Source organism: Herpailurus yagouaroundi, unplaced genomic scaffold (genome assembly GCF_014898765.1).
Source record: "Herpailurus yagouaroundi ecotype Mexico unplaced genomic scaffold, PumYag 199, whole genome shotgun sequence".
NCBI classification, from domain to species: Eukaryota; Metazoa; Chordata; class Mammalia; order Carnivora; family Felidae; genus Herpailurus; species Herpailurus yagouaroundi.
Window position 1 is genome coordinate 21,033,084 of NW_024412430.1, and position 144,179 is coordinate 21,177,262.

The window sequence follows — 144,179 nt, forward strand, 5'->3', positions numbered from 1 at the left end:
TGAGTACAGGTCTTTCACCTCTCTGGTTAAGTTTATTCCCAGGTATTTTATTATTTTTGGTGTAATCGTAATTGGAATTTCTCTTTTCTGCTACTTCATCATTAGTGTACAGAAATGTAACAGAATTCTGTATATTGATTTTGTATCCTGTGACTTTGTTGAATTCATTTATCAGTTCTAACAGTTTTTTCATGGACTCTTTTCTCTCTCTTTCTCTGTATATATACATATGTGTGTGTGTGTGTGTGTGTGCGTGTGTGTGTGTGTGTGTGTGTTATCTGCCAACAGTGAAAGTTTTACCTCTTCCTTACCAATTTGGATTCCTTTTATTTCTTTTTCTTGTCTGATTGCTGTGGCTAGGGCTTCCAGTACTACGTTGAATAAAAGTGGCAAGAGTGGACATCTTTGTCTTGTTCCTGACATAGAGGGAAAGTTTTCAGTTTTTCTCCATTGAGGATGATGTTAGCTCTGGGTTTTTTATATAGGGCATTTATTATGTTGAAGTATGTTCTCTCTAAGCCTACTTTATTGAGGATTTTTATCATGAATGGATGTTGTACTTTGCCAGATGTTTTTTATGCATCTATTGAAATGATTATATGATTTTTATCCTTCTATTATTGATGCAATGTATCACATTGATTTGTGAATATTGAACTACCCTTGCAACCCAGGAATAAATTCCACTTCATTGTAGTGAATGATTGATGGACTGATTGATTGATTTTAAGTAATCTCTACACCCAATATGGGGCTCTAACTTACAACACTGAGCTCAAGAGTCACATGCTTCATCCACTGAGCCAGCCAGGCATCCCCAAAGTTTTTTTTTTTCTTTTTTAAAGTAGGCTCCATTCCCAGCATGAAGCCCAGCATGAGGCTTGGCCCTGAGATCAAGACCTGAGCTGAAATCAAGAGTCAGATACTTAACCAACTAAGCCACCTAGTGAATGATGTTTTTAATGTACTGTTGGGTTCAGTTTGCTCATATTTTGTTGAGGATTTTTGCATCTATGTTCATCAGAAATATTGGCCTGTAGTTCTGGGGTGTTTTGTTTTTTTTTTTTTTTTTTTTTTGGTTGTTGTTGTTCTTTGTTTGTTTAGTGGTATCTTTATCTGGTTTTGGTATCAGGGTAATGCTGACCTCTAAGAATGAATTTGGAAGCTTTCCTTCCTGTTCTATTTTTGGAATAGTTTGAGAAGGATGAGAATTAACTCTTCTTTAAATGTTTGGTAGAATATACCTGTGAAGCCATCTGGTCCTGAAATTTGTTTGTTGGGAATTTTTTGATTACTGATTCAATTTCATTGGTGGTAATCAGTCTGCTCCAATTTTCTATTTCTTCCTGCTCCCATTTTGGTAGGTGATATTTGTAGGAATTTATCCATTTCTTCTAGGTTGCCCAATTTGTTGGCATGAAGTTTCTCCTAACATTCTCTTATAATTGTATTTCTGTGGTGTTGGTTGTTATTTCTCCTCTTTCATTTTTTATTTTGTTTATTTGAGTCCTCTCTCACTCCCCCTGCCGCGCCTCTTTTTTATGAGTCTGGCTAAAGGTTTATTAATTTTGTTGATCTTTTCAAGAACCAGCTTTTGGTTTTATTGATCTAATCTACTGTGTTCTTAGTTTCTATATCATTTATTTCTACTCTAACCTTTATTATTTCCTTCCTTCTGCTGGCTTTGAGTTTTGTTTGTTGTTATTTTTCTAGCTCCTTTACATGTAAGGTAGGTTGCTTATTTCAGATTTTTCTTGCTTTTTGAGGTAGGCCTGGATTGCAGTATACTTCCTTCTTAGAACAGGTTTTTCTGCATCCCAAAGATTTTGGACCATTATGTTCTCAATTTCATTTGTCTTCATGTATTTTTTTATTCCCTCTTGATTTCTCTGTTGACCCATTCATTGTTTAGTTACATGTTATTTAACCTCCACATATTTGTCCTCTTTCCTGTTTTCTTGTGGTAAATTTCTAGTTTCATAGCATTGTGGTCAGAAAAGATGCATGGTATGGCTTCAGTCTTTCTGAATTTGTTGAGACTTGACTTGTGACCTAACATGGGATCTATTCTGAAGAATGTTCCATGTGCACTTGAAATGAAAGTGTGTTCCACTGTTTTAGGATGGAATGTTCTTAATATATCCATTAGATCCATCTGGTCCAATGTGTCTCATCTTCTTAAAGAAAGAAAGAAAGAAAGAAAGAAAGAAAGAAAGAGGAAAGAAAGAAAGAGGAAGGACAGAAGGAAGAGAAAGAAAGAAAGAGAGATTTCTCCCTGCCCCAACAACAATGCAAACAATGTTTGCAGTCAATGAGATACTGCCACAACCTTGAAAGCCTATTGTTTCCCAGTAAACTTTTGTTGAAAACAACCTTTCCCAATTTCTTTCTAACACCTAATAAAAGCTTACCTTCCCTTTGTCTCTTCTGATTTGCCTGTGGTTCACCATAGCATGCATGTTTCAAATTACAAGTCCTCTGTTATCCCCAAATAAGCTCATTTTGTTAGTGAAATAACTGGCTCTTTTATATTTAAGGTTGATGCCTTAACATAAAAATTATTTTGAGCTGAAGCATATTGAGAAGCAGCAAACCCAGAAAAAGCTCTCTCTTTACTGCCTAAAAGCAGGAAATAAATTCTCCTTTACTGGAGTCAGACTTATCAGGCCAGTGATGGCACCAGAGGAATCTGCAGAAAACCTTATGTCAGTAGTTTCCTTCCGTGTTTCTACCTTCCCACAGTTTGCTGCCTTTGGAGCCTAAAATCCTCCCTTGTCTTATCATTTCTCTGCAAATTTATATTGTTCATTGAAGATGGTACAGAAGTTGGAGTGCTAAGCCAGACTGCTTTTGAGTTACTTTTTTGAGGTTTCTCTATGCGATGTTCGCTGCTTGCACTATATAATGTTTTTCTCTTGCTAACCTGTCTTTATGTTAAAGAGCCCCAGCTGAAAACGTCAGATAGGTGGGGGCCATGTTGCCTCCCCTACAAGGTGAAGAAGTCTACATTCCTTCCAAGGAGGTCACAGTCTTAGACACCTGGTTCTATCACCAGTTTCTCAGTTTCCTTCCATTCCTTACCCACACACTTGATTACCCCGTCACCTCCCAGCCCACCTTGAGACCCTGTACCCCCACACCTGGGCTCTTTAATCTTTCTTCAAATTATCCCACGGCATGTAAAGCCCCCCTTCAAATGCAAGTCAATTCTATCACCTTCCTCATAGAACTATCTCCAGTTCCTCAGCTGGAAATAACAAGTTCCTCCCTTTGGTTGTCCATTCCCCTTAGATAGTAGCAGGTGAGTGAATGGTAAAATTACAAGAAAAAAAACCCTGTAAACCCAGCTATGGTGCTCTAGGCAAATCAATTAATAGCTGTGAAATTTCTGTCATCCAGAAAAGAAAACCATGTTACAGTATATGAATAATATTATGTAAATGATGTACTGTATCCTAATTGCTTAAAATGTCCATTTAACTGTTGTATCTCCTATAATGTGTTATACATACGCATGAAATACATACTCCTAGTTAGTACAAAATTTCATAAATGTAAAAGAACGATAGCACTGTTTTTTGAGTGATAAGATTGTGGGATTTTTGCCACATCTTCACTGTTTTGAAATCAAGCTACTTTGTCCCCTTCTGTAGCCACACAGCTTCTGCCGATTTGTCAGTTTGTTGCTTCTCAGCTTCACATTCACCCTTCTTGCCTGTTCCGGACAGTGGACAGCTGATCTGGCCCTTTCCTTTCCCTCCTGTCATGATAGGTATGAATCTCTGCCAGTGGACCATGCTGGAGCACGGAGGAGGAAAGACTTGCCTTCCTGCTTCCACTGTGCTTACTCATCAGGCCCTCCAAAACTTCTCTCCAACACAAGAGCAACAGGAAACCTGGAAAAAATGGTCAGAAACAACATTTTTGAAACTCTAGAAATTAGGGGCGCCTGAGTGGCTCAGTCGGTTAAGCGGCCGACTTTGGCTCGGGTCACGATCTCGCGGTCCGTGAGTTCGAGCCCCGCGTCGGGCTCTGGGCTGATGGCTCGGAGCCTGGAGCCTGCTTCCGGTTCTGTGTCTCCCTCTCTCTCTGCCCCTCCCCCGTTCATGCTCTGTCTCTCTCTGCCTCAAAAATAAATAAACGTTAAAAAAAATTTAAAAACAAAAAAACATACTCTTACCATTCAATTCAGCAACTGTTCTCCTGTTTTGGCGTCTACCCAAAGGACTGGGAATCTCATGTCTATACCACACCTGCAGATGGATATTTATAGCAACTTTATTCCATAATTTCCAGAACCTGAAAGCAACATAGGTTTCCTTCAGTAGGTGATTGGATAAGTAAACCTTGGTCTATCCCGACGATGGGATATTACTGACGTGCTAAAAAGAGATGAGCTCGTCCACTTTTGTGTACATGTCCTTGGCAACTGAGGTGTTGGCAGGCAGGCACCATGGATCAGGTAATGGAGTGCATAAAGCCAAGTCGCCAGTTTGTGAAGGGCTCAATTTGACTGGTTAAAAGATGCACTACACCCGACAGCAAAGAATTCCAGAAGATTGTCATGGCAACAGCAATAAGATATGCTATAATAGGATTCATTGGCTTTTTTTTGTGAAATCGATGCATATTCCTATCAATAACATCATTGTTGGTGGCTGAATATCTTTTAAGAAGAGTTTTTCATCTTGGGGATTGGTAAACAAGTGAGAATTGAAGAAGCTCATGGAGTAAAAATTTGCCTGTATGTTTTGGGTTTTTCTATGATTTTTTTCCTCCAGATGTTTTGTATTTCTAAATTAAAATAATTTTGAAATAACAAAATAAAAATTGAGCTATCAAACCATGAAAAGACATAAAGACATAAAGGAAAATTAAATGCATATTACCGAGCGAAAGAAGCCACTCTGAAAAGGCTACATACTGTGTGATTCCAACTCCGTGACCTTCTGGAAAAGCCTAAACTGTAGAACAGTAAAAAGTTTGGTGCTTGCCAGGGGTGAGGGGAAAGGATAGGAGTAGGATGAACTCAGGGGATTTCTAGGGCAGTGAAACTATATACTATAATATAATGCCATAATGGTGGGTACGTGTCATTATGCATTTGTCTAAATTCATAGAATGTACACCAAGAATGATGTAGACCATGGACTTTGAGCAATAATGAAGTGAAAAACTGCTAATAAGTAAACAAATAAAATTTTTACCTAACCCAAAGTCATTAAGGTATTTTGTTTTCATCTACAAGCTTCATTGCTTACATTTCATATTTAGTTTTGCAGTACACCTGGAATGAATTTGTGTGTATGGTGTGAGGTTTGAGTCAATGTACATTTTTTTCTTCATATGACTTTTCAAATGACTCTGTCCTATTTTTTGAAAACCATCCTTTTCCCATGCCACACTGTATTTATCCTCACCCTTTGTCATAGCTATAAGGTATATTCCATTCTAAGTCACTCCCATTACTTATTTACCATCTGCCACGGCCTCTGCTATCATCAAACAGCATGAACATCTTTGGAGATCAAGGTATTCGTCTGCAATTGTTAAAAGAAAAGTGGAACTGAACTTCTGAGCCAGAAAACATTTTTTGAAAATCAATAAATGATATGGTTCAAAACTGAAAGAATACAAAAAGGCCCAGTGAAAAGTTCACCTCCTACCAATCCTTCCAGTCCCTCCACCAGGTAACCGCAGTCATGAAATCTTGAGTATCTTTGCAGAAACCTTATAATGGACGAACAAGCATTAGTTACATGTTTTTCTTTACATAGCTAGTGGCACACTGTATGTTCTGTTCTGCATCTTGCCTTTTTTAGCTAAACAATGTATGTTAGAAGTCTTCCTATTACTGCACGTAAACAAGCATCGTCATTCATTTTTGAGGCCACATATTCCATTGGAAGGGTATACCGCCACTTAGTCTCCTACTGATGGACATCTGGAACGTTTCCAGTTTTTGCTGTTCCAATAATGCTACAATGAGTAACTTTGCACATGCTGTTTTACATGTGTGCGGTACATCTGTTGGGGGAATTTCTAGAAGTGGACTTGCTGGGTCCAAGGGGATATGCATCTGTCATTTGATCAGCATCACCAAATTACACTCCCACAAGCAAAGGGTAAGAGTTCCTGTTTTCCCATAGCCCTGGCCTTTTATTTATTTATTATTATTATTTAATTTTTTAAATGTTTATTTACCTTTGAGAGAGAGAGAGACAGAGACAAAGAGACAGAGCACGAGTGGGGTAGGGGCAGAAAGACGGAGACACAGAATCCCAAGCAGGCTCCAGGTTCTGAGCTGTCAGCACAGAGCCCAACCGGGGGCCGAACCCACGAACCGCGAGATCATGGCCTGAGCCGAAGTCAGACACCTAACCGACTGAACCACCCAGGGGCCCCTGACTAATGGCCTTTTAGATCTGGGATCTTTAGCCATTTGATAGGTGGAAAATTGTAGATTATTTCGCATTTATTTTATCGTGGTGAAATCGCGCATCTTTTCCGAAGTTTAACCTCGCAACTTGTGTTTTTGTCAAAATCCTTTGTATACACTTCTTTAAAATCGCTCACTGCAATTTCCTCCTGATGTTTCCTCATGAGAAGCCTTAGACTTGGGCTTCCTGGTCAGAGTTCGAACTTTTTAAAAGGTCCCAGCTGACCGTCCAGAAGGGAGGCCCCGTTGATGCTCCTTCCACAACTTGGTCCTGAACCGGGCTCCCTTCCTCACTGACTCCTGAGTAAGCTCGAAGCTGGCATCTCCAGCTACAGATGGGGAACCCTGGCCGGCGGGGGAGGAGTTGGTCCCGCCCAGTCACCAGGAGTCCCCGCCCCCGACGCGTAGCCCCGCCCCCGCCCCGCCTATCACGACCACGCGGCCCCGCCCCCTCTGCGTCCCTGGCGTCGCACGTCACGTGGCGTCCAGAAGCTGCGGGCAGGGGAAGCCGTCCGCCATTGTTTCCCCGCCCCGGCGCTGGGGCCCTCCGCGCACGATGGCTTCCCCCGAATGAAGCGCGCTGCGGCCGGACCGCGGGGAACCGGCGAAGGCGCAGACGACGCCCGGACACCGTCCCCAGCTCCGGTCGGCCGCCCGGTCCGGCTCCCGGAAGCAGCCCGTTGCTAGGCAACCGCGTCGCTCCAGCGGGGAGGGGCGGGGCGTGCGGAGGGTCTGCATGGACCAGTACTGCATCCTGGGCCGCATCGGGGAGGGCGCGCACGGCATCGTCTTCAAGGCCAAGCACGTGGAGGTGAGCGGGGCCGTGGGATCTGCGCCTGCAGCCGTTCCTGGCCGGGGGACGCTCCCCCCCACCCCCCGCCACCGTTTCCCCTGCCCGCGTGTGCACCGCTGCGCCTGCCTCCTCGCCCCGCTTCGTGGTGTGCGCCCACCACTTTGGCCCCCATCAGTGGGGGCCGTCCGGGTTGCAAGCTTCCCACCCACCCGCGAGGCCACAGCAGCTATGCCGCGAGTGCCCGAGGAGCGTGGCCTGAAAGCCTCTTAGCTGTTTGCGCGGCGCTGGGACAGCTGGTCCCGGGCTGTACCTGATTTCCCTCCCTTCCCACCCCACGAGGCCCCTGGGCCTCTGCGTCCCACCCAGGTGGCGCCTTTCCCGTCCCCGTGGCCCCTCTCCCAGCCTGGGATGGGTGGCAGTGTCTGCGTTCTGTCCTGCACAGACTGGGGAGATCGTGGCCCTCAAGAAAGTGGCCCTGCGGCGGCTGGAGGATGGCATCCCCAACCAGGCCTTGCGGGAGATCAAAGCCCTGCAGGAGATCGAGGACAATCAGCACGTGAGTGGGGCTGGGGTTGGAGGGCCTCTCCTTCCCTTGTCCACCTCATCCACCCACCGACTTCACTGCTCACTCATCCCTCTTACCCACTGATTTTCTTCCCTTCCTCATTCTCTTCTTCACTGACTTCTTTCCATAAAGCATTTAGTGATTTTTAATGATAACGATCACTGCCACCCATTGAGCTTCTGTTCTGGTCACAGGCTGGGTTAACTGTTTCAGGTATTTGTCATTCTGAGTTCTCCGCTGCTCAGCCAGGCCCATTTCAGGATCTCCCCTCTGCCAGCTTGTGGGCGCTCGGCTGGTCCCTGGAGGCTTTGGTCAGGGTCTGATCGAGGACGTTCTAACCTTCGGTCCTCTCATGGGCCCTACCCTGTGCTGGGCGTTGGCCCCGAGCGGACTTCTGAGGATTTAAGTGCTGCAGGGGAGATGGACAGAGGCTGCAGGGCCCACGTGGCTTGGTCCGTGGGGCTGGGAGGCGCTGTGGGCACGCGAGGAGGGGCACTTCCCCCCAGCCCCGTTGCTCTTCACGGTGCCATCTCTCATCCCTGGGAGGTGACTGGTGTATCCTGTCGTGCTCTGACTTGCCTGTTATCCTCTGGAGATGTCCATGACATGTTGGCTATGTAACAGAAGCACTTTGTAAACTGCTTGTAAAACACATAAACTATGCGCCCTAGTTTTGTACAAACATGTGTGCCTATATGTGAGTGTGGGATTGTACGTACCCTGTCTGTTGTAAAGTCGGCTAGAATGTGCTGTAAGTTTGATTGTAGGTGATAGGGTTTTTCTTCTGTTGTTTTTTCTTTATAATTCTGTGTGTTTGAGTATATGTGTGTGACCTGGGGAATGATTGGGTGCTATCTTCAAAGTCTGAAAACCAGCAATAAAAGTCCACGGGCTCAGGGCACCTGGGTGGCTCAGTCGGTTGAGTGTCTGACTTCGCTCAGGTTGTGATCTCACGGTTTGTGAGTTCAAGCCCCACGTACGGGCTTGCTGCTCTCAGCTTAGAGCCTACTTCAGACCCTCTGTCTCCATCTCTCTGCTCCTCCCCCTCCCCTCAAAAATAAACAAACATTAAGAAAATTAAACCAAAAAAAGGTCCACGGGCTTGCACACACAGCCCATACATGGGAGGGTGACACGGGCCCTCCACCTGTGAGTCAGCAGCCCTGGAGGTCCCACCTTCAGATGCCCCAGCGTGGAGCCCACACTGCCCTCCTCTCCGACCCGAATGACCACGCCGTTTCCTTGCTGGTGCTCCCCTCCCCACCGTCCAAAAGTGTGGATGAAACCCTTCACTTCCCTGCTGGAAAAGCCCACTGGCTTTTCTTCACGCTGAGAGCGGCAGCCCCTCTTCATCCTACATGACCTCTGAAGCGTCCCCTGTGACGGGTACCATCCGGGCCTCAGCACAGGGCAAACGTCCTTCCCGTAAAGGACCCTACATGCCCGTGTCCCTCCTGCCGCCTCACTGTCCCCTCTGCCCCCAGGGCTTTGTGCTTGGTGCTCCTCTGTCTGTGCTCCTTCCCGCATCCCTGCCTTACCGACTCCCCTCGCCCTATTTACTCTGTCTGTCCTCGTCAGAACCGGGACACCCCAGCCGTTGGCTCGCTCAGTTGTCTGTCTCCCTGTGCTGTGAGCACAGCACAGGCCCTGCCAGGCCTTGCTCCTGCTCCGTGTTGTGCAGCCTGGCCCCGCTGACCCGTGGTCCTTTGGGAAGTGTATGTGACATGTGTCCAGCTCTCCTGGTGCTGGGGTTTCATGGCCCTAGAGGAGCCCAGAGGAGACCTGTGCCCTGTGTGTGTTTGTGTGTGTGTGAGTGAGGGGCAGGGGGTAGGGGGGGACACTGCAGGTGGTTTTCCAGTTCCTGGGCTGGGGGGAAGCCCAGTCACTGCCCTGGGTGACCTTCCCACCTCCTCTTCCCCGAGTGAGTGAGTGGAGTGTTAGACGGGGACCATCTTCTCTCTGGAGAGGGGAACAACTGGGGGTTCCGCATCCCTGGTTCTGAGCTCAGGTCTCACATCACCCACCCGCCTGGTCCTCTGTCTGGGGCGGGGCTGGGGTCCCCCAGCGGGTCTGAGTGATGTGGGTCCCAGGGCTGACCGGATGCCTGCCCGCAGGTGGTGCAGCTGAAGGCCGTGTTCCCGCACGGCGCAGGCTTTGTGCTGGCCTTCGAGTTCATGCTGTCGGATCTGGCCGAGGTGGTGCGCCACGCCCAGAGGCCCCTGGGCCAGGCACAGGTCAAGAGCTACCTGCAGATGCTGCTCAAGGGTGTGGCATTCTGCCACGCCAACAACATCGTGCATCGGGTCAGTGTCAGCACGGGCTGCGGCGGGACCTGCGGGCCAGCCCTTGAAGAGGGGTCCGAGGGGCAAGACCCGTGGTGTGGCCACACCACAGACTCAGTGGCCCTGGAGAGGGTGGGGCCTGGGCTGACCCGGGTGCTTAGCCTGCCACACCCTCCTGCCCCAAGGTCCTCCAGGGGTGTGGAGGAACTGATGCCCCCTTTGGTGTCTTCAGGACCTGAAACCGGCCAACCTGCTCATCAGTGCCTCAGGCCAGCTCAAGATAGCAGACTTTGGCCTGGCCCGGGTCTTCTCCCCAGATGGCAGCCGCCTCTACACACACCAGGTGGCCACCAGGTAGGGAGGGCCAGTTCCCAGGCAGGAGTTGGCAGAGGACAGGCCCCAACCTTCTCACCGGGCTGAGATGCTTCTGGACCTTCTGTTCAGACATCGCTTGTGGGGCTGATGTGGGGCGGGGGTGACCTTTCTGGGCAGCCTCCGTCAGACGAGCGAGCTGGCTGTGCCCACCCCCTCCTCCCAGGTGGTATCGAGCCCCGGAGCTCCTGTATGGTGCCCGCCAGTATGACCAGGGCGTCGACCTGTGGTGAGACTTCTGTGGGCTGGGCACGGGGGAATGTGGGGTTGCTAAGCCATTTGGGGGCGTCTTCGTGCTGTGAGCTCTAGGTTGCCTTGGGGGTGTTTTCCCTCGTTGGGGAGTCTCTGAGGAGTTTGGGGTCAGTTTTCACTTGGGTGGGGGTCAGGTGTGATGGGAGCGGGAAGCATCTGGGCTGGAGTCAGGGAGGTGGTTGAGGCTCAAGGCATGGATCCTCTAATCTGGGAGGCAGGGGTTGGTTATATGCCTGGGTGTGAAGGCTCTGAGCTTTATTTGGGTAGGATGGTTTGTCCATGCCTAGGCACTTGAGATTTAGGGGCTGTTTTGGAGGTCTGTCCCAGAAAGTGAGGAGTGAGAGACGGTGGCTGCGTGTCCCAGAAACTGAGGCTCTGAGAAGTCTCAGAACCACCGAGGGGGTTGCTATGTTTTCTAGGGTTGAGGCCAGTGAGCTGTTGGAGAGGGGGACCTGGTCTGTGTTCTAGGCTTGTGGGTTTTGTTTACGAGTCTGTAGCCTCAGGTACGAAGCCGCTGTGCTATTCTGTGGTTCCTTGGCCCTAGTATGGGGTGTGGGCGCAGTGTGGCGAGATCTGTGTCATAGTGTGAGGCGATCGAACTGGTGTGGGGAGATCTCTGAGCTGTCTGGGTCTGTGTCTGCAGGGCTGTGGGCTGCATCCTGGGGGAATTGTTGAACGGATCCCCTCTCTTCCCTGGGGAGAATGACATCGAGCAGCTTTGCTGTGTGCTTCGAATCCTGGGCACCCCCAGTCCTCAAGTCTGGCCGGTTTGCCGGGGTTCCCAGCGGGGAACGGGTGGGGGCAGGTGTCTTCCCTTCCCCCCAACAGCTAGGACCACCCTCTGTGCCTTTTCTCTTGTGGCTCCACACCTCCCTGGCCCCCTCCCCTCCCCCCAGACCACTGGCCTCTCTTGGCGGCTCCTCCCATCCTGCCCTGCTGGATGCAGGAGGCCGGGTCCTGTCCCTCCCCTCCTGCCGGCACACTGGCACTTTGTACACATGCCTGAGACGTGGGGTGGGGGGGGATGACTGGTGAGCAGGTGGGCCACGGCCGCACAGACTGATGACCACGGTCGTAGGAGATCACGGACCTGCCCGACTACAACAAGATCTCCTTCAAGGAGCAGGCGCCTGTGCCCCTGGAGGAGGTGCTGCCCGACGCGTCTCCCCAGGCCCTGGACCTGCTGGGGCTGTTCCTCCTCTACCCTCCGCGCCAGCGCATCTCAGCCTCCCAGGTAGGGTGACCCCGTTTCCCTGACCCTCCTCACTAGGGGCCCTGTGATAGGCTGGCACCAGAACCCGGGGGGCCACGGGCAGGCGGGGACCCCAGTAGAAGGCATGGCCACCTTGCCGGAGAGCGCGCCTGGGTTGTGGGTGACCGGCTGCCTCATCCCTCCAGTGGATATTTACTCTGCATCTGCACACGCCTGGCATCTTCCTGGGCCCTGGGGGTGGGCAGGTGGGACTGACTTGGGGGGGGGGGTGCCAGTTTAAGCTTGGGGAGGTGTTTTTCAGGGAGAAATGTTGAGCAGAGGTCTGGCGAGGGGGACCTGGAAAGGGGTTGTGTGGCTGGGAAGGAGAGGCAGGACCATGGGCTGACATGGGAGCCTCTCTCGGGTGTACCCGTGCCCACAGCCTCACCGTCCCCGTGCCCTGCCCACCCCAGTACTAGCAGGCCCCTGGTGAGCCGTCTCAGCGGACCAAGGCTGCTGGACCAAGACCACCTGCCCGCCTCCCTGTCTACGCCACTGCCTCTCAGATCCTGCTTGTGTCTCTTCGGGGCACCCTCCCCTGGCAGGCCAGCTCAGACCCCAGCAGGGCTCTCCTGTGGCTCCCTCTCCGAGCAATCACATGCTGGGGGACATCACCTCTGTGACCCTCCTGGCCACTCTCCCCCCGCCCCCGGGCCCCAGGCCTGCTGTGTGTCCTCAGGCCTTAACTGTGCGCCTCTGGGATCTCTGCTCCAGCACCCCTCCCTGGAGCTCGCCCGCACTGCTCTGCAGGCCCGCAGCCTCTCTGGTCCCCTCAACCTCCGCAGTCGCTCTGACAGCACTAGTCATCTGACGCTCCCTGTCCCTTTCTCCTCTGTCTTGTCTGTCACCCATACCCCTGACTTGGGGAAGACTCACGGGGAGGCTCTGTGTTCTGCCCCCTGCTGGCTCCCGAGAACCTGTAACGGTGTTCAGGTGCTGAGCACGTGGAGATGCTGTGGAGCAGGTGTGGGAACGAGCCTTGGCAGGGCAGTGCTCCATCCTCCCTCAGAGGCAGGTGAGCTGAGGTTGGGACGGGGAGGTGACTCATTGCCTTCTGTCCCTTGATTGCCGCCCGCAGGCCCTCCTGCATCAGTACTTCTTCACGGCTCCCCTGCCTGCCCACCCCTCGGAGCTGCCGATTCCCCAGCGCCCAGGGGGACCCACCCCCAAGGCCCACCCGGGCCCCCCCCACGTCCATGACTTCCACGTGGACCGGCCTCTCGAAGAGTCACTGTTGAACCCGGAGCTGATTCGGCCCTTCATCCCGGAGGGCTGACGCTGGGCCCGCCCTGCCGTCCTGTCCCCCAGAGCCCCCTGGGCTTCTTGTTTCTCTGCTGAGCCTGACCCGACCTCCTGTGGCCTCCACACAGCCTCACTAGGTCCACCCCTCACCTGGTCTGCTCCCAGGCTGGGGATGAGGACATCCGGCTCCAGCAGAGGGGACCTACAGCCGGTGCCATTGGCCTCCCATGTGCGTGCTGCCAACTGACCCATCAGAGGGACACCATGAGCTCCGTGGCTGTGGCTGCCATGGTGCTGGTTGCAGGCCCTGCCTTCCCGGTCAGGGATGGCCCTGGTGGAGCCATCTAGGGGAGCAGAGAGTGTAAGGTGTCCTCACGTGGGAACATGAGTGGGAGGGCAGCTTTGTTTGATTTTGTTTTCAGAGGCATCGAAAGCTAGTTCACTTTGGAGATTTATTGTAAAAAGCCCAGGTAGTTCTGCCTGGTGTCAGCCCCCCTCCATTCCTACCGAGGGAAGTGGCCAAGGTGGCAGGCATCGTTTCCTGGCCCTTGTTTCTCTGTGGTCACCAGGAATGCGGCTCCATTCACGGCTCCTCCAGTCCTGGGGGCTTCATGCAGTGGGGCTCCCATTTGGAGGTGCAGTGGCAGAATTCAAGCCCCAGGATGGCTCAGGTTGGGGACCGATCGGGGTCAAGCCACTTACCAGCATCTCTACCCTGAGGACAAGGGTGAGCCAGGACCAGACGTGCCACCTCCTTACTCAGGTACAGAGCAAGTGAGGAGATAGGCATTCTTGGAAGTCATTTGTTAATTCAGTAAATCCGAATACTTAAGCCCAGTTGGCTCTTGTTTGCTTGCTTAATAAATTTTGATCAGCTGATTCTATAATCTACACAGAAATGGAAGGGTTAAGAGAAGGCAGAAGAGAAAAACCAGGGAAGGACTCACTGTTAGACCTAAGACTTTTCATAGGGCCTGTTGAGACAGTGCAGTCCTGGTTCAGGAAGAGTTAAAAATGGACCAGAGAGGGGCGCCTGGGTGGCGCAGTCTTCAGGTGGCGTCCGACTTCAGCCAGGTCACGATCTCGCGGTCCGTGAGTTCGAGCCCGGCGTCGGGCTCTGGGCTGATGGCTCGGAGCCTGGAGCCTGTTTCTGTTTCTGTGTCTCCCTCTCTCTCTGCCCCTCCCCCGTTCATGCTCTGTCTCTCTCTGTCCCAAAAAAATAAATAAACGTTAAAAAAAAAAAAAATGGACCAGAGAAACAAACATATCCTTAGCAATCTCTTACTCTTAAAATGTGCATTTTGTTCTTCATGTGGCTAAACCCGTGTCAGCCCTGAGCACAGGTGACACTGCCAGGCATTGCCTCCAAGCTTCTGGGGAAATACAGAACAATAGACACAGCATTGCTTTCAGGGAGAGGTCTGATGTTTTAGGGATCTGTCCTCTGCCTGTTTGTCCAGCCACATCTTCTGTCGATGCCAAGCTCCAGTGTAGCTAATTTCTGGAAGCTCTCAGCTCCGTTTAAATTTGAGCCTGTACCCACGTCTGGATCACTGACCCTCCACAACTCCATCCACAGGATACTCTAAACTTGCCCTTGAACCTGACCTCACCTTGAATGTCAAGGTCAGAGTGAGGCTGAGGGTCACTGTGAAAGCAAAGGTGAGGCCAGGGTGAAGATCCCAGTGATGGTCACAGTGAGTGTCAGGGTCAGGTGAGGGTAGGGATTCAGGATAGCGTGGATGGCAAGGTTGAGGGTTGTGAGCAGGGCGAGGTTGGAGGAGGGTCAGGGTCAAGGGTGAGTGTCAGGACCAGGGGCTGGCCCGAATCTGGTAAATGAGTGGCCCATGTCAAAGGCCAGGTTGAGAGCGGCAAGGGTCCGAAATGGAGGACAGGTCAAAGGTGAAGTCAAAGGCCAGAGCAAGGGCTTGGGAGGGGCTGGGTTCAAGACCACCACAATGTCCAACGTGAGGGTCAGTGCAGGGGTGAAGGTCAGAGTGAGAGCCAAGGGGTGGTCAGAGGCAAGTGGAAGGTCAGGGAGGAGCGGGGCCGACTGGCTCCAGCTTAAGGCAGAGGATTGACCCAACAGAACGGAAGCATTGAGCACTGGGTGGGTGTAGTCTGCGGGGCGGAAGTGGGGTGGGATGGGCGGGGTTTGGCCGTCCGGAGCGGAAGGAAGCATCTTGGCCTGCTCCTCGGCCTGCGGGCCAGAAGCACGGCGTGATGGGCGGGGTTTGGCCCTCGGGGCGGAAGCGTGGCGAGATGGGCGGGGTTTGGCCGGAAGGCCAGAAGCGCGTGGAAGGCGTGGCCGGAGGGCGGAGGCTGGGCGGTGCGGGCGAGATGGAGCCGAAACTTGGGTTCCATGAGCTCCTGCACGTTTTCTCCTTCCTGGAGGCCCGAGACCTGCTCTGCGCCGCCCAGGTGGACAAGGTAGCGCGCCCTGTCCGGGAGGCAGGGCTGGCTTTATGGTTCCTGCGTGTCCAAGGCTGGCCCTTTTCTGGGCCTCAGTTTCCCCGTTTGGGGGGCGGCGTCCGGCGGCCAATTCCGTGGTGGGCCGAGCGCGCTGAGGCCGGGGTGGTGACCTGGAGGCTTGTGTGGGTGCTGCGAGCCGCCGCCCCGGGGACTTCCAGAGCCCTGTTCGCTGGTCTGCTGCGGCCCCCCTGCCATCAGCTTTCACTGCCTGGATGGGCTTGGGGGGCCTGTTTCCTTGCCCCTCCCACCTCTTCTGGAACATTCTATAATTTCCCTCTGGGTCTTGTCTGGGAAGCCAAGAGTTTCCTGTAAGTGGTGAGTCCCCTGGGGTCAGGGCGCCCGCACACCTGGGTCCTGGCTGTCATCCGCCCCGTGTGCACCTGCGCCGGCTCCTCCTAGGGCTGCGCACAGCTTAACTGCTGGTATAGTGTATGCAGTTCATGTCCGCTTTCCCCCCGCTGGATTCGTGCCTGACAGCCAGCATCCTGTCTCTGGCACCCAGCGTGCCCTTTGTAAATACTTGTCGAGTCAGGGAATTTCATAAAGGAACCTAAAATACATTTGTTAACCTTAGATACAAAACTGCCAGTTATCTTACCGGCAAAAATGGGTTTGTTTGGGAACAACGGAGAATTGCAATTCAAGACCAGCGGGGCCTGGCAAAACCATAGGCGAGTCCAGAGAAGAAAGCTGAAGAGGCTCTTTTACCGAGGAAGGCGAGGCTGGAAGGGCTGTTGCGAACTAAAAGTCCATTGCAGTCAACTGGGGACTGGAAGTGCGGTGGCTTCTCCCTGGCTGGGCTGTTGGGAGGTGGGGTGGGGAGAAATCTTACTCCCTCTGAGGCAGTGAAGGAGTAGCTAAACTAGCATTGGTTTGCAAGGTGCCGGGTCTGCAACTGACCAGGGCTGTGGCCTGAGAGCCCCCCGCTGGCCTCCAGAGGATTTTCTTTTTCTTTTTTCGTTTTTAAGGTTTATGTATATTTTGAGAGAGAGCGTGAGGGGGAAGGGGCAGACAGAGACGGAGAGAAAGGATCTGAAGCGGGCTCTGTGCTGACAGTAGAGGGCCCGGTGTGGGGTTGAACTCCCAAACCATGAGATCATGACCTGAGCCCAAGGCAGACATTTAACTGCCTGAGCCACCGAGGCGGCCCTCCTGAAGATTTTCCTTATTAATTGTCACACATTATCATATCGTTTTACAGAAAGATCAATAAACAGATTCGTGTTTGAATTCCATAACTATATTTAAAATGTGTCAGGTAAAATACCGGGTTTTCATCCCCCTTTTTTTTTTTACCAATAAAGAGACGGTCCCACCCAGCTAGTCCCATACAGGGCTGGGACTGGATCCCTGCAGCAGGCTAGGGATGGCGCAGAGGCAGAGTTAGGAAGGAGGGCCACTTGTACCCTTGGGCAGCACAAGCTTCTCTGGGACATGGTTTCCCTGCTGGGTAAGATGAAGTCAGTTATTGTTGCCTCACTGTGTTGTCGTGAAGGCCAGCATCTAACAGAGGGGTCCTCTGGGTGGGTAGTATTTATTTTTCAGATTATATTGCACATCATACTCTGTGTTTGGGAAATAAGGTCTCAATTAGGCTTTGAACTGGGAACTCCATAAAAGGAAAATGCGTAAATCTTCTTGACTGTCTCGGCTTGATTTCTGCAAATTATAAACTTTACATTCCTGCCAAGAAGACCGAGGCACTTTGATCCGGCAGGTGAGCAAGGGCTGTGTGAGCGGGGCCCGGGCTGCGAGGATGCTGTTTGCTTCTGCCAGGGACTGGCCAGCCAGGTTCTGGGATGGGGCCTTCAGTGCGTCTGGACCACACGCAACTCTCCAGAGTGGTTCCCTTGGAAGCTGTGTGGGCTCCGGGATTCAGGCTGGCCTGGCTGGAGAGGCCAGGGCTTCCCAGGACGCAGCTGTGGGTCTGGGTGAGGGCAGGCATGACACTCTGGTTCCCTCAGATCAGGACTGACTGATCCCGAGCCTCTTTCTTTTTTTTTTTAAAGTTTATTTATTTTTGAGACAGAGAGAGACAGAGCATGAACGGGGGAGGGTCAGAGAGAGGGAGACACAGAATCTGAAACAGTCCCGAGCCTCTTTCAAATACTTCTGCAGGGGGCGGTTTATGGGAGCAGGGCTGACTGTCTCCCAAGATGGCTGTTCTACCATCTTGGCGTCTCTGGGACACCCTCCAGGCCAGAGCCTTTAGTTACTCCTCTGAGGCAGCCTTTCTGGAGCCTGTTGCCCTGCCCTCATTTCCAATTCTTCCTTCTCGAAGGAGCCAGTGATCTAACTAAACAGGCTACCCCGCCACTCCTCCATCCACAATTGCCAAGTGGCTTCTCACTGGTTTTGCCATTACGACTTTGCGAGTTGGGTCTAAGCAGATTTCCAGCTCCTTTCCCCAGAACCCTTTACTCCACTTAAGGCAGAATGCTCACTAGTTTTTTCTCACTTCACAGTCTTTGCTCCAGTAGTTTTCTCTCTCCCTGGAATGCTTCAGCTATTGGGGATTTTGTCAGTAATCACTTCTGAGCCCCTCAGCTCCACCGACATTGTTAGACTCTCCTTTCTCACTCTTGATTGTTTTTATTGGGCCGTCCACATATGTCTGATTCCCCAGGGTGAGTTTTGTTGCCCACAGGCACTGAGGCTGATCTGGCTCTCTGTCCCGTCTACGGTGCCTGGCAGGCTAGGTGCCCACTGCATACAGACTGACCAGACTTCTCTGTCCTCTTGTTCTAGGTCTGGAATGAGGTTTCAGGGACCAAGGAACTGTGGAGGTAAGTGAAGGAAGAGCCAAACGTGGGCAGGAGAGGGTCCTGCGAAGGTGAGGGGTGTAGCGTGTAAGTGTTTTGAACACCGTGTGTCTGGCTCTACTGAGTACATCAGAAAGGACAATCCGTAGCACCTGTCAGTGGGGAACTACTCCTGTCATGCATGTAGTGAATACTTTTTTTTTGTAGTATATCGAAATATAAGAGATTTTATTAATTGAATGGGAGATTGACATGCATCAGGAGTACCAAACTTGGGCAGATGTGTACAGCAGATGCATGTGGCCAGCTGATAGAAGACAAATCAACAAACCACTTTTATTTTTTTATTTTTAAGTTTTCTTAAATGTTTGTTTATTTTTGAGAGAGAGACACACAGAGTGCGAGCAGGGGAGGGGCGGAGAGAGAGGGAGACACAGAATACGAAGCACGCTCCAGGCTCCGAGCTGTCAGCACAGAGCCCGATGCGGGGCTCGAACTCAGGAACTGTGAGATCATGACCTGAGCCAAAGTCAGACGCTCAACCGACTGAGCCACCCAGGCGCCTCCAAATCACTTTTATTTTAACTCATCTTTGGTGTAACAACATAGCTGTGTATGAACGCATATGGTACTAGAATTTTTCAAAATTTAAAAAATTAAAGTTGAAAATAAAAAGTATCTTAATCATTAATTTATTAAGTTTTTTTCTTATTCTTTTTCCTTTGGAACCTGACTCCTTTTGACCCAAGAGAGGAGTCTCACATCTTCTGTCTCTTGCTGAACATAAGACAGGCTGTGGCCTTGGCTGTCCACTAGGAGCTGTGTTTAGTTTTAGCCACTTATGATGGAAAACAGCTGTTCACACACAAAGAATCTTCCACACTTGGAGGGAATCTCTGCTTGATGGGTTTTGCTTTCAGGGTAATGTTGCAGTTGTGGTCCTTGTGGATTCTGGATGCCAGGCCTGCCACTGCCGTGTTGGGTGTTCTGTGGCATCTGTTGCTTCTCATTCACTTCTTATTGCTAATGTTTGTTAGAAAAATGATGCTGATCTCTTCAGTTAGTCTTGAAGAGAGCTTTTATCGGATTCCAGTCTTCATCTCTGCACTTTGGGGAATGTCTCTGGAGAGAACATTCAGTTCTGGACGTTGATTTCTCTGTAGGGGAGTGGATAAGATTTTTTGTCTTCCCAAATGTGATTCTCAATGACATTGTGTCCTGTGAAATAAATGGATTGGCTCCTGGGTTGGTGTATTTGTGGAAGTGCTCGCAGAGCCGTATTCCACATTGGAATAGGTAGGAAGCCAGCCGTAACCCTGCTCTTTGTTCTTGTCTCTGCTGAGAAGCCAGGAAGGAATTTGAGTGACGGGAGTGAGTTCCTTCCCACAGCTCAGAAACTATCTTCTGCGGCTTATCACCTGACCTCTGTGCGTACGTGTGTGTTACCACGTTGTGCCTCCAGGTGCCTTGGGTAGATGGTTTGGCGTTTGTAAACCAAGTCACAGAGTGGTTTCAGTTCATCACTGTTTCATAATTGGTGCTGAACTTTTAGCATAAAGTCATTCCTCAAGATTGTATCCTTGGACTGCGTTCTTATAAAAACCCTGGGTTTAGGGGCGTCTGGGTGGCTCAGTCCATTAAGCGTCTGACTCTTGGTTTTGGCTGAGGTCATGATCTCACAGTTCTTGAATCAAGCTCCACATCAGGCTTCGGATTCTCTCTCTCTCTGCACCTCCCCTGCTCATGTGCGTGCGCGCGCGCTCTCTCTCTCTCTCTCTCTCTCTCTCTCTCTCTGTTTCAAACTTAAAAACACACACACAAAACAAAAAACACTGAGTTTATGTTTCTGGAGCTGGAACAACAGTATTTCAGGAGCATTGTCATCTGTGGTCACATGCATGTCATTTCTGATGCTGTGTCTTATCATGAGGACCAGGCCCCAAAGTTCTCCAGGCCTGTTAGAAATTCTCATGGACACAGTCAATTAATGTAGTTAACTGGTCATGTATTTTTAATATGTATTGTATAATTTTATTTTGTTTCTTTTTTTAATTTTTTAAAGTTTATTTATTTTGAGAGTGAGAGAACAAGACTGCGAGCTAGGGAGCGGCAGAGAGAGGGAGGGAGAGAATCCCAAGCAGGCTCTGTGCTGTCAGCACAGGGTCCAAGTGGGGCTCGATCTCATGAACCATGAGAGCATGACCTGAACTGAAATTAAGAGTTGGTCCCTTAACCAACTGAGCCACCCAGATGCCCCTGTATTGTGTAATTTTAATTGGAAATGCTGCAAGGTCCTTTTTTTAATGCCTCAGGACCTTTTAAATTCTGTTTCTTCAATACAGTAAGTGTTATGTTTTGGTTAGAAATAAAATCGCAAATATTTGCTTTTGTTTAAGGTACATAATTTCTATTGTGTACAATAGATTATTTTGTCATTAGTTGCTATCTGAAAAGTTTTGGTATCAGTATTTTTTTCACTTGATATATTGCAATTCAGAGGCATATCACATAATTTATTCATCTTCATACTTCAACCTTTTTGATGGTCTGCCTTCATTTTTGTCAAATCACTTTTTCATTTCTCGGTATTGCTCATAGGTCCTACTTAAGTTTTGAGTGTGTAATATGTAGAAATAGACTTAACTTCCACAAAGAAATGTGCCTTCTCCTCTTTTTCTTAAGCCACGTTATTTTCTTGGTCTAGCTTTTGTTTTCACACTCTTCAGATTGAGGTGCGGGTGCAAGAAATTTCCCTGTCTTCTTATTTCAACTCAAAGCCAACAACAGGAGTGCTGGTTTGAGGTGTCTCGGTCTCACCACCCAGAAGAGAAAAGAGACGGTGAAGCCGAGGGCTCGTTCTTGTGTGAAGGGCTCAGCTTCATGTGGCTCCAGATCCCTTTTGTCCGATGGGAATTTAGGTTCAGCATAACCAGACCCCCTGCCTTTTCCTGATTTTTATGTGAAAACTCAAGAGTTTTAAGTGTCGGCAGCTAGTTCACTGGGCTAATCCTGTGCAAGCCAAACAGAATAATCTGGGGGTCCATTCTGCCCACAGGCTGCCAATATGGTGCTTCTGATAGAAGGACTAGAGTTCCAGCAAACACAGTAAAACCCGTTTGGAGCGCAGGCGGTGGATCCTTCTCCGTGTGTTAGAAGGTCCCTAGTGCCTAGCACAGGCCTCGCGTGGAGGTACTCGGTGAGTGGAGAGGCGATGAGGACTGGGTGTGGTACTTGTTGAGGCCACGGACCGTGAGCCCCGCATTTCCCACCTGACCTTGTGTTCTCCATGAGGTAGGAGTGCTGGGCTGGAGCCACATGATGCCACCTCAGCTGTGGGGACTGTAGATGCTGGAAGCCTCTGCCCGTGAAGCCTCCCCAGTCCCCTCCTGGCTGGACATCCGCTCTTGGTGCTCAGTTCCCATAGCTCCACATGTTGCCCCTCCTGAAACGCCACGTTTCTGCCCCGCACTTTTGTTCTGCTCATCCTCCTCCCAATCACTGGCTGAGAGTGCCCTCGGCAGAAGCCGTGTCTCACTTGCTCTGGTGCCCACAGACCGGGTGGGGATTCTGTAGTTCTCTACAGTGTGGCTGAGCTAACATTTCTCTCCTGAAAAGTCTCATGATGAGAGAGGTGCTGTCAGAGAATTGACAGTAGTCGCACGGAAGCGCAGAATGCAGGCTCTTGGGAAATGGTGGATTTGAAGTTTTTCTCCTCCCTAAAAGCAACGAGGAAACTGGCACAAATTGTCAAAATCAACTTTTTCAGGACTCTGGAAATTAACAAGAGTCTTGTAGTAGCTTAGGAAGTGTTTGTTCAAGAAGAAATATTTGAATCTTGGAACACCAGGTTTTCTTGCCCTGTTCCCATAAAGCCCTCCAGTTCTGTGTTAGCCTTGGATGTCATCAGCGCACAATCACAGCGAGACCAGGAGCCTGGCAGTCACTGGAGGGAGAAGGATGGGATTGGATTTTCGTTCCTGGAAAATTGTCATTATTTGACCTGTCTGGTATTTCTTGGAAGACCCCACGGGCAGACTGTTTTTATTTGGTCTGACTTCGAGTTCACCCAGTATGAAAAGCCTTTTCTTTGGGACCTTTGTCCAAATAATAACAGACAATTGATGAACTTTGTGATTGTCAGAGCTGATGGACAGCAACTGAGCAAACAAGTAGGCTAACCAAAAAGCTTAAAAGGAAAAGCCGAGGATGTGACATCTTTAGGGACTTGGACCTTGAAAAGCTGTCACATTCCTGAAAAGCCCAGGCACGTGTAACAGGGTTGTGCCCAAACTCAGGGAAGACCTAAGAAGGCTCTACACTCACATGTTTGGCTAACCCTGAGGTTCTGTGCAAGTAGGAAGTTAAGTCTAGGGCAGAGTGGTCAACTACCTTACTGGGTGTTGAGTGCATGCCCCAACATGCACAGAAGCCCTTTGGTGATGACTGGGAGAGTTGGTGGTTCTAGGTGTTTGGGAAATCCCTGTCCAATCATTAGTGAGCACTAATTTAACTGGGCGAGAGTTCAGTGGTCACAGGTAACAAAGAATGCAGGCTTTTCAGAATCTATTCAGAAACATCACTAAACAAACAATAATAACAGTAAGGAGGTAGAACAACAAATCTAGGGGTGGGGTCAGATTTCCAGAGTTCCACGTTATTTAAAATGTTCAGTTTTCAACAAAAGTAATGAGTCATGCAAAGTAACAAGGTGTAGCTTCTACACAGGAAACAAAGCAAACAACAGAAACTGTCTTTGAGAAAGAACAGGCCTTGGACCTACTAGATGAAGACTTTAAATCAGCTATTTTCATTATGTTCAAAGAACTAGAAGTAGGACAACGTCTCATCCAATAGAGCATATCCGTGAAGAATCATTATAAAAATAACTAAATAGAAATTAGAGAGTAGAAAAGTATGCTATTGACCTTTTTAAGTTTTTTAAGTGTTGTATTTATTTTTGAGATAGAGACAGAGTGTGAGCAGGGGAGGGACAGAGAGAGGGAGACACAGAATCCAAAGCAGGCTCCAGGCTTTGAGCTGTCAGCACAGAGCCCGATGCAAGGCCTGAACTTGTGAACCACGAGATCATGACCTGAGCTGAAGCTGGACTCCTAACCAACTGAGCCACCCAGACACCCCAACATTTTTAATTTTAAAAACTCAGGATTTGAGCAGATAGAAGATAGAATCAGTGAATTTGAAGATAGGTCGGTGGAGATTATCTGAAGAATAGAATGAATATGAAGAAGGAAGAAAAGTCACCAGTGCCTAAGAAACCTGTGGGCCACCATCAAGCATGCCAACATTGTATAACAAGAGTCCCAGAATGAGAGGAGAAAGGCAGAAGGAATAAAATATTTAAAGAAATAAGGTGTGGAAACTTCCCAAATTTGATGAAAAATGTTAATTTATACATGCAAAAGCTCAATTAGCTGCAAGTAGGATAAACTCAAAGAGTTACACATCAAGATACATTTGAGGGACATCTAGATGGCTCAATCAGTAGAGCATGCAACTCTTGATCTTGGAGTGATGAGTTCAAGCCCCACATTTGGTGTACAGATTGCTTTTAAAAATAAAATATTTAAAAGGAGCCATTATAATCAAAGGAGAACTGAAGACCTAGAATCTTGAAAGCAGCAAGAGAGAGGCAACTCCTCATGTAGAAGGGAACCCCAATGAGATGACCAGTTGATTTCTCATTAAAAACCATGAAGCCCAGAAGGTAATGGGATGACATATTGAAGGTATAGGAAGAAAAGCTTGTTACTAAGAATTGTATGTCTAGAAAAATGAAGGAGAAAATGAGGACCTTTTCAGATTAGCAAAAAGCTCAGAGGGTTTGTTGCTATATGCTTGTCCTACAAGAAATCCTAAAGGGAATCTTTCATATTGAAATGAAAGAACATTAGGCAGGAAGTTGAATCCACATTAAAAAATAAAAAAACACTAGTGAGGTAACTCTACAGGCATATAGAAAAAGCAGTATAAATATATTTCTTATTTGTAAGTCTTTTTTTTCCTGTATTATTTAAAAGACAACTGCATAAAACAACTGTAAGTCTCTATTCATGTATATTTAACATGTAAAATGTAATTTGTAGATGTAGCGGCACAGTTGAGAGGAGCAGGAAATGACGCTACAAAAGAGCAAAGTTTTTGAATAATGTTGAAATTAAGTTGCTGTTGGGGCACCTGGGTGGTTCAGTAGGTTAAGCATCTGACTCCTGATTTCAGCTCAGGTCATGATCTCATGGCTTGTGGGTTCAAGCCCAGTGTTGGGCTCTGCACTGACATCATGGAGCCTGCCTGCTTGGGATTCCTCTCTGCTCCCCTGCTCGGGGAAAAAAAAAAAGAAAGAAAGAGAAATTAAATCGATATTAATTAAAACTAGATTAGTCCTCAAGGCAACCACTAAGAACTCAAAAAACATGATAGAAGAAATGACAAGGGAATTAAAATAGTATATCAGAAAATATTTAAGGGGTGCTTGGGTGGCTCAGTTGGTTCAGCATCTGACTCTCGATGTCAGCTCAGGTCATGATCTCACAGTCCTGAGACTGAGCCCTGCATCAGGCTCTGGGCTAAGTGTGGAGCCTGCTTGGGATTCCGTCCCTCTCTTTCCCCACCTCTCTCACTTGCACCTGTTCTCTCACTCTTTCACAAAAATAAAAATAATTAAAAAAGAAAATATTTAACACAAAAGAATAAGGCAGTAATAGAGAAAATGCATCAAACTTACAGACATAAGTAGCCAAATAACACATAAATTGTGTCTTATTGATTACATTGTGTATTTAATGTACACTCCAATAGAAAGAGGCTGTTAGAAAGGATAAACAATATTCAACTTTATGCTGTCTACAAGAGACATACTTCAGATTCAAGGACATAGATAAATTGAAATTAAAAGAATGGAAACAGATATAGCATGCAACAGTAACCGAGGAAAAGCTGGAATGGCCATGCTAATATCAGACAAAATAGACTTTAAGACAAAAAAGCATTACTAGAGAAAGAATGCCATTTCATGATGTCTATCCACGAAGATCAAAAAATTATAAACATATATACACCTAATAACAGCAACAAAATGCACGAAGGGCTGACAGAACTGAGAGGAGAAATAGGCAATTCAGCAGTAAGAGTTGGAGACTTCAAGAAATACTCTTGAATGGCAGTTGCATGACCAAAGCTGCATGCCCTTGGCCTTGGGTCAATTGTTAAGGTTCCCTGTCGTGTACAAGGGGATCAGGTAGACTTCATGGGGGTGTCAGGAAAACTGGCTAATGCACAAGAAACACTGACACCTGATGGTGGTACGCGCTTGCTCATGGTCACTTCCTTGCTTTCCCCATTTTACGGTGGGGACAGTTAAGGCATAGGTAGGCGGAGTGAGTTGTCTAAGCTACTGGATGGTATAGCCAGGAATCAAAGCTAGACCTGTCAACACCACAGTACCTTCTAACGTGTGTCATGTCCTGCCTGGGATCATGGGTCTGCTTTCCAGGCAGCTGTGTCTGAGACGCTGGTCATCCTGTAAAACCTCCCAGATGACCTTGGGCACACAAACATGGAAGGAGTACTATCTCTGCCGATCCGAGCTGGAGTTCCGAATGGAATGTGGGCGGCCAGAGAAGGACTTCATCTGCAAAGCCATTGCCGGGCACACAGGTATGGTGGGGAATGTAGTCCTGTGTGCTTTCCCACTGCTCACTCCTCCTGGTCGAGTGTCGTGGGACTTGGTGTTCAGCCATTGAGCAGGAAGGTGACACTTGATGAGTACGTGCCCTGCTGCGTTCTGCATTTGCGCCGTGTCACTTGGTGCCTGCGGTAATCCTGTGAAGAAGAAATTGTTACATTTATTTCAGAGTAGAAAGAAAGAAAGTGAGATATTAGGCACTTGTTTGTGGCTTTGTGGGTGGTGGGCAGGGGCAGTCCAGGGTGTGAAGCCCTAGTTCTTTCTGTCTACTGCTCACCCCTAACGAGCACCTGTGTGCTTCTGGGAATGCAAGAGGAAGGAGTGTCCTGCCTGTCTTTCCCCAGTCTGAGTGTCCATATCCCAGGCATCTGTGTATGCATTCAAGGCCAGTCTGTGTTCTCTTCCAGGAGAGATAGACGAGCTGGCTTACATCTCAACCAAGGAGTGCCGGTTTGATGGGCAAGAGAAGTCCATGGTGTGCACCGTGTCCTCGGACAGCACCGTCCGTGCCTGGGATGTGCAGGAGGTGAGCCTGTGGAGGGGCCAGGGTGTGACCCGCTGGGTCTTAGTGAGGTCTTTCCCTTTTGCCAGCTGTTTAACCCTCCTGGCCAGCTTGGAGGTGGTGGGATCCCCGTGGTACGGACGAGAACTCTGAGCTGCAGGAGACCTGGTCACACTCGGAACTCAGGTCTGATCGCAGATGGAGCCTGATCTGCCTTTGACTCTGTGCTGCCTGCCTCGGAGAGGTGGCCACCTGCCTCAGTGCCAGTCCCGGGCCTGCGGCGTCTACTTTGGAGCCAGTGCCCAATCTGGGTGGTTTTTCCCAGACAATTGCCACTTTTAGTTACCCTCGTCTACCAATTAAGTGTTGAGACCTTGATAACACGATCGGTGTTTTCACGGTTGGTTGTCACAGTTAAAAAGCTTCCTGGTCTTCTTTTCTCACGTGGTTCTCACAGCAGCCAAGCAATATGTGCATTGTTATCATCATGATTTTATAGACCGTCAGTCCAAGACCAAGAGGGAAGGTGTCTCGGAGTCTTGAATCATGTGGTTCCCTGTAAATCCATGGGTTCTGTGCTTGTAGACAGAACCCAACCTCCTATAAAGGACTTTTTCCTGGATAACTACAGATCAACTCACGATTTTCCAGGTCCTTGCTACATTAGGTAGGGAGCCTGCTCATGTCCCCGTTGGTCAGGTCTGCTGGAAGTGCCCGGTCCTGCTCATGGGAGCCTCGTGCACTGAGAGCAGAGGGGCTCCCCTGACCCCCCTGGCCCCTGTGAACAGGGCATCCTGACTCTCAGCAAACTTCCTTGTCAGTGTGCGAGGGAAGCAGACCACTGGGAGCTGCGTCTTTGCACCCCCATGCTAGCCGTGGGGTCACTGCTCTGCCCACACGTCACGTTAGAGTCTGGTAAGTGTGGGTGTGCACCACATTTGGCCACATGGGGACACTTGAGAGGCCACCCGAGGCTCCTGGTGGTGAGTGAGCCTCAAAAGCCTTAGCTGGGCTCTCGCCAGATCGTGAGGGCCAGGGGGCTGGGGCAGGGTCTGGGGACAGAGGCGGGTGGTGCTGGGTGGGGGACTTTGGGGATGGGCTGTGGTTAGTTACAATTTATTTTGCTTTTGAATCATGAAAGTGAAACAGTTGAGGGTTTGGGAAGGTCAGGACTAGGAGATATTTCATGGGTGAAATAGTTCTCCCTGCCTCTTCTCAGCAGCTCTTCCCAGAGGTGACCACTGTTCAAGTGCTGTCTGAACCGGTTCCCGGTTCAATTCACCAGTGTTTATGTTAGTAGACTCAGTTTCTCGATCTGCATGCTTCGGAGGACATGTTGTCTGCCTACTTTACAGAAACTTCTCTAGTTTCCAGGTCCCCATTCTTATCCCCTATTGTTCTGTTTTGTTTCAAGGGTCCAGAGTCATTTGTGTCCTTTCTCTCTGCTCTATGGTCAGGTTTTCGGTGGTTGTTGGTGGGTTCCTGTTTCTTGTGCTTGGTTTCTAGGGTCATTTCGTGGGAGGGCCCTGCGTGTGCCGGTGCGGGGGGCTCCCTGCCTCCTTGTGCCTTCTCTGAGGACCCGCCTTAGCTGTAGACCCCTAGCCCAGGTGTGTGGATCCAGGCCAGGACCCGGCAGGAGACCCGGCAGCTGGGAGGGCCCAGCACTGCCCAGATACATGGTTCTCAACTTGAAAGGGGCGGGAGCCTGGGTGGCTCAGTCAGTTAAGCGTCCGACTTCGGCTCAGGTCATGATTTCGTGGTTTGTGAGTTTCAGCCCCGCGTCGGTCTCTGTGCTAACAGCTCAGAGCCTGGAGCCTGCTTCGGTTTCTGTGTCTCCCTCTCTCTCTTCCCCTCCCCTGCTCATTTTCTGTCTCTCTTTCTCTCTCAAAAATAAATAAACATTAAAAAAATTTTTTTTAGGGGCACCTGGGTGGCTCAGTCGGTTAAGCGTCCAACTTCGGCTCAGGTCATGATCTCACAGTCTGTGAGTTCGAGCCCCGTGTCAGGCTCTGTGCTGACAGCTCAGAGCCTGGAGCCTGCTTTGGATTCTGTGTCTGCCCTTCCCCTGCTCATGTTCTGTCTCTCTCTGTCTCAAAAAGGAATAAAAACATTAAAAAAAAAAAAAAAAGGGAGGAGAGTGCTTTGGTGCAGACTCAGCCGACATTTTCTGGAAAGAGCCCTGTGGTCCCGTTGCAACCACTCAGCTCTGTCCTGCAGGAGCGGAGAGCAAAGAGAGATACGCTGTGTTCTGGCTGAGCTCGTGATGCGGCTGATGGACAGGTGCACATGTCTTCATGTGTCGTGAAGTATTCCTTTGATTTTTTTTTTTCCACCAAAATACAAATATGGGCAGTGGGCCAAGCTGTACTTGCGTGTGGTCTGTGTTTCCATCATGGGCCTGTTTCAGAGCGGTCTGTGCACATTCTGCCTGGTTGCACAACCTCAGTACTCTGCACGAGCAAATCTCTTGTAGAAGACGACCCCTCTTTCCTCCTCCTACATCCACACAGGATAACCTTCCTGTCCCCACATAATAATGTGTATTCTTAGTATTACATCATCGTGTAAAAGCTGTTCACACCAAGCCAAGAGGCGAACTAACATTTTGCTTTTCCGGAAGTGAATAAATATTCCTAATCTGTTGAGACCACGTTTTTGACTGGTGATACTGGTGTCTGATCTGGCTGTCCATCCGGTTGTATCCTCTGCCCCCGGAGAATTCTAGGGTTTGAGTTTGTCTTTTTCTGGCATCAGTCTTGGTGCCACCAGCAGAGCCCCCTTCCTTCCTGTGGCAGGCGTGTGGCCTGTGGTCCCTGGCGCGTTCCTGCAATCTGTCCCCCTGACCTCCTGCAACCAGGAGTCTCTTGCCTTCTTCACTGACGCTGTGTTCATCAACACTCCCTGCCCTTCCCCCATCACTGGTGCCCAGCTCCTGCTCGCCGAGCTCTTGCTGGTTGATGGTGGTCATCACCTTGCTGCTTGAGCAACAGAAATCAGCTGAGAAAGCAACCCATGGAGGAGTCAGACATCTGGTTGGAAAGAGATATAGATCTTGGTGCAATGAACATGTGCTAGAACAAGGTTGTAATGACCCGGCACTGGAAAGGAGGCCCAGGGGGCAGCCCTGGGACACTGGGACAATGGTTAGTGGATGGTTCTCTGCCGCCCTTCAAGTACCCTGGGCCTACTGGCACTGACTCTTTACCACCGATTCCAGTTGTACAGTCCTGGGAGAGGCTGTGGAATCACCCAGCTCGGGCCTCGGCCAGGGCACGCCATAGGAAAGGGGGTGTTCTGCGCGGGGCAGCACAGACATGCCCTGTGAATATTCATACCTGCGAGCCTGAGTTAGCTGATCTAAATGGGGCTGCCTGAGGACAGGCGAGAAGTTCTCTCTATGCAGCCATAGTGGCCCAGGCTGCGCTCCCTGGCCAGCCTTCCTCAGTGGAGCTGGGTAACCACCGTGTTGCACGCCTGGCCCCCGCCCCCCAGTGCTGGTGGTGCCTCTCAGCCCTGGGGAATTTCCACACACCCTCAGTTTATCCACTGCTCTCCAACGTCTGTGTTGTGCTCTTTGCTGCGTGGATCCCGTGAGGGTGGGGACCCTGCTCTTCCCCCCCTGTGCATCCCCTGTGCGCACTAGGGAATGATTGTTGAATGAACAAAAACAGTACGTTTGTGAAACGAACAGCCCCCAAGTAAGTTGTTATGTTCCTTTTGTTGTTGCCCAGGGCACAGAGATCTGGTCAAGCCCTCTGCAGCCCGCTGCTCTGGTGAACGTGGTGACCTTCCCTCGGCTCCAGCTGGCCATCACCGTGGATGAGCGTGGCCTCATCAAGGTTTGGGGAGCGGAGAACGGATGGGAGCAGGCCTCCTTCCGCCTGCCTACATTCTCGTCTGCATTGCAGGCCTGCGAGCATCCAGAGGGCCCTTTCCTGCTGGTGAGTGACTGGCTCTCAGGAGCCTCTGCGTGTCCTAGCCGTCCCCCAGGGTCGTGGACACTGTGATGGGGGGTGCCTGGAGCTGGGCGCTCGCTGTGGCAGACCAGGCAATGATTCTGCTGTCCGCACAGCCGGTCTCCCTGGCCCCCCTCTGCCAGTCCCCAGGTGTCAGCGAGACCGGGTCGTGGGCTGCCTGTGCCCTTGCTTTCTGCCTCCTGACCTTGCTTGTATTCTTTCTTCTCCCTGCAGTTTCTTCTCTCTTCTGCATTCTTACCCTTCCTTCCCTTGTTTCAAGTCCCAGCTATGGTCCAACTCAGGAGAAGCTGAGGCACATTTGACAAAACATGAGCGTTTGCCCAGGACACCAAAGGCTACTGTTACCAGGATGTCCATTTAGAAGTGACTCAGGCATCGGGAGGGTTTGGTGAGAAGAAACCAGGAAAGTGGGTTTACGGTGGCAGGTGGACGAAGTGGCTCTTGGCTGGAGGCAGTGTCCCCACCTGTGGGGAGGAGGCCCTGGAAAGGACGGGCAGGCTGGTGTCCCAAATATCAGGAGGAGCGGGTATCCTGGAGCAGCTTTATGTGCGCACGGAATCAAATGGAGAGGGACTAAGCTCAGCAAACAAAACAAGTAATGTCTAGTGAAACACATTTCTCATAAACCACTCTGCAATTGTTGAAGACTTTAGAGTAAGTGTGATTGGTATCCTCAGATGCGTTTGAGAATCTGTCACGCAAACGAGGAGGCCGTAGGCTCTCCCTGGGAGTGGTAGACGGTGTGATGCCCAGTTACTTGTCTGCGAAGGGCAGTTGGAGAAGTAGAGCGCACACAGTAGTGGAGAGCAGAGAGCTAGGTGCAACAAAAGGGTCTGGGCCGAGGTTCAGGAGATGCGGCGGAGACCAAGTGCTGAGCCCAACGCTGCGGCTGCTTTGCCCTGGAGACGCTTTCCCCAGGCAGCCGAGAGGCCACAGACCTTTGAGAGCTAAGGGGACGAGTTGGGGTGCAGGGCCACTGAGGGTCAGGCCCCGTGCCTCCCCTTTTACTTGGGGGTTGTCAAGTGGTACGGCCCAAGAGGAGGGTGTGAAGGTTGGCAGTTGCCCACCCTGGCTGCAGCCTGGCACCCCGGCCACCTGGGAGGAGTTTGCAAAAATCCTTCCTGGGCCAGGATAACACCACCAAGACCTCATGTTATTTCCGTTTGCAAATGTAGCATTCAGCACACATTTAGAGCTAAGGGGACCACGAGAGAGGAACTAGTAACAGCCACAGTGGCTGGGTGAACCGCGGGTGACGTCGGGAGAGCCACAGGGTTTCAGACGCTGCAGTTGCTGCACACTGAGACAGCTGTGGCCTCTGTGTCCAGGGAGGTGACTTTGAACAGAGAGCTCAGAACTATGAAAAATGACGCAACAGATTTAGAAAAGAGCCAAGTAGAAATTCCAGAACAGAGAAATGGGGCACAAAGGTTAGCTCGGGGGCTGGGGGTCATAGCAGGGTGGACAGTGGAATCACTCTAGGATGGGGGGCATAGGAGAGCTTGTGGGCCTCTGGCAACTTCCAGTTTCTTACTTGCATGGCGACGTGAATATTTGCTTTGTAACAATGTATGGAGTGCTATATTTGTGTTTTGTGCACTTTTCTGTCTATGTGTTTTCTGCATCAGTGAAAAGTTCATAAGAGAGGTTACCTGGAGTGACATGGGGATGTCGAGTGAGGTGAATGGGAAGAGAGGGGAGGAGATGTAGACAGTGCTCCTCAGGCTTTGGTGGATTGTGAACTACCGAGATGTTGTTTAAATGCAGATTCCGATTCGGTGAGTCCCTGGGGGTGACTAAATTCTGACTTTTTAACAAGCTTCTTGGTAGTATTGGTACTGTCTGTCCGCAGACGACACTTTGAGTAGCAAGGCCATAGAGGAAGACCCATGACAAATTCTGGTATTTGGTAGCAGGAGCAGGTGAGGGAGTGCATGGGTCAAAGGCAACATTTGAAGAGGTGACGGCAGATGTTTTCCTAAAGTAGACTAAGGACGTTAATCTCTGGAATCAAGAAGGCCTGTGAACCCCAAGGGGGATAAACCAAAATAGATCTGCACACGGGCCCGTCAGAGTGAAGATTATCCAAGGACCAGGAAAGCAGCCTGGGGACGTAGAGTGCCTTCAGCCTCTGACTTGTTAACAGCAACTATGGGACCTCAGAGACAGTAGAATGGTATCTTGGAAGAAATAATTGCTGGCCAGGAATTCTAGAAGAGAAAGTGTCCTTCAGGAATGAAGGGGAATGAAGGCATGTCAGATAAAATGGAGAATTGGCACCAGCCACACCACCAGTGAGAAGGACACGCGTGGGACTTGAAGCAGAAGGAAGATGAGCAAAGCTGGTATCCCAGGGTGTCGGGAGACGCTGATGAGCAGCACTGGTGGAGGCAAGGAGATCTGAGGGTACCGACTGTAGAACAGCAGTAACCATGTCTTGTGGATTTTAAACTTAGGTGCAGAAAAGAAATTTGTGATGTCAGCATTTACATTAGGAGAAGGTTAGGAAGCACTAAACAGCCCAGGATCCTTGAATTGGGCGGGCTGAGTCATGTACTGATGGGCAGGGACGTCTGTTAGGCAAGGCCGCATGTAGCAGAGAGAAATGGAGGAGCGTGTAATCTTTAAATCGTGAGAGGAAAAGGCGTAGGATCAAGTCTGGCACCAAATTCGGCTTATCAAGCCTGATGAAGCCACATGAGCCCCAAGAGGATATGAAGAGGTAATCTGCCATATAACAATCTGCTTTTGGGGACAGTGGCTCCCAGGAGGCTGGTCTGAATGGCTGGAGGCCAGCAAGTGACTGGCTTACTCTTCCTGGGGGTGGAGTAGGCGGTGGGAGGGCTAGTGCGCAGGGGCCGGGTCTCTGTGGGTCGAGTTCTCGGCAGGTGCTCTTTATCTGCTCGGCCTGATTGGGAACAGAGCCGGGGGACCAGCAGGCCTAAAAGCTGTCAGCAAACAAACATCAAAGGTGGAGTCGGACTCCAATATGCTTCCCTTGTGATGATTTTACTGTGATTCTGTCTTCGGGCCGATGGCTGAAATGTGCAGATTTCATCTCCTTGAACCAGGGCTTGTGTGAGCCAGCCATTTGTGCGGTGCCCCATGAGGCTCATAAGGTTCGTTCGGGAGCTCGAGTGTTGTGTATTTGAGAAGTGAAGTGAGTACCTTGGTCACTGTTGGTATGTCTGGGTCTCCAGAGGGGAGGCGGTGTCTGCTATGTGCGGAGACATGTGTGATGGCCATTTATGTCTTGGGGGGGGCGGGGAGTCCAGGGTTCCTGAGGTCTTCACCAAGAGGGAGAATTTTGGACGAGACGCTTTGTTTCTGGCCACATGGCTGCAGCGCTGGCAATGGCCTGAGAGCGTAAATGTGCATCTGTGGTTGGTCCTTACCTGGGGCTTCCCGGGCTAAGGTGACCGCCCGAAGTTAGGTCCACATTTATCAGGGATGTTCCCGTTAGCAGGTGGGCTGCGGTGGTGGGCCCTTCGCGTGCGATGGCAGCAGTGTGGCCTGTGCACTGCGGGATCGCTCTTTCCTGTTTATCTAGAGGGTGGCCTTCTCCAGGGTCCTTGCATGTGACACGGGTCTGAGGACAACGGGAAGCTCCTTCCTTGTGCAGAGGGAAAGCCCAACATGACCCAGACCTGCCTGGGTCCTGAGGATGCCATTTTTAGGTCAACAGGGAGGCTTCTGTGGCTGTGCTGAGCCTGCAAGGTGCTGCCCCCACATCCCCAAGACATAACGCCTCCCTGGGAAGTCGGGGGCTCAGACCCTCTGAGCACCAGCCACACCACAGGGCCCAGATGCGGCCGGCAGCATTCGCTGGATGGGTTGTTGTGTGGACAGCAGGCTTTGGCCACAAGCACTCGTGTTTTTTGGGTTGCCCTGTAGGAGGATGGGGCAGGGTCAATTCCCTACTGAGATTTGGCTCAGACTTGGAGATTGCTAATTCTGTACATGTACTGGGAGAGGATGGTAAAGGGTATCCCCACTCACCACCCCCCAAATTCATGTCTACACAGAGCCTTAGAATGTGACCTTATTTGGAAATGGTGTCTGGTTAAGGATCTCAGGTAAAATCATCCTGGATTTAGGTTGGGCTGTCATAAAGGGAGGAGAAGACACAGACACACAGAGAAAGCCCTGTGCACACTGAGGCAGACAAGTCAAGGAAAGCCCTAGAGTCTTTAGAAGGAAAGGGCCCTGCCAGCACCTTGATTTTGGGCTTCTAGCCTCTAAAACCATGAGAGAATTAAATATATATATATATATATATATATATATATATATATATATATATATTTGTTTTTTTTTTAAGCCACCTGATTTGTTATTGCAGCCCTAAGAAGTTAATATAAGACTCTAAAATGGAACACTTTGGGGCCCCTGGCTGGCTCATTGGGTAGAGCGTGCGACTCTTGATATCAGGGTTGTAGGTTCAAGCCCCATATTGGGTGTGGAGATTTATTAAAAATAAAATCTTTTAAAAAACCCAAAAAACAAAAAACACTTAAGGACATTTGGAGTGAAAAGGATGAGAAGAGGACACGCACTGGAGATGCTAACCAAAAGCAGGCTGATAAGCTATTAATGTTAGGCCAGAAGACTTCAAGATAAAAGTCATTGCTAGATATTCAGGGACGCTTTGCAATAATAATTAGATTAGCCTCCTAGGAAGATACAGCAAAGATAATTTTGGATGCACCTCAAAATTGGCCTGAACTATATAGAACAAAATTTGTGGGATTTCAAGGAGACTGGTCAAACCTACAGGCATTATGAGAAGTTTGTTACACAGCTAAAGGAAAATGATCTGGGTGGGCCCACTGAAATCCCATGAGCGCTTTGAAGGCAGAGAGTTTTCTCTGGCTGGACACAGAAGAAGTCAGAGGCTGGAGCCCTGGGGGGCAACTCACGTGAACCGGTCATTGGCTGCCATGTTGGGGGGGGGGGGCTGGGAACCGGGAACGCCCCACCCCTCACCACCAGGGAGACTTCAGTTCTGCCTGCAGCCACAAGGGACTGAGCTGCCAACAACCCTAGTGGGCCCCCAGGTGAAACCCTGGCACCTAGACTCAGCTTTGTGTGACTTCTCTTACCCATGGATTACTTGGAAGTGCAACATGTAGATCGTTTAAAGTTAAATTATATGTGTGTGCAAGGTCAGCATTGAGGTTCATTTTTATTTACAAGTGGATATCCGGAACATGTAGGAAAGGCCATCCTTTCTTCACTGAATTACATCAGCACTTTTGTTTGTCAGTATGCCAACATCATGTGTGAATCGATTTCCACTGCTCTGTGTGTCTGTCTTTGAGAAAGACACAGGCTCTCGTTAAAGTAAGTCATGATCTCTAGCAGCTTCTTTCTTTCTTTCTTTCTTTTTTAATGTTTATTTTTCGAAGAATGAGAGGGACAGAGCGTGAGCAGGGGAGGGGCAGAGAGAGACGGGGACACAGTATCCAAAGCAGGCTCCAGGTTCTGAACTGTTATCACAGAGCCTGACACGGGGCTTGAACTCATGAGCCACGAGATCATGGCCTGAGCTGAAGTTTGGTGCCCAACTGACTGAGCCACCCAGGCGCCCCCTCTAGCATTTTCTTATTTCAAAATTAGATTTCTGTAAAAAATTTCAAGACAGCTTGTCAATTTCTATTAAACTGCTTACTGAGATTTTGATGACATTGAATCTATAGATTGATTTGGGGACAGCTGACATCTAGATATGTAATCTAAGTCATAAATAAGGCATATATGTCTCTATTTACTTATAAAGTTTTTTTTTAATGTTTATTTTTGAGAGAGAGAGAGCAAGAGAGAGACAGAGCACAAGTGGGGGAGGGGCAGAGAGAGAGGGAGACACAGAATCCGAAGCAGGCTCCAGGCTCTGAGCTGTCAGCACAGGCCCGACACGGGGCTTGAACCTACGAGCTGTGAGATCATGACCCAAGTTGAAGTCAGACACTTAACCGACTGGGGCACCCAGGCGCCCCAAAACATATCCATTTAGAGGGGACTTTACTTATGTCTTTCAACAAAGTTTTGTAGTTTTAAGTGAAGAGGGCTTGCATATATTTTATTAAAATTACTTATTTGTATTTTATACTATTTTAAATGTTATGGTTTAAAAAAATAATTTTCCAATTTGTCCTTGCTAGAATATAGCATATATAGAAATATATGGAAATGTGTAAATAATTTATAAATGCATAGTTTTGCATTTATAAATTGTTTTACATACTATAGCACACATAAAAATTATTTCTATATTAACATACATGGGAATACATTTGAATTTTGTGTATTTTGTATCTAGCAGCCTTACTAAGCTTGTTTTTAATTTTAATAGGTTTTTTTTTTTTTTTGGTGGACTAGAAAATTTTCCTAGGTAAAGATTTCTTGGACACAAAAAGCACTGACTGTATAAGAAAAAAATAAATTGCACTTCATCAAGTTGAGAAATTTTGCTCTTTGAAAGCGTTGTTCAGCAAAAGGCAAAACTTAGGAGAAAAAATTTATAATAATGCAAACTGTCTCAGGACTTTGTCTAGAATATATAAAGAGCTGTTATCACTCAGTAGGTAGGAGACAGCCCCACTTTTAAACTAGGCAGAAGATTTGAACACTTCACAAAAGAATATAAACAGCCATTAGCACATGGAGAGAGAAGCTCCATCAGTCATCAGTGAGATGCAACTTAGAGCCATGGTGAGATCCAGCACCATATTGTCCTAAAGAGCTGAAATTAAACACGTGTTTACAAAGATGCGGCACAAGACTTTGGAGAATTGTTTGACAATTATTTTAGTATTAAAAAATGCTTACCATATTTTCCAGCAGTTTTCTCTTTTAGGTGTTTACCCACGAGATACAAAAATCTTTACACAAAAAGACTTGTACACAAGTATTTGTAGGAGTTTTAGTAATAATAGCCAAATTGGATGCACCCCAAGTGCTTATCAACAGATGAATGGATTTATAAAAATGGTGTATGTGTACAGTGGAATATTACTCAGCATGGAAAAAGAACAAGGTTGTGGATCTGCGCAGCAGCATGGATGAAACTCAGAAACATGCCAAGCGAAAAGCCAGCTACAACAGAGTATGGATATACTGTAGGATTCTATTTCTGGAAAGTCCAGTCCCAAGAGAATAATCTGTACTGTCAGCAGACTGGTGGTCCTTAGGTATGGAAGGGACTGATAAAGGACACAACTTTTTAGATGATGGAGATATTGCAGAACTGGATTATGGTTGTGATATCTCGTAAGTCTGCTTCCCCTTTTATTTTTTCAAGGATTCCTTAGCTACTTTCATGTTTATTTTTCATATGAACTTTCTATCTCCTAGAAAGAAAATGATGTTTTCATTGATACCAAGTTCAGTTTAAATACCAACATGGAGAAAATGGACATCTTAATGATGCAAAGTCTGTCCAAGAATAAACGATGTATTTCCATTAATTCAGGTTTGCTTTTTTGTTCTTCAGAAGTGATTTATATTTTTCCTCAGATTAGTTTAGCACATTTCTTGTTGTTAACTTTATTCCAAAGTATTTTATTGTTTTTGTTCCACTGATATGTGAGAGTATTTTCTGTCCTATTGTTTTCTAACCAGGTGGTGTTTGTTTAAATGAAGGCTGCTGTTCTTTTTTTTTTTTTAATTTTATTTTTTTATTTTTTAAAATTTACATCCAAATTAGTTAGCATATGTGCAACAATGATTTCAGGAGTAGATTCCTTAGTGTCCCTTCCCCATTTAGCCCATCCCCCCTCCCACAACCCCTCCAGTGACCCTCAGTTTGTTCTTCATATTTATGAGTCTCTTCTGTTTTGTCCCCCTCCCTGTTTTTATATTATTTTTGTTTCCCTTCCTTTATGTTCATGTTTTTGTCCCTTAAAGTCCTCATGTGAGTGAAGTCATATGATTTTTGTCTTTCTCTGACTAATTTCACTTAGCATAATACCCTCTAGTTCCATCCACGTAGTTGCAAATGGCAAGATTTCACTCTTTTTGATTGCCGAGTAATACTCCATTGTATATATATACCACATCTTCTTTATCCATTCATCCAGCGATGGACATTTGGGCTCTTTCCATACTTTGGCTATTGTTGGTAGTGCTGCTATAAACATGGGGGTGCAAGTGTCCCTTCGAAACAGCACACCTGTATCCTGTGGATAAATGCCTAGTAGTGCAATTGCTGGGTCATAAGGGTAGTTCTAGTTTTAGTTTTTTGAGGAACCTCCATACTGTTTTCCAGAGTGGCTGCACCAGCTCACATTCCCATGTTGTTGTTCGTTTTATATTCTGTCATCTTATTGAATTTTCCTACTTGCATTTATTTTATAATTGATTCTCTTAATTTATAACGTTTATTCATTCTTGAGAGACAGAGCATGAGTGGGGAAGGGGCAGAGAGAGAGGGAGACACAGAATCCAAAGCAGGCTCCAGGCTCCAAGATATCAGCACAGAGCCCGACGCGGGGCTTGAACTCAGGAGCTGCAGGCCTGATCTGAAGTCGAGACCATGACCTGATCTGAAGTCGGACACTCAACTGACTGAGACACCCAGGCACCCCCTTTTTTTTTTTCCAATTTTTTTTTTAACATTTATTCATTCTTGAGAGACAGAGAATGACAGAGCATGAGTGGATTCTCTTCATTTTTTTAGGTAAATACTTTATCATCCAAAAGTAGAGATACTTATTGTTTCCAAGCCTTCGGCATCCAGCTTTCTTTTCTCTGACTGCTCTGGCTAATACTTCCAGGAAATGTTAATTAGTGCTGGCACTGGTGGCCATTTCTCCATGTAGCTGAGCATAGTGGGCCGACCTGGAGAGCTTCGCTCTGGGGGAGGGGGATGCTGGCTTCAGGAATGATGTTAATGAAAAAGCCATGAATGACTATTTCACTATTAGTTTTGTTTTGTTTTTTTCTCAAAAAGAGTCCATGAGTTTTATTAGATTTGCATGTGAGTGGAAGAGAGAAGCGACAGTTTCTGGTTTGAAAACTCTCCAGATATTTACACCTTTTAGATAATAGAAATAACCATTACAAATTAATTACCAGGCAGCAAGTATCAAATAAAACAGTCTTTCAGAGTTTTTTTAAGATTTTTTAAAACTATATAAAAGCGTATTTTTAAAAATAATTCATTGTCGGGGCGCCTGGGTGGCACAGTCGGTTAAGTGTCCGACTTCAGCCAGGTCACGATCTCGCGGTCCGGGAGTTCGAGCCCCACGTCAGGCTCTGGGCTGATGGCTCAGAGCCTGGAGCCTGTTTCCGATTCTGTGTCTCCCTCTCTCTCTGCCCCTCCCCCGTTCATGCTCTGTCTCTCTCTGTCCCAAAAATAAATAAACGTTGAAAAAAAAAAATTAAAAAAAAAATCATTGTCAAGTTAGCTAACATACGGTATATACAGTGTAGTCTTGGCTTTGGGAATAGATATCCATGATTCATCACTTACATGCAACACCCAGTGCTCCTCCCAACAAGTGACCTCCTCAATGCCCATCACCCATTTCCCCCACCCCCATCAACCCTCAGTTTGTTCTCTGTATTTAAGGGTCTATTATGGTTTGCCTCCCTCTCTGTAAGTTATTTTTCTTTCCCTTCCCCTGTGGTCTTCTGTTAAGTTTCTCTAATTCCACATATGAATGAAAAACACAATATCTGTCTTTTTCTGACTAATTTCACTTAGCATAATACCCTACAATTCCATCCCTGTTGTTGCTAATGGCAAGATTTCATTCTTTCTCATTGCCAAGTAGTATCCCATTATATACAAACCACATCTTCTTTATCCTTTCATCAGTTGATGAATTTGGCCTCTTGCCATGATTTAGCTATTGCTGATAGTGCTGCTATAAACATTGGGGTACGTGTATCCCTATGAGGCAGCACTCTTGTATCCTTTGGATAAGTTCCTAGTAGTGCTATTGCTGGGTTGTGGGGTAATTCTTTTTTTTTTTTTAATTTTTTTTAACGTTTATTTATCTTTGAGACAGAGCATGAACAGGGGAGGGGCAGAGTGAGAGGGAGACACAGAATCCGAAACAGGCTCCAGGCTCTGAGCTGTCAGCCCAGAGCCTGACGCGGGGCTCGAACTCACGGACCGCGAGATCATGACCTGAGCCGAAGTCGGCCGCCCAACCGACCAAGCCACCCAGGTGCCCCTGGGGTAATTCTATTTTTAATTTTTTGAGAAACCTCCATACAGTTTTCCAGAGCGGCTGCACCAGTTTGCATTCCCACCAACTTCACTATTAGTTTTTAAAAATCATGATAAGGTGTAGAATTTTGTGAAAGCCTTTTTCAGCATGCAGATATAATTACAGGACTTTTATTATGGTGATGTTTTTAGATTTTAAAGTATTAAATCACATATTTCCTTTTTTTAATATATATTATATATATATATATATATATTTTTTTTTTTTTTTTTGAGAGAGAGCACGAGTGGGAGAGGGACAAAGAGAGAGGGAGACACAGAATCTAAAGCAGGCTCCGGGCTCTGAGCTGCCAGCACAGAGCCCATCGCTGGGCTCAAGCTCACTAACTGTGAGATCATGACCCAAACCAAAGTTGGAGACTTAACCGATTGAGCCACCCACGCACCCCATATATTTCTTTTTAAAGTGCTTTTTAAATGCTAGTATTTTAGTTGGATTTTGGATCTATGTGAAGTAGGTCTTTAGTTTTTTGTAGCTTCCTTTATCAGGTTTGCATATAAGTGCTATACTTCATTTGAGGAATCTGCACGTTTTCATTCTTTTTTAATGCCCTGGAACAATTTAAGTTACATTGGGATTATATGGTTTTTTCAGTTTGGTAGAATTTATTTTTGACATTATTTGGTGCTGGGTGCTTTTTTTTGTGGGGAAGTTTTAAAACAGTTTTCTCAGTGTCTTCTATGGAAATTGGTCTGTTCAAGCTTTTCTTTCTCTGCTAAGGTCAAATTTTAATATATTGTATTAAACTACCCACTGTATCTAGGCTTTCAACTTTTTTATGCATACAGTTGTCTAGAATACTCTTTAGAGATTCTTCCCTTAAATTTCCTGTTTGAACATTTGTTTCCCCTTGTCATTTCTTTCTGTATATATGTGATTTTTCCCATTTTTTTGTGCTTATTTTAGCTGGCACCTTGTCTATTTTATTTAATATTTCCATTAATTTCTAGTTTCATTTCATTTCATTGTGATCAGGGACTGTCGTATTACTTTACCATATAGAATTTACTGAGATTTCTTTGTGACGATATATTCAAGTTCTGTGAAAGTTTGTGTGTGCTTGCAGGGAAGGGGTAGTCTCCATTATTATGATGCAAAGATCCAAATTCTGTCATTAATTATATTGTTAGGTCTTATATTTATTTACTGTTTGTCTACTTGGCCTGCCTTAGACTGAGAGCATTGTTACTATTTATTTTTATATAATAATATATTTAATTCTGGGGCACCTGGGTGGCTTAGTTAAACAACTGACTCTTGATTTCAGTTCAGGTCATTATCTCACAGTTGTGGGATCAAGCCCCATGTGGGGCTTTGTGCTGGGCGTGGAGCCTGCTTGGGGTTTTCTTTCTCTCTCCCTTCCTCTCTCTCTCTTTTCTTCCCCCCTCTCAAAAAGTCACAATATATTCATAAATATTTATTTATTTATTATTTTTTTAATGTGTATTTATTTTTGAGAGAGAGAGAGACAGAGACAGAACTCGAGAGGGAAAGGGCTAGAGAGAGAGGGAGACACAGAAGCTGAAGCAGGCTCCAGGCTCCGAGCTGTCAGCACAGAGCCCGATGCAGGGCTCGAACTCACGAACCGTGAGATCATGACCTGAGCCGAAGTCGGATGCTTAACTGACTGAGCCACCCAGGCGCCCCATAAATATTTAAGTATTATTGTGTTTCACTCTGTTTTTCCTTGTATCTGCTTCATAAAGGTTATTGGGGGTGTTTCTTTAATAGGTATAATAGGTTTTATTTCTTTGTTGTGAATTACAGCCTTTAATATTGTTAACTTTGAAAATAAAACTTCCAGTTATTTTATTAGCAAAAATGGGTTTATTTGGGAATAGCAGGGAATTGCAATTTAAGACAAGCTGGTCATGGCAAAACTATAGCTGAGTCCAGAAAATAAAGGAGAGAGAGGCTCTTTTATAGAGGAAAGGGGGTATAGGGAGGAGCTGTTGTAAACTAAAAGTCTGTTGGAGTAAACTGGGAGCCGGAAGTTGAGTGGCTTCTCATTGGCTGAGCTGTGCCTGCCTCTCATTGGCTAGGCTGTACTGGTGAGGAAGGAACCTTCCTCCCTCCTGCTGGGGTAGTACAGTAGCATCCACCTGTGAGCTCCTTCTCTTCTTGTTGGGTCTACAAGTAACAACCAGTGTTTGGCATGGGCACTCCCAATGCCTACCTCCTGACTCCCATCTTATTTTATTATTTCTTTTTTTAAGTTTATTTTTTTTGAGAGAGAGGGAGCACGAGTCGGGGAGGGGCAGAGAGCTAGAGGGAGGGGAGAGAACCCCAAGAAGGCTCCATGGTGTCAGCACAGAGCCCAGTGCAGGGCTCGAACTCACAAACTGTAAGATCATGACCCAAACTGAAACCAAGAGTTGACACTCAACCAACTGAGCTACCCAGGTGCCCTGGACTCCATTCTAAATGAGGTTTCCTTTTGTTTATTTTCACAGTGTGGGGAAGTGTCTATTGTTGCATTTCCTACTTTGGGCCTGAGTCCTCCCTTTTCTGATATCAGGCCCACTTCACCTGCTTTCCAAGGATTTGTGTGTGCCTGGCACACCATTACCCTTCCATCATGGTTAAACTTTCTGTTTTGATTGAGCCTCTTGAATATTCAGCCATGTTTTCTTTTGTTCATCAATCTGATCATCTTTTTATTCTAACAAAGTGAGTTAAGCCATTTATATTGAACAGTGTAACTTATGTGCCTGATCTCAACTTTTGTTTTATGTCACATTTAGGGTGTGATGTGGCCCATCACTGAGCTCCTTTCTCTGAATATGTTTTCCCATTTTTACATGTTTTTGGGTAGTGGTGATATCTTATGTTATTTAGAAAGGTTTGTATTTTTGTGGGGGTGGTTACCTTTGTCTTAATACTTTCTGTCTCCATTTTCTCTATTCAAGCCTATGTACTATTTTGTTGGCTTTAAATGATACCACTTACCTCCCATGGCAATCGGTGAACTTATTCTACTTTGATACTTCGCTCTTGTCTTCCCACTTTTGAAGATCCATTATTCCCACCTTTTTGAGAACATGCAACATTTACACACCTTTTCCTTGTCTCCTTTTTTTTTTTTCTTTTTCTTTTTTTAATTCTTTGACCCATAGTGTACTGTACGTAGTAGCCACACCAGTTCTGGTGACATTTTCCCTGTATCTTGTGATCTGGTGGGACCCATTCTCTAGTAGATCCCCAAGGAAGTCTCGTGGATGCATCCTTGTGCAGATCCCAGTGGGCCTGACACTGCTTTTCTGTAGCCTGGAAGCTTGAAGGATGGCCTGGATGGGCCTTAAATCCCTGGCTCATACTTGTCTTGAATTTTGTGAAAATATTATTTCACTGTGTATGTGTCTTTTGAAAAGTCTACTCCGACCTTGACTTTTCCTTGTTAGACACTTGGGACTTTTAAATCAAAGTCCCATACGATTTTTTTTTTTCAACGTTTATTTATTTTTGGGACAGAGAGAGACAGAGCATGAACGGGGGAGGGGCAGAGAGAGAGGGAGACACAGAATCGGAAACAGGCTCCAGGCTCTGAACCATCAGCCCAGAGCCTGAAGATTTTTGAAATATTTAAAGGGTAGTAGTTTTGTTGTGAGATGTCTATGGTGACTGTCTGGAGTTGAATTTTCCAGGAACATATGTACTCTTTCAGTATATGGATTCAGGTTTTATTTGCAGAAAGTTTCATTGTACATGAGTTTTAAGTATTCGTCTGTTAATTGTTTGCTTTTCCTGCAGGAGCTTCACTTGTCTTTTTACTAGGTCGTCTTTGCCTGTCTTCTTGGACACCTGCTCTTGGATGCATCTTAACTCTTTATTCCGTCTTTGTTCTCTTGCCCATTTTCCTTCTTCCCTTTAGTGTCCTTATGGGTCCAGTAGAATGTATTCTCCCTTAGGCATATTGCTATTCTTAAGATAATTTTTTCTTCATAATCTTTCCTGAATTAATTTAACTCTTATTTCACATCTTGGCTTTTTGTCCATTTCGGTCTGAGTGTAAAATTTCTGATTCAGAGTGTTCTTTCATGTCTGCACATGCTTATTTTATGATAATTTGATTCATGTTGGGGTGTGGCTACCAGTATCTTGGTTCCTAGTTGTTCTTTGGGGAATCAGCTAAAAAGTTTTGCTTCTCACTTACTTTCTCTTCCTTCTAATGACCTTGTTTGAATGTTGCCTGCCATTTTCTGCACATTGTGAAGTTTTTGTGTTTTCTTGGCCAGTAGGAACAGGTATCTTTATGTAAGTTGAACAGAATACAAAGTCCGGAGAGGGTTCCATGTGTAAATGCCTGTGGAAAGATGTCCTTTTAAAACAGTAGGTGAAGGCTTTTTTCCAAGATGGCGGAGCAGCATAGACATTCTCCGCTTGTCTCATCCCTGAAAAGCAGCCAGATCAACACCAAACCATTTTGCACACCTAGGAAATTTTATCTGAGGATTAACACAACAATCTGCATAACTTGAGCCACAGAAGTTGGCAGGTATGTGAGGTGGAGAGGTGAACTGGGTGAGAAAAATCCGTGGAGGGTAAGGAGCTGTTTTTGCAAAGAGAGGGCAGAGAAAGGGAAAGGGGTAGAGTGCAGCACACCAGGATCGTGCAGGAAAAGCACTCCCCTGAAAGTAGCTGGCGAGAAAGAGAAAGAGTGGAAACTCTTACAAAGGATTGAACAATAAATCTGTTCCCTAAAGACATTCACGGGAAGAAAGGAGAGGGTTTCACTACCATTAGGATTCTATAAACGGTGGAGTATAGAGTTGGAAATTCTGGGGCTCAATATCTGGCAGTGCTCTGGTGAGGAATGAATCTCCAGGAGCAGGCAGTGAGGTCCAAGGGGTCTGTGGGCCACATGAGAAGCGGTTCCCCTGGTTGGAGTGCATTTGGTAGAGGCCATACAGCTTCCCCACAGGCAAAAGTCCCAGCCGACCCTGGAGAGCAGCCATGTTTGCTGGTATTGGGACAAAGGTGCCACAGTGTGGTGAAACCTGATGCTGGCTGTGTGTTGTGATTTGTCACAATCTCTCAACATCTTGCTGCAGTGTGATTGCTGAACATTTTCTTGGGCAAGCTGGCACCCGGCCATTGCTCAGCGAGACCCTCCCCTAGAGTGTCAGGGGACATCCAAGCCTTAGGGTTCTCTGAAGTGAGGGGTTTGGAGATACAGCCCCATCTGAGCTAAACTTGGAAGGGAGGGGCACTTGGCAGGCTGACAGCTTGAACACGGACAGGATAGAAGTGGGGAGTGGACAGAAGCCTGAGACAAAGCAAGGGGCTTGATTACCAGTCGGTGAGAGCACAAAGTTCTTGTGCCAGAGGCTAGGAAGCTAGGTGAAGCCATTTCCACCCCATCCCACTCACACGTGCACACACACACACACACACACATACTCATGTACATCACGCTGATCCACCTCAGTAAGCTAAGCAGTGACATCTAATGGAGAATGGAGCCATTACACCAAACCCCGCCCAACTGTACCCTCCAGGCACATCCCCCTAGAAGACCAGCACAAGTCACTCTGCCTGCTTAGTGTACAGACTATAGAGTGCTTCATAGTTTTATTTCCAGGGAAACTGGATGGAACTTCATTTGGGTTTCAATTTGTTTGCTGGTTCATCTTTTGTTTCTTTTGTTTCTTTTTGTTCCTGTCTTTGTTTAAATTTTTATTTCTCCTTTTTCTTGGATACAGAAAAGGAAAATTTTATTTTTCTTTTCTTTTTTTCTTTTTTAAAGTTCTTTTTACTATGTTTTTTATTTTTTCTAAATTTTAAAATTCTATTTCACTTTCTTCATTTTATTCTATTTTATTATATATATTTTTTAATTTTTAAACTTTTTCTTACCTTTTAATTTTCTTTTTTTCTTTCCCTTTTTTCTCTATTACATCAAGCTTCTTTCAACAACCAGACTAAAACACACCTAGGGTCTAGCCTCCATTATTTGATTTTTTGTGTTTTTAATTTTTAGTTTTTAATTTTTATTTATTTTATTAACTTTTTTTCTTCCTCCAAAATGACAAAATGAAGGAATTCACCCAAAAAGATAGAATAGGAAGAAATGACAATCAACACAGATATAAGATGTCTGAACTAGAATTTAGAATCACGATAATAAGAATACTAGGTGGGGTTGAAAAAAGCATAGAATCCCTTACTGCAGAAATAAAAGAAGTAAAATCTAGTCAGGACAAAATTTAAAATGCTGTAACTGAGATACAATCTCAAATAGATGCCATGGTGGCAAGGATGGACAAATCAGGGCAGAGAATCAGCAATACAGAAGACAAAATTCTGGAGAATAATGAAGCAGAAAAAAAGGGAAACTAAGGCAAAAGAGCACAATATAAGAATTAGAGAACTCAGTGACTCATTAAAAAGGAGTAACATCTGAATCATAGGAGTCCCAGAAGATGGAGAGAGAAAAAGGATAGAAGGTTTATGTTAGAATTATAACAGAAAACTTTCCTAATCTGGTGAAAGACACAGACATCAAAATCCAAGAAGCACAGAGAACTTCCACTAGATTCAACAAACACTGACCATCAACAAGGCATATCATAGTCAAATTCACAAAAAACACAGACAAGGAAAGAATTATGAAAGCAGCAAGGGGAAAAAAAAGTCTTTAACCTATAAGGGAAGACAGATCAGGTTCACAGCAGACCTACACACAGAAACTTAGAAGGCCAAAAAGGAGTGGCAGGATATATTCAGTGTGCTTAATTGGAGAAATATGCAGTCAAGAATTCTTTATCCAGCAAGGCTGGATTCATTCATAATAGAAGGAGAAATAGAGAGTTTCCCAGACAAAAACTAAAGGAGTTTATGACCACTAAACCAGCCCTGCAAGAAATTTTAAAAGGGACTCTCTGAGTGGAGAAAGATGAAACAAAACTAAAAAGACCAAAAGCAACAAAGACTAGAAAGGATCAGAGAACATCACCAGAAACTCGAACTCTACAGGCAACATGATGGCACTAAATTCATATCTTTCAGTTCTCACTCTAAATGTCAGTGGACTAAACGCTCCAATCAAAAGACACAGGGTAACAGAATGGGTAAGAAAACAAGATCCATCTATATGCTGTTTCCAAGAGACCCATTTTAGACCTGAAGATAACCTTCAGGTTGAAAGTAGGGGGGTGGAGAACCATCTATCATTCTGATGGTCGACAAAAGAAAGCTGGAATAGCCATGCTTCTATCAGACAATTTAGATTTTAAAATAAAGACTGTAACAAGAGATGAAGAAGGGCATTATATCATAATTAAGGGGTCTATCCATGAAGATCTAATAATTGTAAACATTTATGCCCCCAAGTGGAAGCACCCAAATACATAAATCCATTAATCACAAACATAAAGAAACTCATTGATAGTGATACCATAATAATAGGGGACTTCAACACCCCACTTACAGCAAAGGACAGATCATGTAAGCAAAAAATCAATAAGGAAACAATGGCTTTGAGTGGCACACTGGACCGGATGCACTTAATAGATAATAGAACATTTCATCCTAAAAGCACATTCTTCTCAAGTACACATGGAACATTCTTCACAATAGATCACATACTGGGACACAAATCAGCCCTCAACAAGTACAGAAAGATCGAGATCATACCATCCATATTTTTAGACCATAATATTATGAAACATGAAATAAACCACAAGGAAAAGTTTGGAAAACCAAGAATACCTGGAGATTCAAGAACATCCTACTAAAGAATGAATGAGTTAACCAAGAAATTAAAAAGGAAATCAAAAACCTCTGGGATGCAGCAAAGGCAGTCATAAGAGGGAAGTATAGAGCAATCTAGGCCTTCCTAAAGAAGGAAGAAAGGTCTCAGACACACAACCTAACCTTACACCTTAAAGGACTGGAAAAAGAATAGCAAATAAAGCCCAAAGGCAGCAGAAGTCAGGAAATAATAAAGATTAGAGTAGAAATCAATGGTATTGAAACCAGAAAAAAAAAAAAAAAAAACAGATTAATGAAACCAGGAGCTGGTTCTTTGGTTCTTTGAAAGAATTAACAAAATTGATAAACCCCTATCCAGTTTGATCACAAAGAAAAAGGAAAAGACCCAAATAAATAAAATCAAGAATGAAAGAGGAGACATCACAACCAACACAGCAGAAATACAAACAGTAATAAGAGAATATTATGAGCAATTATATGCCAATAAAATGGGCAATCTGGAAGAAATGGGATAATTACTAGAAACATATAAACTATCAAAACTGAAACAAGGAAGGAATAGAAAATTTGAACAGACGCATAACCAGCAAAGAAATTGAATTAGTGGGGCGCCTGGGTGGCTCAGTTGGTTAAGTGTCCGACTTCAGCTCAGGTCACGATCTTACAGTTCGTGGGTTTGAGCCCCGTGTCAGACTCTGTGCTGACAGCTCAGAGCCTGGAGCCTGTTTTGGGTGCTGTGTCTCTCTCTCTCTCTCTGCCCCTCCCCTGTTCATGCTCTGTCTCTGTCTCAGAAATAAACATTTAAAAAAATGTAAGAAATCAAATTAGTAATCAAAAATCTCCCCCCCAAAATGAGTCCAGGGCCAGATGGCTTTCCAGGGGAATTCTACCAAACGTTTATTTTTTTTTTAAGTTTTATTTTATTTATGTTGAGAGAGAAAGAGTGAGGTAGGGGCAGAGAGAAGGAGAGAAAGAATCCCAAACAGGCTCTGCACTGATGTGGGGCTTGAACTCACAAACCTTGAGATCATGACCTGAGCCAAAATCAAGAGTTGGACACTTAACCAACTGAGCCACCCAAGTGCCCCCAAACATTTAAAGAAGAGTTAACACCTACTCTTTTGAAGCTGTTCCAAAAAACAGTAATGGAAGGAGAACTTCCAAACTCATTCTACAAGGCCAGCATTACCTTATTTCCAAAACCAGACAAAGACCCCACTAAAAAGGAGAACTACAGACCAATTCCCTCATGAACATAGATGCAAAAAATCTCAACAAGATACTAGCCAGTTGGATCCAACAATACATTTAAAGGGTTATTCACCATGATCAAGTGGAATTTATTCCTGGGATGCAAGGCAATATCTGCAAATCAATCCATGAGATACATCACATTAATTAAGGAAAGAATGAGAACCACATGATCCTCTAAATAGATGGAGAGAAAGCATTTGACAAAATACCCCATCCTTTCTTGATGAAAACCTTTATGACAGTAGGGATAGAAGGATCATACCTCAAGATCATAAAAGCCATATGTGAAAGATTTACCACTAATGTCATCCTCAATGGGGAGAAACTGAGAGCTTCCGCATAAAGTCACAACACTGTCCACTCTCGCCATTCTTATTCAACATAGTGTTGGAAATCCTAGCCTCAGCAATCAGACGACAACAACAAAAAATAAAAGGCATGCAAATCGTCAAGGAGGGAGTCAAAACTTTCACTCTTTGAAGAAGACATGATACTCTATGTGGAAAACCCAAAATATTCCACCAAAAAAACTGCTAGAAGTGATCCATGAATTCAGCAAAGTTGCAGGATATAAAATCAATGTACAGAAATTGGTTGCGTTTCTATACACCAATAATGAAGCAACAGAAAGAGATATCAAGGAACTGATTCCATTTACAGTTGCACCAAAACTATAAAATACCTAGGAATGAACCTAACCAAAGAGGTGAAAAATCTGTACACTTAAAACTATAGAAAGCTTCTGAAATATATTGAAGAAGGCACCAAAAAAAAAAAAAAAAAAAAAAAAAAAAAGGAATACATTCCATGTTCATGGATTGGAAGAACAAATATTGTTAAAATGTCAAAACTATCCAAAGCAATCTACATATTCAATGCAATCCCTATCAAAATAACACCAGCATTCATCACAGAGCTAGAACAAACAATCCTAAAATTTGTATGGAACCAGAAAAGGCTCCGAATAAGCCAAAGCAATCCTGAAAAAGAAAACCAAAGCTGGAGGCATCATAATTCCAGATTTGAAGCTGTATTACAAAGCTGTGGTCATCAAGACAATATGGTACCGGCACAAAAACAGACACATAGATCTAAGGAACAGAATAGAGAACCCAGAATTGGATCCACAAACATATGACCAACTAATCTTTGACAAAGCAGGAAAGAATATCCAGTGGAATAAAGACAGTCTCCTCAGCAAGTGGTGCTGGGAAAACTCGACAGCCGCATGCAGAAGAATGAACCTGGACCACTTTTTTACACCATACAGAAAATAAATTCAAGATGGATGAAAGATCTCAATGTAAGACCGGAAGCCATCAAAATCCTCGAGGAGAAAGCAGGCAACAACCTCTTTGACCTCGGCTGCAGCAACTTCTTAACCTGACATGTCTCTGGAGGCAAGGGAAACAAAAGCAAAAATGAACTATTTGGACCTCATCAAGATAAAAAGCTTCTGTACGGCAAAGGAAGCAATCAGCAAAACTAAGAGGCAACCAATGGAATGGTTTGCAAACACCGAGAAGATATTTGCAAATGACATATCAGATTAAGGGTTAGTATCCAAAATCTATAAAGAATTTACCAAACTCAACACCCAAAAAATAATCCAGTGAAGAAATGGGCAAAAGACCTGAATAGACACTTCTCCAAAGAAGACATACAGATGGCCAACTGAAACACAAAAAAATGCTCAACATCACTCATCATCAGGGAAATACAAATCAAAACCACAATGAGATACCAGCTCACACCTGTCAGAATGGTTAAAATTAACAACTCAGGCAACGACAGATGTTGGTGAGGATGTGGAGAAAGAGGAACCCTTTTGCACTGCTGGTGGGATTGCAAACTGGTGTAGCCACTCTGGAAACAGTATGGAGGTTCCTCAAAAAATGAAAAATAGAACTACCCTATGACCCAGCATTTGCACTGCTAGGTATTTATCCAGAGGATACAGGAGTGCTGTTTTGAAGGGGCACATGCACCCCAAAGTTTATAGCAGTGCTATCAACAATAACAAAGTATGGAAAAATCCCAAATGCCCATTGACAGATGAATGGATAAAGATGTGGTATATGTATGACAATGGAATATTACTCGGCAATCAAAAAGAATGAGATCTTGCCGTTTGCAACAATGTGAATGGGACTAGAGTGTATTATGCTAAACGCAATTAGAGAAACACAAATATGCCTTCACTCGTGTAGAATTTAAGATACAACACAAATGAACATAAGGGAAGGGAAGCAAAAATAATATAAAAACAGAGAGGGGGAAATCCATAAGAGACTCTTAAATACAGAGAACAAACAGGGCTGCTGGAGGGTTTGTGGGTGGGAGGATGGGCTAAATGGGCAAGGGGCACTAAGGAGGACACTTGCAGGGATGAGCACTGGGTGTTGTGTGTAGGCGATGAGTCACTGGATTCTACTCCTGAAACCATTATTGCACTATATGCTAATTAAAAAAAAATAAATTAAAAAAAATAAAACATAGGTGAAGGAGAAGCTATTTGAGAAACTGAAGACTTGGTCAGGAAGAGAAAACAAGTTATTCCCATGTCATTCAGTAGGAATATATTTAGAATAATTAAAAACTAATGCAGAAGGCAAGAGTAGAAGGTGTCTGGAAATACATAAATGGTCTTGAGTCAAGAAAAATTACATAGGTTTGATTTACCTAAAAGTCTGTTCAGATTACCAAAACATCTGAACCAGAGAATAACATTAAGATCCATGAAAAGTTGTGAGTAAACACTGTATCTTCTTTAACAAAGCACTGATAGCAGATGATATGAAGCATAGAGTGTAGGTGAAAAAAACAGCACAAATGGTCAATAATATGTAATTACTAACTGGTAAGTGACATTAGGATGAGGCTTTTCAAAAATTTGAGGAAAAAAAGTTAAAAATAGAAAAAAAAAGGTTGAGGCTTTTATTTTCACTTATTAGGTGAGGAAACATTTTCAAAGATTAGCATTGTAATAAGGTGGATGAGAAAAAGGTATTTTTTGGACATGCATAAGAACACAGATTGAGCTCTTTTCAAAAAATTTTTTAAGTTTATCTTGTGAAAAGAGAGAGAGAGAGCGAGAGCACACATGTGAGCAGGGTGAGGGACAGAGAGGAGAGAGAATTCCAAGCAGGCTTTGTGCACTGTGGGCCCAATGTGGGCTTGAACCCACAAACCGTGAGATCATGACGTGAGCTGAAACCAAGAGTCGGACGTTTAACCAGCTGAGCCACCCAGGTGCCCCAGATTGAGCTTTAAAAAACAAATGTTTATTTACTTTGAAAGCGAGAGAAAGCATGAGTGGGGAAGGGGCAGAGGGAGAGAGAGAAAGAGAGCCCAATCAGGCTCCACACTGAGTGTGGCTCACTCCCACCACCCTGGCATCATGACCTGAACTGAAATCAAGAGTCACATGCTCAACCGACTGAACCATCCAGGCACCCCAGGTTGATCTTTTTTGAGAAGCTTGTTGGTTTTCTTTCAGTCTGATGCTCTTTGACCTAATAAAGCCGCTCTCGGGATCTCTCAGGAGGAAATCCTCGTGTCGGTGCACAAAGCTTATGCACAGGAGTGCTCGGTGCTGCAGTGGCCAAAATTGTGAACAGCTCACATTTCCACCGCAGTGAGGGAAAGTGAAAGGTCGTGGGAAGTCTCCTCTGACAAGAAATAGTTCCGGGGAGTATTACAGGCAGAAAGGCCGTCTGCAGACAGCGCCTGAGTCTCACACGGAGAAGAATCACTGGAGGTCCTGCCCGGAGGCTGCAAAGAGCGGGCGGAGGGTTCCCTCTGCAGGCTTACCTCCTGTTCGGACGTTCCTGTTTCTGGTGTGAGGAGGTGGCATTGCCTCAGCAGGGGGGCGGGCAGGCAGCTGACCTCTGCCCTGGGGTGAGGCCACGTGCTGACCGTGGCCCTTGCCTTGCAGGTGGCCTGTGCCGAGGGCTTCCTGTATGCGCTCACGGTGCCCCAGCTGCAGCTGCGGTCCAGGACTCGCGTGTTCCCGAGCAGCCCCACCAGTCTCCTCTGCTCTCCTGACTGCCAGTGGGTGTTTGCTTCAACCCAGAACTCAGACCTGGGCCCGAAGGTCAGTGGTGGGCTATGTCCCTTGCTTGGGGGGCCTGGCTTTGTGCACGTAAGGTGGTGGGGCCTGTGCCCAGGCTTGTGGATGCGTCTGTCTAGGAGGGTGGCTTCCGGTGCAGGAGCAAGCCCGCCAACAGCACCGGCACCTTGACGGGATGGTCCAGGGACAGAGGAGACATCTGAAGCAGACTGCAGGCAGATAGGACAGGAAAGCAGAGGCATGCCAGGGACAGGCGCTGCCCCAAATCACCAGAGTCATTGATTCGGTTGTCCTGGTACACTGACCAACGCGGGACTGGTGGGCAAGGCGTTTCCCGCCAGACCAGACGGGCTGGTCCCAGCAGTCTGGGGGCGCACAGGTGGTTCCGGCAACCCCGTAAGACAGAGTGAGGTCACTGGGTGTGGGTCTGCGGCGCTCCTGGGTGGTTGTCAGCGGCATGGGCCACGTGATGGTGTTTCCCCAGGTGTTCCACACTCGCTCCCTGCTGTGTCTGGTGGAGGATGAGCCTCCCGTCTCCACCACTCTACCCATCTGGCTGACCTCCAGAGCCTGCTGGGCCCCTGACGAGACAGCCAGGCTGATGGTGACGCACAGAAATGACAACGGCATGCAGCTGGTCATCACCACCTACGAGCTCAGGACCAAGCAGTCACGGGAAGGAGTAGACGTCGTGGGTAAGGATCCCCGTACCAGGACTGTCACCGTTGTGCTGTGGTGCTTCAAGCACAGATTGCTCAGGTTTCCTTCGGGCCACTTTTCTTCCCTGTCAGTGAATACAGTGGCCCAACAATTGTTTTGTTGTTTGTGATCGTATGTACTGGCCGAGTGGCTGAGCACTTGCTGTGGGCAGGGCCCTCTCTGTGGCCCTGGAAGCCAGACAGTAACCGCTGGCCACTTAGTCTCGCCTCCTCGCTGTCTTGTCACAACTCTGACAAATGCACTCTTCTCAGTCCTCAGTGTGCACAGAGGTGACTAAAAGCCACAACCATTTCTTCCCCAAGGAGCTCCTAGGCCAGCAGACAAATAAGACCCACAGTCATCTCCTTTTCTGCCTTCTCTGTCTCCCAAACCACACGTCACTGTGCCTGGCCAGCCCTGTGGCCCTTAGCATTTTTTCTTTTAGATTATGTTCATTTGTTTTCATATCATCATTTGACAATAAACTTTACTCTGAGCTTCCTAGCACCCGAGGAAAAAAGGGAAATGGGATGTGTAATAGAATCCCTTGTCTGATACAAGCATGAATTCTTCAAGAAAGGTAATTTTTGGGGTGCCTGGGTGGCTCAGTTGGTTGAGCGTCCAGCTTTGGCTCAGGTCGTTATCTCACAGTCCGTGAGTTCGAGCCCCGCGTCGGGCTCTGTGCTGACAGCTCAGAGCCTGGAGCCTGTTTCAGATTCTGTGTCTCCCTCTCTCTCTGCTCCTCCCCTGTTTATGCTCGCTCACTCTCTCTCTCTCTCTCTCTCTCTCTCTCTCTCTCTCTCAATACATAAACGTTAAAAAAAGAAGAGAGGTAATTTTTTTTCCTGGTGCTAAACACCATAAGGAAATGATCCAATTGATTGTTTTTAAATGAGGAAAGCCACACAGTATAAAAGATAGTATTGTCAACAGCAGTTTTTCGCAGATGTTGTGAATGTCATAGTTCTCATGTAGCCACTTCTTACCTCACCCCGCTGTAGATGGGGAAGCGCGGGGGGGCCCATTCCCTGGAGGGTATGTGTGCAGATATTGTCACTTCCACATGCATATTGCCTCAAATCTTTGTAGTGCCCGTAACTAGGGTGTTGGCATCGGTGTTGGAGAGCTGGTGAACGGGAGGCTCCAGGGGGTAAACGCTTGGGCTGGGATTGAACGTAGGCGTGACCACAAAAGTGCTGCTCTTTTCAGTGCCATGCACGGCATATTCGGTGAGGCCCGTGTGCTCCAGACCCCCAGCTGCTATCACAAGATGACAGTCTGTGTGTTTTTCTTTCACAAAGTACAACAGATGGCAAGTTTCCTCCTGCCCAACTCCATGATACCTCCTCACCTCATGAAGGGCCACGGCTCTCAGGTGATCCTGCTGGTGTCCGGGTCGGAGCTGGCGCTCTTCACCATCCACGGGGTGCAGCTGGCAGCCTTCCAGGACCACCAGAGGCCCATCACGTCCATGTGGGTGGTGAGTGTGGGCTTGCCTGTGTTGCACCCCCACCTGGAGAGCCCGTGGCCCCACCTCACCTGGCTTTTCATTTCAAGGACCAGAGCCGAGTCATCACCGCTTCCTTTGACCTATCCCTGCGAGTCTATGTGTGGAATAAAGAAACGAAGCCTCCCGTCCTCAAGAGCTGCTATCACCTGCTTGGGGGCTCCCCCACAGATGGGCCAGGTAACTGCTTCCACTTTCCTTCACAGTGGCCTCACCCAGCCTGCCAGCGGCATCTATAAGATGGCCACTGGAAAGGGTGAGACTGCGGCTTGGGTCTTAGCTCCGCCATTCCCTCACTGTCTGGGCACCCGAGGCAAGTCACTGCTCAGATGCTATTTCCTACTCTGCTTAAAAAAAAAAAAAAGATGCTAAGCATCATGTACATTATCTCCTCTAATGTACAAAGCCACCACCTGAAGTTGGTGTTACCCACTTTTCCAGATGAAACAGAGGTTCTGGGATGTGGATACTTTGCTCACAGTCCCCCGGGACGCGTAGTGATGCCCAAGGGGGCCCAGCACCGCCCTGCAGTCCAGCTCTCACATGATTCCGAAACCATATACCACGTACAGGTGGTGGTGGAGTCAGTGGGAGTGAGATGGTGATAGTCCCAAAGAAGGCAGTTTTGCTTTGGGTTCTAAAAGTAGTGTTTGGAATCACTTATGTTTCTTCTTGCCACAGTGAGTTCTACAAAGTAGACAGGCCGTGGATCTTACTCCCCCGGCCTGCTCATGACAAGAGCGCTGACAGCCATCAGTTACTTGGTATGAGGTCTGGGGTAAATTCGACCTCCTGGGGCAAACATCTTACCTTCGTAAATGAAAAAACACTAAGCCCAAAACCAAATATTTTAAAAACTAGATTTCTATAACCTACTTCGTTTCTGAGTTTTCAGTTAGTTGTCATTCGAAGATAATTATTAAAGCAAACTCCTAATTAACACAGAAGAATCTTCATTTTTAGTAAACAACTCAACTTTCTGATAATGTAAAGAATTAACTAGAGAGTCAACTTAAATCTTAACAACAACTGGCCTGTAAGTCGGTTTTAACCCTCTCTCTTAAATTTCTAAGCAAACTGTACTGGACAGCCTGATGCTCTCTTTCTTATTGTTTTTTAAAGTTGATTTATTTATTTTGAGAAAGAGAGTATGAATGAGTGGAGGAGGGGCAGTGAGAGAGAGAGAGAATCCCAAGCAGGCTCCGTGCTGTCAGCACAGAGCCTGATGCGGGACTCCATCCCATGAAATCATGAGATCATGACCTGAGGTGAAAGCAAGAGTTGGACACTCAACCGACTGAGCCACCCAGGCCCACTGCGCCCCCCGCCCCCCCCCCCCCCCACCAGACACTCTCATTCTGAGGACTTGGCATCTTCACAGTTGCTTCTTCACTCAGGATTCCTCCTTAAATTCCTTTGAAGTTCGAGGCCACATTCACATCTGTAGGTGCTGTATTTTTGCTAGTTAATGCCCCAGTGCTGTTACCCCTTCAGGCCCCTGCCCTCAGCGTGGGGGTCTTGCGGCCTTGTGGTGCTGAGTCTGCGAGTGACCGGGGGCCTTTGCGACAAGCCTCTCAGGTGGGGGAGGTCCCGATTTATAGACCGCAAACACTCGGACTGTCGGTGATGGCTTCCTTCTGCAGCAGCAGGAAAGCCTCTGTCTTCTGAGGGACACACAGCACACACACTTGTCCTCATGGTCGCTGAAAAGAGGCTGGGTGGGGAGGCTGCCTGCCAGGGATTGTGCTCCCATGTCAGCCGCAAAATACACTTTTTGTCCTCTCTTTTCTGTACGCGTCTTTAAAGAATTCTCTACATCATTACTGAGTGGTTAGAACAGCCTCTCACTGAAATAACACTGTTCTCAACTTAGCAGGCAAGTGGCACTTTTAGAAATTTCTTTTTTGCATGTCTTTTAAAACACATACCCATGCATTACACAACACATCCATTCACTGACATGACCCTATTCTTTCATGCTGAGCACGTAGCACTCTTAGAATCTTCTTTTTCGTATGTGTTTTTACACACTGAATTACATGGATGTAGAATGGTGAATACATCCTTCACTGAAATGACACCATTCTCAATGTGACAAGTAAGTAGGACACTAAGAAATATCTTTTTAAAAATGTGCTTTAGGGGTACCTGGGTGGCTCAGTTGGTTGAGCATCTGACTTTGGCTCAGGCCATGATCTCGCAGTTGGTGGGTTTGAGCCCTGCACCAGGCTCTGTGCTGACAGCTCAGAGCCTCAAGGCTGCTTCAGATTCCGTGTCTCCCTCTCTCTCTCTGCCCCTTCCCCACTTGTGCTCTGTCTCTCTCTCTCAAAAATAAATAAATGTTGGGGCAGCTGGGTGGCTCACTGGTAAGTGTCCAATTTCGGCTCAGGTCATGATCTCACGGCTTGTGGGTTCGAGCCCCATGTTGGGCTCTGTGCTGACAGCTCGGATCCTGGAGCCTGCTTTGGATTCTGTATCTCCCTCTCTCTCTGCCCCTCCCTGACTCATGCTCCATCTCTCTCTCTCCCGTTCAAAATAAATAAACATTAAAAAAATTTTAAAAATAAGTAAATATTAAAAAAATTAGAAAATATAAATTAAAAAATAAAAATAAAAAATGTACTTTAATCAGGACCCTGGAATGAATCATGATAATGAATTATGCCCCATTCCTAATTGAAAACAGATTCCTCAGGAAATCCTTAGTTGAGTGGTAATTTCTCTTGGGGAGCTTCATTTGACAACAAGAAATCCTGCCATCTTGTTTCATGCTGTTCCCCAAAAATTTTTTCCAGCATCTTTTGAATGCTGCAAGACCTAACCAGTACTTTCTGAGAGCTTTTCAGTTTCCCAAAATGTTATCATCTGTGAATACCTACTGATTCTCTAAAGAAAACAGGGAAGACAAGTATGTTAAATATAAATTTACCAGCAACCTAGCTGCATACTCCCAGGTATCTACCCAAGAGAAATAAAACTTATGTCTACACAGAGATTTGTACATGAATGTTCTTAGCTTTATTCAACATACCCCCAAAGTGCAAATACTGTGAGTGCCCACCTGCTGGTAAATGGATAGATTCAGTCGGGAATCTGACTCCACAGTGACAGGGAACAGCTTTTTGACACGGACACTGTGGGTGAACCACAAAAACGTGCTACATGAAAGAAGCCAGATGTGTGAGACCACGTTGTGTGATTCCATTTATATGACCCTTCTAGAAAAGACGAGTCTGTAGAAACAAGGCAGACTGTAGAAACAAGGCTGCCTGGGGCTGGGCGTGGGAGGGGATTCACTGCTGACGCGCCCCACGGATCCTCTGGAGTGATGGAAATCCAAACTGGATAGTGGTGATGGTTGCACAACTCTGCACACTTACTAAAAATCAATGGACGAAAAAAGACTAAGGAATTCTCTAAAGAGAATAAGAAAGGAAGCAGATGCTGGTTCAACTTTTCTTGCCAACAAACCGTGAGGACCACTGGCTGACTGACTATGCTGCCTGCTTCCTGCCCAGCCCCAGTGTAGACTATCCAATGCTGCAGTTTTCTGAGTCTGGAGATGCCACCTTGCATTCTTGATACTAATTTCTAAGTTAAGTAGAACTTCAGTTGCTACTTAAACTCAGTAAGTCAGTGTGGAATTTACTCCAAGCGAAAAGGTATTTCATAAAAGTCAGAGTGGCAGTGTTTTTAGAAGCAATCTATAGCCAGAAACAGCTTCTGCAGGAAACGCCAATCCCTTCTGTGGTTCGGTTGGTTTGGTTCTCTCACCGGCTCATTCTCTGTCATGCTCAGAGCAGCACTGTCTGGTCTTTCTAGGTGAAGAGAACACTGTAGAAAATGATGGCCCCATTAGCTCCTGCATTTATCTTTCACTGAGACTGGTCAGGAATTGATGGGCTGATTCTCACTTCCAGGGAAATGACTCTACCCCGCCAAGATTGGATTAGATACCAGTTCTTCTCTCTCAGGAGATGTTTCTAGACCAGCTGGAATCGTTGTGATTCAGGCAGCTACTGTCCGGAGGGCCCCAAGCTGTTATCCCCACTCCAGAATGTGATCATCTTGCTATCTGCTAGAGTGAACACAGGTCTCAACACAGATGGGGTGCGCTGGCTGGAGATGGTCAGGACGTTGCACTCCATTCTCTGTGTAAAGGCTTAGCTACTTAACCACAGGTCTCTTCCTCAAGTTAACGTGCAACCTGTCCCTTCCTTTCGCAGTGGATTCACCCATGTGGAAGGTGACAGTATGAGCATTGTAGGTGTGGAAGCCAGAAACATTGGGACGAGTATTCTGAGGTCCTATTGCTTCAAAGTGCAGCGTGGCTCAGATGACTGCATCAATTGAAGATAATCTCACTTTGGTGAAGAGCTTGTCTACATACAGACTAAATGATGACTTATCACCATTGAGACAGAAATGAGCAATTCTCAGATACCTGTTATGGACCAGGCACTGTGCTATGTGACTTTTTTTTAATCCTCACAAACCAGTTAAAGAGGTATGATGTCTCTGTTTTTCAGATGAGGAACAGGACCAGTAATGGGAGAGTAACCCATTATTGGCCTGTTGTCCAGCTGCCACGCCACCTGCCTAAGCTTGCTCAGATAGTAAGTGGTAGAGAGGAGTGGAGGCCAGAAGGCCCAAGTACAAGGGGCTGGGCTGGTACCATGATTATTTTGTTGTTAGATATGTAAGGAAGTAAGGAAATGGTACTCCCCCCATTCTGTTATGTGCTTTAGGCACACGTTAATAAATGGTTGTGTGGCACCACGCTGCCCAGCTCTAGGGATGCCATTCTGTGTCTTGTACAGATGGCATCCCTGGAGTTGGTCCACAGGGAGGCCCTGGCTGCTTTGGTGGGTGGGTCACTGGGGTTCTCAGCTACAGGCAGCAGGGACAGAAAGCTAGCTAACTAACACCAAGAAAGCAATTTACTGGAAGGAGATAGAGAAGTGTGCCGGGTCAGTGGGTGGGCTGGAGAAACATCTGGAACCATAGGAAACGGGGCCTGTTCCAGCAGTGTCTGGCCTACCGTCCCTGTTTTCCCCAACACTTCCACGCTGCTGCCACTGCATCTGTGGCACTGACACCGTCTGAAAACTCACCAGCCGCTTCTGGGGAAGGGTGACTTCAAGGCTGGGAACACCAGGATGTGAGTGTGATTTTCTGACTTTGCCGCAAGCCCCCACCATCCAGGCCAGGATGGGAGAGTCTGACCCTTTAAGCTTCAATAGAGCAGCTCCCAGTCCAGACTCACACTGAAAAATTCTTCAAAACTAGGAAAAGTTCCTGAGAAATAGACAATGAGGATGAAGAGCTCGCTACCGCAGCCTGCCACTTCAGCTGTCCAGTACCGATACCCCCTTGCCCAGTACTTGCACCTCACACCCAACATAGCACCCGTGTCCCGTAGAAGCCCAGATGCAGTTATTTACCCAAGAGGAGAAGATCTGTGTCCTCCCCCTTTTAAAATCTAAGGATTGTTTTGGGATGACTTTACATTTACAGAAAAGTTGCAAAAACAGGTCAGTGGATCCCCATATATCTTTTGCTCAGTCTCCCCTCGGGTGAATACCTTACATAAGGTGGGCATTTGGAAACCCAAAGTCTTTGTCAGCTTGAAGTCAGAACTCTCTGTTTGTCCCATCACAGTCCTACCGGGTGTTCAGCGGTCCTAGTGCATCCTGCTTACAGCCATGGGGGAAGGGAGAGGAGGCAAAAAATTCGCTGAAAAACACACACACATGACACAGCAAGAAAGGAAATAGCTGTTCAGAAGATAAAGGGAAGATTCAGGTAAGTTGAGATAGAGGAGTTTTTGCTGAAGACACGGGAAAGGGGTCGGAATGTTGGCAAAAGAGGGGAGGTCCGATAAGGGAATGGTGAGGGTACAAGCCACCCGAGAGGTGTGGACATGTGATAGCTGGGGAAGCAGTGTGGTCAGTTCTTAGGGAAGGCAGCCCACCAGGGCCTCATGTGTGCTGGCAGCAGTATTAAATGGTGTCACGTCTGGGTGTGGTGGCCCTGCCCAAGGACAGCTCTGTGGTGTGGGAGGCTTAGGGAGAGAGTTGCCCTAACTCGAGCACAGGAGACTCTTGCAGAAACCATGTGTTGAGTCTGGCAGATGGGCTCCTTAGGGAAAAGCAACATCTATGAGGTGTGATGCCACAGCCTGGGGGAAACACAGGAAGTGTGTCCTGCTCCCAGGTACTCTAAATCCAAGTTCTGAGGCTTCTTTCCCTTTGAGGGCTGATGCTGCGGGGAGCATGAGGGCCTTAGCAGCACCTCTGATTCCTGCCAGCAGGTAGATCTCAACCTTCCTCAGAGCCTCTGTTACTGCAGGTGCAACGCCCAAGATATTCTGTATAAGTACAGAAAATACTGAAAAAATTTCCCTAGTTCTTGGCCACAGGTGACGTCTTAACAATTTCTAAAATATGAATTACTAACTATAATAATGCCTTTTTAAAAAGACAGTTACCACACACACAATCACTCTTAAAATTCACTTTTATTTTTTAAAGTTTATTTTTATTTATTTTGAGAGAGAGAGGAAGAGAGAATCGCAAGCCGGCTCCATGCTGTCAGTGCAGAGTCTGACACAAGGCTTGGACACACAAACTGAGATCATGACCTGAGCTGAAACCAAGAGTCAGGTGCTTAACTGATTGAGCCACCCAGGCGCCCCTAAAATTCACTTTTAAGTAATTGATGGGTTAAGTAGAAAGTACAAAATAACAAAATAAGAATGGAAGATAATTTTCTTAACTGGATAAAGGGGATACAAAAGAGCAAATATGCTTAATGATGAGTAGTCAGAAATGTTTCCACTGATGCTAGAAACAAGGTAAGTGTGACATTGATCACCACCATAATTAAGTATTACCCTACAGGGGGAGGAGTCAACATGGTGGAGAAGTAGGGGGACCCAAAGTTCCCTTGTCCCTCAAACATAGCAGTATTGAGGCCAGAAGACTTGGAATTCCAGGCTACAGAGTGACAAAAACATCCCCAGGGGCCCATGAGGATAGCTTGGCAGGCCATAGGTGCATGACTGTGAATTGGGAGAGAGAAAATGGACAGTGTAGGCATAGAGGGGAGGAATCCCCTTCGGTGGAGAGACAAAAGGAAGAGACTATGTAGGATTGTATTTGGACAAAAGAAAAACGTCCAGACCATAGACTAGGGAACAGAAAAAAACGGAGAAGGAACAAATTCCTAACACAATCCAGGGATGCAGGGCTTTCTCTGGACTGGGGTCTGCTGCCCTACACACGTGCCCTGGGGGAAGGGGGAGGCAGAGCCCAGCCCTGGGCTCAGTAGCCAGCTCAGAGGTGCAGTCAGAGAGAGGAGTCCTGTCCCTTGAGTGCTGTGGGAAGAAGGTATATAGCCTCTAAGGACAAAAGACCCTGCAGGTGCCCACCAGCCAGAAGCCCTTTGTCATCTGGCTGGGTGGAGTGGCACGACCCCAGAACTGGGGCTCGTGGAGTGGGATCCCTTACGACATCAGGGTTTGAATCCCAGCCGAGTGCCTAGGAGGTGTGGGAGACTGTGGAGTGGGACAAACTGGCCTGCTTGTGCCCCCGCAGCACTGTGAGAACAACCTGAACAGAGTGGTCTGGGACACCCAGTCCAGGAAGGAGAGACTGGGGTTTCACCATTTTTCTCCCCATCCAACAAGGTGGGGCTTCAGGGAAGGGACAGCAGGCCCACAGTGGAGGCGGGACTCACCTCTACAAATTGTGCCCCTCCATGCCTGGTAACTGCGTATCTACAAAAGCGGGATTGATGCTGACAAATCAGACAGCCTCTCCTCCAGACCAGCACAGCCACCGACTCCAAGGCACTGTCATATATTGGTCCAGTGGTTTTGCATTTTCTGATATGATTATTGGTCAATTCTTATTATAGATTATATACATATATATTATTATATGTATACATCTATATCATATGTATATGTGTGTGTGTGTACATATATATGTATATGTATGTGTATACACACACACACACACACACACACACACACACATTTCTTCCTCATTTCTTTCTTCCTCATTTCTTCCCTTCTCTTTTCTGGTTGTCTGTTTGTTTAAGCAGACACTTTTAATCTAGTCTTTTTACACCTATTCTGTATCTCCTTTATTTTCCTCTCTCTCTCTGGATTAAACCATGTAGTTTCTCTGATTCTCTGCCTGGTCAATTTTTTTTTTCTTTTCTTTTCCTCACCACCATCATTTCTCTCTTTCTATGGGATAAGGCTTCTTTTTAAAATTTTTCCAGGGTTACTTCAATGAACAAGTCAAACAACAACTGGTGGAAGATCCAAACCGCCACTATGAGTAAGAAGAGAAAGCAACCAGAGTCACAACAACAGAGAGCACACAACACACTCCAAAAACACCTCCTGAAGGGTCAGACCCTGGACAGTGTATGACCCCTTTTTATATAGTAGTGCTTGTAGGTGCAGGACACATAACAAGCTATTAAAACACATGAAGGATAGAAAACTAGCCCAAATGACAAATCATAACTCTCACTAAAAATTCCAGGAAGAAATGGCAGCTAGAGAATTGCTCAAAACAGATAAAAACAATATAACTGATCAAGGATTTAGAATAATAGTCATAAGATTAATAGCTGGGCTTGAAAAAGCATAGAAGACAGCAGAGAATCTATTGCTGCAGAGATCAAGGAACTAAGGCATAGTCACGACAAATTATGGAATGTTGTAAATGAGGTGCAAAATAAACAATGCAATGACAGCAAGGATGGAGGAATCAGAGGGGAGAATAAGTGAAATAGAAGATGAAGTATGGAAAATGATGAAGCTGAGAAAAAGCTAAGAAAATGCTAGACCATGAAGGGAGAATTAGAGAACTGATTCAGTGAAATGTAATGATACCTATATCATAGGAGTTCAGAAGAAGAAGGAGAGAGAGAAAGGGGCAAAAGGTTAACTTGAACAAATTATAGTTGGGAACTAACCTAATCTGGGTAAGGGAGCATAAATCCAAATCCAGGAGGCACAGAATTCTTCAGAATCAACAAAAATAGGTCTTCAACACGGCATAACATAGCTAAACTGGCAAAAACAAAGATAAAGAGAATTCTGGAAGCAGTTGGGGAAAAACAGGCCTTAATCTATAAGGATAGACACATAAAGGTAGTAGCAGACCTGTCCACTGAAACTTGGCAAGCCAGAAGGGACTGCCAGGAAATATTCAATGTGCTGAATAGGAAAAATATACAGCCAAGAACCCTTTACCCAGTAAGGCCATCATTTAGAATAGAAGGAGAGATTAAAGCTTTCCCAGACAAGAACTGAAGGAGTTCATGACCACTAAACCAGCCTTGCAAGAGATCCTAAAGGACACTCTGAGTGGAATGCTGTAAAGACTACAAAGGACCAGAGGCATCACCACAAACATGAAACCCACAGATAACACAGTGACATTAAGTCCCTATCGTTCAGTAATAACTTTGAATGTGCATGGACTCAATGCTCCAATCAAAAAACATAGGGTATCAGAATGGATTAAAAAAAATCCATCTATATTCTGTCTATAAGAGACTCATTTAGACCTGAGGACCCCTTCAGATTGAAGTAAGGGGATGAAACACCATCTGTCATTCTACTAGAAGTCAAAAGAATGCTGGAGTAGGCATACTTATATCAGACAAACTAGGTTTTAAACTGAAGACTGTAACAAGAGATGAAGAAGGGCATTATATCATAGTTACGGGGTCTATCCATCAAGAAGAGCTAACAACGGTAAATGTTTATGCCCCCAACTTGAGAGCACCCAAATATATAAATCAATTAATCACAAACAAGTAATCTTATTGATAAGAATACAGTAATTGTAGGTGACTTTAATACTCCACTTAGAACAATGGACAGATCCTCTACGCAGGAAATCAATAAAGAAACAATGGCCTTGAATGGTACACTGGACCAGATGGACTTGATAGATACATTCAGAACCTTTCATCCAAGAGCAGCCAAATACACATTCTTGAGTGCACATGGAACATTCTCCAAGATAGATCACATACTGGGTCACAAAAAATGAAAATGAAAACACGACGGTCCAAACCCTTTGGGATGCAGCAAAGGCAGTGCTAAGAGGTAAATATGTTGCAATCCAGGCCTATCTCAAGAAATAAGAAAAATCCCAAATACAAACCTAGCCTCACACCTAAGGGAATTAGTAGCAGAGCAGCAAAGAAAGCCCAAAGCCAACAGGAGAAGAGAAATAATAAAGATTAGAGCAGAAATAATATAGAATAAAAAAAAAAGTATAACAGAGCAATGAATCTAAGAGGTTTTTTTTGAAAGAATAAACAAACTGGATAAACCCCTAACTAGACTTCCCAAAAAGAAAAGAGAGAGAACCCAAATAGATAAAATCATGAATGAAAGAAGAAAGATCACAACTAATGCCACAGAAATGCAAACAATTATTGAATATGAAAAATTACATGCCAACAAACTGGACAACCTGGAAGAAATGGACAAATTCCTAGGTGCCCACACACTACCAAAACTCAAACGGGAAGAAATAGAAAATTTGAACTAAATCAGTTATCAAAAATCTCCCAACAAATAAGAGTCCTGGTCCAGATGACTTTCCAGGGGAATTCTACCAGACATTTACAGCAGAATTAATACAGTCTTCTCAAGCTGTTCCAGAACTAGAACTGGAAGGAAAGTTTCTGGACTCATTCTATGAAGCCAGCATTACCTTGATTCCCAAACCAGACAGAGATACCACTAAAAAGAATAATTATCCCTGATGAATATGGATGTGAAAATTCCCAACAAGATACTAGCAAATCAAATTCAACAGCACATAAAAAGAATTATTAACCGTGATCAAGTGAGATTCATTCCTGGGCTGCAGAGCTGGTTCAGCATTCGCAAATCAATCAGTGTGATACATCACATTAATAGAAGAAAGGATAAGAACCATGTGATCCTGTCAACAGATGCAGAAAAAGCATTTGACAAAATACAGCATCCTTTTTAAGTAAAAACCCTCAAGAAAGTCGGGATAGAAGGAACATACCTTAGCATCCGCCACATATGAAAAGGCCACAGCCAATATCATCCTTAATGGGGAAAAACTGGGACCTCTCCCCCTGAGACCAGGAACATGACAGGGATGTCCACTCTCACTGCTGTTGTTTAACATAGTGTTGGAAGTCCTAGCCTCAACAATCAGTCAAAAAATGAAATAAAAGGCATCCAAATTGCCAAAGAAGTTAAACTTTCACTTTTCACAGATGACATGATACTCTACATGGAAAACCTGAAAGACTCCACCAAAAAACTGCTAGAACTGATACATGAATTCAGCAAAGTTGCAGGATGTAAGATCAATGTACAGAATTCAGTTGCATTTCTATACACCAATAATGAAGTGACAGAGAAATCAAGAAATTGATCCCATTTAAAATTGCACCAAGAACCTTAAAATCCCTAGAAATAAACCTAACCAAAGTTTCAAAAGATCTGTATGCTGAAAACTTTAGAACTTATGAAAGAAATTGAAGAAGACACACAGAAATGGAAAAACATTCCATGCTCATGGATTGGAAGAAAAAATATTGTTTAAATGTCAGCACTACCCAAAGCAATCTACACATTCAATGCAATCTCAATCAAAATCGCACCAGCATTCTTCTCAGAGCTAGAACAAACAGTCCTAAAATTTGTATGGAGCCACAAAGACCCGAATAGCCAAGGTAATGTTGAAAAAGAAAACCAAAGTTGGAGGCTTCACAGTCTTTAGCCTCTACTACAGACTTTAGCCTCTGCTACAAAGCTGTAATCATCAAGACGGTATCATATTGGCACAAAAACAGTCACATAGATCAGTGGAATAGAATAGAGAACCCAGAATTGGACCCACAAATGTGTGGCCAACTAATCTTTGACAAGGCAGGAAAAAGTATGCATTGGAAAAAAGAGAGTCTCTTTAGCAAATGGTGCTGGGAGAGCTGGACAACAACATGCAAAAGGATGAAACTAGGCCACTTTCTTATACCATACACAAAAATAAACTCAAAATGTGAGTCAAAACTAAATGTGAGGCAGGAGACCATCAAAAACCCTAGAGGAGAAAACAGGCAACAACTTTTTTGGCCTCAGCTGCAGCAATTTCTTACTTGACATATCTCTAAAGGAAAGGGAAATAAAAGCAAGCATGAACTATTGGGACCTCATCAAGATAAAAATCTTCTGCACAACAAAGGAAACAACAAAACTAAAAGGCAACAAATGGAATGGGAAAAGATGTTTGCAAATGACATATCAGATAAAGGGTTAGTATCCAAAATCTATAAAGAATTTACCAAACTCGATACCCAAAAAACAATCCAGTGAAGAAATGGGCAGGCAGGAGACATGAATAGTCACTTTTTCAAAGAAGACATCTAGATGTCCAACAGACACATGACAAGATGCTCAACATCACTTCTCATCAGGGAAATACAAATCAAAACCACCATGAGATACCACCTCATATCTGTCAGAATGGCTAAAATTAACAACTCAGGAATGAACAGATGCTCATGGGGATGTGGAGAAATGGGAACCCTCTTGCACTGTTGGTGGGAATGCAAACTGGTGCAGCCACTCTGGAAACAGTATGGAGGTTCTTCAAAAATTAAGAATAGAATTATCCTATGACCCAGCAATAGCACTACTAGGAACTTATTCAAAGGATGCAGGAGTGCTGATTCATAGGGGCACATGTACTCCAATGTTTATAGCAGCACTATCAACAATAATCAAAGTATGGAAAGAGCCCAAATGTCCATCAACTGAAGAATGGCTAAGAAGATGTGATTTATATGTACAACGGAATACTACTTGACAATGAGAAAGAATGCAGTCTTGCCATTAGCAACAACGTGGATGGAACTGGAGGGTATTATGGTAAGTGAAATAAGTCAGTCAGAGAGAGACAGATATCATATATTTTCACTCATATATGGAATTTGAGAAACTTAACAGAAGACCATGGGGGAAGGGAAGGGGGAAATCGTTTCAAACAGAGAGGGAGGTAAACCATAAGAGACTCTTAAATACAGAGAACAAACTGAGGGTTGATGGAGGGGCAAGGGAGAGGGAAATGGGTGATGGGCATTGAGGAGGGCACTTGTTGAGATGGGGCACTGGTTGTTGTATGTAAACAATGAATCATGGGAATCTACTTCTGAATCTGAGAGCATACACTGTATGTTAGGTAACTTGACGATAAATTGTATTTAAAAAAAAAAAAGTATTGCCCTGGAGGTGCTGATTAATTGTAAAATTTTTAAAAATTAAATTCTAAAAATATTAGAAATGGATATGTTTGTTGTAATTTCCAAACAGTACCTTCTCCCTTAGAAACCTAAGCATTAGAATTAGCAAATCAGCATGATTTGAAAATAATATTTGAAATAAGTGTAACATATTGAGATCAGTGTAATAATAATTAGAAAATATGATAGGAAAATTATCCCATTTACCACAACACTGGCAACTATGATACCTTGGAATAATCTAAAATGAAAAAAACTTTATGAAGAAAAAACACAGCTTTTCTAAAGGAATAAAAAATAGATAACCCATGTTCATGATAGAAGAATTACTACTTTTAAGAGGCCATATATTGAAAGCAATACTGATAAAATTGCTACCGTTTAAAAAATAGAATGTAAAAAGATGATTATCTGGTTTATATTCATCTGTACAAGAGTAGTCAAGACAATCTTGCAGAAACAAAAAGGCAGAGGAAGGGGTAGACCTGCCCTGTGAATTATGAAAACAAAGTTAAATTTTATCATTGAGACCAGCAGCATCAGTGCATGAATAGACAATAGAGGATCAAGAAACAGACCTATGTATATTTTGAAATTTGGTATACAATAGGTGACATTTCAAATCAGAATGGAGAAATGATGCTTCAGTAAGTGATCTTGGAAGGACTGGCTATCCACATGGAATGAAGCAGATCCTTTCCTCATACTGTGCACAAAAATAAGTTTTTTATGTGTGAAGGATCTAAGCTTTTTTTTTTAAGTTATAGGGAAAAAATTAGAAAAGAGTAGGCTTTTAAAGCAGGATTAAATAATACAAAAGCAAAACTTATAGCAAAATAATTAGTCTATATAAAGATTTAAATCTTTTGTACAAGTGACACCATAACCAAAATTAAGACATGCTGTTGACAGCAACCCCTAAATTGAGCAAAGAGGAAACATAATTTGCAGAAGAAACCAAATCCTAAAGTACAGGATAAAGTGCTCAAAATCATTAGTAATCACAACAAAATAAAACAGTAATGACCTATCACTTTGTACTATTAGGCTGGCCAATAAAAAGAAAGAAAGCTGGATGATGCCGAGTGTTTGCAGACGCATAGAGATATGCGACCCAATGATGGAAGCTGCCTCTACCTGGCTCACATCTGAACGTCTTTGGCCAATCCAAGGTATGTGTTCTCAGTAGTGTGGGTTCCGGGTAACAGTGTCTCAGCTCCCCACCGTGTCCCTGCCCATCCCCTGTTCTGATCATCAGAAGGCTGCATTCTCTACTATTCCCTGCATCTGGCAGGAGGGGCAGACTTAGATGCTAATCTCCTTTGCTCTGAGGGTATAGCTTTTTGAAGTCCTAGTTCAGTGTGAGGCTGACTCCTGTGCACCTCCATTATGCACATCCGGCACCTAGGTGGCTGACAGAGAACCAGCCAAATGCCCTGCAGTATATACCTCAGTCAGTTCCAACTTTGGGGCAGCCTGGGGTAGATGGGGTGCCAATCGCAGGAGAGCAGGAACTGGAGAAGGTGTACAAGCTTTGTGCCCCAGCTTAGTCCACCATTTGCATCACTCCCATTGTGTACAGCTTTCCTACACATCATGGGGCCTGCCTTCCCCGAGCCTCCCTCGACTGAGAACAAAGCATCGTTACTCTTTGCAAGTGTGATTGGAGTCTCCAAGTTGATGATGACCTGTTCTAATCTGAACACCTGTGCCAGAGCACTAGCAAAATGAGCAAGAGTTCTTCTGCTGGATTCCCTTTACTCTGAGCAGCACTTTGGGCTCTGTGTGTTGCTTGTTTGGTGGGGTGATCCAGACCTTCATCCCCAGGGTGATGTTGTGGTGGTTTTTCCTTGCTCATTGAAAGTCATTGCTGGGTATGACAGTTAAGAGATACCCAGTTATTTACATAGACACACTCCACTCTACTTGATTCTCTATGAGCAGTCTAGTCCCTGATGCTTGTCAGTTACAATCCCAATCATCAGAGCCAATCCTTTCTTTACCTTTGGGCCACTGGCCAAGAACAGAGAATAGTCAGGTGGTAGTCATAGCTTCCACTTAAGAGGAATGTTTGCTGTGACCCTGAAAGAAGTGTCTCCACTCATATCTCCAGGAGCTAGGACCTGTAATCCCAGAGAGCCAAAGGTTGCATGAATGGGAAACAAAAAAATATGTAGGGTTGCGGTCTGTCATAAGAGAGGGGGCCACCCCTACACTTGTTGGTTCTCAGACTCATGTATTCTAGCAATAGTGGCACTATTGGTCATCAGTCATTATTGATTCAGAAATGATGCCACATCCTGGATTGGAAGATGGTATCCAAGCCACACTAAGTATTGACTCTTGGTCAGCACCTTAGGGGAACCATCAATAGGGCATCCCACCATCATATCAGACCAGTTAATTCTGGATGATGGGTAGGAGACAAGATCAATGCATTCCATAGTCATGAGCTCATGGTTACACCTCCTTTGGTGTAAAATGGGCCCTTTGTTCTGAGGCAGGACTGTGGGATATCACAGGTAAGGCATTCTGCAGGCGTCTGGGTGATGTGCTGGTAGAACCATGGGCAGGGGTCATAAGGACAAAATCCTGCCTTGTGATTAATGGTGCCAAGTTGATAGCATCAGTCTGCTGTCTACTAGATGGGCCTTTGGCATTGGTAGCAACTATGTCAGTCTTGATATAGGAAGCCCTTGCCATTGGGCCTGTGCTTAGCTCTCACCCCTGACACTGTTCACGGGCCTTTGCACAAGGACTGGGTTGCCAAGAATAGTCTGTCTGGCATGGCAGCCAAAAGATGGTCATCCTGTTACCAGTAATACTGAGAGCCTTTTCTGCAGTGTATGGTCTCTGGCAGGCTTTCAAGTAAGACACAAAGATCTCATGCTGTCTGCCCTACTGCACATCTCTTTCTCAGACCTCAGACCCTTCTAGGCCCCTGACCAGACAAGCCATCTGCCACTGTCAAAAGTCCATGTGTCTCTGTACCTCTAGTCATTTTCTTTCATATGAATGAATTACTAACAGAGCCACTCCAAGCTTGGTTCACCTGAAGGACTTCCTTTCATGGTGTCTTTCAGGGATGTCCCAAGTGGCATTCTAATGAGGCAGGGGTGCAGCAGCAGACCATTTCAGCCAACACCCACATAATGAGCCAGCCTAGTTGTGATTCACTCTGAGTCATTTCTTCATGCTGGTTAGTCATAGGAAGCCCCCGTGAAACATGGGTGCTGGTTGAGGGAGAGGCAGCACAGGTAGGAGTCCGGACCACCTGTTCCTGTGATTTACCTGGGCCTTATGGCTCCTCTTAAGCCCAGTCCCAAATGGGCCACTACCATTACACGATTGATCATTGCTGTACACACCAATTTCTGTGATGATGGATCATATCAAATCTAGTTTATGATGGCAAACTCAGATCACTTGTCACTTTGTGTCCTGTGGTGGGGTGATCTGTAACTACCAGGGCATGAGAGCTGCTCTTCAAATGACTGGTGCTCCTCTGTAGAGGGTATCATTTTACTCCAAATCATACCTCTCTGTTCTGTCTTCTCTATTGGAGCTTTCCAGATTCCAAACAACGTCCTTACCAACCGTAGATCTCACGAGCAACTTCCGACCTGCTGAGTTCTAGGATCAAGGAGAGCAGCTTGTGCCACAGTTGGGATCTTCTCTGGACCCTTGGGAATTTGGCAGCCTCTGGGGTTATCCAATAAATGAATCAGAGTATTCCCAACTTTGGTACTTGTTTCCTCCAAATTCAAATTCCAAAGAGACCCACAATGTATTATTTTCATTGTTTTTATTTAAGTGGAGAGACATTTCAAGTGCAGCAGCTTGCCCATCACCTGTGAAGAAACATCCTGACCTGACCTTGATCTACCCAGTGCCTGGGAATAGCCATAAGCTCCTTTGAGAAATGGTTGCAGGAATATTTACTGTGTACATTTGCGTGGAGTTACAGGAGTGTTACTAAAGGGGGACTGACCTTCCACTTCATGTACTCTGAGTGTATAGATTTAGAGCTGAGCCCTGGGTGTGGGACCCTGATTTTCCATTAAGGTAGCAAACGGCTAATGATTTATTTATTTTGTTTGCTTGTTTATGTAAATAAATTATCATCCTAGAGAACTGTGGTATCAGCCACCACCTGAGATCCCTGCAGATCAAACCATCTTGATTGCCACTCCAACTTTGCCTGTCCTTAGTCTGCTGAGATGGCTTTAGGTATTTTTGCTTAAGTAAAAGTCATGAATCAAAGGTGAGTGCCCGGGTCAATAAATGATCTCTCTGCTCTTAAATTCTACATTCGCTTATCTAACACTGTGTAAAAGGATCCACTTTTACACAGACTCCCCAGGCCCTATTGTTAGGCAGCTCCTGTAATACCTTTTCTTATATAGGCATTTTTTTCTCATAGGAGGACTTTTTATTTCTCTCCCCAGGCTGTGCTGGTACCTGACTCTTGGTATCAACACAGAGACAATGAGGAGTTGGGGGAATGGAGGGGCAGGTAGGTCCTGAGAAGGACAAACATCATCATTTAAGGCATCCACTTCAGGTGAGGCTAATGTGGAAAACGCTGTTTCTGCCATCAGGAAGTGTTCAGGGACATGAGGGGGAGGGGTATCAAAATTATCAGATTGTGCTTCCAAATATCCCAATCCCAAATATTAGAGTATTACTCATCCTGCATCTGGGCCTGATTTTCACATAAAACCTGCTGAGGCTGTAAATGTAAACTCCTTTGCATTCCACCCTGTGTTGACAGAAGATAAAGTTCTCTGGCTTTCAGATATTTTCTTAAGTTGGAGAATGACTGTCATTTAATTTTTGTAAACTGACATGATACTGAATTTCATCCAAGTACTAGAAGGTAAACTAATTCAAGTAGGTCACTGACCAAGAGAAAGAAGCAGGAGTTCTCGAGAATATAAGGAGGTACACAGTTTACTTCCCAATATGGACATCACATCTACAACTACAGAATCTGTTTTCTTTGCAAGTACACAGAACATTTACAAAAAAAAAAGAAATATACTGGGAAATAAATCAAGTCTCAGTAAATAGTAAAGAATTACTATTATTCAAAGTATGTTCGCTGACCACAATAAAATTATTTTAGAAATAAATGACAAAAATATCAGAAATTTCCATGTTTTGAAATTAAGCTTACTACAAAATAACCACATGTCAAAGAGCACGTTGAAAGAGAAATTTAATTACTTTTGAACAAATGATGAAAAAATACTATGAATCAAAACCTGCAAAGTGCAGCCAACTCAGGATGAGGTTGAATTTTATAGCCATAAGGGCCTATATTGGGAAAGAAAAAAAAAAAAGCTACAAATTAGTGAGCTTCCAATCCATCTTAAAATGTTATAAAAAATAACAGGAAAACAAAAATGGAAATGAAACAATAAAAACAATGAATTCATAAAACAAAAAAAATGCATAATAAAAAGGAACAACAAAAGTTAACATGTGGCTCTTTGACAAGACTAATAAAATTGACAACTCCTTACGAAGACTAAGTAACAGAAAGAAACAGCACAAAAAGCCAACAGTGGGGATGTGAAGGAGGACATTACTAACGAGAGTGTGGAGGATATCATGAATAATGATATGCTGGTAAATTCTCAATCTGGATGACATGGATGAATCCTACAAAAGTATTACCCTGCTAGAAGGAGTCAGAAAGCTGAAGAGTCCTATATTCATTAAAAAAAAAGAATTGAAGGGGCGCCTGGGTGGCGCAGTCGGTTGAGCGTCCGACTTCAGCCAGGTCACGATCTCGCGGTCTGTGAGTTCGAGCCCCGCGTCAGGCTCTGGGCTGATGGCTCGGAGCCTGGAGCCTGTTTCCGATTCTGTGTCTCCCTCTCTCTTTGCCCCTCCCCCGTTCATGCTCTGTCTCTCTCTGTCCCAAAAATAAATAAACGTTGAAAAAAAAATTTAAAATAAAATAAAATAAAATAAAATAAAATAAAATAAAATAAAATAAAATAAAAAGAATTGAACAGAGTTGAGAGTTTCCTCAGAAATTAACAGAGAAGATATGTAGATGACAAATACCACTTGAAAAATGTTCAGGATCATTAGTTACTGTGGAATGCAAATTACAATCACAGCTACTAGTATAGGTAAAATTTTAAAGGTAAGAGTGGAAAATAACAATTGTTGGCCAGGATGTGGAGCAGTAGGAACTCTCCTGGCCTGCTGTGGGAAAGACAAAATGGTTCATCCTCTTGGAAAATGGTTAAACAGTTTCTTACCAAGTTACACATGCACTTAACAGACCAGCAATCCATCCCATTTCTTGTGTTTACCTAAGAGTAAAAAAAAATACATGTGTACCATAAGAAAGAGTCTAACATCTTTTGATGTTTTTGGACAATTTTTAAGCCTAACACCTCTCTCTTCCCCTTCTTCCCAGTTTCAAGCAAGCTAATAATACCTCAACACAGGTGCTCTCTCACTGCTTTCGTGAAGATATGAGGCTCAAACCACACAAGTCTCTGCCCATGCTCTGGAACCTTCCTCCAGCCCCACTCCCATAAAACTCCAAGCCAGTCTCCTTTCCTTGATCTTCTAAGTCATTTTTTGGGCCTGCTTGGCAAGCATTCTGCTCTCCCCAGAAAGCCTCCTTATGTGAATAAGTGAGTAAGAAGTCTTTTCTTAATTTGGGGTGCCTGGGTGGCTCAGTTGGTTCAGCATCTGACTTCAGGTCATAATCTCACAGTTTGTGAGTCTGAGCCTCACATCAGGCTCTGTGCTGACAGCTCAGAGCTGGGAGCCTACTTCGGGTTCTGTCTCTCTCTCTCTCTCTCTCTCTCTCTCTGCTTCTCCCCCGCTTGTGTTCTGTCTCTCTCAAAAATAAATAAATAAACATTAAAACAATTTTTTTTTTTTTTTTTTACAAAAAGAAGTCTTTTCTTAATTTGTGCTAGCATCATCAGTCTGGACATCCAAACCAAACTTGGCAAATCTGCCTCTGCAAGGTGACGGCCATATCTGTGCAAAGGCTTGCGTGTGAATGTTTATAGGAGCTTATTGAAAACAGCCAGGTACAGGAACAACCCAAATGTTCATCAACTGGTGAGTGGATAAACAAGTTGTAGTTCATCTATATACACAGTGAAATATCACTCAGCAATAAAAAGGAACAAAATCCTGATACATACACAAGCATGGATGAATCTCAAAGGCGTTATGCTAGGTGAAAGAAGCCAGTCACAAAGGCTATATACTGGTTGATTCCACTATAGGAATAGAAACCAAATTAGCAGTTTCCTGGGCCTGGGTAAGGAGAGAGGATTGAAAACAAAGGAACGTGAAAAGATTTTTGGTTGGTGTTAATGGTCTACATCTTGTGGTAGTGGTATATGATGTGTACATTTGTCCAAATTCAATGATCTGTACATAAACCTGACTTAAAAGGAAAAAAATTCCTCAAAATGGAAGCTCCAGGCTTCACTGGTGAGTTCTGCTAAATATTCAATGAAAAAGTAATTCTAAACCTTATACTGTTCCCAGAGAATAGAAATAAGTGAATATTCCCAACATTTTACAAGGCTAGCATAACTTGATAATGAAACCTGACAAAGACATAAAGAGAAAAGAAAACTATAGGTTTATAATTATAAACATGGATACAAAATGGCAAAATGTCAGTAAAACAAATCCAGTGATATATTTTAAAAACAGACAATATATCATAGTCAAGATAGGTTTATTCTAGGAATGTAAGGTTTGTATATTAGAAAACCTATCAATGCAACTTACCACATTAACAGATTAAGGATAAAAATCATGTTACACCTCAGAAGATGCAGAAAAATTATTCAGTAGAATTTAAAATTTATTTTAATAAAAAATTAGCAAACAAGGAATAAAGGGTAACATATTGAGAAATGTGTCTATATTAAACCTACCACAAAGCATCCTTACTGGTACATTGAAATCTTTCTATTTATAATCAGCAACAAAACAATCCACTTCTGTTTAACGTTTTATATATCTATATCTACATCTATATCTATATAATTTATTGTCAGATTGGTTTCCATACAACACCCAGTGCTCATCCCAACAGGTGCCCTCCTCAATGCCCATCACCCACTTTCCCCCTCTCTTCCACTCCCTCATCAACCCTCAGTTCTCAGTATTTAAGAATCCCTTATGGATTGCCTATTTCCCTCTCGGTAACTTTTTTTTCCCCTTCCCCTCCCCCCCCCCTGGTTTTCTGTTAAGTTTCTCAGGATCCACATATAAGTAAAAACATATGGTGTCTGTCTTTCTCTGACTGACTTATTTCACTCAGCATTGAACCCTCCAGTTCCATCCATGTTACTGCAAATGCAGGATTTCATTCTTTCTCATTGCCAAGTAGTATTCCATTGTATATATAAGCCACATCTTCTTTATCCATTTGTCAGTTGATGGGCATTTAGGCTCTTTCCATAATTTGACTATTGTTGAAAGTGCTGCTATAAACATTGGGGTACAAGTGCCCCTATGCATCAGCACTCCTGTATCCCTTGGGTAGATTCCTAGCAGTGCTATTGCTGGGTCATAGGGTAGATCTATTTTTAATTTTTTGAGGAACCTCCACACTGTTTTCAAGAGCGGCTGCACCAGTTTGCATTCCCATCAACAGTGCAAGAGGGTTCCCATTTCTCCACATCCTCTCAAGCATCTATAGTCTCCTGATTTGTTCATTTTAGCCACTCTGATTGGCGTGGGGTGGTATCTCCATGTGGTTTTGATTTGTATTTCCCTGATGAGAAGTGACGTTGAGCATCTTTTCATGTGCCTGTTGGCCATCTGGATGTCTTCTTTAGAAAAGTGTCTATTCATGTCTTCTACCCATTTCTTCACTGGATTATTTGTTTTTCAAGTGTGGAGTTTGGTGAGTTCTTTATAGATTTTGGATATTAGCCCTTTATCCGATATGTCATTTGCAAATATCTTTTCTGATTCCATTGGTTGCCTTTTAGTTTTGTTGATTGTTTCCTTTGCAGTGCAGAAGCTTTTTATCTTGATGAGGTCCCAATAGTTCATTTTTGCTTTTAATTCCCTTGCCTTTGGAGATGTGTCAAGTAAGAAATTGCTGCGGCTGAGGTCAGAGAGGTTTTTTACTGCTTTCTCCTCTAGGGTTTTGATGGTTTCCTGTCTCACATTCAGTTCCTTCATCCATTTTGAGTTTATTTTTGTGAATGGTGTAAGAAAGTGGTTTAGTTTCATTCTTCTGCATGTTGCTGTCCAGTTCTCCCAGCACCATTTGTTAAAGAGACTGTCTTTTTTCCATTGGATACTCTTTCCTGCTTTGTCAGAGATTAGTTGGCCATACGTTTGTGGGTCCAATTCTGGAGTCTCTATTCTATTCCATTGGTCTATGTGTCTGTTTTTGTGCCAATACCATGCTGTCTTGATGATTACAGCTTTGTAGTAGAGGCTAAAGTCTGGGATTGTGATGCTTCCTGCTTTGGTCTTCTTCTTCAATATTACTTTGGCTATTCAGGGTCCTTTGTGGTTCCATACAAATTTTAGGATTGCTTGTTCTAGCTTCAAGAAGAATGCTGGTGCAATTTTGATTGGGATTGCATTGAATATGTAGACAGCTTTGGGTAGTATTGACATTTTAACAATATTTCTTGTTCCAATCCATGAGCACGAAATGTTTTTCCATTTCTTTGTATCTTCTTCAATCTCCTTCATAAGCTTTCTAAATTTTCAGCATACAGATCTTTTACATCTTTGGTTAGGTTTATTCCTAGGTATTTTATGCTTCTTGGTGCAATTGTGAATGGGATCAGTTTCTTTATTTGTCTTTCTGTTGCTCCATTATTGGTGTATAAAAATGCAACTGATTTCTGTACATTAATTTTGTATCCTGCGACTTTGCTGAATTCATGTACCAGTTACAGCAGACTTTTGGTGGAGTCTATTGGGTTTTCCATGTATATCATGTCATCTGCAAAAAGTGAAAGCTTGACTTCATTATGCCAATTTTGATGCCTTTGATTTCCTTTTGTTGTCTGATTGCTGATGCTAGAACTTCCAACCCTATGTTAAACAACAGCAGTGAGAGTGGACATCCCTGTCGTGTTCCTGATCTCAGGGGGAAAGCTCTCGGTTTTTCCCATTGAGGATGATATTAGCTGTGGGCTTTTCATAAATGGCTTTTATGATGTTTAAATGTGTTCCTTCTATCCCAACTTTCTTGAGGGTTTCTATTAAGAAAGGATGCTGAATTTTGTCAAATGCTTTTTCTGCATCAATTGAGAGGATCATATGGTTCTTATCTTTTCTTTTATTAATGTTATATCACATTGATTTATGAATATTGAAGCAGCTGTGCAGCCCAGGAATGAATTCCACTTGATCATGGTGAATAATTCTTTTTATGTGCTGTTGAATTCGATTTGCCTAGTATCTTGTTGAGGTCTTTCTCCTGTCCAGATATGGTCCTGCACTTCCCTAGCCACTCTTTCTCCTCCCTTTGTCTCTCCACAGAAGGGGGCTCCTCCCCTCTGTGTCCACGCAGTCTTTTTTTTTTTTAATCTCCCCCAGTTCGCAGTTACCCACCTATCTTTTTTTCCAGCTTTCCCATTTTCTTCCTAGTAGATTCAGTCTCTTTTCCTCCTGAGCTCTGGTGTTCAAAGTCCTTTGGCTTCTACACTTCTTTGTTTGAGAGACGGGAAGGATGGATCCCCCTACTTCACCATGTTGGCTCCCTGCTCCTTGCTGTTTAACATTTTTATTGGAGAACTGAGCCTGAGCAGTAAGGTACATAAAAATAAGTGTATAGTGATTGGAAATGATGAAATAAGAGACCATCCTTTTTGGAAATAAGATGATAATATATGTAGCAAATCCCAAATAGACTTCAGGTCAACTATTAGCATCAATAATACATTTTAACAATTTTGCTAGATAAAAAATGAGTAAATAAAAATCTAGTGTTCGTCTACATGCCGATTATTTACAAAATAAAAGAGATACTAATTACAATGCAATAAAAAGTTTTATTTTTAAGTAGGCTCCACACCCAATGTGGGGCTTGAACTCACAACCCTAAGAGAGATTGAATCAGGTGCTCTACTGACTGAGCCACCCAGGCATCCCAATGCACTAAAAAGTTTTAAGTACCTAGGAATAAATGTAATAAAATGTGTATACAGTCTTTTTAAGTGAAATTATAAATCTTTAATTAGATTTATTAAAGAAGACCCAAGTAAGTGCAGAATATTATGTTCCTGGATCAGAGGACTCTGGATATATCAATATCCTCAGTTTATATATTTCCCCCCAATGCAATCCCAACACAATCTCAATACATTTTTGTCTGGAATTTGACAACATGGAAATGCAGAGGGCTGAGAATAGCTAAGGAACAGTAAAAAATGGTACTTGTTTTTTAATGTTTATTTTTTTGAGAGAGAGCACGGGCAGGGGAGGGGCAGAGGGAGAGAGAGAAACACAGAATCTGAAGCAGGCTCCAGGCTCTAAGCTGTCAGCACAGAGTCTGACGGAGGGCTTGAACTCATGAACCATGAGATCATGACCTCAGTTAAAGTCATATGCTCAACGAACTGAGCCACCCAAGCACCGCTGTAACAGTCAAAAATGAAATTAAGGTGTAATATGAACACTTGTTATGAAGAAGATTAAGATAGTACAGTGTTGGTAGTGGGATGAGGAAGGTGAGAGAGATCAAGGAAAGAAGGGAGAGCCCAGAAACAGGTCCATGGACATAGTAACACAACAGAACAGGAAGTAACACTGAAGAGCAATGGGAGGGAAGGATAATGTTTAGAATAGTGTTGGGATAATTGAGTAGCCATGTGGGAAAAAAACTGGAATTCTTCCTCAAACCATATGCAAGGATCAACTTATGACACATGGAAAGTAAACTATAAAGCATTTAGAAGAGTGAGCATATGGAAGAGTTTGTTTGTTTTTACTGTGTGGTATGTTAGAATTATTTAAATCAGTCATAATAGAATTGCCCATTAAGGAACAGATTTATAATTTAACTACATTAAAATTTAAAAATTCTGTGCATTAAAAGCACTATTTAAAACTTGAAGAGAGAAAGTAAGCGTGTCAAATTTTTCCAACATATATAAGCAAAGGGTTAAAATGTAGACTATATATATTTAAAAGTCTCGGGGTGCCTGGGTGGCTCAGTCGGTTAAGTGGCGCACTTCGACTCAGGTCGTGATCTCGCGGTCTGTGAGTTCGAGTCCCGCGTTGGGCTCTGTGCTGACAGCTCAGAGCCTGGAGCCTGTTTCAGATTCTGTGTCTCCCTCTCTCTGACCCTCCCCCATTCATGCTCTGTCTCTCTCTGTCTCAAAAATAAATAAACGTTAAAAATTTTTTTTCTTAAAAAGTCTCTTCAATGAGAAAGAGCAGGCAAAGAATGGAAAATAGATGGGAATTGATAAATAAGAATTGCCAAATATGAAAATTTACTTAAAATTATTATTCAGGAAATGTATATTAAAGTATGGTGAGATACCACTCTAAGCCCTCAGATTGGCAAGAAACTTAGAAAGCTTAAAAGTAACAAATGTTGAAGATATGTCACAACAGGAACTCATTCATCACTGGAGTGCCTATTAGTATCTCCCCTTGGAAAAATGTTTATTAAATGGTAAAGTCAGAGGTACTCATATCACCACTCCTAGGAATATATATCTTTAGAAGCTCTTGCACATGTGAACCATGACATATAAACAAGATTTTTCATAAAAGTGTTCAGTAGCCCCAAAGTAGAAAAAAAAAAAAAAACCCAGGAGTTCAAAAATAAAATAATTATTCTATGGCAGAGTTACACAACAGGAATAATAATACAAATAAACAGACTACATGCAGCTACATGCAACAACACTGGTGAATCTTACAGAAGGTTGAGCAAATGAAGTAAGATATAAAAGAATAAATCTAGTACAGTTACACTTAGATACAATTCAAAAATAAGCAAAATGAAATGGTATTACTTACAGATTTAAACATGGGTAAAACCATGAAGCAAAACAAAGAATTGATTACCACGAATTCAAGATTCAAGATTGTGATTACATATAAAGTGGATTAAGAGGGTTTTTATCATGAAAGAACACATATGTTCATTCTAGGGACCTGCAGTTTTCTATTTCTTAACCTGAGTAGTAATTGCATTAGTGTTTGCTTTATAATACTTTGCTAAACTGTACATCTATGTTTTATCCATTTCTCTGTACATAGTTTCACAATAAAAAGTTTAAAATTGTATGTTGTCTGTTGTATAACAAATCACCACAATATTTAACAGTTTAAGCAATCAAATATTAATTATTTCACACAGTTTCTGAAGGTCAGGCTTCTGGGGATGGTACTGGCTAGGGCTGTGATCATCTGACTGGGACTGGAATCCACTTCCATGATAGCTCACTCTCATGGCTGTGGGTGGGAAGTCTCAGCTCCTCACCACACAGGCCTCTTCAAAGGACTGAGTGTCCTCACAATGTGATGGTTGGCTTTCTCCAGAGAGTGATTTGAGAGAGAGGACAAGTCTGCAGTGCCTTTCATTACCTAGTATTGGAAGTCAGACAGTGTCACTGCCACATTCTGTGCCAAAAAGGAAGTCATTCACACTCCAGTCATGCTGAAAGATAGGGATTAATAAAATCAATTTCTCCAAGGGAGGAATATCAAAGTATTTGTGGACATACTTAAAATCACCATAAATTTTATAGAAAGCCTACTATAAACAAAGTACTTGCAACATATATGAAGCAGAAGACTATTACAAACAAGGACAAAGACCCAATATGCATACCGACAAAGGACATAAAACACATTCCAGGGAAGATATAAAAGAAACTATCAAGAAACATTGCTAATAAAAAAAATCTGGGGGCGCCTGGGTGGCTTCAGTCAGTCGAGTGGCCGGCTCTTGGTTTTGGCTCAGGTTATGATCTCATGGTTCCTGGGTTTGAGGCCCACATCGGGCTCTGTGCTGATAGTGTGGAGCCTGCTTGGGATTCTCTCACTCCCTCTCTGTTCTACCCCCACTCGCATGTACATGTGCACGCATGCTCTCTATCTCAAATAAATAAACTTAAAAAAATTTAGAGTCTCTTGTGGTTTGTTTACTTCTGTCCTTGATTCACCTCCCTTCCCATATGTTCATCTTTTCTTTCTTAAATTCCACATATGAGTGAAATCATATGGTATTTGTCTTTTTCTGATTGACTTATTTCGCTTAGCACAATACATTCTAGCTCCATCCATGTTGTTGCAAATGGCAAGATTTTATTCTTTTTTTTTTTTTAATGTTTTTAACGTTTATTTTTGAGACAGAGACAGAGCATGAACAGGGGAGGGGCAGAGAGAGAGGGAGACACAGAATCTGAAACAGGCTTCAGGCTCTGAGCTGTCAGCACAGCACAGAGCCTGACGTGGGGCTCGAACTCATAGACTGTGAGATCATGACCTGAGCTGAAGTTGGATGCTTAACCGACCTAGCCACCCAGGTGCCCCAAGATTTTATTCTTTTTGATAACTGAGTAAAAGATTCCATAGTGTGTGTGTACACACACACACACACACACACACACACACACACACACTACATCTTCTTTATCTATAAGTTGATGAACCTTTGGGCTCTCTCCATATTTTGTTTATTGTTGATAATGCTGTTATAAACATTGGGGTTCATATACCCCTTCGAATCTGTATTTTTGTATCCCTTTGATAAATACCTAATAGTGTAATTTCTGAATCATAGGGTAGTTCTATATTTAGTTTCTTGAGGAACCTCCATACTGTTTTCCAGAGTGGGTGCACCAGTTTGCATTCCCACCAACAGTGCAAAAGGGTTCCCCTTTCTCTGAATCCTCACCAACATCTGTTGTTTCTTGTGTTAATTTTAGCCATTCTGACAGGTGTGAGGTGGTATCTCATGGTTGTTTTGATTTGTGTTTCCCTGACAATGAGTGATGTTGAGCATCTTTTAATGTGCCTGTTATCCATCTGGATGTCTTCTTTCGAAAAGTGTCTATTCATGTCTTCTGCCAGTTTCTTAACTGGGTTGTTTGTTTTCTGGGTGTTGAGTTTGATAAATTCTTTATAGATTTTGGATGTGAACCCTTTATCCTATATATCATTTGCAATTATCTTCTATTCTGTAGGCTGCCTTTTAGTTTTGTTGTTTCTTTCACTTTCACATCTTTATCTTGATGAAGTCCCAATAGTTCATGTTTGCTTTTGTTTCCCTTGCCTTTGGCAAATTGTCTAGTAAGAAGTTGCTATGGCTGAGGTCAGGAGATGCTGCAAGTGCTCTCCTCTAGTACCTTGGATGTTTCCTGTCTCATATTTAGGCCTTTCATCCATTTTGAATTTATTTTTGTGTATGGTGTAAGAAAGTGGCCTAGTTGCATTCTTCTGCATGTTGCTGTCCAGTTTTCCCAGCATCATTTGTGGAAGTGACTGTCTTTTTTCCATTGGATACTCTTTCTTGCTTTGTCAAAGATGAGTTGACCATATAGTTGTGGGTCCATTTCTGGGTTTTCTTTTCTGTTCTGCTGATCTTTGTGTCTGTTTTTGTGCCAGTACCATGCTGTCTTGATGACTACAGCTTTGTAGTATAGCTTGAAATCCAGAATCGTGATGCCTCCAGTTTTGTTTTTCTTTTTCAGGATTGCTTTGGCTATTCACGGTCTTTTGCGGTACCATAAAAGTTTTAGGATTGTTTATTCTAGCTCTGTGAAAACTGCTGGTGGTGTTTTGATAGGGATTGAATTCAATGTATAGATTGTTTGGGGGTAGTACAGACATTTTAACAATGTTTGTTCTTCCAATCCGTGAGCATGGAATGCTTTTCTATTTCTTTGTGTCCTCTTAAATTTCTTTCATAAGTGTTCTATAGTTTTCAGAGTACAGATCTTTTACCTCTTTGGTTAGGTTTGTTCCTAGGCATCTAATTGCTTTTGGTGCAATTGCAAATTGGATCTATTCTTTGATTTCTTTTTCTGCTGCTTAATTATTGGTGTATACAAATGCAACAGATTTCTGTACATTGATTTTATATCTTGTGACTTTGCTGAATTCATGTATTCTTGCAGGGTTTTTTTTGGTGGAGATTTTCAGGTTTTACACATAAGCTTTCATGTCATCTGAATAGTGAAAGTTTGAATTCTTCCTTGCTGATTTGGATGCCTTTAATTTCTTTTTTTTTTTTTTTAATTTTTTTTTCAACGTTTATTTATTTTTGGGACAGAGAGAGACAGAGCATGAACGGGGGAGGGGCAGAGAGAGAGGGAGACACAGAATCGGAAACAGGCTCCAGGCTCCGAGCCATCAGCCCAGAGCCCGACGTGGGGCTCGGACTCACGGAGCGCGAGATCCTGACCTGGCTGAAGTCGGACGCTTAACCGACTGCGCCACCCAGGCGCCCCTAATTTCTTTTTGTCTGATTCCTGAGGCTAAGATTTCCAGTACTGTGTTAAAAAGTAATGGTGAGAGTGGAAATCTGTGTCTTGTTCCTGACCATAGGGGAAAAGCTCTCAGTTTCAATTTTTCCCTGTTGAGGATTATATGAGCTGTGGGTCTTTCGTATATGGTGTTTTTGTTGTTGAGGTATGTTCCATCTATCTCTCCTTTGTTTGTTTTTAATCAATAATGGAGCTGTATTTCTCAAGCGCTTTTTCTGTATCCAGCGACAGAATCATATATATGGTTCTTATCCTTTCTTTTATTAATGTAGTGTATCACGTTGATTGATTTATGAATACTGAACCATCCCTGCAGCCCAGAAATAAGTCCCACTTAATCATGGTGAATAGTTCTTTTAATGTACTGTTGAATTTGATGTGCTAGTATCCCGTTGAGAATTTTTGCATCCATGTTCATTAGGAATATTGGCCTGTAATTCTCCTTTTTAGTGGGGTCTTTGGTTTTGGAATCAACGTAATGTTTGCCTTATAGAATGAGTTTGAAATTTCTATTTTTTGGAACAGTTTGAAAAGAATAGGTATTAACTATTCTTTAATATCTGGTAGGGGAGCCTGGGTGGCTCAGTCGGTTAAGTCTCCAACTCTTGGTTTTGGCTCAGGTCATGATCTAACAGTTCATGGAATCAAGCCCTGAGTCAGGCTCTGTGCTGACAGTGCAGAGCTGGCTTGGGATTCTCTTCCACTCTCTCCCTCCCCCCCACATTCTCTCTCTCTCTCTCAAAATGAATAAATACACAATAAATATATAGATATATAAATATAGATATAGATATATAGATACATATAGATATAGATATATAAATATATAGATATATCTGATAGAATTCCCCTGGGAAGCCATCTAGCCCAGGACTCTTGTTGGGAGTTTTTTGATGATGGATTCAATTTCTTTGTTGGTTATAGGTCTGTTCAGATTTGTCTCTTCCTGTTTCAGTTTTGACAGTGCATCAGTTTCTAGGAATTTGTGCATTTATTCCAGATTGCCCAGTTTGTTGGCACATAGTTTTTCATAGTATTCTCTTATAATTGTATTTCTGTGGGATTGATTGTAATCTATCCTCTTTTATTTGTGATTTTATCTATTTGTGTCCTTTCTCTTCTTTTTGATAAGTCTGGCTAAGGGTTTATCAATTTGTTTATTCCTTCAAAGAACCAGTTCTTAGTTTCATTGATCTTTTCTACTGTTTGTTGTTGTTTGTATATCATTATTTCTGCTCTAATCTTTATTAGTTCCATTCTTCTTCTGGCTTTAGGCTTTATTTGCTTTTCCTGTTCTAGCTCCTTTAGGTGTAAGGTTAGGTTGTGTACTGGGGACTTTTTTGCTTCTTGATATAGGCCTGCATTGCAATATACTTGCCTCTTAGGACTGCCTTTGATGCATGCCAAAGGATTTGGATTGTCATGTTTTGTTTTCATGTGCTTCCATGTATTTTTTAATTTCTTTTTTAATTTCCTGGTTAACCCATTCATTCTTTAATAGAATGTTCTTTAACCTCTCAACAGTGTTGATAGTACACATCTGTGTCTTACTCCTGACCATAGAGGAAAAGCTCTCACTTATACCCTACTGAGGATGATATTAACTGTGGGTTTTTCATATGTGGCCTTTATGATGTTGAGGTATGTTTCCCTCTATCTGTACTTTGTTGAGGCTTTTTATCAAGAATGGATGCCGTATTTTGTCAAATGCTATTTCTGCATCTGTTGACAAGATCATATGATTCTTATCCTTTATTTTATTAATGTGGTGTATCATGTTGTTTGATTTGCAAATATTGAATCACTATTGCAACCCAGGAATAAATCCCACTTGATCATGGTGAATGATTCTTTTTTAAAGTTTATTTATTTTGAGAGAGAGAGGGAGAGTAGGGGAGGGGAGGGGAGAGAGAGAGAAAGAGAGAGAGAGAGAATATATCCCAAGCAGATTCCACACAGTCAGCACAGAGCCCAACATGAACTCACAAACCTTGAGATCATGACCTGAGCCAAAATCAAGAGTCAGACACTTAACTACTGAGCCACCCAGGGTCCTCATGGTGAATGATTCTTTTAATGTATGGTTGGATTTGATATCCTAGTATTTTGTTGAGATTTTTTGGTCCATGTTCATCAGGGATATTGGTCTGTAGTTTTCTTTTTTACTTGAGTCTTTATCTGGTTTTGGAATCAGGGTAATGCTAGTCTTATACAATGACTTTGGAAGTTTGCCTTCCATTTCTATATTTTGGCATAGTTTGAGAAGAATAGGTATTAACTCTTCTTTAAATGTTTGGTCAAATTCCCCTGTGAAGCCACCTGGCCCTGGACTTTTGTTTTTTGGGAGGCTTTTAAATTAATGATTCAGTTTCATTGTTGATTATCAGTCTGTTAAGTTTTTCTATTTCTTCCTGTTTCAGTTTTGGTAGTTTATGTGTTTCTAGGAATTTATCCATTTCTTCCAGATTTTCCAATTTTTTGCCATATAATTTTTCATAATATTTTCTTATATTTGTTTGTATTTCTATGGTGTTGGTTGTGATTTCTCTCACATTTGTGATTTTATTTTCCAGTTCCTTTCTCTTTTTGGTAAGTCTGGCCAGAAATTTATAAATTTTACTAATTTATAAACAGCTTTGGTTTCACTGCTGTTTTATTGTTTTCTGGGTTTTGTTGTTGTTGTCGTTGTTTCTATATCATTTGTTTCTGCTCTAATTATTTACCTTCTCCTGATGGCTTTAGGCTTCATTTGTTGTTCTTTTTCTAACTCCTTTATGTGTAAAGTTAGGTTGTGTATTTGAGATTTTTCTTGCTACTTGAGGTAGGCCTATATTGCTATATACTTCTCTCTTCTGACCATTTTTGCTGCATCTCAAAGGTTTTGGACTGTCATGTTTTCATTTCCATTGATTTCCATGTGATTTTCAATTTCTTCTTTAATTTCTATTTATTCTTTAGTAGAATGCTCTTTCTTTTTTTTTTTTTTATTGAGGAGAGACAGGATGCAAATGAATGAGGGAAGAGAGAGAGAATCTAACGAAGGTCAGAGAGAGAGAGAGAGAGAGAGAGAGAAGCAGAGTTTACCCAATGCAGGGCTCCTGCTCACCCGATATGGAGCTCAAGCTCACCCAAAGCAGGAGCTCACCTGATGTGGGACTTGAACTCACAAACCATGAGACCATGACCTGAGCCAGAGTCAGGTGCTTAACCAACTGAGCCACCCTAGTAGGATGTTCTTTAACCTCCAGGTATTTGTGGTCTTTTCTAATTTTTCTTGTGGCTGAATTCAAGTTTCATAACATTGTGTTCTGAAAATATGCATAGTATAATCTCAATCTTTTTGTATTTGTTGAGGCCTGATTTGTGACCTAGTATGTGATCTGTTGTGGAGAATGTCCCATATGCACTTGAAAAGAATGTGTATCCTGCTGCTTTAGGACGAAATGTTCTGAATATATCTGTTAAGTCTATCTGGTCCAGTGTGTCATTTAAAGCCACTGTTTCCTTGTTGATTTTCTGCTTAGATGATCTGTCCATTGTTGTAAGTGGGGTGTTAAAGTCTCCTAATATCATTGTATTATTGCCAATAAGTTTCTTTAAGTTTGCAATTAATCGTTTTATATATTTAGGTTCTTTCAAGTTGGGGGCATATATATTTACAATTGCTAGATCTTGTTGGAAAGACCTCTTTATTATGATATAATGCCCTTTTTCATCTCTTGTTATTGTCTTTGATTTAAAATCCTGTTTGTCTGATATAACTATGGCTACTTTGGCTTTCCTCTGATATCCTTTTGCATGGTAAATGTTTCTCCATCCCTTCATTTTCAGTCTGCAGGTGTATTTGGGTCTAAAGTGAATTAAACAATTCTCTTATAGGCAGCATTTAGATGGGTCTTTTAAAGAATCTATTCTGACATCCTATGTCTTTTTTTTAAGTTTTATTTATTTATTTTGAGAGAGAGAGGAAGAGAGAATCTCAATCAGGCTATGTGCTATCAGCATAGAGCCATTTGCAGAGCTCAATCTCACCATGAGGTCATGACCTGAGCTGAAACCAAGACTCAGGTGCTTAACCAACTGAGCCACAAAGGTGCCCTCACCTTGTGTCTTCTGATTGGAGCATTAAGTCCATTTACATTCAGAGTAATTATTGATAGATATATATTTAGTGCCATTTTATTACTTGTTTCGTCATTGTTTCTGGAGATTTTCTCCCTTCCTTTCTAGTCTTTGTCGCTTTTGGTCTTTCCCACTGAAAGAGACCCCTTTAATATTTTTTGCAGGTGGGTTTAATAGTCATGAACTCCTTTAATTTGTGTTTGTCTGGGAAACTCTTTATCTCTCCTCTATTATGAATAATAGCTTTGCTGGATAGAGTATTCTTGGTTGCAGATTTTTCCCATTCAGCACACTTTCTATATCATGCCACTCCCTTCTGGCTTGCCAAGTTTCTGTGGAGAGATCTACTGCTAAACTTATAGGTCTTTCCTTGTAAGTTAAGGATTTCTTTTGTCTTGCTGTGTTTAGGATTTTTTCTTTATATTCTGCAAATTTAACTACAATATGTCTTTTGTTTATTAGCCTGCTTTTGTTGATTTTTCTGAGTTCTCTGTGCCTCCTGGATTTGGATATCTGTTTCCTTTCCAAAATTAGGAAAGTTTTCAGCTATAATTTCCTTAAATAAACCTTCTCCCCCCTTTTCTCTCTCTCCTCCTGGGACTCCTATGATCTGAATGTTATTACATTTGATGGAGTCACTGAGTTCCCTAAGTATATGTTTGTGATCCCAAGATTTTTCTTTCCCTTTTTTGCTCAGCTTCATCATTTTCCATAATTCTATTTTCTGTATCCCTTATTCATTCCTCTCCTTCTTCTGCCCTCATGGTCTTTCCATCCAGTCAGTTTCAAATGTTGGTTATTGTATTTTTTATTTCATTCTGATTGGTTTTAAGCTCTTTTATCTCTGCAGTAAGGGAATCCCTGATGACTTCTATGCTTTTCTCAAGCCCAGCTAGTATCCTTATAATTGTTGCTTTAAATTCTGGATCAGGCATATTACTTATATCTGTTTCAGTTAGATCCCTGGCTGTGACCTTTTCTTGTTTTTTCTTTTAGGATGGATTCCTCCATTTTGGCATTTTGTTTAGGTCTCTGCCTTCTTCTCTGTGTTAGGAAAGCCTGTTATGTTTCCTGCTCCTGAGTAATGGCTTTATGAAGAAGAGGTCATATACTATCCAGAGCCTGGAACTTCAGGGCGTGTCTCTGGTGTGTGCTGCATGCACTCTGCTGATATTACAGCTGCTCTTTTCCACAGGCCAGTGGCTCTGCAGAGTTTCTTCTTGTCTGCAATGCAGAGCGTTTGGACCTTGGACTCATGGTGGTGAGTTTTAATTAGGTGTGCTTTGAGCTGCTTTCAAAGAGACCTGATGCTCTTCCGCTAGAACTGAAGCTTTGCAGAACTCTGACCAGTAGACATGGTGTGTGCAGGGGTTTGTGCTGGTCTTCTAGGAAAGAGGCCTGCTGCACTCGCCCTAAGGTACACCTGCCAGAGAAAAGCAGCACTAGCAGAGCACGGTGGGGGGGGGGGGGGGGACTGGGGGTAAGCCGGCCGCCCGTGTTGGCTTTGGGCTGTTTACTGAAGTTTGTCTAGGCGGGGTCGTGGGTCGGGGGAGGATGGGAGGGAAATGGCACCAGCCATCTCCTTTGTCCCTGGAGAGGGGAGTTCATGCTTACTGCGGTCAGGGAGGCCCTCCCAGAAGAGTGAATAATTTCCCCTTGTTCTTCCTAGACATTTTAAAGTTTGCTCTTTTCACATTGTGTCCAGTTTGCTTGGGCTCTATCCCAACCAGGCCAGCTAACTTTAAAAACTCCAAACTTTAGGGACCTAGTATGGTGGAGACCTGTGCTGGTCTTCTGGGAAAGGGTCTCACTGAGCTGGGACTGATACAGTCTGATCAAACTGATCAGACTGATACAGACTGATAAAGACCCAGAAGATCTGTTGCATCAGAGCACAGAGGCATGGGATTTGGAGCAAGCAGCCAGTGTCCAGGTTAGCCACCCTCAGCAGGTGTCTCTGCACCTATACTGAGGGTTGGGGAAGGGAAATGGCACCCACTGACTCTTTTGTCCCCAAAGAGGCAATGCTATCTCTCTCAGATGTGCTCTAAGAAGGAACAATCTCTCCCAGTGTATCTTAAGTAATCCTGATTGTGCCATCTGTCACTGGGTTACTTACCTGCCTCCTCTGCTGGAGCACTGCAGCACCCTCAGGGCTATATGCCAGCCACACTGCAGGCCTCTTAAACTCCAGTCTTTGAGCCCTGCTAGTTGCAAAAACTCATGAAAATAAGCCCGTCTCATTTTCCCAGTTAATGACTTTGGAGAAGTGTTCTCCTTGTATGTTCCCCTATATGTTCTCTCCTTCACCTTTCTCTGTGATCAGGGCTCCTTCCCCTCCACAGCACCAGCGATCCATTTCTTCCCCAAACCACGCCTCCACACCTACCTTCCACAATGTGGCCTCTTCTCTTCCTTTAGTTGTGCAGTTTGCTCCATAAGTCCTCAGATTGATTTCTTGGTTATTCAGAATGATTGGATATTTATCTAGCTGTGTTTAAGGGATGAGGAAAGACTAGGGTCCTCCTACTCCTGTACCATCTTTACTCCTCTTCCAGGATATGCCTGAACTTTAATGACCAAGGTAAGGAGTGCCTTGTAGATATTCTCAGAATCTCCAAAGTTCACATGCTGTGATTGGTTGAATATAATATCTAATAAACTTTAACACAATTGCTTTGCAAGGAAACTTATTTTGTGACAGACACCATACTGAGTGTTGACTGTATGTTATTGTCTTCATGAAATTTATTATATTAGTTATTTATTTATGAACTGGATAATTCATGGATTATTCATATTTGCTTTATAATCTTTATAATCTGTGATAATCTTTCCTCTCAGAGCAAAAATTGTGTCAAAGCAGCCTTGGTTACATTAGATTCCTGTAGAAATACTCAATAATGATAATCCTCTATCAGATGGGAGTACTCTCACTAACTCCTATTATGAAATATTCACATTTTATATCAATATAAAGTGTGTGTGTGTGTGTGTGTGTGTGTGTGTGTGTGTGTGTGTGAGAGAGAGAGAGAGAGAGAGAGAGAGAGAGAGAGAGACAGGGAGGGAGAGGGAGAGAGAAATTGGCTTTCAACTGCTGCAAGTGACCTAGGTTTGTTTTCATGTGCTTATTTTGTATTATAGAACTCTGAGTCATTGGAAAATATTTTATTTTAAAGTGAAAATAAGATGATAGTGATTATGAGGCTCAAGATGATTCAGGGATGATGTTTTACCAAATACCTTTTACATTAACAGGTTTGGAAAATTGCTCCATGTAAATTTATTTGTCAGTCTTCAATTTTCCCTACAAATGTAGAGCTTTGAATTCCAGTATACAAGATAATTTATTAAATTCTCTTTTTTCATATTTGAATAATCACAGGGGTTGGTAGGTGTCATATTTTTGAAGCCCTGACATTAAGAAACTGAGCTGAAAGGATATTTATTATGTTTACTGTGTCAGGAAATTTCAGGCAAAATGACATCCACAATTAAGATTTAATTTATCACTTGTTTGCATTCTGCCCAGATAGAGAAACTCTCCACATGGCCCTTCATTGGTGGTTATATTAAAGCAATTTATTTGAATTTGATGCCATAAAGTCAGTGAACAGTTTATACAAACTTTTTAAGTATTGGTCATTTGAAAGAATTCTCTTGTTTCTGAGTATTGCTCCTTTTTGTTTTGTATTTCTGATGATACTTATAACTCCCCACCCACGTAGTTATTTTTATTTTTTAAGGTTCTAAAGTATGTAATAGAGTGTGGGATAGGCATATGGTATGAAGTTTGTTATTTAACTTTCTTCATTAAAGTGCATTTGTATACATTTCTTAGCAATTATTCTGAATCAGAGTGTTTCATTTGTACACTGCCTTTGCCATTATTTTGGAAATGCACTCTGTCTTATTGCCATTATGATCCCTGAAATTCTTCAAGAATTTATATTCTTTCTTAGGTTTAGCTGTTCATATTTTGTTTTTATAATTTTATGTGGGCAGGAAAGCCACTTTTCTTCCTGTCATGAAATTTACCCAGCCCACAGATATATAAATTTTCATGAGATTTTTTTTTCAAAGAAAAAAGCTAATAATACACATCTTTCCTTTTTTTCCCCAGAAGTTCCTGAGCCATGACCATTCCATTTTGAAGGAGGATTAGTATACTGAAGAAGAGAGTAATGATGATGACAGGTGTTTTCCTTGCTAAACTTGAGAGAAAAAAAACAAAGGAATGAAGAACAGGTTAGTGAGGGGAGATTGTATTTTTGTATGTTATTTCCATAGTACTGAATCTCAATATTAAAAATAGTTGGCATTAAAGCATTATATTCCTTATGGGAGGGATTATACTATCCTTGTGAATATTTTATTGTACCCTTAATATTAAATTTTTAATGTTTATTCAATTTTTGTTTTTTGAGAGAGAGAGAGAGAGAGAACGAGCGAGTTGGGGAGGGATAGAGAGAGAGGGAGACACAGACTGAAGCAGGCTCCAGGCTCTGAGCTTGTCAGCACAGAACCCAATGCAGGGCTCAAACTCACTAATTGGGAGACCATGACCTGAGTTGAAGTTTGACGCTCAACGACACCCAGGTGCCTCTTTATTGTACCTTTGGAACTATAGATCTAAGATTATAATTTCCCTGTCATGATAGGAATTACTTATCTCTACTTTTGTCTGAGTCTCCCACTTTGCTACCATGTTTCTTATTTTCCATTAATTTTCAGGAGTTGTTTATATATACTTGCAAAGAGCCCTTTGTGACTTAATATGTGTTATTAATATTTCTTACAGTGTGGACTGCTGATAACCTTCTTATGGTGTTTTTTGGTACACACAGTATTTAAGTACTTCAAATATCAATATTATACTTAAAACTTAGAACCATTCATTTTTTGGTGACATATTACAATTTTTCTTTTCTCTTTTTTCATATATATATATATATATATATATATATATATATATATATATTCAAGTTCATATATATATATGATATATTCAAGTTTCATATATATATATTCAAGTTAGTTAATATACAGTGTAGTCCTGGCAATGACACCCAGTGCTTCACTTACATATGACACCCAGATGAGCATTTAGGGCATCCCTAAAAAGTGCCCTCCTTAATGCCTATCACCCATGTATCCCACCCCTTACTCACACCCCTCCAGCAACCCTCAGTTTGTTCTTTATATTTAAGAGTCTCTTATGGTTTGCTTCCTTCTCTGTTTTTATCTTATTTTTCCTTCACTTCCCCTATGTTTCTCAAATTCCACGTATGAGTGAAATCATATATTTGTCTTTTTCTGACTTATTTCACTTAGCATAATACACTCTAGCCTATCTACGTTGTTGTAAATGGCAAGATATCATTCTTTTTCATTGCCGAGTAGCATTCCATTGTATGTATCTACCACATCTTTATCCATTCATTAGTCAATGGACATTTGGGCTGTTTCCATAGTTTGGCTATTGTTGACAGTGCTACTATAAACACTGGCATCAATGTGCCCCTTCAAATCAGCATTTTTATATCCTTTGGATAAATACCAAGTAGTGCAATTCCTGTGTCATAGCGTAGTTCCATTTTTAATTTTTTGATGAATCTCCATACTGTTTTCCAGAGTGGCTGCACCAGTTTGCATTCCCAATGGTGCAAAAGGGTTCTCCTTTCTCTTCATCCTCGCCAGCGTCTGTTGTTTCCTGAGTTAATTTTAGCCATTTTGACAGGTATGAGGTGGTATCTCATGGTGGTTTTGATTTGTATTTCCCTGATGATGAATGATGTTGAACATCTTTTCATGTGTCTGTTAGCCATCTGGATGTCTTCTTTGGAAAAGTGTCTATTCATGTCTTCTGCCCATTTCTTCACTGGATTATTTGTTTTTTGAGTGTTGGATTTGGTAAGTTCTTTATAGATTTTGGATATGAACCCTTTATCCAATATGCTATTTGCAAGTATCTTCTCCCATTTAGTTGACTGTTTCCTTCACTGTGCAGAAGTTTTTATCTTGATGAGGCCCCAATAGTTCATTTTTGCTTTTGTTTCCCTTGCCTCTAGAGACATATCAAGTAAGAAGTTGCTATAGCCTAGGTCAAAGAGGTTGCTGCCTCTTTTCTCCTGTAGGATTTTGATAGTTTCCTGTCTCACATTTAGGTATTTCATCCATTTTGAATTTATTTTTGAGTATGGTGTAAGAGTGTGGTCCAGTTTCATTCTTCTGCATGCCGCTGTCCAGATCTCCCAGCACCATTTGCTAAAGAGATGGTCTTCTTTCCATTGGATGTTATTTCCTGATTTGTCAAAGATTAGTTGGCCATATATTTGTGGGTCCTTCTCTGGGTTCTTTATTCCATTGATCTATTTGTCTGCTTTTTTGTGCCAATACCATACTGTCTTGATTACAGCTTTGTAATACAGCTTGAAGTCCAGGATTGTGATGCCTCCGGCTTTGGTTTTCTTTTTCAACATTACTTAGGCTATTCAGGTATTTTGTGGTTCCATACAAATTTTATGATTGTTTGTTCTAGTTCTGTGAAGAGTGCTGGTGTTATTTTGATAGGGATTGCATTGAATGTGTAGATTACTTCCAGTAGTATCAACATTTTAACAATATTTGTTCTTCCAATTCATGAGCATGGAATGTTTTTCCATTTCTTTCAGTCTTCTTCAATTTCTTTCATGAGCTTTCTGTAGTTTTCAGGGTACAGATTTTTCACTGGTTTAGTGGTTAGGTTTATTCCTAGGTATGTTATGGGTTTTGGTGCATTTGTAAATAGAATCAATTTCTTGATGTCTCTTTCTGTTGCTTCATTATTGGTGTATATAAATGCAATGGATTTCTGTACATTGATTTTATATCCTGTGACTTTACTGAATTCATGTATCAGCTCTAGAAGTTTATTGGTGGAGTCTTTTGGGTTTTCCATGTAGAGTATCATATCATCTATGAAGAGTGAAAGTTTGACTTCCTCATTGCCGATTTGGATGCCTTTTCTTTTTGTTTTCTGATTGCTGAGGCTAGCTAGGACTTTATGTTGAACAACAGAGGTGAGAGTGGACATCTCTGTCGTGTTCCTGACCTTAGGGGGAAAACTCTCAGGTTTTCCTCATTGAGGATGATATTAGTTGTGGGTCTTTCATATATAGCCTTTATGATCTTGAGATATGTTTATTCTATTCCTAATTTTGAGGGTTTTAATTAAGAAAAGATTCTGTATTTTGTCAAATTCTTTTTCTTCATCTATTGACAGGATCATATGGCTCTTATACTTTATGAATGTGGTGTATCATGTTGATTGATTTGTGAATATTGAACCATCCCTGCAGCCCAGAAATAAATCCCACTTCATCATGGTGAATAATTATTCTAATGTATTATTGAATTTGATGTGTTAGTATCCTGTTGAGAATGTTTGCATCCATGTTCATCAGGGTTATTGGCCTGGTTTTGGAATCAACGTAATGTTGGCTTCATAGCACAAGTTTGGAAGCTTTCCTTCCATTTCTTTCCTTTTTTTTTGGAACAGTTTGAGAAGAATAGGTATTAACTCTCCTTTAAATATCTGGTAGAATTCCCCTGAGAAATCATCTGGCCCAAGACTCTTGTTTGTTGGGAGATTTTTTTTTTTTTTTAATTTTTTTTCCAACGTTTTTTATTTATTTTTGGGACAGAGAGAGACAGAGCATGAACGGGGGAGGGGCAGAGAGAGAGGGAGACACAGAATCGGAAACAGGCTCCAGGCTCTGAGCCATCAGCCCAGAGCCCGACGCGGGGCTCAAACTCACGGACCGCGAGATCGTGACCTGGCTGAAGTCGGACGCTTAACTGACTGCGCCACCCAGGCGCCCCTGTTGGGAGATTTTTAATAACCAGTTCAATTTCTTTGTTGATTATGGGCCTGTTCAAATTTTATATTTCTTCTTGTTTAAGTTTTGGTAGTATGTGAGTGTCTAGAAATTTGTTCATTTCTTCCAGTTTGTTGGCATATAATTTTTCATAGTACTCTCAAAATTATTTATATTTCTGTGGTGTTGGTTGTAATCTCTCCTCATTCATTTGTTATTGTATCTATTCGGTTCCTCACTTATTTTTGAGAAGTCTGGTAAGAGTTTTATCAATTTTGTTTATTCTTTCAAAAAGCAATAACTGTTTCATTTTTTTTTAATTCTATATCACTTATTTCTGCTCTAATCTTTATTGTTTCCCTTCTGCTGGCTTTGGGTTTTATTTTCTGCTCCCTCTCTAGCTCCTTAAGGTGTAAAGTTAGGTTGTGTATTTGGGACTTTCTTGGTTCTTGAGATAGGCCTGAACTGCAATGTATCTTCCTCTTAGGACTGACTTTGCTGCATCACAAAAGGTTTGGGCTGTCATGTTTTCATTTCATTTGCTTCCATGTATTTTTTAAATTTACTCAGTTTCCTGATTAATCCATTCATTCTTTAGTAGGATATTCTTTAACCTCCATGTATTCGAAGGCCTTCCAAATTTCTTCTTGTGGTTGATTTCAAGTTTCATAACATTGTGGTTTGACAATATGGTATGATCTCATTTTTTTGCACCGGTTGAGGCCTGACTTGTGACCCAATATGTGATCTATTCTGGAGAATGTTCCATGTGCACTTGAGAATGTGTATTCTGCTATTTTAGTATGTAATGTTCTGAATATATCTGTTATGTCCATCTGGTCCAGTGTGTCATTCAGAGCCATTGTTTTCTTGTTGATTTTTTGCTTAGATGATCTGTCTATTTCTATAAGTGAAGTATTAAAGTCTCCTACAATAATGGTATTATCAATAAGTTTGCTTATGTTTGTGATTAATTGATTTATATATTTGGATGCTCTCAAGTTGGGGGCATAAACATTTCCAATCGTTATCTCTTTTTGATGGATAGACCCCTTCGTTATGACATAATGCCCTTCTTCATCTCTTATTACAGTCTTTGTTTTAAACTCTAGTTTGTCAGATAGAAGTATGGCTACTCCAGCTTTCTTTTGACATCCAGTAGTATGATGCGATGGTTCTCTATCCCCTCACTTTCAATCTGCTGGTATCGTCAGGTCTAAAATGAGTCTCTTGTAGGCAGCACATACATGGATCTTGTTTTTTATCCATTCTGATATCCTATGTCTTTTGATTGGAGAGTCTAGTCCATTTACATTCAGAGTGCTTACTGAAAGATATGAATTTAGTGCCACTGTGTTATCTGAAGATTTTGTGTTTCTGACAATGTTCTCTGCTCCTTGTAGTTTTGCTGCTTTCCACTCAGAGTCCCCCCTTAAAATTTCTTGCAGGGTTGGCTTAGTGGTCACGAAATGCTTTAGCTCTGGTTTGTCTGGGAAAGTCTTTATCTCACCTTCTATTCTAAATGGCAGCCTCACTCGTTAAAGGATTCTGGGCTGCATATTTTTCATATTTAGTATATTGAATATTTCCTGCCATCCCCTTCTGTTCTGCCAGGTTTCAGTGGACAGGTCTACTACTAACCTACATGTCTACCCTTGTAGATTAAGGACCTTTAGTCCCTAGCTGCTTTCAGAATTCTCTCTTTATCTTTGTATTTTGCAAGTTTCACTTTGATATGTCTTGGTGTTGACCTGTTTTTGTTGATTTTTTTTCCAACGTATTTATTTATTTTTGGGACAGAGAGAGACAGAGCATGAGCGGGGGAGGGGCAGAGAGAGAGGGAGACACAGAATCGGAAACAGGCTCCAGGCTCCGAGCCATCAGCCCAGAGCCTGACGCGGGGCTCGAACTCACGGACCGCGAGATCGTGACCTGGCTGAAGTCGGACGCTTAACCGACTGTGCCACCCAGGCGCCCGTTTTTGTTGATTTTAAAGGGAGTTCTCTGTGTCCCTTGGACTTGGATGCCTATTTCTTTCCCCAGATTAAGGAAGTTCTCAGCTATAATTTGTTCTAATAAACCATCTGCCCCTTTCTCTTGCTCTTCTTCTGGACCTCCTATAATACAGATATTGTTTTCTTTCATACCATCACTTAGTTCTTTAATTCTCCCCTTGTGATCTAGTAATTCCTTTTCCCTTTTTTTTCAGCTTCGTCACTTTCCATAATTTTATCTTCTGTTTCATCTGTTCTCTCCCCTGCTTCTTCTGTCCTCGCTGTCACTGTATCTAGTTAATTTTGCATCTCAGTTACTGCGTTTTTAAATTAATCCTGACTAGTTCTTACATCTTGGATCTCTGCAGCAAGGGTTTCTCTGGGGTCTTCTATGCTTTTTTCAAGCCTGGCTGTTAGTCTTATAACTGTTGTTCTAAATTCTTGTTCAGATATATTGTTTATATCTGTTTTGGGCAATTCCCTGGCTATGATTTTTTTCTCGACCTTTCTTTTGGAGAGAATGCCTCCATCTTGTCATTTTGACGAAGTTTCTGTCTTTTGCGTATTTTAAAAGCTTGTTATGTGTCCTGCACCTGAGAGTACTACTTTGTTAAAAAGGTGTCATACAGTGTCTGGGGCCTGATGCTCCAGAAATTGTTTCTGTTGTATGTTGCATGCACTCTGCTTTTGCATTTGGCTGCTCAATCCCACTGCAGTCTTCTGCAGAGTTCCTCCTTGCTTGCAATGGTGGAGTGTTTGGACCTTTATCTAGGTGTGCTTTTATTTGTTGAAGTAACCCTAGAAAAAAAAAGGTGGGGGGGGGGATGGGAAGCCTGATCCCATAAAAAGAGAACAAGGAATGGGAGAAAAGAAAACCAGAGAATCAAAAAACTGTAAGGCTAATTAAAAGGAAAGAAAAAGAAGAATAAAAGCAGAAGAAAAAAGATGGAATGTGAATAGAAGTAAAAAGCCTGATCAAAAAAAATTACACACACACACACACACACACACACACACACACACACACATAAAATCAGAAACTATGAGCCTGATTAAAAGAAAAAAAAAAGAAAAGGGAAGAAAGAAAGAAAAGAGAAAAAAAATTGTCTGTTGGTGCCTGGGGATTGGTGGTTGTGCTGGTCGGGAGAAGCCAGCTGCCTTGGGTCAGTCAGTCTTGCTGTAGTAAATAAGCACTTGCCAGGCATGGAGGGGTGGGGTTTGATATAAATGGGTCCCACCTTCACTGGGGGCCGCTGTGCTGCTCTCTGAAGGCCCACTGTGTTGGTGATGGGGGGAAAAATGACCATTACTCCAATCTCTCCTCCCTGGACTGGGACTCTCAACCCACGTTGTTCAGGAAGCCTTCACAGAATAGTGAGGGCGGTCAGCTTGCCCCATGCCACAGTTCTCCTGAGATTTCCTTTTGGTGCTTGACTAGGATTCAATACCAGATGTCTTAATAGACCCAGCACCACATGGATCTGCTCCTGTCTTCCGGAGTAGAACCTTTACACTGTGCTGATGAAATGCTTTTGGCTGGCACCTGCAGGGTCTTTTGTCCTTGGGGAGGCAATAACTTCTCTTCCCAAAGTACTCTGGGAAGAGGACTGTTCTCTCCCAGTGTTTCCTGGAGATTGCTACACCACGCTATGCACTCTGGGGCCAGCTCCCTCTTCCCCAGGAGTGCATGCCATGGCTCTGCTCCAGACAAAGTTGCCCACTTCCAAAACCTCCAAGTTTCAGCTCCCAAGGCTGTTTACAAAAAAGAACCGGCAATCTCTGTACTTCTAGTTCCCCAGTATGTGGTCCAGAGAGGTTTTATTCTTGTGCTAGCTCGATGCTGCACTTTCACAACCCCTCTCTTTCTCTCCTTTTGTCTCTCCACAGAAAGGGTTCCTTCCCTCTGTGGCTATGCCATATTATTTCCCCCAATTCACATACATACACCTCTATCCTGCCAAGCTATCTCCCTTCAACTGTGGAGATCCTTATGCTGCTCCACACATCACTTTCCTGGATATTCCAAGTGATCTGACCTCAAAACAGCTGTTTGAGGGATCAGGAAAATTCTGGTCCCACTACTTCTCCACCGTCTTAACTTAGGATTGATATATTTCAGTGTTATTTCATTTTCCTTTAAAAACTGAGGTGAAATACACGCATACACTCATGCACAATCATCTTTATCAGTTTATCTATTTGTCTATTGATGGACATTAGATTGTAATCATATTTTGTCTATTGTAAATAATGCTGTAGTAAGCATAAGGGTGCATATATCCTTTCAAATTAATGTTTTCATTTTCTTTTTTAAATTTTTTAAATGTTTATTTTTGAAGGAAAGAGAGACAGCGTGAGCAGGGGAGGGGCAGAGACAGACGGAGACACAGAATCCGAAACAGGCTCCAGGCTCCAAGCTGTCAGCGCAGAGCCCACCTCGGGGCTCGAACTCACAAACTGTGAAAACATGACCTGAGCCGAAGTTGGGTCATTTAACCGACTGAGCCACCCAGGCGCCCCAATGTTTTCATTTTCTTTAGGTAAGTGCCCAGTAGTGGGATTATTGGATTCTATGGTATTTCTATTTTTATTTTTTTTGAGGAATATCAGTGCTGTTTTACACAATGGCTGTATCAAATTACATTTTGACAGTGCACTAAGATTCCCTTTTCTCCACATCCTTGTCAACATTTGTTATTTTTTGTCTTTTGACACTAGCCATTCTGACAGGTGTGAGATATCTCATTGTGGTTTTGATTTGCATTTCCTTGATGATGAGTGATGTTCAGCATATTTTCATGAGCCTGTTAGAGAAATAGCTATTTCAGGTCCTCTACCCATTTTGAATCATATGACGGTGATGTTGATGATGATGATGTTGATGATGATGAGTTTGCTAATGAGTTGTATTCTGGATACTAACCCTTATCAGATATATCATTTGCAAACGTCTTCCCCAATTCCAAGGTTGTCTTTTTATTTTGTTGGCTTCCCTCACTATGCAAAAGCTTTTTATTTTGATGTAGTCCCAATAGTTCATTTTTGCTTTTGTTTATCTCACTAACTATAGCCAATGTCTGAGAAATTACTATGTTCTCCTCTAGGACTTTTATGGTTTCAGGTCTCACATTTAGGTTTTTAATCCATTTTGAGTTTATTTTTCTGTATGATGTTAGCAAATTGTTTCTTTTGCATGTAGCTGTCCAGATTCCCGAACCATTTGTAAAAGAGACTGTCTTTTCCCCATTGTATATTCTTGCCTCTTTTGTGATAGATTAATTGACCATATAAGTGTGGGTTTATGTCTGGGATCTTTATTCTGTTCCATTGATCTACATGTTTGTTTTTATGCCAATACCATACAGCTTTGATTACTACAGTTCTGTAGTATATCTTGAAACCTGGGGCTGTGATACCTCCAGCTTTGTTTTTAATTAAGATTGCTTTGGTTATTCAGGGTCTTTTGTGCTTCCATGCAAATTTTAGGATTATTTCTAGTTCTGAGAAAAAAAATACTGTTGGTAGTTTGATAGAGATTGCATTGAATCTGTATATTGCTTTGGATAGTGTGGAATTTCAACAATATTAATTCTTCCAATATTTGAGCATGGAATATCTTTCCATTTCTTTGTGTCAGCTTCAATTTATTTTATATATATATGTTGTACTTTTCAGAATACAAGTCTTTTAATTCTTTGGTTAAATTTATTCCTAGGTATTCTTTTTGGTACAAATGTAAATGGATTTTTAGAAATTTTTCTTTCTGATTTGTTATTAGTGTACATATTTCTGGATATTAATTTTGCATCCTGCAAGTTTACTGGATGTATTTATTCTAGAAGTTTTTTGGTGGAATGTTTAGGATTTTCTGTGTATAGCATCATGATGTATGCAAATAATGACATTTTAACATCTTCTTTATCAATAATAATGTGTCTTATTTCTTTTTCTTGTCTGATTTCTGAGTGTAAGATGTCCAGTACTATGTTGACTAAAAGTGGCAAGAGTGGACATCTTTGTCTTCTTTCTGATCCTAAAGAAAACCTCTGTTTTTACAGAGTATGTATGGTGTTAGCTATGGTTTTTTTTAATGTTGATTTGGAGACAGCACAAGTAAGGGAGAGACAGAGAGAGGGGCAGAGGATCCGAAGGAGGCTCTGTGCCAACAGCTTTGGTGCTTATGGCAGTGAGCCTGATATGAGGCTTGAACTCATGATCCATGAGACCATGACCTGAGCCAAAGTCAGACACTCAACCGACTAAGCCACCCAAGCACCCCAATGGGTTTTTCATATATGGCCTTAATATGTTATGTTCCCTTAAGCCCACTTTGTTATTATCATGAATGGATGTTGAATTTTGTCAAATTCTTTTTCTGAATTTATTGAGATTATATAAATTTTTCCTTTGTTTTATTGATGTAGTATATCATGTTGATTGAGGGGCAAATCACTATCATCCTTGCATACCCAGAATACATCCTACTTGATCATGGTGAAGTATCCTTTTAGTATATTCTTTTTTTTTCTGACTAACATTCTCTTTTTTTCTTCCAACATATTACTTAAATTCACTTAGTTCACATATAGTGTAGTACTGGATTCAGAAGTAGAATTTAGTGATTCATCACTTACATATAACACTCAGTGCTCATTACAAGTGCTCTCCTTAGTGCCCATCACTCATATAGCCCATCCCCCCACCCACCTCTCCTCTAGCAACCCTGTTTGTTCTCTTTAGTTAAGAGTCTGTTACGGTTTCTCTCCTTCTCTGTTTTTATCTTATTTTTCCTTCCCTTCAACAGTGTTCATCTGTTTTGTTTCTCAAATTCCACATGGGTGAAATCATATATTTGTCTTTTTCTGCCTGACTTATTTTGCTTTGCATAATACACTCTAGCTCCATCCCCATCACTGCAAATGACAAGATTTCATTCTTTTTGATGGCTGAGTAATATTCCATTGTAAATATACACCACATCTTTATTCATTAATCAGTCAATGGACATTTGGGCTTTCTCCATAGTATGGCTATTTTTTAATGTTTACTTATTTATTTTTGAGAGAGAGAGCACAAGTGGGGGAGGGGAGGAGAGAGGGATGGAGACACAGAATCCAAAGCGGGCTCCAGGCTCTGAGCTGTCAGCACAGAGCCTGATGCAGGGCTCAAACCCACAAACCATGAGATCACGACTTGAGCCAAAGTTGGACACTTAACTGACTCAGCCACCCATGCTCCCCTGGCTATTGTTGATAATGCTGCTATAAACATCGAGGTGTATGTGTCCCTTCAAATCTTTATTTTTCTATCATTCGGTAATACTTAGTAATGCAATTGCTGGGTTGTAGGGTAGTTCTATTTTTAATTTTTTGAGGAACCTCCATATTCTCCAGAGTGGCTGCACCAGTTTGCATTACCATCAAAAGTGTAAGACAGTTTCCTTTCTCCACATCCTTGCCAATATCTATTGTTTAATGAGTTGTTCATTTTTGCCATTCTGACAGGTTTGAGGTGTTATCTCATTGTGGTTTTGATGTGTATTTCCCTGATGATGAGTGATGAGCATTTTTTCATGTCAGCCATTTGTATGCCTTCTTCGGAGAAATGTCTGTTCACGTCTGTTGCCTATTTCTTAAATGGATTACTTATTTTTGGGGTGTTGAGTTTGATAAGTTCCTTACAGATTTTATCAGATACATAATTTGAAAGTATCTTCTCCCATTCTGTAGGCTGCCTTTTAGTTTTGTTGATTGTTTCCTTCACTGTTAAGAAGTTTTTCATATTGATGAGGTCCAAATAGTTCATGTTTGCTTTTGCTTCCCCTGCCTCTGGAGACGTGTCTACTAAGACATTGCTCTGGCCAAAGTCAAAGAGGTTACTGCCTGTGTTGTCTTCCAGGATTTTGATGGTTTCCTGTCTCACATTTAGGCCTTTCATCCACTTTGAATTTATTTTTGTGTATGGTGTAAGAAAGTGGCCTAGTTTCATTCTTCTGCATGTTGCTGTCCAGTTTTCCCAGCATCATTTGTGGAAGAGACTTTTTTCCATTGGATACTCTTTCTTGCTTTGTCAAAGATGAGTTGACCATATAGTTATGAGTCCATTTCTGGATTTTCTATTCTGTTCCGTTGATCTATCTGTCTGTTTTTGTGCCAGTACCATGCTGTCTTGATGACTACAACTTTGTAGTATAGCTTGAAATCCAGAATCGTGATGCTTCCGGTTTTGTTTTTCTTTTTCAGGATTGCTTTGGCTATTCAGGATCCTTCATGGTACCATAAAAGTTTTAGGGTTGTTTATTCTAGCTCTGTGAAAAACGCTGGTGGCATTTTGGTAGGAATTGCATTAAGTGTGTAGGTTATTTTGGGTAGAACAGACATTTTGACAGTGTTTGTTCTTCCAATCCATGAGCATAGCATGCTTTTCCATTTCTTTGTGTCATCTTCTATACGTTTTCAGAGTACAGATTTTTTCCTTTTGGTTGGGTTTATTCCTAGGTATCTAATTGCTTTTGGTACAGTTAGAAATGGGATCTATTCCTTGATTTTTTTTCTATTGCTTCATTACTGATTTATAGAAATGCACGAGATTTCTGTACATTGATTTTATATCCTGCGACTTTGCTAAATTCATGTATTAGTTGTAGCAATTTTTTGGTGGAGTCTTTTGGGCTTTCTACATAAAATATCATGTCATATGCACATAGTGAAGGTTTGACTTCTTCTTTGCTGATTTAGATGCCTTTTATTTCTTTTGTTGTCTGCTAAGGCTAGTATTTCTAGTGCTATGTTAAATAGTAATGGTGAGAGTAGACATCTGTGTCTTGTTTCTGACCATAGGGGAAAGGCTTTGTTTTTCCCCATTGAGGATATTAGCTGTGGGTCTTCTGTATATAGCCTTTTTGATGTTGAGGTATGTTCTATCTATTCCTACTTTGTTGAGGGTTTTAATAAGAATGGATCCTGTATTCTGTCAAATACTTTTTCTGCATCCATTGAGAGGTTCATATAATTCTTATTCGTTCTTTTAGTAGGGTGATGTATCACAATGATTTGCAAATACTGAACCACCCTTGCAGCCCAGGAATAAATCCCACTTGATTTTGGTGAATCATTCTTTTAATGTACTGTTGGAGTCGTTTTGCACTTGTTGACAACTTTTGCATCTGTGTATATCAGGGATATTGGCCTGTAATTCTCCTTTTCAGTGGGGTATTTGCTTTTGGAATCAAGGTAATGCTGGCCTCGTACAATGAGTTTGGAAGTTTTCATTTCTATTTTTTGGAAAAGTTTGAGGATAGGTATTAACTCTTTTTTAAATGGAAGGGCACCTGGGTGGCTCAGTTGGTTGGGCATCTGACTTTGGCTCAGGTCATGATCTCATGGTCCATGGAATTGAGTCCCGCGTTGGGCTCTGTGCTGACAGCTCAGAGTCTGGAGCCTGCTTCAGGTTCTGTGTCTCCTTCTATCTGCCCCTCCCCACTCACACTCTGTCTCTCAAAAATAAATAAATGTTAAAAAGAAAAAAATTTTAATGTCTGGTAGTATTCCCCTAGGAAGCCATCTGTCCCTAGATTTTTGTTTGTTGGGAGATTTTTGATTACTGTTTCAATTTCTTTGCTGCTTATGGTCTATTCAAATTTTCTATTTCTTCCTCTTCCAGTTTTGGTAGTTTGTTTCTAGAAATTTATCCATGTCCTCCAGGTTGCCCTTGTTGTGGGTAGTTTTTCCTGATATTCTTGTATTTCTGAAGTGTTGGTTTTGATCTCTCCTCTTTCATTTGTGATTTTTGAGTCATTTTTCTTTTTGATAAGTCTGGTTAAGGGTTTATCAATTTTATTAATTCTTTCAAGAACCAGCTTCCAGTTTCATTGATCTATTCTTGTCTGTTTCTGCATTGTTTATTTCTGTTCCAGTCTTTATTATTTCCCTTCTGCTGGCTTTACGCTTTATTTGCTGTTCCTTTTCTAGCTCCTTTAGGTGTAAAGGCAGATTGTGTTTTTGAGACCTTTCTTGCTTCTTGAGATAGGCCTGTATTTCAATATACTTCCCTCCTAGGGCTGTCTTTTCTGCCTCCCCAAAGTCTCAACTGTAGTGTTTTCATTTTCATTGGCTTCCATGTACTTTTTCTTAATTTCCTGGTTAACTGATTGGTTCTTTAGTAAGTTGTTTTTAACCTCCATGTATTTGTGATCTTTCCAAATTTTTTCCTTGTGGTTTACTTCAATTCTCATAGTGTTGCGATCCAAATATATGCATGCTATGATCTCAATCTTTTTGTAGATGTTGAAACCTGATTTGTGACCCTGTATATAATTTATTCTGGAGATCATGTGCACTCAAAAAGAGTGTGTATTTTGCTGATTGAGGATGGAATGTTCTGAATATATCTGCTAAGTCCATCAGGTCCAGTGCCATTCAAAGCCATTGTTTCCTTGTGGATTTTCTGCTTAAAGTCCCCTCATATTATTACCAATGATTTTCTTTGTTAGTAATGATTTATATATTTGTGTGCTTTCATGTTGGGGGTATAAATATTTATAATTGGTAGATCTTGTTGATGGACAGAGCCCTTAAGTATGATATATAATGCCCTTCTTAATCTCTTGTTACAGCCTTTGTTTCTAAATTTCTTTTAACACTTATTCACTCTTGAGAGAGAGAGACACAAAGTGTGAGTGGGGAGGGGCAGAGAGAGAGGGAGACACAGAATCTGAAGCAGGCTCCCGGCCTTTAGCTGTCAGACAGAGCCTGATGCAAAGCTCGAACCCATGAACAGCGAGATCATAACCTGAGCCCAAATCGGATGCTTAACCAACTGAGACACCCAAGCACCTTTATAGTCTTTCTTTTAAAATGTAGTTTATCTAATATAATAAGTATAGCTACTCTTTCTTTGGCATCCATTAGCATGAAATCTGGTTCTGCATCCCCTCACTTTCAGTCTGCTGATGTCTTTAGTTCTAAAATGAGTCTCCTGGGGGCGCCTGGGTGGCTCAGTCGGTTAAGCATCTGACTTTGGCTCAGGTCATGATCTCACGGTCTGTGAGTTCGAGCCCCGTGTCGGGCTCTGTGCTGACAGCTCAGAGCCTGCAGCCTGCTTCCGATTCTGTGTCTCCCTCTCTCTCTGACCCTCCCCCATTCATGCTGTCTCAAAAATAAATAAACATTAAAAAATTTTTTTAAATGAGTCTCCTATATGCAGCATATAGATGGGTCTTGTGGGTTTTTAAAAAAATTTTTTTTTAAATTTACATCCAAATTAGCATATAGTGCAACAATGACTTCAGTAGATTCCTTAGTGCTCCTTACCCATTTAGCCCATCCCCCCTCCCACAACCCCTCCAGTAAACCCGGTTTGTTCTCCATATTAATGAGTCTCTTCTGTTTTGTCCCCCTCCCTGTTTTTATATTATTTTTGTTTTCCTTCCCTAACGTTCATGTTTTCCCTTACAGTCCTCATATGAGTGAAGTCATATGATATTTGTCTTTCTCTAATTTCACTTAGCATAATACCCTCCAGTCCCATCCATGTAGTTGCAAATGTCAAGATTTTATTCTTTTTGATTGCTGGCTAATACTCCATTGTGTGTGTGTGTATGTGTGTGTACACACACACACACATACATACACACCACATTTTCTGTATCCATTCATCCATCCATGGACATTTGGGCTCTTTCCATACTTCGGCTATTGTTGATAGTGCTGCTATAAACATGGGGGTGCAGTGTCCCTTCGAAACAGCACACCTGTATCCTGTGGATAAATGCCTAGTAGTACAATTGCTGGGTCATAGGGCAGTTCTATTTTTAGTTTTTTGAGGAACCTCCATACTGTTTTCCAGAGTGGCTGTACCAGCTTGCATTCCCAGGGTCTTGTGGTTTTTTTAATCTGATATCCTGTGTATTTTGGTTGGAACATTTAGTCCAGTTACATTCAGAGTGATTACTGAAAAATACGACTTTAGTGCCATTCTGTTATGTCTAAAGTTGGTATTTCTGGTTATGTTCTCTGTTCCCTTCTAGTTTTTGTTGCTTTTAGGTTTTTTTTTTTTTTTTTGTCCCACTCTAAGAGTCCCCCTTAATATTTCTTGAAGAGCTGGTTTAGTGCTAAATTCTTTTAGTTTTTGTCAGAGAAACTCTTATCTCTCCTCTTAGGAATGACAGCCTTGCTGGATAAAGTATTCTGGCTGTATATTTTTCCCATTTAGAATGTTGAATATATCCTGCCCCTCCCTTCAGGCATGCTAAGTTTCTGTGGACAGATCTATGAATCTTCTCTTCCCTTTTAGATTAAGGACTTTTTCCTTTTCTGCATTTAGGTTTCTTTCCTTGTCTGTGTATTTTGTGAATTTGACTGATATGCCTTGGTGATGACCAGCTTTTCTTAAATTTAATGGGACATCTCTGTGCTTTTTGGATTTTGATGTCTATCTTTCCCCAGATTAGGGAAGTTTTTAGGTACGGTTTGTTCAAATAAACCTTCTGCCCCTGTTTCTCTCTCTTCATCCTCTGGGACTCTTATGATCAAATGTTATTCCACTTTAATAAGTTGCTGAGTTTCCTAAGTCTACCTTCATGATGCCTGACTTTTGTTTCCTCATTTTCAGCTTATTTTCCATAATTTTATCTTCTATATCACTAATTGTTCCTCTGCTTCATCCATCCTCACTGTTGTGGCACCCATTCAGGTTTGCAGCTCAGTTATACATTAATAATTTGTGCCTGACTAGACTTTGCTTTTATTTGTACAGGAAAGGATTCTCTAGGTTCTTCTATGCTTTTTTGAAGCCCACTAGAATCCTTGTAATTGTTTTAAATAGTACTTCAGACAACTTACTTGTATCTGTAATGATTAAATCCCTGGCCATGATTCCTTCCTATTCTTTCTTCTGGGATGAATTCCTCTGTTTTGTCGTTTTGGAGAAAAAAAAAATAATAAAATTTAAAAAGCTAAAAACATAAATAAATAAAGAGAGCTAGATTCTAGGATTTAGTCTGCTTGACAGAAAAAGGAAGAAAAAGATAAAGTAAAATTAAACAAAGAAAAATTCGCTCTTTCTGTATCCAGGAAAAAAAAATCCAGAGACATAAAAACAAACCCAAAGGAAGCTAGATACTGTTTCCTCTAAAACTGATGCTTTGCAGCACTCTATGACTATAGACTTGGTAAAAAGTCAAATTTTAAGTGAAATGGCAAGGTTCTTGTCTTTCTCTGACTTAGTTCACTTAACACAATACTCTCTAGGTCTGTCCATATTGTCACAAATGGCAGAGTCTCATTCTTTATATAGCAATGTGTATATATACACCACATCTTTTTTATCCATTCATCTATTGATGGGCACTTAGGTTGCTTAACATATCTTGGCTATTGTACATAACGCTGCAGTTCTCTCATCACCATTTGCTAAAGAAACATTGTTACACAGAACCCGCACTACTGGGAACACATAACCTTGGAATGGCCAAAGACATTCCGATGTGAGCCAGGTAGAGGCAGCCTCCATCATTGTGTCCTGTGTCCCTATGCATCTGCAAATCCTCAGCATCATCCAGCTAGCTTGCTTGCTTGCTTTTTTTTTTTTTTTTTTTTTTTTTTTGGCCAGCCTAATAGTGCAAAGTAATAGGTCATTACTGTTTTATTTTGTTGTGATTACTAATGATTTTGAGCACTTTATCCTGTACTTTAGGATTTGGTTTCTTCTGCAAATTATGTTTCCTCTTTGCTCAATTTAGGGGTTGCTGTCAACAGCATGTCTTAATTTTGGTTATGGTGTCACTTGTACAAAAGATTTAAATCTTTATATAGACTAATTATTTTGCTATAAGTTTTGCTTTTGTATTATTTAATCCTGCTTTAAAAGCCTACTCTTTTCTAATTTTTTCCCTATAACTTAAAAAAAAAGCTTAGATCCTTCACACATAAAAAACTTATTTTTGTGCACAGTATGAGGAAAGGATCTGCTTCATTCCATGTGGATAGCCAGTCCTTCCAAGATCACTTACTGAAGCATCATTTCTCCATTCTGATTTGAAATGTCACCTATTGTATACCAAATTTCAAAATATACATAGGTCTGTTTCTTGATCCTCTATTGTCTATTCATGCACTGATGCTGCTGGTCTCAATGATAAGATTTAACTTTGTCTTCATAATTCACAGGGCAGGTCTACCCCTTCCTCTGCCTTTTTGTTTCTGCAAGATTGTCTTGACTACTCTTGTACTTGTACAGATGCATATAAACCAGATAATCATCTTTTTACATTCTATTTTTTAAACGGTAGCAATTTTATCAGTATTGCTTTCAATATATGGCCTCTTAAAAGTAGTAATTCTTCTATCATGAACATGGGTTATCTCTCTATTCTTTATTCCTTTAGAAAAGCTGTGTTTTTTCTTCATAAAGTTTTTTTTTCATTTTAGATTATTCCAAGGTATCATAGTTGCCAGTTTTGTGGCAAATGGGATAATTTTCCTATCATATTTTCTAATTATTATTACACTGATCTCAATATGTTACACTGACTTCCAATATTATTTTCAAATCATGCTGATTTGCTAATTCTAATGCTTAGGTTTCTAAGGGAGAAGGTGCTGTTTGGAAATTACAACAAACATATCCATTTCTAATATTTTTAGAATTTTAAAAAAATTTTACAATTAATCAGCGCCTCCAGGGCAATACTTTTTTTTTTTTTAATACAATTTATTGTCAAGTTACCTAACATATAGTGTATGCTCTCGGCTTCACGAGTAGATTCCCATGATTCATTATTTACATACAACAACCAGTGCCCATCTCAACAAGTGCCCTCCTCAACGTCCATCACCCATTTCCCCCTCTCCCTTGCCCCCCCCATCATCAACCCTCAGTTTGTTCTCTGTATTTAAGAGTCTCTTATGGTTTACCTCCCTCTCTGTTTGAAACGATTTTCCCCTTTCCCTTCCCCCATGGTCTTCTGTTAAGTTTCTCAAATTCCATATATGAGTGAAAATATATGATATCTGTCTCTCTCTGACTGACTTATTTCACTTACCATAATACCCTCCAGTTCCATCCACGTTGTTGCTAATGGCAAGACTGCATTCTTTCTCATTGTCAAGTAGTATTCTGTTGTACATATAAATCACATCTTCTTAGCCATTCTTCAGTTGATGGACATTTGGGCTCTTTCCATACTTTGATTATCGTTGATAGTGCTGCTATAAACAATGGAGTACATGTGCCCCTATGAATCAGCACTCCTGCATCCTTTGAATAAATTCCTAGTAGTGCTATTGCTGGGTCATAGGATAATTCTATTCTTAATTTTTGAAGAACCTCCATACTGTTTCCAGAGTGGCTGCACCAGTTTGCATTCCCACCAACAGTGCAAGAGGGTTCCCATTTCTCCACATCCCCATGAGCATCTGTTCATTCCTGACTTGTTAATTTTAGCCATTCTGACAGATATGTGGTGGTACCTCATGCTGGTTTTGATTTGTATTTCCCTGATGATGTGATGTTGAGCATCTTTTCGTGGCCATCTGGATGTCTTCTTTGGAAAAGTGTCTATTCATGTCTTCTGCCCATTTCTTCACTGAATTATTTGTTTTTCAGGTGTTGAATCTGGTAAGTTCTCTATAGATTTTTATGTCATTTGCAAGTATCTTTTCCCATCCTGTCAGTTGCCTTTTAGTTTTGTTGATGGTTTCCTTTGCTGTGCAGAAGGTTTTTGTCTTGATGATGTCCCAATAGTTCATTTTTGCTTTTAATTCCCTTGCCTTTGGAGATGTGTCAAGCAAGAAATTGCTGTGGCTGAGGTCAAAGAGGTTGTTTCCTGGGGTTTTGATGGCTTCCTGGCTCACATTTAGGTCTTTCATCCATTTTGAGTTTTTGTGTACGGTATAAGAAAGTGGTCCAGTATCATTATTCTGTATGTTGCTATCCAGTTCTCCCAGCACCATTTGCTAAAGAGACTGTTTGTTTTCCAATGGATACTCTTTCCTGCTTTGTGAAAGATTAGTTGGCCAGACATTTGTGGGTCCAATTCTTGGTTCTCTATTCTATTCCATTGGTCTATGTATTTGTTTTTGTGCCAATATCATACTATCTTGATGATTACAGTTTGTAGTAGAGGCTAAAGTCTGGGATTGTGATGCCTCCCACTTTGGTTTTCTCTTTCAATATTACTCTGGCTATTTGGGGTCTTTTGTGTTTCCATACAAATTTTAAGATTGTTTGTTCTAGCTTTGAGAAGATAGCTGGTGCAATTGGCATTGCAGTGAATGTGTAGAGTGCTTTGGTTAGTATTGACATTTTAACAATATTTGTTCTTCCAATCCATGAGCATGGAATGTTTTTCCATTTCTTTGTGTCTTCTTCAATTTTCTCGCAAGTTTTCTATAGTTTTCAGTATACAGATCTTTTACATCTTTCGTTAGGTTTATTATTATTTGGTTGGTTAGGTTTGCTTTCTCTTTCTGTTGCTTCATTATGGGTGCATAGAAACACAACCGATATCTGTACATTGATTTTGTACCCTAGGGTTTTGCTGAATTCATGGATCAGTTCTAGCAGCTTTTTGGTGGAGTCAGGTTTTCCATGTAGAGTATTTTGTCATCTGCGAAAAGTTAAAGTTTGACTTCTTTGTCGATTTTGATACCTTTGATTTCATTTTGTTGTCTGAATTCTGATGCTAGGACTTCTAACACTATGTTAAACAACACTGGTGAGAGTGGACATCCCGGTCGTGTTCCTGATCTCAGGAGGAAAGCTCTTAGTTTTTCTCCATTGAGGAGATAATAGCTGTGGACTTTGCATATATGGCTTTTTTGATGTTAAGGTATGTTCCTTCTATACTGACTTTCTTGAGGGTTTTTATTAAGAAATGATGCTGTATTTTATCAAATGATTTTTCTGCATCTATTGACAGGTTCATATGTTTCTGATCCTTTCTTCTATTAACGTGATATATCACACTGATTGATTTGCAAATGTTGAACCAGCTCTGCAGCCCAGGAATGAATCTCACTTGATCATGGTTAGTAATTCTTTTTATATGCTGTTGAATTCGATTTGCTAGTATGTCACTGGGAATTTTCACATCCATGTTCATCAGGGATATTGGCCTGCAATTCTCCTTTTTAGTGGTGTCTCTGTCTGGTTTGGGAATTAAAGTAACACTGGCTTCATAGAAAGAATCCAGAAGCTTTCCTTCAATTTCTATTTTTTTGGTACAGCTTGAGAAGGATAGGTATTAACTCTGCAGTAAATGTCTGGTAGAATTCCCCAGGGAAGCCATCTGGTCCTAGACTCTTATTTGTTGGGAGATTTTTGAGAACGGATTTAATTTCTTCACTGGTTATGGTCTGTTCAAATTTTCTATTTCTTCCCATTTGAGTTTTGGTAGTGTGTAAGTGTCTAGGAATTTTTCCATTTCTTCCAAGTTGTCCAGTTGGCTGGCATATAATTTTTCATAGTATTCTCTGATAATTGTTTGTATTTCTCAGGGGTTCATTGTGATATGTCCAATTTCATTCATCATTTTATCTATTTGGTTCCTCTTTTTTTTTTTTTTTTTTTTGAGAAGTTTGGCTAGGGGGTCATCAATTTTATTTTTATTTTTTTAATTTTTTTTTTCAACGTTTATTTATTTTTGGGACAGAGAGAGAGACAGAGCATGAACGGGGGAGGGGCAGAGAGAGAGGGAGACACAGAATCGGAAACAGGCTCCAGGCTCTGAGCCATCAGCCCAGAGCCTGATGCGGGGCTCGAACTCATGGACTGCGAGATCGTGACCTGGCTGAAGTCGGACGCTTAACCGACTGCGCCACCCAGGCGCCCCGTCAATTTTATTTTTTAAAAAAACTGAGCTCTTGGTTTCATTGATGTGTTCTACTGGGTTTTTTATTCTATATTCTTTATTTCTGTTCTAATCTTTATTATTTCTCTCCTTCTCTGGCCTTTGGGTTTCTTTGCTGTTCTGCTTCTTACACAGGTTAATGATTACTGTTTTCTTCACATTCACGCAGTAAGATCTTGAGAGATCAATAAATATGGGGGTGAAACCCCTGTTTGGGGCTCTTGTCTCCTCCCAGACATTAGCTTCTCTTGTATTCAATTCTGCATCCTCTGGGTCCTCTGGGACCTCTGCCTATGGGAAAGGCCATACAGCCTCTACAAAATGCCCTTCTAGCATGGGAACTGCTTCTCCCCATGTGGCTTGTGGACCCCTCAGACCTCGCTGCCTGCTCCTGGAGGATTCATCCTTCCCACCAGAGCACCGCCAGGTATTGAGCTGCAGCATTTCTGACTCTGCCTTCCCCTGTTTATAGAGTGCTAATGGTATTGAAACCCTCTCCTATCTCCCTTTCTTGTTCACTTGTGGGTGTTTCCACTCTCTTTCTCTCCACCTACTTTCCCTGGGAATGCTTTTCCTGTACTCTACCCCCTTTCTCTGTCCTCTCTCTGCAAAAACAGGTCCCTACCCTCCGTGGCTTCTTTCTCCTCCACTTCACCTCTGCGCCATGTACCTGTCAAGTTATGCAGATAATCCTCAGACCAATTTTATAGGTGTGCACAATGGTTTGGTGCTGACCTAGTTGTATTTCAGAGACAAGAGAAGCAGAGAACTTCCATGCTGCTCTGCCTTCCTAGCCTCCCAAGATTTTTGTTTCTTGAGGTAGGCCTGTATCACTCTAAACTTCCCTCTTATAACTACTTTTGCTATGTTCCAAAGATTTTGGACCATCGTGTTTTCAAGTGTCTCCATGTATATTGAAATTTGCTCTTTGATTTCTTCACTGACCCATTAGTTGTTTGGTAGCATGTTGTTTAGTCTCCATGTGTTTGTGTTTTTCCTATTTTTTTTTCTTATGATTGAATTGCAGTTTCATATCATTGTGGTCTGAAAAGATGCTTCCTGATACAATGCTAACCTTAAATTTGAGACTTGTTTTGAGGCTTAACATGATCCTGGATAAGGTTTCATATGCACTTGAATGTATATTGTGTTTTGGGGGGATGGAATGTGTATATGTATTATCTGTTAAGCCCCTCTGTTCTAATATGTAACTTGTGGCCACTGTTTCCTTATTTTCTGTCTGATCTATCCATTCGTGTTAAATTTTCCTACTATTATTTTACTGTCAATTTCTCTATGTCTGTTAGTATTTACTTTATGTATTTAGATGCTCCTATTTTGGGTGCAATATCTATAATTGTATCATTTAGTTTGACCTCTATCATTACGTGGTTAATTCCCTTCTCTGTTTCTTGCTACCATCTTTGTTATAACGTCTACCTTGTCTGATAAATAAGCATTGCTACCATGGGTTTTTCCCCCATTTCCATGGAATATCTTTTTTCCATCCTTTTGCTTTCGGTATGTGTCTTTAGGTCTGTAGTGACTCTCTTTTAGGTAGCATGTAGATGAGTCTTTTCTGTCCATTTAGTCACTGTAAGTCTTGATTGGAGCATGTGGCATGTAATCCATTTCCATTTAATTATTGATAGGTATGTACTTACTGCCATCGAAATTGTGTGTGTGTGTGTGTTGTAGTTCTCTGTTCCTTTCTTCTGCTTTCCTGCTTTTAGCATTATGCTTGGATTTGTCTTTATTGGGCATCTAGTATAGATTTAGATTTGTGGTTACCATGGGGTTCATATAGATCCTATATGATTAGCAGTCTAGATTAAGTTGATGATCACTTAAGCTTAAATACATTTTAAAAGCACTGAAGTTTTACTCCCCGTTTTATGTATATATTTTATCTTTTTAATGTGTCCTTTGACTAGTTTTTGTAGATGTTAATTGATTTTACTACATTTTTACTACTTTTGTTCTAATCTCCATGCCAGCTGTTATAATGTAAACCAATGATTTTTTGATTTTATGATTCTATTTCACATTTGGCAGAAAACAGCCTTAGATTGATGTTTTAGTCCACTTACAGTAATTGTAACTACTCACAACATAGGATTTCTGCCATATTTCTGTGTTTCCTCCATATTCTATTGCCTTTTTATCTTTTAAGTATTTTGAAATACCTATTTTAATTATCTCGTGCTGTAGACTCTAAGTCTAAAGTTCTCTCTTGGCCAGCAAGAGAGCAGATGCAGGATTAAAAGCGAGAGACGGCTAATGTCCGGGAAAAGACAAGACCCCCAAGTAAGGGTCCTTACCCCATATTTATTAAAATCAGAAGGCTTACAAACGTGATGGGGAGTGCACAAAGAGACAATAAACTGGTAAACATGAACTCATGGGCATGAGGGAAAGGGGGTTTTGAGGATATATGGTTGGGGTTTGGGTCAATATAAAACAATCCTGGCACCAGGCAGATGGTTGTTAACAGCAGACAGGAGGTGCCCCATCTGTTTATCTTAGCCAGCCCAGGGGATAAGACACAGCAAGTGACCTCAGGGTTAACAACACACCTTTTCTTTTGCTAATCAGCTCTGCTCTGCAGTTTCATCTACAGTGCAGTGGTCTATAGCCCTACTTACCTGTTTGCCTAATTTAGTCCTTCCTTCCTGTGAAAGCAGCTTTCTGCTATAGTACTAAATTGGGGGGCACTTTTGCCCTGAATACCTAAGCTTGCTTACCTCATATGCCTTTGTATTGGGGGTCTTTGCGCCCCCCCTCCTCTATTCTGGGGGCAATCCTGTTTCCCAAGCGTGGATGTGAGCATCCTCTGGCTTTGTAATTCTTTATGCCTTGTTAACCCATCAGTGCAGGCTCAGGGATTTCCTAAGCTTATTCTCCACAGTGCTCCCTTTTTGTTTTTCTTGGTTCTTTTAGTTTTGTGTTTGAGGACCATCATGACAAGCTCCTGGTCCTTCTTTTGCTTTTGGATGGCTTGGAGGGTGATTCTGCAAAGACATAAAAAGAGACACAGTAAAAGCATTCCACTTTACAGAGTTATCCGGAATTTGAGATGGGTGCTAGCTGTGAGAAAGGATTTACGTTGTGCCACATTTCCCAGGAATCAGCCCATTTTTAAGCTGATCTTCTACATATTGTAGCTGTTGGCACAATGTCGTATCTAAATTTTCTGTATCGTCAGAGAGTTAGGAAGAAAAGACACTGCAAAGGTGTGCCTGGACAGCATCCCAAGCCTAGGGGTGATTATAAGGAATGCCAGTCATGCAGATATGCTGGTAGTTAGGGTCACAGGGCAGTTTAGAGTGGAGGAACAAGCCTTCCTGTTGCTTTCCAATAAATTCCACTGCAGCCTCAAGAGCTTCGAGGCAGGCTGAAACTTGTTTATCAATGGAAGTCTGGCTTATAAATTCTTTGGTAGTGTTGACCATATTTATTAAGGACATGGGCTGTCTGGATAGTATGATGCAGGCTGACTCCAGCTACAGTGGCAGAGGCGATAACACCTACTGCTGCTAAGATGCCCATGATCAGTAGGCCAGCAAATCTTTTTTGCCTTACAGCAGAATGCCAGTGTTAAACAGGCTTGGAAAGCGCACCTAACTCCTGATAGATGTATATAGGGTTCTAGAGCTATTAACAGGAACCCAGGCTGAGACATGCTAACTACTAATAAGGAGGAGATATTTAATTGGGTGATGTTATCAGTACTTACGCAGGATATAAACCAACTCTGGGAGGTAGAGCTATGATAGTTGTTGGATCTGTAAAGTGGAGGTAGCAAAGAAAACATAGGGAGAAGGGACACAACTAGTGGTCCATGCTAATTGATTGTTGTGCAGGGAGGCCCAAGTTAGGTTAGTATGCTGATTTACATAAATTTCACCGTGGCTAATGGTACAAATGAAGAAGGGAAGACCTAGCTTCCAAAGGTTAACAAGCCAACGTCCTTTTAATTTCCCTTTATGTGCAGAAATTGTAGGTCCAGACAAACCTCCATCTTTCCAAAAAATACTCTCCCTACTAAACTGGTCAAAGGATATGGTCTTTTTTGAATATTTTGTTTCAAGATGTCCTCTAGGACCCCTGTCAATAATAGTCCAATTACCCCAGTGAAGGTTATGCTCAGTCTCTCCATAACAGGTTGTCCAAGGAATATTATTCCAGGGGTTGTCTGAATATTTGAGACTAGCGCAAGCTATAACAGGAATGTGAGATATGCCCTTTTTTTAAATATATCGAAGCTTATGGCTGAGAAAAAAAGTAAAATTAGCCTTGTAGAGGGTTTGGGCTGTACATGCAAAAGCCAGTTGATTTTTAAGACAAGCAGATAAATTGCTTAACTTAGTAACACACACAGGAGGCGCTGAAGTAAGCCATCACTGCGGTCTTGGCATATAAAGCTAATGTTTTTGTTTCGTTTGGAAGGGCGGGTTAAGACTGGCTCCTTCCATGAACTCTGTCATTATTGCTAATAGGAATATCTCAGGCTAGGAGTGTTAAGGTATCAAATATAGATGGCTTAAGGAGATGAGCCCAATATGAATATTGAGCTTGGCCTGGACAAATGAGGGCAAGGAGAAGAATCAGGGTTACACAAATCGAACTTTTGTTAATGACAGAAATCATGGCCATCAAATGTGAATCAGGGGTGTATATATAATATCATTGTGTTATAAGAGGATGCCGGCCTGGTTAGACAGGCATTTAAGGCTTCCCCATGTTATATGAGGGGCAAGGACTTGCATTTGTGGACTGGCTTCAGGATGAGGAGTCCGTGAAGAGGCTTCCTCCATCTTGAAAAAGAGGGGCGGTGGCCGCTCACTCAGTCATTCTCCGGAAGTCTTGATTCATTGGAAGATATCCTACGGGTCTCCACCATGCCATGGTAAGGCTTCACCTTACCCCGAGAGGGGATCCACAGAGGTCCGGAATCTGAAAGAACACGAGCATATCCTCGACCCCAGGTGAGAAGTTTAGTGAGCCCAGTTCGTGTGGGCCCCTTTCAGGGGTTTTGCACAGCACCATAGGGTGAGAGGGTTTATATTATTTTGAAGAATGTCACTCAACTACAGTTAGTCCTTGAGGATTAAGATTTAAAAAGCTAAGAGTAATCATAGTATGATTAAAAAGGAGCTGAGGTTGTAATGCAGACAACCAGGGGTATCTCCCCCTTTTTGTTTTTTTAACATGTTTTTGAGAGTAATATATGCTTATTTTACAACTGTTTCACCTGTGGATTATAAGGAATGGGTAATTCCAACCAAGGCTTAAGTAAAACAACTTAAAAGGGTGTGTTGTCCTGTTGTTTTACCCTTTTTTGTTAAAATTATTTATTTACTTATTTATTACCATTAACAAAAATATATCTTTCTGTGGTTGTCGTAGGATGCACTAATTTTATTTTGGCTCAGCAGTAACTTACATATTGATCATCCATCGGCAATTGGGGGAGGGGGCTAAATGACCAAAGTCAGGGTCTATTCCCCTGCCTTTTTTTAGCAATGCCCATATAAATATGTTTCAGCCATGTGGATACCCATTTGTGGCATACAATGGGCTATGTTTAGTAAAATGGCTTCCAGGTATCTTAGTAAAAGCCCTTCGTATATTATCCATTCTTCACAGGGTAGAGGCATCCATTCCTCTGCTAAACAGGAACAACACAAATGTGGAGGATTTGGAGGCTGGCACCAAGAGGATTGCCATCATTTTCCCAGACTTTGGATCAAACGAGGGGGAATCTTAATCTTAACCCTGTGTGTTTTTAAAATGCATTTATTTTAACCTTAGTCTGTTCTGAGCACATGTAAAATTTCTTTTTAAAGATTTTTCTTCACGAAACTTCTACAACTTTTTTTGCATTTAGATTTTGTCCCAAGGCATTTCTTTTCAAATAACCAGTCTTATTTAGGACAAAATTACTTTCTTTTAATTTCCATTTCTTCTGTCTTTTTTTCATATCTACTTTTCTATATACAGAGTTGCTTTTCTTATTTTTATCAGTTTTAACTACATTTAGTAGATAAATTTTAATTCTTAGAAACTTCAATCTCCAGTGAAAACTAAGTAGTAACCAACTGTGAATTGTCTGTTATAGGAGAAAATTCTTTAGGTGGTAGACTTATGAATCCATTAAGAATAAAGCATGTTTTTTTAATGGATTTTTTTTTTTTTAGCATTTATTCATTTTTGAAAGGCAGAGAGAGACAGAGCGTGAATGGGGGAGGGGCAGAGAGGGAGACACAGAATCTGAAGCAGGCTCCAGGCTCCGAGCTGTCAGCACAGAGTCCAACATGGGGCTCGAACTCACGAACTCGGAGATCATGACCTGAGCCGAAGTTGGCCGCCCAACCGACTGAGCCACCCAGGCGCCCCTTTAATGGATTTAAATATTCTTAGTTGGTTTTTTTTGTTTTACTTAAGTCAGAAGCATAAACCTATGTTAAGTACAAAATGCTTCAACATTCCATTTGATTTAGAAGAGGCCTAAATGTCTGAAGAACTTAATTTATCATTTAAGCAAAACGTTCAAGTCTTAGGTTACCAAAGACCCTGAAAGCTATCTTAACAATTACCCATGAAAACTATAAGGCAAAAAAAGTTAACCATTAAGTCATCCTTTATGTTAACAAATTGGAACAGAGAGAACATGAGCTTATTTGACCTTTAATAGACCTTAATAGAATAAGGGTCTATAATTTAAAAGATATGCCTATCTTAACATTTCATCTGTGTCCCCTTAAAAGTTTACCATTGTTAATTTTTTTCCTGTGGAACCAGTGAGGAAATCTGAAGTTTAAGGGGGTGTTTTTTCCTTTTTGACAGTGTGGGGAGGAGGAGCTGATGCTACATGAGACACCGAAGAGCCAGATTTGAAGGCTGCACCCAAGGTAATGCAGAAACAGGAGGAGTGGGAAGGGAAGGCAGAAAAAGTGAGGTGCCTCCAAGAGGCCTGAAGGCAGACAAAGGCACAGAGGGCAGAGAAAAGAGTTCAAGTGGTCCTAAAGCCTGTCAGCTCAGATAGGTGAGCAGATATCAATTTTTGTTTTGTTTTGTATTATTTGTTTTGTTTTCCACTAGTGGAATTAGGCAGTCTATGTCAGGCCAGAGAAGACAGGGAAGTTCCCCGAAACAAAAGGAGTTTCGGCAGCTGCTTGGGAATATTCCTTAAAATCTCTGTACAGAGATAGACTAGCCAGAGATAATTAGCTCTAGTCATCATACTCATTAATCCAGGAAATGAATGAGGGAGAAGCCCTCACATGTAGTTAAAAGTAACTAGCGTGTATAGGGAGAAACAGTAAGAGATAGAGTCTCCTATATTAGGGATAACCTGTGTAAAATACACTGCACTATTTTAGTGGACTGTTTTACTGACAATGATAGGAAGCTGGGATTGCTGCCTTGGATGGGAATATTGCCCTGTGCCAGACAGTTGTTAAAAAGACCCCAGAACAACAGCAGCAAAGTTCTGCATAGCACGAGTCATGCAAGCACATGAAACTCTGGGGCACAGATAGCATACTGGGCTAGGGTCAGAATGATGTCCATAAGAGAGCCCCAGTCCCAGACACACATGGAATAAGCACCACAAATATTTTCTAAAATGCCAATTCTAAAAGGGCTGTGGTGGACATACAGCTGAACTGATTTTTGCAATTCTTTTACTATTGGAAAGAGCAAGCCTTCATGGATGTAGTGCCCATTTTTCCTGATAATGGGAAACAGCTGGATTTTACTGGCCTCATGGGCTTTTTAAATGTACTTTTTCATTGGGCTAAGGACTTTATCAGAGCCGGCTGGTGAGGTTTTTAGAGGCTCAATATCGCCCCACCCTTTTGGGGGAGGAGGTGTATCTTTTGGCTGTACAGGCACCAGAGGCACAGCCTGATTATAGGGGGACGGAGGTTTTTCCTCCCTTTTAGAGAACTCTGTGTCTTCATATACATTGTCCAGTCTCAAGGGGAGAAAAGCAGTATGGATGATGGACCAGATGAGGATTACCTCAGGGGGGACATTAGCCTTTTCAGAATGCCAGGCCTTCAATGTTTTCTTTATTTGTTCCCATACTTCAAGATCTTAAGTTCCTTGTTCTGGGGACCAAGGGCAATTTTGTTGGACAGTCAGCAATAATCTAAGGAGAGCCTTATAATTTAGAGTAGTCCATGCTGTGTCTCCTAGGGACTGATGAATTCGAATATAGCACTTTTGTTTAGGGGCTAGGGAGCCTCCCATGGTAGAGCTCTAAAAACATCCTGTGGCAGCAAATCCTAATATAGTTCCGCTTTATCCCTTACCTTGTCAGAGACTGTATCCGGTGCGATTGTTTTCTTGGAGCCCCTTAATCGTTCTGCAGCATCATGCAGTCCTCGTGTCGCACCACCTCTTGGCCATGTTGGCTCCTTGCCCACGTTGGTCCATAGTACCCCTTTCCTTCTTTCACCTCAGGGTCACCATCTGTTGTAGACTCTAAGTCTAAAGTTCTCTCTTGGCCAGCAAGAGAGCAGATGCAGGATTAAAAGTGAGAGATGGCTAATGTCTGGGGAAAGACAAGAGCCCCAAATAAGGGTCCTTACCCCGTATTTATTAAGATCAGAAGGCTTACAAACGTGATAGGAGTGCACAAAGAGACAATGAATCGGTGAACATGAACTCATGGGCATGAGGGAAAGGGGGTTTTGAAGATATACGGTGTTTGGGGTTTGGGTCAATATGAAACATGGGGCACCTGGGTGGCTCAGTTGGTTAAGTGTCCAACTTCAGCTCAGGTCATGATCTCACGGTCCGTGAGTTCAAGCCCCGCGTCGGGCTCTGTGCTGACAGCTCAGAGCCTGGAGCCTGTTTCAGATTCTGTGTCTCCCTCTCTCTCTGCTCCTCCCCTGTTCATGCTCTCTGTTAAAAATACAATAAAAAATAAAAATAAATGTTAAAAAAAATATGAAACAAAACTCTGGCTCTGGGCAGATGGTTGTTAACAGCAGACAGGAGGTGCCCTATCTGTTTATCTTAGCCAGCCTAGGGGATAAGACAGAGCAAGTAACCTCAGGGTTAACAATGCACCTTTTCTTTTGCTAATCAGCTCTGCTCTGGGCAGTTTCATCTACAGTGCAGTGGTCTATAGCCCTATTTACCTGTTTGCCTAATTTGGTCCTTCCTTCCTGTGAAAGCAGCTTTCTACTACAGTACTAAATTGGGGGTGCACTTCTGTCCTGAATACCTAATCTTGTTTACCTCATATACCTTTGTACTGGGTGCCTTTGCCCCCCCCCCCCATTCTATTCTGGGGGCAATCCTGTTTCCCAAGCGTGGATGTGAGCATCCTCTGGCTTTGTAATTCTTTATCCCTTGTTAACCCATCAGTGCAGGCTCAGGGAATTCCTAAGCTTATTCCCCACAATCTTGTCATTTATTTCGCTCTACATCTCTTAGTTGTTTTCTTTTTGATTTTCCAGGGAATTACTAGTAATATAACAACCTAGCTTGCATTAACACCAAATTCTTTTAATAGTATCCAAAATACTTGTTCATATACGGTTTTTATCCTTGTGCCTTCCTTTGTGCTGTTACGTCACACAAAATCTCTTGCATATTTTGTGCCAACAACACAGATTGGTGCTTTATGCAGTTCTTTTAAATCAAGTAGGTTAAAAACAACAAATACATTTGTACTGTCTTTTATATTTACCTCTTTGTAGTTAATACTTGCTGATGCTCTTTATTTCATCATTTGAGTCAAGTTTTCTCCATGTTTTTTCATTTAGTATTAATGACCTATATTTTTAATTTGAATTTTAATTCTGTATTAAAAAAATTTTTTTAATGTTTATTTTTAGAGAGAGAGAAAGAAGAAAGAGAGAAGTGAGAAAGAGAGAGAGAGAGAAAGAAGAGAGAGAAGTGAGTGGAGGAGGGGCAGAGAGAGAGGGAGACACAGAATCTGAAGCAGGCTCCAGGCTCTGAGCTGTCAGCACAGAGCCCGACGTGGGGCTCAAACCCAAGAACTGTGAGATCACGACCCGAGCTGAAGTCGGACGCCCAACCAACTGCGCCACCCAGGCACCCCTTAAATTCTGTATTTTTGAGAGAGAACACATGCAAGCAGGGGAGGGGCACAGAGAGAGGGACAGAGGATCTGAAGTGGGCTCTGCACAGACAGCAGCTTCAGCTCAGCGAGCCTCATGTGGGGTTTGAACTCATGAACCGTGAGATGATGACCAGAGACAAAGTCAGATGCTCAACCAACTGAGCCACTCAGGCACCCCAAGCATCCGACTCTTGATTTTGGCTCAGATCATGATCCCAGGTTTGTGGGATCAAGCCCCATGTCGGGCTCTGCACTGAGTGTGAAACCTGCTTTCCCTCTGCCTCTCTCCTCTGCTTGTGTGAACTCTCAAAAAATAAAAGATTTAATGGGGCGCCTGGGTGGCGCAGTCGGTTAAGCGTCCGACTTCAGCCAGGTCACGATCTCGCGGTCTGTGAGTTCGAGCCCCGCGTCAGGCTCTGGGCTGATGGCTCAGAGCCTGGAGCCTGTTTCCGATTCTGTGTCTCCCTCTCTTTCTGCCCCTCCCCCGTTCATGCTCTGTCTCTCTCTGTCCCAAAAATAAATAAACGTTGAAAAAAAAATAAAAAATAAAAGATTTAAAATATTTTTATTCAAGGGTACCTGGGTGGCTCAGTCAGTAGAGCATCCAACATTGGCTTAGGTTATGATCTCAGGTTTGTGAGTTTTTGTTTTTAATTAAGTAATTTATTTTTAATTTGCATCCAAGTTAGTTAGCATACAGTGCAACAGTTATTTCAGGAGTATATTCCTTAACTCCCCTTACCCATTTAGCCCCCCCCCCACAACTCCTCCAGCAACCCTCTGTTTTTTCTGTATATTTAAGAGTCTCTTATGTTTTGTCCCCCTCCATGTTTTTATATTATTTTTGCTTCCCTTCCCTTATAGTCATCTGTTTTGTATCTTAAATTCCTCATATGAGTAAATTCATGTGGTATTTGTCTTTCTCTAATTTTGCTTAGCATAATACCCTCTAGTTTCATCCACGTAGTTGCAAATGGCAAGATTTCATTCTTTCTGATTGCCGAGTAATACTCCATTGTGTATATATACCACATCTTCTTTATCCATTCATCCGTTGATGGACGTTTGGGCTCTTTCCATACTTTGGCTATTGTCAATAGCACTGCTATAAACATTGGGGTGCATGTGCCCCTTCAAAACAGCACACCTATATCCACTGGATAAATACCTAGTAGTGCAATTGCTGGGTAGTAGGGAAGTTCTATTTTTAAACTTTGAGGAACCACCATACTATTTTCCAGAGTGGCTGCACCAGTTTGCATTCCCATCAGCAGTGCAAAAGAGATCCTCTTTCTCTACATGCTTGCCAACATCTGTTGTTGCCTGAGTTGTTAATGTTAGCCATTCTTACAGATCTGAGGTGGTATCTCATTATGGTTTTGATTTGTATTTCACTGATGATGAGTGATGTTGAGCATTTTTTCATGTGTCAGTTGGCCATCTGGATGTCTTCTTTGGAGAAGTATCCACTCATGTATTTTCCCCATTTCTTCATTGGATTATTTGTTTTTTGGGTGTTTGAGTTTGATAAATTCTTTATAGATTTTGGATACTAACCCGTTTGCAAATATCTTCTCCCATTCCATCAGTTGCCTTTTAGTTTTGCTGATTGTTTCTTTCACTGTGCAGAAGCTTTTTATTTTGATGAGGTCCCAATAGTTCATTTTTGCTTTTAATTCCCTTGCCTCTGGAGACATGTTGAGAAAGAAGTTGCTGCGGCCAAGGTCAAAAAGGTTTTTGCCTGCTTTCTCCTCTAGGATTTTGATGGCTTCCTGTCTTACATTGAGGTCTTTCATCCATTTTGAGTTTATTGTCTTTGATGTAAGAAAGTGGTGGAGGTTCATTTTGCTGCATGTCGCTGTCCCATTTTCCCAGCACCATTTGCTGAAGATACTGTCTTTATTCCATTGGATATTCTTTCCTGCTTTGTCAAAGATTAGTTGGCCATACGTTTGTGGGTCTACTTCTGGGTTCTCTATTCTGTTCCATTGATCTGAGTGTCTGTTTTTGTGCTAGTACCATACTGTCTTGCTGACTACAGCTTTGTAATACATCTTGAAGTACGGGATTGTGATGCCTCCAGCTTTGGTTTTCTTCTTCAAGATTGCTTTGGCTACTCAAGGTCTTTTCTGATTCCATACAAATTTTAGGATTGTTTATTCTAGCTCTGTGAAGAATGCTGGTGTTATTTTGGTAGGGATTGCATTGAATATGTAGATTGGTTTTGGTAGTACCGACATTTAACAATATTTGCTCTTCCAATCCAGGAGCATCAAATAGTTTTCTGTTTATCTTCAATTTCTTTCATAAGTTTTCTATAGTTTTCAGTGTACAGGTTTTTCACCTCTTTAGTTAGATTTATTCCTAGATATTTTATGGGTTTTGGTTCAATTGTAAATGGGATCAATTCCTCGATTTCTTTTTCTGTTGCTTCATCATTGGTGTATAGGAATGCAACAATTTTCTGTGCATTGATTTTATATCCTGCAACTTTGCTGAATTCATGGATCAGTTCCTGCAGTTTTTTGGTGGAATCTTTTGGGTTTTCCATATAGAGTATCAGGTCGTCTGCAAAGAGTGAAAGTTTGACTTCCTCCTGGCCTATTTGTATGCCTTTTGTTCCTTAGTGCTTTCTGACTGCTGAGGCTAAAACTTCCAATACTATGATGAATAACAGTGGTGAGAGTGGACATTCCCGTCGTGTTCCTGACCTCAGGGGGAAAGCTCTGTTTTTCCCCATTGAGGATATTAGTGGTGGGTCTTTCATACATAGCTTTTATGATCTCAAGGTATGATCCTTCTATCCCTACTTTCTAAAGCGTTTTTACCAAGAAAGGATGCTGTATTTGTCAAATGTTTTCTCTGAATCTATTGAGAGGATGATGTGGTTATTGTCCTTTCTTTTACTGATATGATGTATCACATTGATTGTTTTGCAGATATTGAACCAGACCTGCATCTCAGGTATAAGTCCCACTTGGTCATGGTGAAGAATTCTTTTAATGTATGGTTGGATCCAGCAGGCTAGTGTCTTGTTGAGGATTGTTGCATCCATGTTCATCAGGGTAACTGGTCTGTAGTTCTCCTTTTTGGTGGGGTCTTTGGTTTTGGAATCAAGGTAATGCTGGCTTCATACAATGAGTTTGGAAGTTTTCTTTCCATTTCTATTTTTTTGAACAGCTTCAAAAGAACAGCTGTTAACTTCTCTTTAAATGTTTGGTAGAATTCCCCCTGGAAATCCATCCAGCCCTGGACTCTTGTTTTGGGGAGATTTTTTATTACTACTTTAATTTCTTTACTGGTTATGGGCCTGTTCAAATTTTCTATTTCTTCCTGTTTCAGTTTCAGTAGTTTATATGTTTCTAGGAATTTCCCATTTATTCCAGATTGCCCATTTTATTGGTGTACAGTTGCTCATAATATTCTATTATTGTATTTCTGCTGTGTGGTTGTGATCTCTCCTCCTTCATTCTTGATTTTATTTATTTTGGTTCTTTCCTTTTTCTTTTTGATCAAACTGTCTAGGGGGTTTATCAGTTTTGTTAATTCTTTCAAAGAACCAGCTCCTGGTTTCATTCATCTGGTCTACTGTTCTTTTGTTGTTGCTGTTTGTGGTTTTGCTTTTTGTTTCCAGAACACTGATTTCTGCTCTAATATTTATTATTTCCTGTCTTCTGCTGATTTGGGTTTTATTTACTGTTATTTTTCCAGCTCTTTAAGGTGTAAGGTTAGATTGTATATCTTAGATCTTTCTTCCTTATTTAGGAAGGCCTGGATTGCTATTTACTTCCCTCTTATGACCACCTTTGCTGTTTCCCAGAGGTTTTGGGTTGTGGTATTATCATTTTCATTGGCTGCTATGTACTTTTTAATTTCCTCTTTAACTTCTTGGTTAGCCCATTCATTCTTTAGTAGGATGCTCTTTAATCTCCAAGTATTTATCTTTTCAAAGTTTTTCTTGTGGTTTATTTTGAGTTTAATAGCATTGTGGTCTGAAAATATGTGGTATGATCATGATATTTTATGTACCTGTTGAGGGATGATTTGTGTTCCAGCATGTGATCTATTTTGGAGAATGTTCCATGTGCACTGGAGAAGAACGTGTACTCCGCTGCTTTAGAATGAAATGTTCTGTATATATGTTAAGTCCATACGGTCCAGTGTGTCATTCAAAGCCATTGTTTCCTTGATGATTTTCTGTTTAGATGATCTGTCCATTGCTGTAAGTGGGGTGTTGAAGTCCCCTACTATCATGGTATTATTATCAATGAGTTTATGTTTGTGATTGATTTATATATTTGAGTGCTTCCACATTTGGAGCATAAATGTTTACAACTGTTAAAACTTCTTGGTGGATAGACCCCCTTAATTATGATATAATGCCCTTCTTCATCTCTTGTTACACTCTGTATTTTAAAATCTAGACTGATATAAATATGGCTACTCTGGCTTTCTTTTGGCAACCATTAGCATGATAGATGGTTCTCCATCCCTTTACTTTCCATCTAAAGGTGTCTTCAGGTCTAAAATGGGTTTCTTATAAGCAGCATACAGATGGATGTTGTTTTCTTAGCCATTCTGTTACCATATATCTTTTGATTGGTATTTAGTCCATTCACATTTATTTAAAAAAAAAATTTTTTTTTCAACGTTTATTTATTTTTGGGACAGAGAGAGACAGAGCATGAACGGGGGAGGGGCAGAGAGAGAGGGAGACACAGAATCGGAAACAGGCTCCAGGCTCCGAGCCATCAGCCCAGAGCCTGACGCGGGGCTCGAACTCACGGAGCGCGAGATCGTGACCTGGCTGAAGTCGGACGCTCAACCGACTGTGCCACCCAGGCGCCCCAGTCCATTCACATTTAGAGTGAGTACTGGAAGATATGAATTTAGTGCCATTATGTTTCTTTGTAGAGTTGGAGTTTCTAGTGATCTCTGGTCCTTGCTATTCTTTGTTCCTTTTTGTCTTTTTAGTGTTTTGTTTGTTTTCGACTTTTCTCCCCTCACTACACCTTAAAATTTCCTGCAGGGCTGGTTTAGTGGTCACAAACTCGTTTAATTTTTGTTTGGGAGACTTTTAATCTCTCCTTCTATTTTGAATGACAGCCTTGCTGTATAAAGAATTCTTGGCTGCATATTTTTCCAATTCAGCACATTGAATATATCCTGCCACTCCTTTCTGGTCTGCCAAGTTTCTGTGGATAGTTCTGCTGCAAACCTGATCTGTCTTCTCTTGTAGGTTAAGGACTTTTTTTCCCCTGCTGCTTTCACGACTCTTTCCTTGCCTGAGTATTTTGTGAATTTGACTATGATATGCCTTGTTGATGGTGAGCTTTTGTTGAATCTAATGGGAGTTCTGTTTCTTGGATTTTGATATCTGTGTCATTCCCCAGGTTAGGAAAGTTTTCCAGTATGATTTGTTCACATAAACCATCTACTCCTTTCTCTCTCTCTCTCCATCTTCTGGGACCCCTATGATTCTGATATTATTCCTTTTTAATGAGTCACTGAGTTCTCTAATTCTTACACCATACTCTTTTGCCTTTTTTTTCTGCTTCATTATTCTCTGTAAGTTTGTCCTCTGTATCACTGATTCACTGCTCTTGCTTCATCCATCCTTGCTGTCATGGCATCCTTCAAGATTGCAGCTCAGTTGTAGCATTTTTTATTTCATCCTGACTAGCTTTTACTTATCTCTGCAGAAAGGGATTCTAATCTATTTTCAACTCCAGATAGTATTATTATCTTGACTCTAAATTCTGGTTCAGACCTCTTGCCTGTATGTGTGTTGATTCTTATTCTTGTTCCATTCTGGTGATCATTACATGCAGTCAGTTTCAAAACTCTTGTTGCACTTTTCATTTTGGCCTGATTTATTTTTAGGTCTTTTATCTCTCTGGTAAGGGTCTCTCTGATGTGTTCTATGGTTTCTCAAGTGTAAGGGTCTCTCTGCTGTGTTCTATGGTTTCTCAAGCCCAGCTAGTATCCTTATGATTGTTGCCTTAAATTCTGGATCAGGCATATTACTTTTGTTTTTATTAGATGCCTGGCTGTGACCTTTTGTTGTTCTTTCTTTTGGCATGAATTCCCCCATCTTGGCATTTTGTCTAGGCCTGTCTTCTTCTGTGTTAAGAAAGCCTGTTAATTTCCAGCTTCTGAGAGTAATGGCTTTACAAAGAAGAGGTGATAAAATGTCCAGAGCCTCGTGCTCCAGGAAGTGTCCTGCATACACTCTGCTGCTGTGTTTTGGTGCTGTATCCCTCGGGTAAGTTGCCCACAGAGTTTCTTCTTACCTGAAGTGGGCAGTATTTGGACCTTGGCCAGAGTGTGGCAAGTTTTAACTAGGTGTGCTCTGCTCTGCTCATTAAGAGAGACCTGATGCTACTTACACTAGAATTGAAGCTTTGAAGAACTATGGTCTGTAAACATGTACACGGGTGTGTGCTGGTATTCTGGGGGGAGGGGTCAGCTGCACTGTTCTTTAGGCACACTTGCCTGAGAAAGTACCAGAAGAGTGCAGAGGGGGTGGGACTTGGTGTAAGCAGGTCAGGCAGCCAGTATTGGTGCTGTGCTCTTTGCTGAAGTTGGTTTATGCTTAGGGATGTGGGAGGGAAATGGCACTAGCCAGCTTCTCTCTGGAGAGAGGAGTACATGCTGGCTGTTCTCAGGGAGGCAGTTTCAGAGGAATTAATAAATTCCCCTTGTACATTTTTCAGATCCCTAATTTCAGTCTCTGGGCTGCTTGCCTTCCTGGAGCAGCTCAGTGCACCCTGGGCTCTATCCCAGCCAGGCCAGCTGACTTTTAAAATTCCAGAGTTCCAGGACCTAGTATGGTGGGTATCTGTACTGATCCTCTGGTAAAGGGTCTCACCATGCTGGGACTGATGCAGGTTTGACCCAGAAGGGCAGCTGTGCCAGAGCACAGTGGCATGCAATATGGAGCAAAGCAAGTGTCTGGGTTGGCTGCCCTCAGCAGGTGTCTGTGCACCTATGCTGAGGGGCAGGGTAGGGAAATGGCACCCACCAGTTCTTTTGTCCCCAGAGAGGTAATGCTACCTCTCATAGCTGTGCTTTCAAGAGAATGAACAGGCTCTCCCTCTGCCACTTAGGTGTTCCTTAGATTGCACAGCGTGCCCTGCCTCTGTCTCTTGAGTAAGGCAATGTCCTCAGGGTTCTATCCCAGCCAAGCTAAGGAAACTCTGATACTGCTTTGAGCCCTGCTGCTTGCAAAACCTCATGAAAATCAGCCCTTGTCATTTTCCCAGCCAATGGCTTTGGGGGAAGTGCTCTCCTTGTGCTTATCCTTGTGCTCTCTACTCTCTCTCGCCTTTCTCTGTGACCAGAGCTCCCTCCTCTCTGCAGCACCATGATCCATTTCTTCCCCAAACCATGTCTCTGCATTTCCTGTCTTCCTCAAAGCGGCTTCTTCTCTCCCTTTAGTTGTGAAGTTTGTTCTATCCAACTCAGGTTGATTTGTTGAGTAGTCAAAATGATTTGATAGTTATCTAGCTGTGTTTGAGGGATGAGGCAAGCCTAGGGTCCTCCTGTTATGCTGCCATCTTAGTTTCCTTCTGATTATAGTGATTTTTTATTTATCTGTGTAGTTATCTTTATCAGTGTTATTTCTTCATATGGCTTTGAGTTACTGTCTAGTGTCCTTTCATGTAAACCTGAAGGACACCCTTAAGAATTTATTTTGAGGGAGAGAGGGTTTGAGTGGAAGAGGGGCACAGTGGGAGAGAGAATCCTAAGAAGGCTCTGCTCAGTGCTACCCCAGCTGATGCAGGGCTCAATTCCATGAACTTTGAGATCATAACCTGAGCCAAAATCAAGCATCAGATACTTAACCAATGGAGCCACACAGGTGCCCCTAAACATTTCTTACAGGGCATATCCAACAGCCACACTCTCCCTTAGTTTTTGTTTATCTTGTGATGCCTTAATTTTTCCTTTACTTTTGAGACAGTTTCACGAGATACAAAATTATTTGTTGACAGGTTTTTTTTCTTTCAGCAATTATTAAATATATTATCATCCTACCTCTTGCTAAAGCAATCTTCTGAGAAACTGGCCTAATTTTATTGAAGATCCCTTTTATATGATGTTACTCTGCTTTCAATATTCTTTTTGTTTTTAGCTTTTGATGCTTTATGTTTTGGTGCAGGACCCTGAGGTTTACACACTTGGGAGTTAACTGAGCTTTTTAGATTTAAAGATGCATGATTTTTTTTTTTATCACTTTGGGGAAGTTTTGGCCATGATTTATTCATAGATTCTTCCTGCCCCTTTCTTGCTCTTATTTCTGGGAGTCCTATGATGCATATGTTTGTATTCCTTTTTTTTAAGTTTATTTTATATTTTATTTTAAACTTTATTTGAGAGGGGGAGAGAGAAAATCCCAAGTAGGCTCCATGCTGTTGGCATGGAGCCCAAATTAGGGCTTGATCCCATGAACCACAAGGTCATGAACTGGGCCAAAATCAAGAATCGGCTACTTAACTGGCCACCAAGGCACCCCCATATGTTTGTATTCTTGATGGTATTCTACAGGTCTCTTCTCTGTTCACTTTTCTTTTTTCTTTCTGCTCCTCAGACTTGATCATTTCAGTTGTCTTACCAAGTTTATTGACTCTTCTGTTCAAATCATCTTTAAAAACTCTAGCGAATTTTTCATGTTATTGTATTTTTCAGTTCTAGAATGTTATAATTTCTTTATATAATCCTTTATGTTGAGAAACTTTTTCCTGGTTTTGTTTAGCTCTTTTGAGCATATTAAAGATAGCTGATTTAAAGTTTTTGTATAGCAAGCTCAATTTCTGTGCTTCTGGAGCTCAGTGTCTCTTAATTTTTCCTGTTTGTGAGCCATATTTTCTTGTTCCTTTGCATGCTTTGTCATTTTTCTTGTTGAGAACTGTATGTTTTAAATACTATAATTTGGTAACTCTGGACCCCAGATTCTTCCCCCTCTTTAAAGTTTGCTTTTGTTACTTAGTGTTGGTTGTAGTAGTTTGTTTAGTGACTTGAATAAAGTTTCTATTTGTGGGATAGTCTCTAAGGTCTCTGTTTCTTTAATGTATGGTCAGTTGAATTCCTAAGGAAGGAAGCAAAGGAAAGGAGGAACAAAGGAAGGAGGGGCAAACACAAAAGGAAAGGAAGAGGGAAAGGAAATGAAGGAAGGAAACAAAGAGGAAAGGAAGGAATAAAAGAGGAAAAAATACTTCTTCAGTCTTTTACAGATTGGCTCTGTGTTGGAGCACTCACTCATTGTTTATTAGGCTTTTATAACACAGAACATGGAACAAGAATTTAAGGAAACCAGGAGAATAGTGTACTAACAAATATACAGTATCAATAAAGAGAAATTATGAAAAAGAATGTAAATTCTAGATTTGAAAAATATAACTGAAGTGAAAAATTCTATGCAGAAGTTCAATAATAAGCTTAAGCTGGCAGAAGAATGAATCAAAAAATTTGAAGATATGTCAACTGAGATTATCCAGTTTGAGAAACTGATTGAAAAAAAAACCTCTAACAAGAACATAGCCTGAGCTACCTGTGGAATGCCATCAAGCATGCCAAAATGTACATAAATAGATATACAGAAGGACAGAACAGATATAAAGGGGCAGAAACAGCATTTGAAGAAATAGTAATTGCAAACTTCTCAGATTTGATTAAAAACATTAAAAAGTGGGGGAGAAAGGGAAATGGCAGAGTAGTAAGGTCCTGAGCTTACTTCATCCCACGGACACACCAAGGGAACAAAGATGTATTGTATTTCACTCCAAAAATGACCTGAAAACTGACAGATCTTCCACAGCGACTCACAGAGGGAAGGCGACATCAGAAATGGCAGGAGGGGCAGAGAAGTGGTTGGGAACCAGGTCCCCAGGGTGAATGACTGCAACAAAAGGGACATCACAAGCTTGGAGTGAGGGAATCAGATCCCACAATGGGCACCACTACCCTTAGGACATGAACTGGGAAGATGAGTCCCTATATGTCTAGTTTTGAAAATCAGTCTGGCTTAACTCTAAAAGTGTCTGAAAACTACAGGAAATCTAGCTTCCACCATGTTTAGCCAGCATGCTAAACAACTATGCCAAGACAACCACAGAAGCAGCAGTTTCAAAAGTGCCTGAAGTACATGGGGTAGAAAGGAAGGGATCTCCAGATTTCTCCAGGAACAAAAGTACTGGTAGATACCATTTTTCTTACCCTTCCCCAGCCTAGATAACTGGACCTTGTAGGAGCTAGTTCTAACATTCTCCATCTACATTGCTAGCACCACATGCCCTGCCCATGTGTTCCTCTGATGACCAACCCCACCCAACTCAGCCCAGCACATGCCCCTCCAAAGCAGTTACTATCCTGCCACATCCAGCAGGCAACCCCACTGGTACCAACACCCCTGCAAAACAACTCTTGCCCTGAGTATGTAGGTAGCTAACCCCATACACTAACATGGCTGTAGCTCCTGCAGGTAGGGCTCTTACTTGGGTGTGCAGTGAGCCAGCCCTGCCTTTTGTTGCCCCTGGTGTGTCATAGCGGGTAACTGCAGACAACCAGACTAAGCGCTGGTCATGCCCAAGAGCAAGCTTATGGTGGATGCAGCCAGTCCTCTCAGAAGCACAGGGAGAAACTCTTCCCACCAGTGAGCCTACAGCAGCTGCACTGGACCTCTCAGCCACCAGTGTATGGAGTAAAACCTGTCCACAATGCACCTTCAGCATCCAGAGGAGATCATTACAGCCAGTCCTTCCCACCAGTATGCCCACAGCAATTAACAATTAAGGCTCAATGTCAACAAAATATTAGCAATCCAAATTCAACACTACAGAAAAGGATCGTTCACCATAATCAAGTGGAATGTATTCCAGGAATGCAAAGATAGTTCAATATTCACAAATCAATCCATGCAATACATCACATTAACAAGAGGAAGGATAAAAACCGTACAGTCATCTCAATATGGGAGAAAGAGCATTTGACAAAATACAACACTGGTTCATGCTAGTAACTCTCAACAAAGTGCATTCAGAGGGAGCATATCACAACATAATAAAGCCCATATATAAAAATCCCACAGCTAACATCAGACTAAACAGTGAAAAACTGAAAGCTTTTTCTCTAAGATCAGGAATAAGATAAAGTGTCTACTTACCACTTTTACTCAATACATTACTAGAAGTTCTAGCTATAGCAATCAGACAAGAAAAAGAAGGAAATGGCATCTGAATTGGTAAAGAAGAAGTTAAATTGTCAGTATTTGCATATGACATGATACTACAACCTGAAAGTCTCCACAAACATTATTAGCACTAACTCATTAATGTTGCAGGATACATAGTTAATATACAGAAATTTTGTGTTCCTATATGCTATGAACAGTGTAGGAGAAAGAAATTAAAACTGCCATTTGTAAATGCACCAAGAAGAATAAAATTCCCTAGAATAAATTTAACCAAGGAGTGAAAGACCTACACTCTACAGGACACTGATGAAAGAAACTGAGTATAAACAAATGGAAAGATATACCACGTTCAAGGACTGGGAAAGTTAATATTGTTAAAATGTGCATACTACCCAAAGCAATCTTCAGATTGAATGTACTTCCTATCAAAATACAAATGGTGTTTTTTTAGAACTAGAAAATAAGCCTAAAATTTATACAGAGACACAAAAGACCCCAAACAGCCAAAGCAATCTTGAGAAAGAACAAAGAAGGTATCACAATGCCAGATTTCAAGAGATACTACAAATCTGTAGTAATCAAAAACAGTGTGGTACTGGCACACAGAGAGACATATACTTCAGTAAAATATACAGAACAGAAATAACAAGTTTATATGGTCAATTAATCTCCAACAAAGGAGGCAAAAACACACAACGGTTAACAGGCACTCTCCTCAATACATGGTGCTGAGAAAATCAGCTGATGCAGAAGAGTAAAATTGGATCACTTTCTTACACTATACACAAAAATAAATTTAAAATGGCTGACTTCTGGGGAAAATGGTAGAGTAGGAGGATACTAGGATCACCTTATCCCATGGATACACCTAGAGAACACCTGGCAGACTGGCAGAACAGACTCCCCAAAGCTAAATGTAGAGAAGAAGCCACATCAAAGAGGGTTGGAAGGGTAGAAACAGAGTCCAGAGTTAAATAGACCCATGGGACTATCCCTAGTAGGGAGGAACACCTTATACATGAAGAGGGAAGAGAAACAGACTCTCACACCAAGCACCCCAGGCATGGGGGGACCTGCATAAGACGAGTCTGTGTAATATTTGGCTGTGAAAACCAGAGGAGCCTAATATTTTGAGTTTGTGTAGTTTGTGGGGCTTAATACTGGAAGTTTAAAAATCAGTGGGCTCCACTCTGGAAGAGTGGCTATCTGATGGGCAATAGGAAAATGAGTCCCTGCCCTTAAAGAGACAGGAAAAATGGCACCATGGTGATACAGCATAGAAGCAGCAATTTGAAAACCATTAGGGGTGTACAGGAGGGACATTTGTTTACTAATCTCATGTGTGTGCTGGAGGGGCAGGGATCTCTGGGGGGCTTCTCCAGGAACAAAGAAGCTGCCAGATGCCATTTCCCTCCCCTGCCCGCCCAAGCCTTGACACACGGACCCCCTCTGGGAACCAGTGCAGTGCAAACACTTTTGGCCTAGCATGTTAACAGCACCCACCCCCTGTGTTCTCTTGTGGACCCAGCCCTCCAATACACCCTAGGCCCAAGCCCATGCAAAGTGGTGCCACAAACCTGGCAGTGTGCAAGCAGCCTTGACAGGAGGCAGCACCACTCCAAAGTGATCCTGTCCAGGGTAGAGGGGGAAGATGACCACACACAACAGTCCAAATGTGGACCCAGCTGTGCACTAGGGTCAGACATCTGTGGGAATGGCCAGGCCCACCAACAAAAGCTTCTCAGAGGACAACACAGAGAAATCACCCTGTAGTTTGGTGCTACTGTATCTCTGGCAAATACCTGGTCTGACTCAACTCAAGCTCACAGTGGCCCAACACTGGCCCACTAACAACAACAGGGACCAAACCCTGCCCATGACAAAGAAAGCCACTGCAGATGACTGAAGACAAAAGTGGCTCAGCCATAACAAGAGGGCTCACACAACACATATAGACACCCCTGAGTGGGATGTCTATATGTGAGTGGGAGACTTTGCACAGGAAGATCCAACAGAGCCTATTCTTCATAAAGCCACAACTTTCAAGAGTGGGAGATATAGCTGACCTTTCTAATACATAGAAACAGACACAGAGAAGTAGACAAAATGAGGATACAGAGGAATATGTCCCAAAGAAAGAACAAGACAAAATCACAGCAAGAGAGCTAAACAAAATGGTCATAAGTAATATGCCCACTAGAGAATTTAAAGTAATGATCATAAAGGTATTCACTGGATTTGAAAAAAAAAATACAGGACCTCAGTGAGACTCTTAATAGACTGAAAACATAAAGAACCTATCAGAGATGAAAAACTGAAATTTAAAATACAGTAAAGAAAATAAATAGACCAAAGGAAGCAGAAGAATTGGTTGAGTGATCTGGAGGAGACAGGAATGAAAGCAAGCTGAACAGAAGAGTGAAAAATAACAACAAATGAGAGTTAGGGAACTCAGAAATACTATAAAGAGTAATAACAGCTGCATTATAGGGATCCCAGAACAAGAAAAGAGAGGAAGGAGGCAGAAAATGCACTTGAAGAAATAATAGCTGAAAACTTCCAGAATTTGGGGAAGGAAACCAATCAGGATCCAGGAGACACTGAAAGCCTCCAACAAAAATCAACCCAAGGAGGTCTACACCAAGACACCTGGTAATTAAAATAGCAAAAAATACTGATAGACACAGAAATGTAAAGGTTCCAAGAGACAAAGATTACATACAAAGGAAACCCCAAAAGGCTATCAGGTGATTTTTCAACAGAAACTCTGTAAGGCAGAAGGGAGTGGCACTATGTATTCTAAGTGCTGAAAGGGAAAAATCTCCAGCCAAGAATATTATATCTAGCAAGGCTATATCATTCAGAATAGGAGAGATCCAAAGTTTCCAAGACAAAAGTTAAAAGAATTTGTGACCACCAAACTAGCCCTACAAGAAATTTTAAGGGGGACTCTGAGTGTAAAACAAAAACCATGAGTAAGAAAAGTAGGAAGCACAAAAGCAAAATAAATAAATTATATCTGTAAAAATCAGTCAAGAAAAGCACAAAATAAAGACATAAAATATGATACTGAATATCTGAATAGTGGTGGGGAATAAAGAATGAGTTCAAAATTAAGCAACCATCAATTTAATATAAACTGCTACATGCAGATGTTATATATATATATATCTAATGGTAATCATAAATAAAAAGATAAGCAAAATATAAGAGTAAGAAATCCTTCACTAAAGAAAACCTGCAAACCATGAAAGATTGAAAGTATCAGAGAAAAATTACAAAAACCACAGGGCCAGTAACAAAACAGTAGTAAGTGCATAATTATCAATAACTACTTTGAATGTAAATAAAGTTCCAGGTTTTTTTTTCACAGACTGAAAAAAAATACATAGGTTGACAGAATGGATTTAAAAAAAATAAAAACCAAGATCCATCTATATGCTGCCTACAAGAAAATCATATCAGACCTAAAGACACGTGCAGGTTGAAGGTGAGAGGATGGAAATGGGGAGCCAAGGAGCTCAGTCAGTTAAGCATCTGACTTTGGCTCAAACCATGATCTCATGGTTTGTGAGTTCAAGTCCTGCATCAGGCTCTGTGCTGACAGCTCAGAGCCTGGAGCCTGCTTCAGATTCTGTGTCTCCTTCTCTCTCTGCTCCTCGTCCACCCCCCCTCAAAAATAAACAAATATTTAAAAAAATTAGAAAGTAAAGTAAGGGGATGGAGAAACATTTACCACAGAAATGGATGTCAAAAGAAAGCAAGGGCAGCAAAACTGATATCAGACAAAATAGATTTTAAAACAATGACTGTAAAAAGAAAGACACTATATAAAAATAAAGGGGACAAACAATGAGATACAGCAAGTATAAAAATACATGTACCCAACATGGAAGCACCCAAATAAAAGCAGCTAATAATAAATATAAAGGAAGTATCTGACAATAATACAATAATAATAGAGAACATTAATGTCCCACTTACATCAATGGACAGGTTATCTAAACAGAAAATAAATAAGGAAACGGTGGCTTTGAATGACACACTGGAGCAGATGGATATAACAGATATATTCAGAACATTCCATTCTAAAACAGAATATGCATTGTTTTCAAGTGCACATGGAACTTTCTCCAGAATAGATCAGTTGTTAGGTCACAAAACAAGTCTCAACAAATTAAAAAAGATCGAAGTCATGCCATGCATCTTTTCTGACTAAAACACTATGAAATTAGAAATCAACCACAAGAAAAAATCTGGGAAGAATGCAAATCATGGAGGTTAAATAACATGCTACTAAACAATAAGTGGGTCAACCAAGAAATCAAAGAAATAAAAAAGTACACGGAAACAAATGAAAATGAAAACCTACCTACCTCAAGAAGAAAAATCTCAAAAAACCTAACTTTACACCTAAAGGAGCTAGAAAAAAGAGCAACAAGCAAAACCCAAAACCAACAGAAGGAAGGAAATAATAAAGATTCGAGCATATATATATGTATGCATATATATAGAAACAAAGTGCACGTATATGTATATATGCATAATACAGAAACAAAAATAAACATCAATAGATCAAGAAAACCAGCTGATTCTTTGAAAAGATCAACAAAGTTGATAACCTCTATCCAGACGAAGGAAGGGAGGAAGGGAGGAAGGGAGGAAGGGAGGAAGGGAGGAAGGAAGGAAGGAAAAGGACCCAAACCAAATCACCAGTAAAAGAGGAGAAATAACAAACACCACCACAGAAATACAAACTATAAGAAAATATGAAAAACTATATGCCAACAAATTTGACAACCTGGAAAAAATGCATAAATCTCTGGAAACATATATATTAACCAAAATTGAAACATGACAAAATAGAAAACTTGAACAGACCAATAAGCAGCTCAGAAATTTAATCAGTAATCAACAAGTAATCAACTCCCAACAAACAAAAGTCCAAGATCAGATGGCTTCAACAGGCAAATTCTAACAAACATTTAAAGAGTTAATACCCATTATTCTCAAACTATTCCAAAAAATAAAAAAGGAAGGAAGACTTTCAAATTAATTTTCTGAGGCCAGCATTACCCTGTGATACCAAAACCAGATAAAGACTCCACTAAAAAAGAAAACTGAGTCAACATCCCTGATGAACATGGATGCAAAAATTCTCAATAAAATATTGGAAAATCGAATTCAACAATACATTTAAAAATCATCACCACTATCAAATGGGATTTATTCCTCCTAGGCTATGGGGGTGGTTCAGTATTCACAAATCAAGTGATACACATTAAAATAGAACCATATGATCATTTCAATAGACACAGAAAAAGCATTTGAAAAGTACACCATCCATTCATGATAGAATCCTCAACAAAGTAGGGAGAGAGGGAACATACCTTGACCTAATAAAGGCCATATATGAAGACCCCACAACAAACATTATATTCATTTGGGGAAAACTGAGAGCTTTCCTCTCAAAGTCAGGAACATGACAACATGTCCACTCTATTATTCAACATAGTACTGGAAGTCCTAGCTACTGCAATCATATAAGAAAAAAAAGGTATCCAAACTGGTAAAGAGGTAAATCTTTTAACTATTTGCAGATGATATAATACTACATACAGAAAACCCTAAAAACTCCACCAAAAAAAAAAAAAACTACTAAAAGTGATAAACTCCAGAATGTCACAGGATATAAATTCAATGTACAGAAATCTGTTGCATTTCTATGCACGAATAATGAACTAGAAGAAAGAGAGATTAAGAAAATTCCATTTACAACTGCTCAGAAAATAATAAAATTAGGAATAAAATTAACCAAGGAGGTGAAAAATCTGTACTCTGAACACTGTCAAAAACTGATGAAAAAAATGAAGATGACACAAAGAAATGGAAAGACATTCCATGCTCACGGATTAGAAAAACAAATACTGTTAGTATATCTATACTACTCAAGTCCATCTACAGATTTAATGCAATGCCTATCAAAATACCAATAGCATTTTTCACAGCTAGAACAAACAATCCTAAAATTTGTATGGAACCACAAAAGATCCCGAATAGCCAAAGCAACTTTGAAAAGAAAAGAAAAGCTGGAGGCATCACAATTCCAGACTTCAAATTATATTATAAAACTGTAGTAATCAAAACAGTATGGTACTGGCACAGAAAGAGACACATAGATCAATGGAATAGAATAGAGAACCCAGAAATGGACTTACAAATATATGGCCAAAGCAGGAAAGAATATCTAACAAATGGTGTTGGGAAAACTGGACAGCAACATGCAAAATGAAACCGGACCACTTTCTTACACCATACACAAAAATAAATTCAAAACGCATGAAAGATCTAAATGCAAGACAGGAAACTGTCAAAGTCATAGAGAAGAACACAGGCAGGAACTTCCTTGACATCAGTCATAACAATTTCTTTCTAGATATTTCTCCTGAAGCAAGGGAAACAAAAGCAAAAATAAACTACTATGGCTACATCAAAATAAAAAGCTTCTTTCTGTCACAGTGAAGGAAATAATCAACAAGACTGACAAGGCAACCTACTGAATAGGAGAAGACATTTGCAAATAACATATCTGATAAAGGGTTAGTATCCAAAACATATAAAGAACTGATATAACTCAACATTCAAAAAATAAATAACCCAATTTAAAAAATGGGCAGAAGACATGAACAGACATTTCCCCAGAGGACATCCATATGGCCAACAGACACATAAAACGATGCTCAACATCACTCATTACCAGAAAAATGCATATAAAAACTACAATAAGATATCATCTCACACTTTCCAGAATGGCTAAAATCAACAATATAAGAAGGGATCAAGTGTTGGCAAGGATGTAGAAAAAAAGGAACCTTTTGGATTGTGGGTGGGAATGCAAACTGGTGCAGCCACTGTGGAAAACAGTAGGGAGGTTCCTCAAAAACATAAAAATAGAGGGACGCCTGGGTGGCTCAGTCAGTTAAGCGGCCGACTTCAGCTCAGGTCATGATCTCGCGGTCTGTGAGGGCTGTGAGTTCGAGCCCCGCGTCGGGCTCTGTGCTGACAGCTCAGAGCCTGGAGCCTGTTTCAGATTCTGTGTCTCCCTCTCTCTGACCCTCCCCTGTTCATGCTCTGTCTCTGTCTCAAA

General features: G+C 42.4%; 2 protein-coding genes, 2 long non-coding RNA genes and 1 pseudogene across 5 annotated transcripts; all 5 read left to right on the top strand.

The window, feature by feature from the left end:
• The first annotated feature begins 4,294 nt into the window (after positions 1–4,294).
• On the top strand, positions 4,295–4,731 carry LOC121013579 (protein transport protein Sec61 subunit gamma-like; annotated as a pseudogene).
• A 2,181-nt stretch (positions 4,732–6,912) lies between these two features.
• On the top strand, positions 6,913–13,773 carry CDK20 (cyclin dependent kinase 20). 2 transcript variants are annotated; one of them, XM_040449559.1, is made up of 8 exons: positions 6,913–7,250; positions 7,675–7,788; positions 9,912–10,100; positions 10,312–10,433; positions 10,618–10,680; positions 11,347–11,470; positions 11,782–11,937; positions 12,369–13,023. In XM_040449559.1, the coding sequence occupies exons 1-8, from the start codon at positions 7,176–7,178 to the stop codon at positions 12,372–12,374; spliced, it is 849 nt and encodes a 282-aa protein (XP_040305493.1). In that variant the 5' UTR covers positions 6,913–7,175; the 3' UTR covers positions 12,375–13,023. The 2 variants fall into 2 exon arrangements, with proteins under 2 accessions (XP_040305493.1, XP_040305492.1); XM_040449558.1 differs by lacking the exon at positions 12,369–13,023 and adding an exon at positions 13,034–13,773 and having other exon boundaries at positions 6,915–7,250.
• A 1,615-nt stretch (positions 13,774–15,388) lies between these two features.
• On the top strand, positions 15,389–60,889 carry LOC121013761 (F-box/WD repeat-containing protein 12-like). Its single transcript, XM_040449557.1, is given in 11 exon segments — positions 15,389–15,627; positions 18,418–18,455; positions 25,942–26,105; positions 26,541–26,659; positions 30,367–30,576; positions 53,755–53,913; positions 54,374–54,584; positions 55,890–56,068; positions 56,146–56,259; positions 56,262–56,275; positions 60,322–60,889. Coding segments are annotated over 11 exon segments (1,542 nt in total). The 5' UTR covers positions 15,389–15,420; the 3' UTR covers positions 60,449–60,889.
• An 8,535-nt stretch (positions 60,890–69,424) lies between these two features.
• On the top strand, positions 69,425–76,142 carry LOC121013763 (uncharacterized). Its single transcript, XR_005782913.1, has 3 exons — positions 69,425–70,593; positions 72,987–73,985; positions 75,858–76,142. It is a non-coding gene; the product is annotated as an uncharacterized LOC121013763 (long non-coding RNA).
• A 44,484-nt stretch (positions 76,143–120,626) lies between these two features.
• Positions 120,627–122,693, top strand: LOC121013764 (uncharacterized). The gene is made up of 2 exons (XR_005782914.1): positions 120,627–120,721; positions 122,583–122,693. It is a non-coding gene; the product is annotated as an uncharacterized LOC121013764 (long non-coding RNA).
• The last annotated feature ends 21,486 nt before the right edge of the window (positions 122,694–144,179 follow it).

Coding starts and splice junctions, on each gene's coding strand:
- CDK20 (XM_040449558.1), top strand. CDS start 7,176: ATGGACCAGTACTGCATCCTGGGCCGCATCGGGGAGGGCGCGCACGGC. Junction 7,251..7,674: donor TCAAGGCCAAGCACGTGGAG/GTGAGCGGGGCC, acceptor TGTCCTGCACAG/ACTGGGGAGATCGTGGCCCT. Junction 7,789..9,911: donor AGATCGAGGACAATCAGCAC/GTGAGTGGGGCT, acceptor GCCTGCCCGCAG/GTGGTGCAGCTGAAGGCCGT.